The following is a 122,199-nucleotide window of genomic DNA, read 5'->3' as shown; positions in this document are numbered from 1 at the left end:
AACCTAAAGTTAACAAAAAAGACAAGGAGGGACACTTTATACTCATCAAAGGTAAAATCTACCAAGATGAACTCTCAATTCTGAACATCTATGCTCCAAATGCAAGGGCATTCACACTCATAAAAGAAAATTTACTGAAGCTCAAAGCACACATCACACCCCACACAATAATAGCAGGAAACTTCAACACCCCACTGTCATCAATGAACAGATCATGGAAACAAAAACTAAACAGAGACACAGTGAAACTAACAGAAGTTATGAAACAAATGGATTTAACAGATATCTATAGTACATTTTATCCTAAAACAAAAGGATATATCTTTTTCTCAGCACCTCATGGTACCTTCTCAAATATCGACAATATAACTGTCACAAAACAGGCCTCAACAGATACAAGAAGATTGAAATAATCCAATGCATCCTATCAGATCACCATGGACTAAAGCTGGTCTTCAATTACAACATAAACAACAGAAAGCCCACATACACATGGAATGTGAACAACATTCTACTCAATGATAACTTGGTCAAGGAAGAAAGAAAGAAAGAAAGAAAGAAAGAAAGAAAGAAAGAAAGAAAGAAAGAAAGAAAGAAAGAAAGAAAGAAAGAAAGAAAGAGAGAGAGAGAAAGAGAGAGAGAAAGAGAGAGAGAGAGAAAGGAAGGAAGGAAGGAAGGAAGGAAGGAAGGAAGGAAGGAAGGAAGGAAGGAAGGAAGGAAGGAAGGAAAGAATAAAAGACTACTTAGAGTTTAATGAAAATGAAACCACAACATACACAAACTTAGGGAACACAATGAAAGCAGTCCTAAGAGGAAAACTCAGCTCTGAGTGTCACCAAAAAGAAAATGGAGAGAGCATACACTAGCAGCTTGACAGCACACCTAAAAACTAGAACAAAGAGAAGCAAATTCACCCAAGAGAAGTAGAAGGCAGAAAATAGTCAAACTTGGGGCTGAAATCAACCAAGTGGAAACAAAAAGAACTATACAAAGAATCAACCAAACCAGGAGCTGGTTCTTTGAGAAAATCAACAAATTAGATAAACCCTTAGCCAGACTAAACAGAGGGCACAGAGACAGTATCCTAATTAACAGAATCAGAAATGAAAAGGGAGGCATAACAACAGAACCTGAAGAAATCCAAAAAATCATCAGCTCCTACTACAAAAACTTATGTGCAACAAAACTGGAAAACCTGGATGAAATGGACAATTTTCTAGACAGATATCAGGTACTAAAGTTAAATTCGAGTCTCATATTCCCTAATGAATTAGAAACAGTCATTAATAATCTCCCAACCAAAAAAACACCCAAGACCAGATGGATTTAGTGGAGAGTTCTATCAGACCTTCAAAGAAGACCTAATTCCAACACTCCTCAAACTATTCCACAAAATAGAAACAGAAGGTACTCTACCCAATTCATTCTATGAAACCACAATTACTCTGATACCTAAACCACAGAAAGACCCAACAAAGAAAGAGAGCTTCAGACCAATTTACCTTATGAATATCGATGCAAAAATACTCAATAAAATCCTTGCAAACCGAATCCAAGAGCACATCAAAATCATCATCTATCATAATCAAGTAGGGTCAATCCCAAGGATGCAGTGGTGGTTCAATATACAGAAATCCATCAACACAGTCTACTATATAAGCAAACTCAAAGGAAAAAAAATGTATGATCATCTTATTAGATGCTGAGAAAGCATTTGACAAAACTCAACAACCATTCATGATAAAAAAAAGTCTTGAAAAGACCAGGAATTCACGGCCCATACCTGAATATAGTAAAAGCAATATACAGCAAACCAGTAGCCAACATCAAACTAAATGGAGAGAAAGTAATCCCACTAAAATCAGGGACAGACAAGGCTGCCCACTCTCTCCCTACCAATTCAATATAGTACTGGAGACCTAGCCAGAGCAATTAGACAACAAAAGGAGGTCAAAGGAATACAAATTGGAAAGGAAGAAGTCAAAATATCACTATTTGCAGATTATAAGGTAGTATACTTAAGTGACTCCAAAAATTCCACCAGAGAACTCCAAAACCTGATAACTTCAGCAAAGTGGCTGGATTTAAAATTAACTCAAACAAGTCAGTGGCCTTCCTCTACTCAAAGGATAAACAGGCTGAGAAAAAAATTAGGGAAATCACATCCTTCACAATAGTCACAAATAATATAAAATACCTTGGTGTGACTCTAACTAAGCAAGTGAAAGATCTGTATGATAAGAACTTCAAGTCTCTGAAGAAAGAAATTGAAGAAGATCTCAGAAGATGGAAAGATCTCCCATGCTCATGGATTGGCAGGATTAATATAGTAAAAATCGCCATCTTGCCGAAAGCAATCTACAGACTCAATGCAATCCCCATCAAAATTCCAACTCAATTCTTCACCAAGTTAGAAAGGGCAATTTTCAAATTCATCTGGAATAACAAAAAACCTAGGATAGCAAAAACTATTCTCAACAATAAAAGAACCTCTGGTGGAATCACCATGCCTGACCTCAAGCTGTACTACAGAGCAATTGTGATTAAAAACTGCATGGTATTGGGACAGTGACAGGCAGGTAAATCAATGGAATAGAATTGAAGACCCAGAAATGAACCCACACACCTATGGTCACTTGATCTTTAACAAAGGAACTAAAACCATCCGGTGGAAAAAAGAGAGCATTTTCAACAAATGATACTGGCTCAACTGGCAGTTAGCTTGTAGAAGAATGCAAATTGATCCATTCTTATCTCCTTGTACAAAGCTCAAGTCCAAGTGGATTAAGGACCTCCACATAAAATCAGATACACTGAAACTAATAGAAAAGTAAGTGGGGAAGAGCCTTGAGCACATGGCTACAGGGGGAAATTTCCTGAACAGAACACCAATAGTTTATACTCTAAGATCAAGAATTGACAAATGGAACCTCATAAAATTGCAAAGCTTCTGTAAGGCACAGGACACTGTCAATAGGACAAAGTGGCAACCAACAGATTGGGAAAGATATTTACCAATCCTACATCCAATAGAGGGCTAATATCCAATATATACAAAGAACTCAAGAAGTTAGACTCTAGAGAACCAAATAACCCTATTTTTAAAATGGGGTACAGAGATAAACAAAGATTTCTCAACTGAGGAATACTAAATGGCCAAAAAGCACCAAAAGAAATGTTCAGCATCCTTAGTCATCAGGGAAATGCAAATCAAAACAACCCTGAGATTCTACCTCACACCAGTCAGAATGGCTAAGATCAAAAACTTAGGTGACAGCAAATGCTGGCAAGGATGTGGAGAAAGAGAAACACTTCTCCATTGCTGGTGGGATTGCAAGCTGGTACAACCACTCAGGAAATCAGTTTGGTGGTTCCTCCGAAAATTGGACATAGTACTGGCTGAGGATCCAGAAATACCACTCCTGGGCATATACCCAGAAGATGTTCCAACTTATAATAAGGACACATGCTCCACTATGTTCATAGCAGCCTTATTTATCATAGCCAGAAGCTGGAAAGAATCCAGATGTCCCTCAACAGAGGAATGGATACAGAAACTGTGGCACATTTACACAATGGAGTACTATTGAGCTCTTAAAAACAATGAATTTATGAAATTCTTAGGCAAATGGATGGAACTAGAAAGTATCATCCTGAGTGAGGCAACCTAATCACAAAAGAACACACATGATTTGCACTCACTGATAAGTGGATATTAGCCCAGAAGCTTGGAATACCCAACATACAATTCACAGACCACATAAAGCTCAAGAAGAAGGAAGACCAAAGTGTGGATACTTTAGTCCTTCTTAGAAGGGGGAACAAAATACCCATGGGAGGAGATACAGAGACAAAGTGTGGAGCAGAGACTGAGGGTAAGGCCATCTAGAGACTGCCCCACCTGGGGATCCATCCTATATACAGTCACCAAACCCAGACACTATTATGGATGCCAACAAGAGCTTGCTGACAGGAGCCTGATATAGCAGTCTCCTGAGAGGCTCTGCCAGCGCCTGACAAATACAGAAGTGAATGCTCTCAGCCATCCATTTGACTGAGGTCAGGATCCCCGATGGAGGAGTTAGAGAAAGTACCCAAGGAGCTGAAGGGGTTTTCAGCCCCATAGGAAGAACAACAATATGAACTAACCAGTACCCCCAGAGCTCCCAGGGACTAAACTACCAACCAAAGAGTACACATGGAGAGACCCATGGCTCCAGCTCCATAAATAGCAGAGGATGGCCTTGTCAATCATCAATGCAAGGAGAGGCCCTTGGGTCTGTGAAGGCTCGATGCCCCAATGTAGGAGAATGACAGGACCAGGAAGTTTGAGTGGGTAGGTTGGTGAGCAGGGGAAGGGGAGATGGGATAGGGGGTTTTCAGAGGGGAACCAGCAAAGGGGATAACATTTGAAATGTAAATAAAGAAAACATCTGCCACGCTCTCCAGTCCAGTCAGCTTGACAGGCAGAGGCTTAGAAGCTGCTCATGAGGAAAAAAGAGTTTCAAGGAAGCTCTCTTCCTGGAGTCTGGCCTTCTCTCTAACCCATACATTAATTTTCCATTCCCGCGTTAGTCTAGTGTATGGATCCACGTGCTCTCTATTAGTATTACCCTATTATAAGTGCCTTTTAAGATTGAATTCTGACATAGCTAAAGCCTCCCCCAGTGTTCCAAGATCCCAGAAAATCCTGTGAGAAAGCAGCAAGGAAGTATAACCTATTCAGTAACTAATTAAGCATTACAATTGACGAAGCCAGTGGCTCAACTGGTGTGCAGAAAGAGCCTGGGAATCTCACTGAGACAGAAATCTTTAGTACAGGCTACATTCCATACCTAAAGCAAGCTGGTATACTCTCCTGACAAATGGAGATTCTCCAGATAAGATAAGAATTAGCAAGGCCTAGAAATTTAGGGGTCCGTGACATTACATTATTCTTGAGGCCTACCAAGAGTAAAACCCCGTGGTGCTATTAACACTAAAATGTGAAATTCTTGCCTGTCAACAGGCTGATCCTAGGCAGGACTGCTAATCTCTATTGTAAACATTTACTTGGTTCCTGCAATTCCTTTCAAAGTCATTCCTTTGTATCTGGTAAACTTCAATGTACCTTGCCTGATGTGACTTGCAATCCCTGGTATTCTCTGTACTATAAAAAAGTCTGATGCTGGACCTGATAATACATTCAGATTCAACACAACCTCTCCTGTGTGCATCTGTTTGTCAATTCATCCGATGCTTTGCCCACCTGCCCGAGAGACCTGTTCCACACAGACACAGGGACCCAGAGGGTCTGCGGCAAACATCTAATAAAAAAAAAAAAAAAAAAAAGAAAGATTTAAAAAAAAAAAAGGAAAAAAAAAGAAAGAAAGAAAATGGAGATTTTGTGGTCATTTTGAACCTCAAAGCCTTGGGTTAGTTCCTTCATTCGTAATCTGTTAAGGGGATCTAGAGGAGAAGGAAGGTTGTGTCAGGGCATTAGTATGAATGATAGATCTTAAGGCAGGCAGACAGACCAGTATACTCTAGACAGGGGCACTGGCTGTAGGACGTCCCTCTTTATCGTCCCCTTCTGCTACTTACAGAGTAGCTGTGGTTCATGGCTGCTGCCTCCTTCATTCTAAGGTGAGCTAGAGTATCATTGCTCTCCTACCTACCCTGCAGGGACCCCCATTACTGTTACCTCTGTGCCTGGAGCCTTGGGAGCAGAAAACTGGTGAAAGAGCAAGACAGAAAGGACAGAAAGAGAGGAAGAGAGGCTTGTCAAGGACACATAGGAACAGAGAAATAGGCAGAGAAGGAGGAACATCAGAAGCAAGCACTACTCATATAAGCTGCTGCTGTTGCTGTTAATGCAAGTAGCTTTTTTTCCCCCTTTTTTTTAAGGATTAGGGGAAATCCTAGCATTTCCCAACATTGGCTGATATAATCAGGTATTTGAAGAGAAAAAAAAAATGGGGTTATACCTCACTATTCCTATCAAATGCAACATCTCTTTACTTCTATATTTACCAATAGACACTTAGATTTCCTTCTAGAAATATAGACCAGTAATAGTGATTTCTCCTCAGGAGACAGACTAGCTAGGAGTGGTGGCACACACATCTAATCCCAGCACTTAGGAGGCAAAGGCAGACAGATCTCTGATTGAGGTCAGCTTGTATGAGTGAATTTCATGCCATCCAGGGCTGCATAAGGAGATCCTATAAAAACAGAAGAACTGGGTGTGGATACAGAAGAAGGAAGAAGATTAAGAACTTCTTTGGCCAGTGATGGTGGTGGTGCCTGCCTCTAATCCCAGCACTTGGGAGGCAGAGGTAGGGGATATCTGTGAGTTCCAGGCCAGCCTGGTCTACAAAGGGAGTCTGAGGACAGCCAGGGCTATACAGAGAAATCCTTGAGAAACCAACTACTGTCCTGTGTTCAATCCTTATTATTTGCATATATCTTAACATTTGCATATAATATTTAATTTAATAATTTAATTTTATTATTTAAGGCTGGGAATGTAGCTCAGTAGTAGATTGGCTCACCTAGTATGATGAAGGCCCTGTGCTTGATCCCTAGCACTGAAAAAATAATTATTTAATTAAAGGTTAAAAATTGCCAACTAGGAATGTAACTGGTGGTACAGGGTTTACTTGCATATGCCAGGCTCTGAGCGCAATCCTCAGTACCACAAAATAAGTAATTAACTTAAAACAATATCGAAACCAAAACGCTCGTGGGAAACTGTACAGATGAGCGTTGGGAAGATGGCTCTGAAGACAAGTGCTTGGTGCAAGGCCTGACCCACGAGTCCAGACCCTCAGAAGCCACCCAGAAGCAGGATGAGGTGGGATGCAGTGTGTAGTCCCAGCTTTCCTGCATTAAGGTGGGAACCAGAGACAGGAGAAGAGCCTTGAGGTGTGTGGGCCAGCTCGTCCAGAGTAGGTGGCAGGCATGGCAGGAACAGCAAGAGGCCCTGTGCCAAACAAGGTCATTTGATCAGACACAGTGCTCCTCAACCTTCCTAATATTGGGACCCTTTAATACAGTTCCTCATGTTGTGGTGACCCCCTCCCCATAAACCAAAAAATTAATTTGTTGCTGCTTCATAATTGTAATTTTGCTACTGTTACAAATTGTAATATGACTATGTGCTTTCTGTTACTCTTAGGAGATGCCTGTGAAAAGGTCATGGTACTTAACAGGTGGAGACACATAAGCTGAGAACGTCTGATCTAAGTTCAGGCCAGTGTAGGCAGCAAAGCCCACTGCCTCCAGTTTCTTGGAAAGAGAAACCTGGCCTACAGCAGCCTGGAGGGACCCAGGGCCTTTGCAGCTCCTGCCCTCATGGGATAGGAATAGGAATGAGAGATGGAGCTGAGCTTGTAAAGTCATCTGGCCTTTCCTTCCCACCTGTGTTGTGTCTGACAGATCCTGTGCCTCTCGGCAGCAGTCTTGTGTGTCATCGATGCATTGCTGTTTACTGAGAAGAGGAGGAACAAAGCGAAAAGTTCCCTGGCGAAGGAAACTAAGCCCTCTGCCACCCAACTGAGGCAGAAGCAGCACTGAAGTCACCCAGCCCTCCGCAGCATTTGGCGGAGACTCAAGATCATATCTACATGTATAATCACTCCCACCAGGCCATCACGGAGCTCCCATGCCCACGTACGTGAGTGTGACCTTAAAGGCACGGCTTCTATGCTGGCAGCATTTCTGCTTTCTCCCGTGGCCTTCTGCAAAAGCCTCTTGCTCCACAAGGCTGCCTCAGGAGGTCGGGAGGGAAAGGACCCCAGGGAGTGGGAGCAAAGGCCAGCCACAAACCTGGGACTCCGTTTTGAGGACGGCCTGGCTAGGATAGATGGGGCTCAGTGAATGCTGGTGCATGGGGGGTGGGACTGTCTGGTTCCTGTTGCATGGAGGAGATCCTGCTGGTCCACTAGATGAGGTGGGCTCGTGCCAATCAAGAGCAAGCGTTAGAATTCCGCAGTCCCAGTGGTCAGTTGAGAGCCACCCTTGAACAGGTCAGAAGACACCAGGCTCTCTCTCGAGCTGGGCCTGTTCAGGGACTGCAGGCAAGGCTGGGCGGTACGAAGCTGAGAACTGTCTGCTAACAACCATGGCAGCGCCCGCACCAAGAGCCCGGACAGGTGGCAAGAAGAAAGATGAAAGAAGAGGGTTTAAAGGCTACAAGTGGGAATTCAGAGACAGCAATAAAGACTTCTGGGCGCAGGGACATGCAGAGTGCAAGTCTCTGGTTATGGTAAACTAGATTGGAATGACAGAGGTGTTGGCGCGGGTTGGGGTGGGGTTCCTCAAAAGCAGGGTAGAGCCCTTGCAACCCCTCCGGTGTACGTATATTTTTCCATTCAGATCTGCATCATTGCTGCGATGGTCTGTTTCCAAAGAGTGGCCACTCATCCAATTGTGACCCTGCTGCTTACTATGGAACTGTCAATCTGTGCTTTCTTCTTCTTCCTCTACTCCTTAGCCATCAACAGATACATTCCCTTCGTCTTCTGGCCTATGATGGTAAGTAAAAAACTGTAGGAAGGTGATGTGGGTCACATTCTAGCCACTAGAAAAAAAGACAATCTCGCCTCCTCTACCAGTGCTCGGGCTGGGAAGCTGGTTTGGAGAGGGAAAGCCAGGCAGGAGATGCTCCCAAAAATTTAACTGTGCTGGGTCAAAGAGAGAAGAACCAAATGCTTTGCTGTCCTCAGAAATAGGACGGCATAACAACCAGCCATTTCTGATAATGCTGGCATATGTCTCATTGGGATATCATTCTAGCATTCAAAAAAAGAAAATCAGACTCTGCATAAACCAGTACAGTAAAATGAATCAAATATCAATCATGTGGGAGAAAAAAGCGTCAGGTCAAGACCCCAGTTATTCCTTGGGGTTTCTTTCGGTTATTGTTTGAGAATTCCTTTATGAGGTTCAAGTGCAGGGGGATTTCAGGTACAAAGGGAGTAATTTGGTAAAATTGTGGCTCTTCATTTTGACTCGTAGGCTTGGGTTATGTAAGGACTTGCTCACACAGCATGTCCCTTTCCACAATGCATCTAATTTTAATCGTATGCAACCCCAATTAAGCATAGTCATTACATGGAAAATACAGGATGTAGCTTTTTGTAAAAATGTTGCTTTTTGTTTTTTAAATTCTTTGTCTTTATATTCTTCTTCCTTTTATTCTTCCTCTTCCTCTCCTCCCTCTCCCTCTCCCTCCCCCATCCCTCCCCCTCTCTCCCTCCCCCATCCCTCCCCCTCTCCCCTCCCCCTCCCCCTCCCCCTCCCCCTCCCCCTCCTCCTCCTCCTCCTTCTTCTTCTTCTTCTTCTTCTTCTTCTTCTTCTTCTTCTTCTTCTTCTTCTTCTTCTTCTTCTTCTTCGGATTGGATATTTCTTTATTTACATTTCAAATGTTTTCCCCTTTCCAGGTCTCCCCTTTGGAAACCCCCATCCCATCCCACCTCCCCCTGCCTCTATGAGGGTGCTCCCCCATCTACCCACTCACCCACTCCCTGTCTTTATATTCTTACATAGCTACTTTGCTAGTAGATTCTTTGTGTATCTGTCTCCTAATATCTTCTCCAGCTCAGCTCAACTTAGCTTCTCCTATTTCAGCTGTCACCAATTGTCTTCACTGACTCTGTCTCCTGGACCCTTCTTCTGCCACTACTATTTCTCTGTCCCACTCCTCTCTCACTACTCTCTCAGCCTCTGCTGCCTGTCATATCCACTCTCGACTCCAGAAGTCCAAGAGCCAATTATCACTGAAGAGCATAGGGCCATTTAAAGAGCCAGGCACATAAAATGTTTCATGCTACATTCCTCCCCAGATCCCCATTTGTTCTAGCTATTAATTATGCAGTCCTGAAGCTGCTTCTCAATTCCTCCCAATTTCTTTTCCAGGATCCTTGTGTGTCTGATACAATCTTTCTGTTTTCTCAGGAGTATATCCACAACTGAGATAAGAACCTAACCATAATGTGTTTCTTTCCTGTAATTTGAGTACCGCTTCTTGGATACTTTTTTTTTTCTTTTTTTACGCTTGGACTGTCTTATCCTGTAGCATCTTGGGTTTTGGATGTCTTCTTTTCATCTCTGCCCCCATCTCTGTGAACCTTTGGCTTGTGGTCCTGATTTGGGCTTTCAGGATGCTGTCTTCAGCATAGTCTGTCTTAAAGACCTGCTCATTGGCCTGTGGTTGCTCTGCATTGTGAATGGCATTGTATACCAGGAGTCCAAAGTTCGGGTCACAGGCCAGTCAGTGGTTAGGTGTGGAACATTTCTTGCCTAGGCTCTTCTGCCTGGGAGGGGGAAACAGTGGCTGGTCAGGCTCTCATCTTTGCTCCTTTGGGGCATTGGCAAGAGCTCTCTCCTGCTCAACTCTGAACTTTATTAGTTTGATGGTATCCACAGCTTTTCATTTTCTGTGGGAACATAAACAAATCCTGCATCCCAGACTTCCATTCTGATGCTAACACATCCTTATAGTATATAGGCTGACTTAATTCCACAGTTTGGTCTATAACCCTGAGTCTCTCAGCTGCTGTTGTTCCTTTCTCCTTAATGTTCGGAAAATTGAAAGTTAACAAAGCATTATTTAGTCAATTCCTGGGGTGGGGGGGTCTTTGAGTCTTTGTTCTTCCTTTTTGGTTTTTTTTTGGGGGGGGATGCAATTAGATCGCTCTATAATTACTTATCCTGTAGAATTGTGTGGTGGAATGGTTACAGTCAGCTTCTGTAGCCACCAAACCTTCTATTTCAATGTCATCATTTGTGCCTTCAATTTGGGCCTTTGATCATTACCAATCATTTGCCAGAACATACATTTTGCAGTAACTTCCAAACCCTCTGGTCTTTCTACTGAAGCAGCTTTGCCTTGGATATAGGGAAACAGAAACAGCTGAGCAATCCCATCACCGGCGTTAACTTATACCTCTTTTTATATAAGCCATTATTTTAATTTCCCCTTTGAAATCTTTATAATTCTCATATGCACAATGACTCCTGGGGAAGTCAAACTGCTCCTTTCCCAAACCATTCATACTGCCCCTGAGGGCAAAGAACCATAAACTCCAGTAGATATTTTATAACATAGAAATTTGGGGGATAATGTCTGTGGCCAAGTCTAGAAGAGCACTGCCTGCAGTAACATGCATTAGATCTGCAATACTTAGTTGCCTTTGTTTTTGTTTTTGTTTTTTCCTGCCTGCTTGTTAGTTCCTGGCTGACAAGAGGAAAACCACTCATACTTTTTACTGTGGAGCCTCAAGTTAGCCCCAACCCCATGTCATTTACCAATGGCAGGCGATTGCTTTGGATATCTCTCTTGGGCGTAACTCATTGGTTCGATGGCAACCCTTGTCACATCGTCTGTACACTCCTGGAAGCCTGGGCCTTCTTTCTGATTTACATTTTGAAAAACCTTTGCCCTTAGCGTTGCCCTGTGCACAATTTTGTTTCAAATGTCCATATTTCCCACAATTAAAGCACAGGGCCTTTTGATATCAGAGCACTCTAGCTATCGCTTGACCTATTATATTAGCATGGTACATATTACAACCAATATCATTTGAATTCTTTATCCATTCCTCTACAGGCACTGCCCATGCCTTCGGTGGCCTTACGACTTTTTTTATACCCCATATTTGCATTTTTACGTGCTCGGGTCTTCATCAATACCTGCCTTAAGTCAGGGTCTGATATGATTTTACTTATTACTGAGATCCATCTTGGTTAAAAAAAAAAAAATCAGTGACGGCTTCTCCAGAGCCTTGAATAACTTTTTTTTTGAATGATGTAGATTTCTTTCCTGACTCCTCAACTTTATTCCAAGCTCTTAAAGCTGCTACACCACATTATTATGATTGTGTCTTCATATTGAACCTGTTCTTGAACATCAGCCTAGTGACCTGTCCCTGTCAACTAGCCCCTCACCATTTCAACTCATCCCCGTGTCCCAAACCCCTGGCTTCTTCTCTCCACCATGACAACCACTGCTACTGAAGACAGTTGTTATCAATGCCCTCCAGTCTTGGGGAATAATAATTCTATTGTGTTTCACATGGGGTAAATGCATCTCATAAAACATCATTGGCTTCCTAAAATGATGTAGCTCCTTCATTTCTATAAGATGCCTTCCTTATTTCATAAACTTGTGGGTTAACCTCACTGGCAGGCATATGCTAGATAATATTGGAAATGCTTTAATGTTTTTTTTTAACCACATGTCCTTTAATGTTTCTCTTTCAAACAGCTTGTCACACTGGGGACTATGGTAGCTTTTTTTTAAAAAAAAATTGCTGCTTTTTAAATTGTTGCTTCTTAAATTCTTTGTCTTTGTAATTTTTTTTATAAAGATCCATTTATGTATGTGAACACAGTATTGCCGTCTTCAGACACACCAGAAGAGGGCATCAGATCTCATTACAGATGGTTGTGAGTCACCATGTGGTTGCTGGGAGTTGAACTCAGGACCTCTGGAAGAGCAGTCAGTGCTCTTAACCACTGAGCCATCTCTCCAGCCCTCTTATTATTACCAAATAGTTTTCCTGCAACTAATAATAGATAGTTTTGTTGTAAATACAGTGGAGTAAAAGTGTATTGATAGAATTTGAAGACAAAACCCATCTTTGCATCCCTAACCTGGATGATGCTCTTCTGCGCTATGTTGTTCTGATGGGCTGCTTGACTTGGTGAGCTAACATTTTATTGAACATTTTAGTCTCTATTTTAAATATAAGGAAGGCCTCTGTTCATTTGTATTCTAATGTCTGCTTTCAAGGTTTAATCCCTATCATACAGAATATTATAGAACCTTCAAAAGAGAGGAAAAGGAGACCAGGTAAATGGCAATGAACATGAATACATACTTACAGGCAACACACTCATACACATAAAATCAAAACAAAAAAAACCTTTTCTTTTAAAAGACAGTTGGACAGAATATTCAATCAGAGTACATAGAGACATTGGCATGGAGATATTCATCCCACTAAAATTCAAAACAAATTAAAATTTAGATGTTCAAAGAAAAACAGGTAATAGAAAATGGGACAATGGGTACAAATACATAGAAATTTGGGTTTTTTTTTTATTCTCTTTATTATTTTATCACCACCCTCACATTCTGTGTTGGGAGAGGAAAGGTTGTATGCAGTAAAGGAGGGGCAAATCCCCAAGGAACGCAAAGGAAAAGAGTTGATGAAGGAGGAAGCCATCGGAGACGGTGGTCCAGGGCTGAAGACGGGGCTGCAAGGCTCCCAGTGTTAGGTCAGAGAGAAGGAAGCTCCTGCGCAAGACTGCTCATGAAAGCCCCTGAGAGGAGAGAACAGAAATGAGGAGGGGAGGAACCCAACAGAGGTTCCTCCAAGCGGCCTGGCTCTGCATTTACTTATGTGATTATTAAGGGGCACCAGATACCTGATTATGCAGACAAGATGGCGGCTCGTGTCTCCTGTGTGCCGAGCCAGTTTAGCCTTTGTGCTCCACTCACAGAAGCCAGCAGGGAATCACTGGTTGATCTGCCTGGTCAGGAGCATATTTGCCTTTATATATTTTATATTAAATGATCAGAGAGAGGGAGGCATTTGAAAATGGTTCCGTGGAGGAAGACACTGCTGTTTCCAGGTGGATGAGCACAGCTATCTAAGACCAGCTTCTCTCTCCCACTTTTAGGATCTGATGAACGACCTGGCCTGTTCCATATTCCTCATAGGTGGTATATTCTTTGCTCTTGAAGCAAGAAGAGAATTGCCAATGCCCTACTTAACTGGTATGGTAAGGTATTTTCTGCTGAGCTGTGGATTTCCTCAAATCACTGGGTCAGGGGCCAGGAGGGAGCTGATCGTGTAGAGCGCTTTCCTTGCTTGATCTATGGCACTGTAAAAACCTACTGTAGTGTCTCATGCCTATCTATAGTGTTGGCACTCAGGAGGTAGAAGCAGAGAACCAGAAGTTCAAAACCACCCTTGGTTCAAAAGTGAGTTTAAGGCCAGCCTGGGGTATATGTGACCTCAAGGGAACAAATAAAACTTGGGATCAAAGCAAATTTAAGAAATCAATAAATGTTTCTAATGATGAAGACACATTTTTTTAAAAGGTGGTGTGTAGGAACTTAGCCAAGTTACCTATGACCATCAAAAGAAAAGAAAAAAGATGGACCACTGGGCCTGAAACTGGTGGGAGGAGTAAACCTAGGATCCAGGATCAGGAAGTTTGAGGGGTACACTGTGCATCACCTCTGATAAAAGACAAGGGAGGGCGTCTGTGCCTGCCTTCTAGGTACAAACCCTAAATAATGAACTGCCGTTTGTTTTCCTAGATCCTCATGGGTGTTGCGGCATTTATAAGTATCATTGACCTGTGTCTTCAGAGGAGACAATTTAAAAGCAGGAAGCTTCGAAAGTTTATTCTACTTACCCCAGACAGGAGAGGCAAGATGCAGGACCCGAAACTCCTTTTAATGCTGGCTGCCAAAGAGGATGAGGAGGAGAGGCAAAGGGAACTGGCGGAGAAAGCGAGGAGGGAGGCGGAGGCTGGATGGTGACTGCGCAGCCGCACCTGTGGTCAGGGACAGCTGCGAACTCTGCAGCCAGGCCTTTCTACTCTCTCTCTCTCTTTTGCCAGATTTCCAGCAGAGTTCTCCATCAATAAAGACATTCTGGAAAAGACATTTCTCTTTAAATGAATTTTTATATGAACAGTTGGACAGTATTTGTCCAACGCTTTCCCATTCCACAGAAACTCCTGGAAATTAGGGTCAAATCTGCACCTGGACCTGGGAACCCAGAATTCTCCCACACTCACGGACTAGAGGGCACAGTTTGGGGCTAACCAGAAATAATGAATGACACTATCAACTGACAATTGTCAAATTTATGAGCCAAAATGTCCAGAAAAAAAAAAAAAAAAAAAAAAAGAAGGACCACAAGGCCATAGGCTGTATCCCTTTTAAAGCACCTAGCTGGTTGCAATGAGAACTATGCATACCCCCTCACTATTCTTACTCTGGAGTTTAATATGGACCCTAGTTAAATTTAACTGGTCTGGATAGCAAATGGACACTGTCACTGCTTCAAAGCTGAGCCAGGCTGGTGTTGGGGCAAACAAGGTAGGCACAAGAGGAGGCTTAGCCAAGTTCCTCAGAGCTGACCCTTCTGCCTTTCCCAGCAATAAGGATGTCATCTTCACTTGTCAGGTCGCTGTAACAATGTACCTGACCAGAAGCTATTTAAAGGAGAAAGGGCTACAGTTCTGGCTTCCAGTTTGAGGGAAAACAATACATTGTGGCAAGAGAAGCATATCTTCAGAGGATAAACTTTCCTCTACCAGCAGCGTGCTCACAGTCAGAGAGCAGAGAGTGATGGATGCTAATATTCAATTGTTTATGTGGTTCTTTGGTTTTGGTTTTGGTCGGATCAGTTAGGATTGGCCTTCCTACTTCGGTTAACCTAATCTAGAAAGCCTCTCACAGACATGCCCAGAGATTTCTCTCCAAACCACCAGAGAAGACAGACCTGAGCATAAACCTAACCTAGTGTCCACCAGGTCACGACCGAGTTATCTCTCAGTTTAGGTCTCCCATTTCCTTCCGGCAAGCCCTACTTGTCCTAAACCAGTGGTTCTCAACCTTCCTAGCACTGCGACCCTACAGTTCCTCATGTTGTGGTGACCCCCCACCCATAAAATGATTTCGTGACTACCGCATAACTCTAATTTTGCTACTGCTATGAATAATAATGTAAAGATCTGACATATAGCGTATCTGATATTCAACCCCGCAGATGGGATCAAAGCTCACAGGTTGAGAATCACTTGCCCTGGATGGTCTAACCATCCCAAAGGGAAGTCATGTTCCTGAGGGAAAAGGGAAGACTCCAACAGGCATCTAAGGAAGGAGATCTGCAAGGGGGAGCCTGGAGTCCTAAGCCTGAAAAGGAGAAACAGGGACAAACGAGGTTCTGAGAGCAGGGCCAGACTTTCTCATTTCAGGTGGGCATAATACAGGAGTTAGCTCCAGTTCCTTGTCTCAGGTACTCAAAGAAATGAAATCCACGGACAGAGGCTACTTTGGGGAAGGCATTATTATAGAAAGACATCTCAGGAACCGTGTTTAAAGCATCCCACTCTTACAGAGGACCCTAGATAGGGTGGCTAATAATTGCCTCTAACTCCTGCTCCACAATCCAATTGCCTCTTCAGGCTTCCACATGCAGCTACACTCACACACACATATCCCACACAGAAAAACATAGATACATAATAAGCCTTTAACAAAACATAAAAGAAAAGAGCTTAAAAGGGAAAAAAAATAAAGATTTGCAAGAATGTCTAGAGAGATGGTTCAGTGGTTAGGAGCAGTGGTGGCTTTTTCAGATGACCTGGGTTCAGGTCCCAGCACTCACATGGTGGCTCACAAGCATCTGTCACTTCAGTTCCAAAGGATCCAGTGCCACCTCCTGATCTCCATGGGCCTCTCTCTCTCTCTCTCTCTCTCTCTCTCTCTCTCTCTCTCATACACACACACACACACACACACACACACACACCCCACACACCACACACACACACACACACACACACACACACAGTACACATCCATACACGTAGGTGAAATACCCATATATTTTTTAAGATTTATAGCAGAAAGCAGAGCTCCAAAGGGATATCTTTGTCCTCAAGATAAAGAAAAACACTGGGCTATTTGTCTAGCAGTTTTTTTATAGGACTTATGGCAGAAAGCAAAGACAGAAGTAGCTTCTATTGAGATTGGACAGTTCTCAAAGCATCTCACAAGAGGGCACTATACAAGTGCCCATGGATCAACCATACATATGCCCATATACTACATATATATTGCTTGCCAGCTCGGGGAGTGGTCCCACAAGAAGTCTATGTTCTAATATTTGCTCATCCACTGGCCCTAGCTAGCATTGCTAGTTGTCTGCCACAAAGATCTTACTGGCTTCTGCCCTTGGCTGAGTCTGCTAGATGTGAGACTGTATTCTGTGTGTTCCTGTGCTTGTATGACCAGTATCTTTTTACCATGAGTCCTCCCCTTCAGTGTCTATAGAGAATTAACCCTTATGCCACCTACCAAGACATAGCTGCAGGTGCTCTTAGCTACCTCAAGTCTATGGGGTGATCTTGGATAAGTGGCAACCTCTTATAATTCTCTTCTAAGAATGTATGGAAAGGGGCACCAGTACCCTGTATATATTCCCCAAGTCAGGGAATTTTGGGAGGCGTCAACTGGCCTATCTCTATTGACTTTGTTCTCAGAGTCCTTATCTGGTCAGCTTGTCTATCTCATACCCAGCTTTGGGGCCTTTCATTTCTTATCTCTACTGTCCCTGCTTCTCCATTTCAACTCTCAACACTCTTGTTTTAACAACATCTATCGTGTGTGTGTGTGTGTGTGTGTGTGTGTGTGTGTGTGTAGAATATGGAGGTCAGAGGACAACTTGTGGGAGTTGGTTCGCTCCCTCTACCATGGGGATTCCAGATTTCAAACTCAGGCCCTCAGGCCTGGCAATAGACACCTTCACTCCTAAGGCATCTCTGTGGCTCCTTCACATCTCTTTTAGCTCCAAATGCCTGTGGTGTTTGTTTGTTTGTTTAGTATAACAAACCCAGTCAGGAAAACCTGGAGAGCAAGCTGAGCCTTGGGCTCATGATATCTTTAGACTTCATCTTAGATGGCATAAGCATCCCTGAAGCTGACCAAACTGCAGGGTCTGATGGGAGCATGCTGCATACAAGGCTGTGGCATGGGGTGTAAGCTAGAGAGGAGGCTGCTGCCTCTGTTTCAGGCTGGCGGAGATAGTCAGGCAGGTCAATATCTGTAATAGAGCAACTTCCTCTTAGAGTGAGCATTGCCCTCATGAAGTGCCATGAGCAAAAGCAGCTTGGGAAGAAAAGAGTTCATTTTGCTTACTTACTCCTTCCTGTCACTCGTCATCACCAGGGAAGTCAGGGCAGGCACACTCGAGCAGAACAGGAACTTAGGCAGAAGCTGAGACAGAGGCCGTGCAAGAGTGCTGTTTACTGGCTTTTGCCCCCCATTATTTGTTCACCCTGTTTTCTTATAGAACCTGGGCTTACCATGCCAGGTGTCTCTACCCACCATGGGCCAGGCCCTCCTCCATCACGCATTGATTAAGAAAATTCCATCTAGGCTTGCTTGCCTACAGCTGAATCTTCTAGAAGCGTTTTCTCAGTTGAAATTCCTTCCTCTCAGACACTTTGGTCCAGTTGGCATAAAACCAGCCAGGACATCCTTGAGACAAACATCCCCTCCTTCAGGGAGGAGAGATGCTCCAGAGAGCTGGGTGGTAAACAAAATCCAGTCCAGGAAAGCTGAGACTTGACAAAAATTCACCAAGTCCCTATCCCAAGGTCATAGAGGCAACAAATGATCCAGGAAAGCCAAGGAAACTCTCCAGGTAGCCAAGCCTTCAGTAGGTAACTGTCCCATCTCTGGAGTAGCAGGCTTCATGAGACATCATATATGCTGGGCTGGGGTTTTCAGTAATACAGTGGCTTTGAGTCATCCACTTTACTGGTATTCATCCCCTCACCCATCATTCCGTGAATAAGCAAAGTAAATGCACTGGTTCCCCAAGTTGGGTGTCAGGTGGATCATTGTTCTGGTCTGCCATTGGAGAGCTATTGAGGCTGAATACACATTTGTTCATATCTGCCCAGAGATGGAGACAACATCTGGTATTAAGACCTAGATCCTGGGAATACCCATCCCTACTCCTCAGCCTGCTGTTTCTGCAGGCCCAGGAGTAAGAGCAGTTCCACGCAGTTTGCCCATACTGTTTCTTCTTCTGGGTAACCATGAACGCTTCTCCTGGGAAGCTACTTAGCCAAGAGTAATGGTATACTAAAATATTCCTAGCAGACAACAGCCTAGAAAGCGCCCAATGTTCTGAAAGAGATAAATTGTGCTTCACACACACAAACACACACACACACACACTCACGAGTATGTTACTTGGCAGTATAAAGAATTACCAGCTAGGAGAATAACATGAGTAACTCTCAAAGACTGAGCAAAAGAAGGCAGACACAAAAGATGGATGTAACATACCGATACAGGCGTTTCCAGAGGAAAGTCCCCCTCAGAGGAACCGAGGAACACAACAGGTTGTTCACATGTGCTGCTTTCAAAATGGAAGCTGGGGTTCAAAGGAAAAGTAAGGGCAGAGACAACAGAGCCTGGGGCATGTGGGAGGATGACTAAAAGAGCTTAAGACTGGGTGTAAGATAACCAAAAAGTCTAGGTAATCGGGACAGGCTCTGGGTCAGTGACGTCAGAGCAATTGCTTCTCTGCCCCAGAGTCCTGGAAGAACCGGAGGAAGGTCCTATGTATTGTCTTCCCAACTATGCCTATTTACATGCAGCTAACTGTAGCACGCTAAGGAGAGGCTGCTTCTAAGGAAACCTCCACCTGGTTCAGAACAAGCTGCAGACTTTAGTTGGCGATAAGTTAACAGAGCAATTGCAGAAACATTTTAGCGGCCATCAGCAACGAAGAGAACTTAGTATATAGTTAATAGTAAGTCAGACATCAGCAAGATGAAGGCGAGCAGCCGATTCCAGGAATAGCTAGGGCTAGCCATACCTGCACACTCCCGGGTAGTTCAAATGAGAATGGCCCCCACGGGCTCATATGTTTGAATACTGAGTCCCCTGTTAGTGGATCTGTTTGGGAAGGATGAGGGGGCATGCCACAGAGGTGGGCTTTGAGGTTTCAAAAGACTCATTCCATCTCCAGGGGACTCTCAGCTGCAGCTCCTGCTGTCTGTCAACCTGCTCCCTCTCCTCCGCCATCATAAACTCTAACCTTCAATGGTAGCTTGAACGAGAGTGGTTCCCCCATGGGCTCATATGTTTGAACACTTGCTCCCCAGTTAGTAGAATTCTTTTGGGAATTCACACATGCGTGCACACACGCGCGCACACACACCCCTTTTAGACACTTTAGCAGGCTAAAATGTATCAGGGTCCCATTGCATGTCTTTATGCTTAGTCCTTCTTTTGCATTACCACAGCCAAAATACTTGACAAAACCAACCTAAAAGAGGGAAGGAAGGTTTGTTTGCCTCCTGGTCTCAGGGAGATTTCTGCCCATCATAGGCGAGAGGCCATGGCAGTGGGAGCATGCGGCAGCAGAGAGCACAGCAGTTAAAACCAGGGGGGATTTACAATCTTCGAAAATCGGCCCCTAGTGACCCTCTTCTAATCATGGCCCAGTTTTATGAAGGCGTCAGAGTTTTCAAAATAGGGTCACAAGCTGGGGACCTCAAAAGTCTCAGCTTATTTTCTATTTGTGCATATACATATTGTCTTAGTTAGAAACCCATTGCTATGAAGGGACACTATGACCAAGACGACTCTTATAAAGGAAAACATTGAATTGGGGCTGGCTTACAGTTCAGAGGTTCAGTCCATTGTCATCATGACAGGCAGCATGGCAGCAGACAGGCAGACAGGGTGCTGGAGAAGGAGCTGAGAGTTCTACCTACACCTTTGCAGCCAGGAAGAGACTCTCTTCTGCACAGGGCGGAGCCTGAGCATCAGGGGAGACCTCTAGGACCACCCCCACAGTGACACACTTCCTCCACCAAGCCCATACCTATATCGAACACCTCCTAATCATGCCACTTCCCACAGGCCAAGCATATTCAAGTTACCGCACATATTGATGTATGTATGGTTGTGGTACATGTATGTGTGTAAGGTATGTGTGCTTCTGCATGTAGAGGCCAGAAGGGGGCTTCAAGTTTTCTTCTCTATCTCTTCCCATCTATTCTTTGAGGCAGAGTCTCTCCCTGGATGCAGGGATACCAACTTCTTTCCTAGGCTGGAAGCCAACAATCTTCTTGGAGCTGGAGTTAACAATATGAGGAGGAAGGCCTGGTCTTCACATAGGTACTGAATTTGGAATTCTAGTATCTCAATATTACACAGCAATCGCTTCTAACAGCTGAACCAATCCCCACCTCCAGCCCCCATCCCATCCCTTTTTCAATTTGCTAACTTATTTGACATTCCCCTTTGATAAGTTATGTGTTCGAATCTTCTGGTCCATTTGCTTATTATTGAGTTTCAATTTACAGCCACATTTTTTAAAAAAAGATTTATTTTAATTGGATCACATTACCCTCTTTAATCACCATGTGATATGATTGCTGGGGATTGAACTCAGGACCTCTGGAAGAGCAACCAGTGCTCTTAACCTCTGAGCCATCTCTCCAGCCCTACAGCCACTTTTAACAACACAGATTAGAAGTGGGTCCCTAGAACTCCCACATGTTTTCCTTGGGTACCATGAGTGAAGGCTGCATACAGGAGTCTCATCCTCCCAAGTCCTGCCCCAGACAGGACCAAGCAATGTTCTTTCACTTTAATGCCAGTTGGCTGTTCTCTAAACCAACCAGTAAGTCCCAAGACCCTTTTTAATTTTTATTTATTTAATGTTGGGGGTGCTTGGGAACCTAGTTTTAAACTACTGAGCCATCTTTGTAGCCCTGCTTTTATTTATTTTTTTTTAATATGTTTTCTGCAAAGTTATGAGTGTATCGTGTCATGCAGTACCCAAAGACACCAGAAGGGGTGCCATCATTTCCCCTCTCACCCCCACCCCAACCAGCAACCTGGGAAATGTTACAGATGGTGGTGAGCCGCCCTCTGGGTGCTGGGAACCTTTGAAAGAGCAACTTTAGTGGTCTTAACAGCTGAGCCATCTCTCCGGCCATGCCAGACCTCATCTTATTCAGGGCTAACCTGGTGTAGCCTGACCCCTACCCTAAATTGCTGAGGTTTCTTCACATCCTGGGTTTCTTGTACCAGTTCTGTATGTACAAAGGAATATAAGGAATGTCTCCCTGAAGAAAACACACTGCCTTGCTATCAGTAGAGAAAGCCTTCATCAGGCGAAGATGACAGAAGCGGAAGCTGGAAAGACAGCTCTTGCAATCACATGCTTGTTGCCTGAGGACCACAGTCGCATCTGAGTTGGATCCCATATAGTGGCAATGCTAGTTCTGGGAAGGCAGAGACAGAACATCTGGGACTCATTGACCAAGTAAGGTTAGTGGAAATCCCATGTGTTCCAAGTTCAATGATATATATATATTCTCAAGAAATAATATGAACAGTCACCCATAGTGAGAATTCTGGAATTTTGGTTTCCTTAGAAAACACAGAAATAGTCTAAGGATTTGTTTTAATTTTAATCCCAAGTGGTGGGATATGGGAGATGCTTCAGATTATCCTCAGCAGCTGACTGAGATTTGTCTCGTGCTCTGACGGGGTGTGATTTTGCTAGCTGCAGATAATGTGGCATTTGGAATTCTGGGAACTTTTCAGAGGATATATAAATGCTAGGATCCCAAGAAGCAGGGTGGGCTGTTGATTGGTTGGTGTTGGCTGCAGTTTGTTAAATAGGTATGAGCAAAGAAAAAATTAGTTATCTTGACAGCAAAGCTCAAACTTGCCCCAAGGAACTCGATGCCCTTAATCAGCAGGAAGGTCTAATAATAATGCCACCCCTTTCCAACCCCTGACTTTATTCTGGAATCTCTTTCCTTTCCTTTCTCCTTTCCTCTCTATCCATTTTTCTCTCTTATCTAGTGTTAGGGGGTTGAAAGTGTGGAAGGAAAGGTATGGAGAAGGGTGGAAGAAAGAAGAACCCACTAAGTAGCCAAAGACAGCTACAGTCACCTCTGGTTTCTATCAGCACCCAGACACAAGAACATGCACACACACACACACACACACACACACACACACACACACACGTGCTGTTAGAAAGGACAGATGTACAAAGTCCCCGTGGCAAGAGGAAGCATCAATTTTCCTGAGGGTGCAGTGGGAGGGATCATGACTAGTGATCTTAGCGCATCCGGCTGACAAGGAAGAAAGCATTAGTCTCTTAAAGAGCCTCACGATAGTTAATGGGGCAGGAGTGCAGACTTAGTGGTATTAAGAGAGCATCCATTGATGGGCTAGGCGTGGGGGAGAACAATGATAATTCCAGATCTCTGGTTATTCCAGCACAGAAAGAACCCAAGCCTTGGGCAGCTAACGAAAGAGGCCAGGAAGGAGGACGGGCTAGCTGAGGCCTGACAGGAGCGTAGCTTGTAAAATAGAGGAAGATGGGCAAGCCAAGAACTAGCGGGAGGGTGGCCTGGGAAGTAGTAGGAAAACTCTGAGAGGAGCCAAGAAGGGGAGAGCACTCTGAAAGAGCTGATCTTGCCTGGTTAGAGCCAAGTCTGGAGAGGACTTGGCGGGGATGGAGGTGGGTATGGGGGCAGTGTCCCTGTCCTGGAGTTGTCTAGGCAGAAAGTTACTTCGAGCTTAAAGAACAGAAACGCTGAGCAGGGACAGGTGGTCGCTTTAGGGAGTGCTCAGGGCAGATAAGTGGGTCTATGTCAGTCAGGACGGGGGTAAGGAGTCAAACCACAAAAGAAGACTCCAGGCCAGCAGGCCACATAGAGCAAACAGAGCTGGAGTCCGAGGGGACTGGGAGGATCTGGGTACAGAATCTGTCCCACCCCGGGACGCAGCGGAAATAGTGAGTGCGGGAGGTGGGGAGGTAGGTGCTAGAAGGCTGCATGGGAAGGGGTGAGAGAATGAGAATAGGGCAGAAGATAGGTGGGGCAGGTAAAAGGGGGGGGGGGGACAATAGAGGGGGTGAAGAACGAGAAGTGACCGGAGGATAGAGGGCCATGGATAGTCGGAGGGGCAGTGTAGTGCAAAGATTCATGGGTAGGGAAGTGAGCAGAGCAGGGTTGGAGGGACTGTGGGGTGCGCCGGGGTTGGTGGGCGGGACAGGATCGAGGGGGAACTGAGAATGAAAGGACAAGGTGCAGGGAAGGATCCTAAGGCTAGTGAAAAGTCAAAGGAAGTAAGTGGAAATAGAGAAGACGGAGAGAGACAGACTGGACTAGATCTGAGGGGCAATGAGGAGTGGTTGGAAGGATGGAGCAGGATATGGGCAGGACGTAGGCAGAGGGGCAGTGGGGGAGGAGGAGATGGGAGGATCCACAGGACGGATGGGTAAGGCAGCGTCCACGGAACACGGGGGCTGCGTAGAGAATGGTCGGAGGGAGGATGGGCGGGGCAGGGTTCGAGGGGCAGTTGTGGGTGGGGATGGGGGAGGTGGGCGGGGCAGCGGAGGATGAGTCCCCGGCCTAGTCTAACTCCACATTTTCTTCTTCCGCACAGCGGGTTTCCGCTTCCCTCCAGGGCGGTGGGTGAGGCAGTGAGGCCCAGGCTCGACCAGATAGCGCCGCTATGTGGCCCCCGGACGCAGAGCCAGAGCCCGATCCGGAGTCCGCGCACGGCTCCCGAAGTGGCAGGACAGTGCCGGGACTCCGAGCCCTGTTGCCCGCGCGCGCCTTCCTCTGCTCTCTCAAAGGCCGCCTCCTGCTGGCCGAGTCGGTGAGTGCGTGTGCTCCCCGGGTGCGTGAAGCCCGGTACCCGCGCCCCAGCCCCGGGCCCTGCACCTTCAGCCCAGGAGAATTTGGACCACCGCCCCCAAGCTTGCTACGACTTCTCTGTAGCGGAGCTCGAGTCAGAATCAGGCCCGAGCCGTGGTCTTCCCGGATTCTCCAGCCTGCGAGGCCCTCGAAAGGGACCAGAGTTCAAGGGTTTGGGGTCCTAGTCCCCGCTAGAGCCTCAGCTCGGCTGCTGTGTGATCTCAAGCGCCTCTGCCCTCTCTGAGCCCCCGGGACTGCTGTGCTCGCTAGGCTCCTTCTGGCCTCGCCCTCCCTGCACACCCTCCCACCTTCTGGGCTGAGACCTAGCCGCCTGTGTGGTGAAGATCCTACGGAGTGGGATGTGCCCCCGGGGAGTGGGTGAGGCCGGGGCCACGTAGTGAAGACACAGGCGGACCACTGTCTCAGGGTGGCGAGCCAGCGGGGTGACTTCATGCCCTCCTTCCTCCCTCCCGCACTGTACTCCTTCCTCCTCCCTGCTTGTCCCCACCCGGATAGGAAGGTCTCCTTTGTCCTCCCAACACTCCGGCATCATCACGTGTGGGGCGGGAACTGGCATGGAGCCTATGGAGATGGGGAGAGGGGTGGGAGGAGGGACGGTGGAAGGAGGAAACAGACCATAGTGACAGCCACTTGTTGCTCAGATCCCTAGCAACTTAATATCCGACCTGCTCCCACTTCGAGTCGCGGATAGGAGAGACAGTGTATTTAGCTGCTAGGAAACTTGGCAGGTGACTCACAGACCTTGAGGATAGATGGGGGGCAAAAGGGGGGGGGGTTCCGCCCCAGGACCTCTCCGTTGTACCCCAGGACCTACTAAAGAGCATCAACCCTGAGGTCGCCGGTAGAACCTAATACTTTGTTCCTAAATGAGGTACCAAGCGGACCTAGAGCCCACATTCTCTGGCCATTTCAGATCTCTGGAAGCCTCTGGGAGGCGTGGGGCAGGTCTTTGAATCCACTGGCCACTGGCTACAGTCCTACCTGCCCAGTACCCCTTCATGGAAAAGGAGTAAGTGTCAACCAGAAGTCACAAGATGTCCTTGCCCTAGCTGGGTGCCAGAAATCCAGGCCTAAGAAAATATGAAGGGTAGTAAGCTCAGAGGGTATAGGGGAGTCACCCCCAGTCATTCCTCCCCCTTGGTCTCATGCAAGTAGAGAGTCTGACCTGGATAGAAAGCTGGGGGAAGAAGCAGCCACCAAGAACTGGGAAGTGAGAAAACAGGAGTGGGGGAGGGAGGAGGTTGGGGGAGGGGAGTGTCACCAGAACCAGACTTTCTTTTTTTTTCTTCAAATGTATTTATTATACATAAGTACACTGTAGCTGTCTTCAGCCGCGCCAGTAGAGGCATCAGATCTCATTATAGATGTTTGTGAGCCACCATGTGGTTGCTGGGATTTGAACTCAGGACCTGGGGAAGAGCAGTCAGTGCTCTTGCCTGCTGAGCCATCTAGCCAGCCCAGAACCAGACTTTCTTGAGGGGAATGGGTACAGAAAAGAGGAGAGCCATACGAGCAGCCTTTGTCAAGGAAATACAGTAGGAACTGATAGCAACCTCAAAACGCCTTTCTCTAAGCCTTAGTTTCCTGTTTGCCCAAGGGAAGCTCCTCTTTCTCCCATGACTTGTTCAGTAAAAGAGATGGGAGTGGGGTTCCTGTGATCAGTTCATTTGTCTGAAGTAGCCATGGTATTTCCTGCAGGGCACCTGGGTTTCCCTTACAGCCCCTTAAACTACTAAGCTAGGGATAGGCTCAAAGCCGTCCGTAAGTACCTAAGTACAGATTCTGACGCCCTCTTACTAGACATTAAGCCTGCTTCTTCGAAAGAGGGGCTGTGAGGAGCACGCAAGTGTTCAGAAGTGGAGAAGTCCAGAAATCTTAGCAAGGACTGGGCTCGAAAAAGCCACTGACCTATCTTCTTCATCTTGTTTCGCCGCCATGCACAAAGTCTGCAGTATTAACCAGGAGCCTTAGCGTCCGACCTCCATACCTTCAGCTTTGTGGCCCTGGTTTCCGGTCAATATGGTATAGCTAGCCCCACCTTTCAAATGAATTAGTGCTCTCTCTGAGACAGGATTTTGTCGAGATCGGGTCTCACGTATCCCAGGCTGCCTAAAACCTTAGATATAAAGCTGAGAGGATGGCTTTGAACCTCTGATCTGCTAAGATTACAAGCTTTTACCACCATGCCTGGTTTAGATGGTGCTTGGGATCGAACCCAGAGCTTTGTGTGCACTAGGCAAGTACTCTACCAGCTGAGCTGTACCCCTAGCCTCATGCATAGCTGTTGTTGTTTTAATGAAGATTTGCAGATGCAGGAGTGGCAAAAGATCTCTGTCAACACCCCTGCACCCCCCCCCCACCTGAACGGCACAGTGGCTAACAGGGCTCTATCACCTGTTTCAGTCCACCTGCCTTGTGCTTTCAACCATTCAAACTCAACTGCAGACATCAGTACCATTTCAATTTTAACTGATTTGGCATGCACATCATCATTAACAAAGTTCCGTTTTCCTAGTTAGGTGTTGGGTGTGACTTTTTGAAAGCAGTAGATTTTAACTCTGGCTTGCCCCCTTGTGGACACAGCTAAGTTGGCTCTGTTCTGTCCTAGAGCCAAGAGAGGTCAGCAGCCCCACAAGGTGGCCTGCTAGGGAGGCTGGGGCTTCAAGATGAGTTCCTAGCAAGGATTCAGCAAGGGCTAGGACTCAGGGTTATGTCCTGGCCTGGGGGTAGAATAAGGGTTTGAGTCCCCTTGCTCTTCCGCAGGGTCTTTCATTCATTACCTTCATCTGCTATGTGGTGTCCTCGGCATCTGCCTTCCTCACAGTGCCTCTGCTGGAGTTTCTGTTGGCCGTTTACTTCCTCTTTGCTGATGCCATGCAGCTGAATGACAAATGGCAGGGTTTGTGCTGGCCCATGATGGTAAGGATCGGGGGACCCAAGAGGAAAGGGTTGGCTGTCCCCTGAAGAATCTGGGGTTCCACATTTCAGCCCTGGCTGTCTCCAGCCATGGTGAGCAGTCCGAAAGCTTCGGATAACTCAGGACGCTCACACATCTCTACCCCTGCCCGCCCAGCAGCACTGCGACCATGGATGGACCTGATGGGTTACGGTAGGAGCCTCCTGAGCTGGTCTGTGAAGCTAGGCACACGGATGGCTCCTGACCACCAGGTGGAGCTGTTGCTCTGATACTTGGAGGAGGGATGTGCCGCAGCCACAGGCCAGTTCCAGCAGGGTAGGGTAACTAAGGACTTGGGACTTTCTAGAGTCTAGTAATCTGGCACCTGGCTTTGTGTGACCACCCAAAGACCTTGCAGTCTTGAGAGAGTTTCTTTAATGCATCACTGAAAAAAGGCAGCAAAGACTTGGGCTTGACCCCTGCTGTCTCCAGTGTCCATGTAACCACCTGGTGATAGCTACCAGCACTGCAGCCTCCCCTTAGGGAGCAAGCAGAGACTGTGACCATAAACGGATCTCACTGTGGCAAAGCCAAGAGCCTTGGAGAGCCAGATATCCTCCATTTCCCATTTCTGCGGAGCAAGCTGTAGCCGAGCCTATACACATTTGCTATTTGCAGAGAAAATACAGCTGGACCAGGGATGGGGCAGTGTAAGTTGCTGGAGACCTTCAGGACACGGGAAATAGATTCAGGTCTAGGACATGCAAGTGGAGCCAGGACAGGGACTTCATGGGTGCTGGGGATGGGTGTGTTGGGTCCCCAAGCTGTACCCCACTGTGGGAGGTCAAAACAGTGTGGACATACCCCTCTCTCCTCAGGACTTCCTGCGCTGTGTCACTGCTGCCCTCATCTACTTCGTCATCTCCATCACTGCTGTCGCCAAATACTCAGATGGGGCTTACAAAGCAGCTGGAGTGAGTGGCTGCCCTACCCCTCTCTGATGATACCCAACAGCATCCCTCCCAATGCTCCAGACCATCACCCTTGGCACCCACTTCCGCAGTGGAACCTGGGCACATCCTGCCCCTGCCTAGGCCCTGGGTCCCTGTGTGGGTCTCTGCCATTCCAGTCTGCTAATTAGAGATTTGCTCTGCCCTCAGTTGGAAGGCTGGTGTCTACCAGGCCCACAGCCCATTTCCCTTATTTGCTGTAACTCAAGGGCTGTGTCTGCCCATCTGTCCTGGTCAGTATATTTCTCAATGCTGCTTGCTTTTGCCCAGGCTCCTGGTCTCTGAACCTAGAAAGAGGTCCTTGCAATGTTTCTAGCCATCCTGTCTGTGTCCCCTGCCATATGCCATGCGTGTATCCCACAGGTTTTTGGCTTTTTTGCCACAATTGTGTTCGCAATTGACTTCTACCTGATCTTTAATGAAGTGGCCAAATTCCTCAAGCAAGGAGACTCTGGGAATGAGACCACAGCCCATAGGACAGAAGGTGAGTGGCCAATCTGTGTGGTTTCTGATTAAAGAACTGACCATTTTCAGGATAGCTGTAAGGTTCTGCCCTTCTCAGCTTAGCAAGAGGGGGAAATGAGTGCATACCTGTACCTCTGGAGGCTCCCTAATATGCCCCCAAGGCAGCTAGTTAGGACATCAATTCATCTGGGACCAACCTACTAGACCCAGCTTCTTTTCTGCTTGGAAGCTCACGGCACCTAGGCAAACACTGGCACTGTCTGGGCTGGCTGAGTTTGTTTGTGAAAAGGGACTTCAGTCTGTGTAGCTTAAAATGGCCTAGAACTCACTTTGTACCCCAGGCTGGTCTCAAACTCGTGGCAACTCTTACCTGGCTTGGTTGGATCTTTTTTCCAAAGAAAGTGCACCTGAGCAAGTGCTTGCCTGGAGCAGATCAGCAGTGATGTGGCTAGACAAGAGTTCTCAGGGCAGGTCTTGGCCCTAGGATCTTCTCCATTAAGTACTAAATGACTGAAGGAGGACCTAGTTGGTTAGATTTAGGGGCCACCAGCTTCCCACTGGGAGTCCCAGACACTGTCTCAGTGCTAACAAATGAATACCATTCCAGACTCATTTCTGGTCTGTTAGTTAAATGTTCCTGGATGCTGTCTGCCTTCAAGCCTTTGGAACCTGCAGCAAATGTTGGTCAGCCAGCTCAGAGATCAGAGCATAAATGTCCACAAAACATACATTTTGAATATTGTGTGGTTTTAATATAAAATAGTTGTTTTGCAATAGAAGGATCCTTGGCCTATATGCTAAATATGAATATAGCAAGCCTATCCTACTTGTACCTCCCTGGCTAATGGATAAGGGGGGGGGAAAGAACCAGGGCTCGGCAAGGGACAGGACAAGTATCAGAAAACAGCCACTAGCACTGGGGACAGGCATTAGAGTACAGTGCTTTGCCTTGTGAGGCAGACAATGCCAGAATAATCCTTATACACAGCCAAACCCATAAAATAGCTTCACTTGCCCCATGGTTCTGTGTATTTCAGTTCAGGGATAAGAATGACTGTCTTTGCCTTGTCCTGCTGAATAAGAGTGGAGAAAGGGGTATAGGTGTACAACTCTGACATCCTCAGGGGAGAGGGGATGTCTGGGATGCCTGGACCACCTGGGGAGGAAGCATCTGAGCTGGGAGCTAAGTAGAAGTGCCTGCTCTACCCTACGTGTGCCCCAAGGCCCAGCCTGCCACTAGGATGGGAGAGGCCGGGCCCAGGTCTCCTGTTGGCTGGCTGGCTGCTGGTACCACCACCACCACTACTCTACAGCCCAAGGACTGGTAACCGCACCCTCTGCTTTCCTTTCAGAAGAGAACTCCAACTCGGACTCAGACTCTGACTAAAGGCCTGTCTGCGCTTAACAACTAGAGCCACTCGGCCCTCTCACCCACGCTGTCCTGACGGGGCTCCTGGAGCATGGCAGGAATGCCCATGGGAGAACAGACCGAGGAGCCAGTCTCTCGAGATTACACTCCCGAGGCCTCACATTCAAAATTGCTGTGTTGGCTTGGCACTGCTGAGCTAGCGTGGTAGGGCACGTTGACTACCCTTCCTTCTCCCCTTTCTGTCCTTGAACCCCTTTAACCTCACTGCCCCCACTGAAGCACACATCAAACGGAGCCAATCACTACAGTTCGTGTGGCAGCATGGGGGTGGGGTGGGACTTCCTTTTACTAACAGGGACAGATAAAACCACAGCAGGCTGGACCAACAGCCCCAAACCTGCACTGCATTGAGATGACTTTCAGGAACCTTTTATTCAAGAAGTTTCCCTCCTCACTGTGAAATAGGGAGAAACCTAGCTAGCCAAGTCTTCCATTAGAGGTCTGAGGCCTTTTCAGAAAGGAACCCAAAGATTTGTTTACTAGGGCCCACAGACAGGGAGCCAACCAGTATAGTGGCAGTGACTAAGTCACAAGTGGCTGGGCAGGCCCAGCCAGCACTCTCTTCCTGGGGATCCTAAAAGACAAAGTGCTTCCTCTGGACACCTGGGCAGGACCACTGGTGACATGGACCTTCTCTGTAGTCCCTTGGGGGCCGTTACTGTGTATGTGTCTTTGATGGTGTTTTCTAACTTTTTTATATTTTTTAATACAAAAACAATGTAACAAATGGTCTTTTCTGTAACCTAAGAGGCCCCATGAATGAGGGCCCATGTCTTGGCATTTATAACCTTTTTATCTTGCATGTGAATTTCCTCCCTTAAAAAGAACGTCACAATGGATTAAAACAAACTGACTACATGCTTGGAGTACGCCTGACTAAGAACCCACCCACTGCCTGCAGACACACTGTGTGCCCGTTTCCATACAGGCAAGCACAGGAGTGCTGGCAGCTCTGAACTCAGTTGTGGGAAAGCACTTACTGTGCTGGGTATCAGGGTGGCAGTGCCTGCTGGTGCCTTTACTCAACCCCACGGTCGAGGCACTAAAGGGTAAGCATACGTTCTCATTAAGATGGCGTCTGCAACAGCCACAACGTGGGGCTCCATGGTTTAGAAACTAGTTGAACAAGGGACCTCAGAGCAGTGGCTACGAGGACCCTAGCCAGCATTCTGGCCCGAGCACATGAGCCAGCAAAACATTCTGGTCATTGTCACTGAACACGCACTGAAAACAGGCGGGCAGTCGGATGCGCAGAGGCAGAGGGGCTGTGCAGTGCCACACAGCCTGGCAGGCTGGTCCTTCCTTCTCCAGCCACTTACAGCCTGCTGACTGTGCTCCATCTCGCCCCACAGGGCAAGCCTGCTGCAAAAGTGGGACCCAAAGCCTCCGGGAGAGAAAGAAAAGACTAAAGCGTTTTTTGTTTGTTTTTTGTTTTTAATATGTCCATTTATTAAACAAGAACTCCTTCTTGACAATACAGTATTCATTAGTGATTAGTATTGAGAAAATTATTTCCCTCTACATACAAAAATACAGATTTGAACAATATGAAAACAATCAAGACAAGTACCATGAAAAATTGGTCCTTCAAAGGAAAGTGGGGAGGCTGAGGGCAGTGTGAGGCTTTGCCTGCTGTCCGGCAAATCAACGGGGGCAAATGCCATCCATGGCTCCCACATCATTTGCAGTGCACAGGGTCCAGCCTGGGAGTCAGGGGAGGTCCATCCATGGCGACAATGTCAGATGGGCCCAGATGGGAAACTCAGTACTGCAAACAACACAAATGCAAGGTTCTTAACGGCCCTCACCTTGGAATTCCCATGCCAAACAACTTTAGTTGGACATAGTGGTCCACTTGTGTGCTATCCCAGCATTGAGGAGGAAGAAACGGGAATTGCTGTAAGTTAGAGGTCAGACAGGACCCTGCCTCAAAGCAAACCAAACTCAAGAAACAAAACGTGGTAACTATTAACATTGTCTCCCAAGAGTGCCACTATTAAATGGAGTGGCAGTGGCCGGTCCTGGCAGAAAGCTGTCATTTGGCCACATAATAACTTGTGTTGTCACAGAATTACGTTTTGACTCTTCAAAGGACAAAAGTCACAGAGCTACAAGTTCCTATCTCAGAGGAGCCGTACCTTTACTCAGCAATGGCTCAGTGAATTTTTCCTGACCAGACAACTCCATGGTGCAGGGTCAGGAAAACAGAACGGGTGGCTAGGTTATCCTGCACCCTGGCTTTCCCTAGCCCTCCACAGCACAGGTCCTACTGCACTCAGACTACCCAGAAACCCACCAGCGGCAGCCACAGTGTCACCTAAATCCAAGTGGGGCAAATCCCAGAGCAAGTCTGGGGTGCTGCCAGGACACAGCGGCACTTACCCTATCTATCCTAGGAGACAGAGCAGACAACAGTCCAGGACTCACTGGCTAGGGTGGGAGGGCCAGGAGCCAAATGCAAGCTCTCACTAGACCCAGCAAGCAGGAAGGTGGCTGCTTGAAACTTGTGAAAAATGAGACCACTTTCTTCTCACTGTTGGTGAGCAACAGTTCTTCCAGTCTAACAAACAGTCAAACAGTGTCAAACAGAATTATAAGAACGAGACTGTTTTCAGAACCATCCTCTGACTTACTTCTCAGACTAAACCAGCAGAAGTGCAGTGTGGGAAGAACACAGTGCAAGGGACAGGATTTGCCAGAGGGGGTCGTTTTGAAAAATACAGAGGAAGTTTAAGAGGAAATGGCCCAAACATCAGGACCGATACTGTGGAGAGCAATATTGAAAGGACACAATCATGCTACAAAAATAGTGTTATCTGTTTTAACTAAATGTACATCCCCGCCCCAATTCCATGATTGACAAGAGTGCTTATGTGACACATGGAAGGCACCAAAGGTGAAGTGGTTATCTGTCAAAATATACAGAGAAAGAACTGCCTACTTAGAAAGAAAAAAAAGACAGACAGACAAATAAATAGCTTAGTGTTTCTTCCATGGGTTCCTAATCTCCTACGAACATCAACATACACAGACAGCTTCGCTCCCTAGCGTTCTTCCACATGGAACCACATCAAAACCAAGTTATCAAAAAGCAATGATTTTAGGCAAATGGGTCAATTTCATTATTATTTGAATTAGCTTTTAAACAAGTTATATATGAATGAAAACGACTGTTTTTCATATAAACAAGTTATGAAAGAGTTGGAACAGGTAGGCCTGGGTTACACTATGCCTTGCTCTTGCCTGCTCTGCCCCTTGACCTAGCCAATTCTTTAGGCCCTGAATCACTGTACCCTTCAGTGCCATGGAAAGGGGACAGGGTTCTGGAACTTGCTAAGTCAGTTCTGAAAGAACTGAAGCAACGCCCAGTGAGTGGAGGAAGGCAGGCAGGTCTGGCCCTGCCTTGGGCTGGGGTGACCACGAGTCTTCCTTCAAAGACCTTTCTCCAGGCAGATTCCTTGGGTAGCTATTCTGATGAAAAAGGAGGGGCCAGGTACTTCCTGCTGGGGTACCAGACGCAATTATGAAAGAAAACAAACCTTTTACTGCTGAAGTGGCTCCAGACGTGTTCTTACCATAATCACAGCCAAGCAAGTTCTGCTAGATCGCCACAGTCCAAGTGACACTAACCACTAACCAAGGGCTCGCTTGAATTAGAATCAGAATAAAGAGGGAGAGGAGGTAAACTAATCACACAATACACTGTTCAAGAACCTATGATCTAAATTTGATTCTGTGAGATGGCTAGTGCTTTGAACTCAATGGGCTTGGGTCCCTCCATCCCTTTACTCTTAGGAGGAAACTAGAATGGAGTGGGAGGAAGTCCCAAAGCCTAAGAACTTATATCCAATGCTATACTGACTAGCATGAAATCAAATAGAACATTATCTTTTGGAAGAAATTCTAGGTCTAACACTGATGCTATTGTCTTTCAGAGACGATGTCTACATAAAACATTGATGGGTCAGACATTCCAAATTTTCTCAACCAGTCAGAACTGGCTATTTTAAAGATGTCTGCGGAGAAGAGAGAAACAATAGATTTTAAGGAGTCAGAAAAGCTAACGAAGCCCAGAAAAGGGGTCTGTTACGTCTGCATCACCTGAGGCAGCCTGTCACCTGCTCAAGTCCTTTCAGGAGCCTCGCTCTTCTGAAGAGGGGGAGGTTAAGGACACACTTCCAGGACAGCAGGGGTTATGAACATATCAAATGCTATCTATGCTGCCCCACTGCTGCCGCTGAAGCCTACCCCCACCCCCAGGCCTCTGTCATGCAAACTTCATGTGTCCAACTAGACTCTGTGCCTAGCTAGCCCTACTATGGGGCTGGTGCTGACAAAAGCAGACAGCAAGAGGCACCTCAGAGTCTGCAACTTTATGAGGAACTAAAAGGTACCCGGAAACCTCACACACTAGAAGCAGCATTTTTTTTTTCAGTTCAGCTCATGAGAATCAGTCAACAATTCTCTACATAGAAATTGTATGCGCCCCACCACCCCCAACCCCCACTGTTACCTGTTTAATGTCACTATTGCTATGTAGAGGACATCTTCAGAAAAAGACAGTTAGGCAGAAACACACTAACCATGGGACTTTTGTGTGCTCTGAACACAGACGCTGTCATCACTGGAACCACCTCCATCACTACTAGGATGGACACAAGTCTCCATGCTCCTACGACTGACCCACAGAGGCTCTGACATGGGCAGGGACGAATCCTCAGGCCACCTCTTAGATAGGCAAGAGATTTCCTCCAAACAGTACATGCAAATCCACAAGGTGAGTTTGTGTCACAAAGAAGGCTAGCCAAGACTCATTCACAGCAAGAATTCACATACATGCAGGGACAAGAGAGTTAGGCCTTCATTTCTTCTAAGACTGACTGAACCAATAGAAAAACTTCGAAGATAAAAGAAACTTGAAAGAAAAAGAAATGTTTTCAACTGAATCATTTAATTCTCTTCAGAAGCATCCAGCCAGGGTGGAAGACAAGGCGTACCAGGTCTGCCCATAAGTCTTCCTGCCAAGAGTCTCAGTGAGAAGTTCTCAGAGAGTGCTCAGTGGGTAGTTCATCCTTGCTGGTTCTGCTGCCCAGGCTCTGCCCACGCTGGTGTTTTAGCATACTGCTAAGAAGGATGTAGGCAGCTTACTGCATTCTTGCTTTGTCTGTAGACAAAAGCAATCTGCATTGCATGGCGATCTACCTTAAGCAGAACTTCTCTGAAAAGAACTCACTACCTCATTGTGTTTGCCCTCTCTAGGAGCCAATACAGATCTTTAGGTTTTCTTGACTGCAGTCTTACCCTCTGAGCCTTTGGCAGGGAAGGTAGAGAAGACTGGTACCTGGCATTCAGTCGAAATAAACAAGGCCAAAATACACTTTCTCCGAAGACAAGTTAATATCCATCAACACTACCAAATGCCAGAGGGTGTCAACCCTATGTCTCCATGAACACACCACATGTCCCCAACAACTGCATGTCTTGCCATGTTTTCTCCACCCGAGAAATGAAACCATCTCCTCAGGAAATGGAGACTGGGAAGGCCCACGTACAATGCTCCAAACCTAAGCAAGTGGCACTGGTCCACAGGAGGCTTAATAAACACAAAAATATGCCTTTTTCAATTCACAGAGGTTGCTTTACAAACCTCAACTCTATTACCTTCTGTTTGCACAGAGGCACAACAGGAAAGATACAGGTGTCTCTGTGTTCACTTATAGACAGCCATATTGTCTTCATGGCTTGTGCTCACCACACTGGCTGTAAAGGCGAGGGGGCCTGTGCATCACACTATTAGAGCATGTACAAGCCACTTCTGGCTCTACGGGAGCTAGTTAAATAGTACAAGGAAATACAAATACAAAAGCCACGGGAAAGCTTCATAGCACAAAGGATATTAAATAGTAACCAGGATATAAATATTACAATGGTTCTGTCACTAAGATGCAAATTGCTCTCAAGTCTCTTAGGCCCTAAGACACCACCACATTATCATTTATTGGTATTCATGGTCTCAATGGGTCTCAGGATCATTTCCTTCAGCCGACAACACTTCCTCAGAAGGCCTCCTTTCATCACAGGATAAAACGGGTTTATTGAAGGGACTTGGGAAAACGAGCAGAAACCCCATCTGAATGCTTCTTTCTTCCGCCTCACTTCAAAGGTGGCTTTTTCCTGAGGCCCAGTGACATGATAAAGCTCAGGGTGGCCATTCCAAGTGGGGCTCAGATACAGATGGAGTCTTTGCAACCCTATTTAAAGGGAATTCTCTGAGGCAGAAAGCCTGATTTTGATTATATAGGTATACTCAACAAAGGCAAAATGACCATGTAAAACTAACATAAAAATCAAGATGTCACCCACTCCCCCACATCACAACACACAACAGGCTCAGGTTGGTAAAGCACAATGTGCACTGACCGACTGACTCAACACATCCAGCAACAGAAAGCTCTCCCTCCATGAGGAGCTGGACAAGGGACAGACCCAGGCTGCCCTCTGGAGGAGAAGAGAGGCAGGGAGGGAGGTACACTGGACTAGCTGGGTCATCCTCTGAACATGGAAACATGCCAACCTGGAACTGCAGCAGAACTGGATCACACTGGATATTGGTTTTAGGGAGCCAGCCCCTAGTACTCCCCCACTCTGCCCCCAATCAGACACAGGCTGACCCTATTTCCTGTGGACTCCCACGCCCTGCTGTGGGGGTTGACAATAGCCACTCTTGGCCATCCAGCCTTACAACACTGCTCTTCCCTGACCGATGCAGAGCCGTGGTGCACAGGGAGCACCTCCTCAGACTCTCCTCTGCAGCCTTGCCACCCACTTCTGGGTTATGAACTACAAAGGACACTGCTCAGGTTGTGAACGGTCCTTAGGACATAGTGGGGGCTCTGTACCACCACACTATCCTCCTGCCAGCCACATCTTCTCCTTGGTGAGGCGACCCACAAAATCTTAGAGCTACAAGATCTGTAAACATCAACAGTTCAGAGTGAGAACCTGACATGTTAAAACAACTTTCCAAAAACAAAAATATAATTAGTCTCTAACAACAAAATTACAGCATCATAGGGGCCTGTTTAATTCATTCACCACAAAAATAATCTTCAGTTTACCAAGAACCAATCCAAAAGCCGTATGTAACTAGGATTCATAACGTGTTCCGGGACTTTTGATCATTGTGAAGACACTCAGGTGCCCAGAATGGCAGCAGTGCCTCGTGGAACATCCGTGGGAGGACCTGTCCTGGTGCAGATTCAAGTATTCTCAAATCCTAGATAAACTGACTCAGAATCACTTTAGAGCTTGTCTCGGATATTCAGAAAATTAGGCGTGTCCATACAATAGAAGTGTGGGTTTGACCATGCCACTCTGTACCATGAGGCCAGCAAGAGGACAAAGTGCCTGGGCTAAGGGGAGGGAGGGCTGCTTCCTCTGCAGCTTTCACCTGAGAAGGTAAAAGTGCTGGAACTGCAACTCAGCCTCATGGTGTGCATGTTAGATGGGGAGGGCCGCACACGTGATGCTCCCCCATCCCGGAACAAGATATACATGTAAGGTGGGCAGGGCCCTGACACACGTGATGCTCCCCCATTCCGGAACAAGATATACATGTAAGGTGGGCAGGGCCCTGACACACGTGATGCTCCCCCATTCCGGAAGTTGAGTATGGACCACAGGAAGGTGATTCACGTGAGAAAGAATCAAGTGATTTCTCAGCAGGGCAGGAGACAAACGATCACTGTTCTGGGAGTCAGTCCCACAGAGCTGTCCCCATAGGACACTAGCTTTTCCTATCCCTGTACCATACAAGCCTGGCAAGGAAGTTACAGGGACACATCCTTTCGTCAGCCCTCAGAGGCCCACTCAGAGCATGCCGCCTGCCTCGATGCTCTGAATAGAGCACAAGGAGGGTGGGTCTAACGAACTCAGCACGCACCCCAGCTCGCTAGAAGGCTGTCCACGTACCTCACTGGCTGTCCCATCTCTGTGCTCCTGTCTTGTGACATATACTTCCCTTCTTAGTGCCATTTAATAAGATTTTGACTCATCACAAATACACATGACAGGGTGGCTCAGAGTCAGGTGAGACCATGAGTTCTGAGACGGACAGTTAAGACCTAGAGCAGTCAATAAAGTCGGCTGCTCCCACGGGCACCCAAGGCCAGAGGACCTGGGCCTCTTTGGATCTGTGGCCATCACAGATCGGTCAGTCACTGGGCCACTCTAGGCAACTTTCCCAAAGTGAATTTTTACCAAACAGGACAAAATTCAGCTGGTTCACATAAAAATCTGACGTGCTAAGAGAAAGAAAACTTGATTAGAAGGACGGGCACAAGGGCAGCGGGAGAACTCCAGACGTTCTCATGTGTCCAGGCGCTGGATCTCAGGGCGGCTGTCCACATCTCTCGACTCGGTGCGAGCTCGGATGTAGTCATTAGCGCTCTGCTGGCGGACACTGACTCTCCATTTCTGCATGGCCAGGAACGTGCTCACTGCATAGGCTGCTGTTGCCAAGAAGCCAAATGTCTACAATATACAGCCACAGTTTACTTTTGCGCATGTGCCCTGAAGCTGACTGCCCCCCCCACACACACTTTCAGATTTACTTATTTATGTATGAGTGTTCTATCTGTACACCTATGTACATATGTACACCTATGCCACAGAAGGCATCAGATCATATTAGAGATGGTTGTGAGCCACCACATGGCTGCTGGGGACTGAACTCAGGACCTCTGGAAGAACAGACCGTGCTCTTAACCACTGAGTCATGTCTCAAGCTGAGTGTTGTCACAGGGACCCAGCCTATGTGCAGCCCCTTCCAGCAATACCAGATCCCCAGCTCTGCTCAATGTGCAGCCGTTGTCTGGCTGAAGCTCTAGTAAGAGCTAGTCTAGTTTCTGACCCACACAAACTCCAGCCTAGCATGAAAACCACCGCAGAGGGGTTTTCTGAAATCTTTTAAATCTATTTCTTTTCTTCTTTCCTTCCTTCCTTTTGTTGTTGTTACTGCTGTTTTTCAAGATATGGTTTCTCTGTGTATCCCTACTGTTCTGGAACTCACTCTATAGACCAGGCTGGTCTGAAACTCCGAGATCAACCTGCCTTAGCCTGAGTGCTAGGATTAAAGGTGTGTGTCACCACTAGGTCTGGCTTGTTTGTTTAATCTCCCGCTCTCCCTTTCTATGGGGGCAGCAGTGCCATGCACGTGCAGGTGGGAGGTGGGATTAAGGTCACCAGACTTGGCAGCACATACCTTTTACCTGCTCAACCCATGTCAGTGGTTCTTAAAGCCACTTATCCTTCCCCACCCTTCACAAAAGCAAGAAACACAAGAGCACGCAGAGTGAGCCCTCTCTATTATCTGCCCACCACCCCTTATCTCTTGGTCCCTCAAGGCCAGGACAGCAAACACTAAAGGAGGGGGGATGGGACATGTGTCAGGGAACAGAGGAGAGCAAAGCTCAGAAGGTGCGAACAGCCTGATTTAAACCAAGCCCGTCTGCTTACCACGGCAGCAATTTCCGCTCCGGTTTTATGGTTTAGAGCAGCCAACACGATTGAGGCGATAAAGAAAAAGAAAGTGCTGAGTCCAGTGTTGACCAAATCCTAAAGAAAGAGGACAAAGTAGAGTCACTTGCAAAACAATGGAAGAACTTCCAACTAAGGCCCTGGAAGACCATTTTTCTGGTGCCTCAGACGCCAGTCTCTGTGCCACAGAGCTATTCATACAGGGCAGAACAGTTTATAACACACCTTTCTTTACCTGTGACATTGCCAAGCCTTGACTTGAAGAGCAACCAAAACTGGCAACACTGCTTATCATTCAGAGTCTGGGTTATTTGTCTGCAGTGCTGGCCATTGCACCCAGGTCCTTAACATAGGGAAGACAACACACTATCACTAAGCCACCCTCAGCTTTCTGATGGCATCTTTTACTTTATTTTTTGAGACAAGGTCTTGATGTGTATCCTTGACTGGCCTGGAGCTTGCTATGTAGACCAGGCTGGTCTTGAACTCAGAGATCGACCTGCCTCTGCCTTCCAAGAGCTGGGATGAAATGTGTGCACCAGCACACCTGGCTTAGGATCACCTTTAAAACAGCTCTCATATCACTTGGATTAGGCCAAGCTTCCACAGGTACTGAAACCGGGGCAACTGCCCATCATTTCTTCATGGTGTTCAGACACTGAGAACACACTGTCTTAACAGACACTCAAAATGTCACTAGAACTGACCAGTTCTGAGCATCTCAGGCCAACTGATAAGAAGATCCCAATGGGGCTAAGAATAAAAAGCACAGAGAGGTCCCTTCTGTCAAACTGGCAGCCTCAGTGGCTCTGCACTGACAGTGTCCTTGGGCTACTGGTCTTTTCATGTGTATTCTAAACCCTGTCACAATCAATATCTTGTTGTTTGTTGAAACAAGGTCTGTTATGTTACCCAAGTCTAGAATTCCTTCTAAAGACCAAGAAGGCCTTGAACTTGTAGTGATCCCCCTGTCTCTGCCCCCAAAGTGCTGGAATTACAAGTGTGACCCACTACACTTGCCAGAAACAATATTTTTATAAATGGTTCTTTATAATATTTATAAATATCCTAGTCTGAAAATATATATAAATGTATTAATTCTGTTTTTCCCCATATTCTGCAATAACAACATAGCCAGTCCTGCAGATGAGTGTAATAGCAATGGCATCCTTGGAAGGACCAATACAAGCTCATTGTGTTTTGCCATTAAGTTAGGATTCACTTTACTTGTGTAATTTTACTCAACCCAATTAGGAAACTTAAGTTGAGCTCTGAGTTATGAGGGGATATTTAAGCACCAAAATGAACACGATATGAGATCCCACCGTCTCCTGAGAGCCAAGCAGCAGTCAGTCCTCACAAGCGCACCGCTGGCGCGCACTCACTGTTAGATTCCAGTTGATCTGGGGGATCCTCATATGAAGGTTGAGGCTGAAGAGAATCAGCAGGACCCCAGTCACCACAAATGCACTGCAGCTTACGAACTCAAAGAAGTAGAGGCCTTCGCACGGGGAGCACTCCATGATAGTCTCGATGCAGATAAATGCGATCAAGGCCAAAATCTGGGAAGGAAATTGGAAATACACGCATGTATACATTTAGTAAGCATGATGGACAGACATGCCTGCTGTGTTAAATACAACTGAGCAGTACAGAGCGGCCGGGCTCTCCTCTGCAGAGAGCAGGTGACTGACAGAAACATGACCTGCTTCAAGTGGTAAGCAGAACAACGAGAGGAAGCGGAGTGCAAGGTCAGTTTCCTAAGGAGGACAGTGAGGGCCACTCCCCACCACACTGCAACCAGCGAGGCGTGCTATGGCCCTTTCAAAGAAGGAAGGAATTATCTCTGCAATGTGTTAGCTACCTCTTTAGAAGCTGTCTGGCCTCTCTTTAGCTGTCACAGGCTACAGACAAAGAAAGCCCACCTTCATCAGCTTGCACACTTTCGGAAAGTGGGTCACTGGGTTTCATCAATTGCTGGGCTGTTAGTTTACTTGAGAAAATATCAACATTTTAAATCTTCCAATAGAATCAATTTCTTCTGAAAAGCCAAAGTAACATTCTATCACAAAAATTCAGAGATCATTAAACTGAAGAGATCCCAGCAGACATGACCATATGAATATCCAGAGTCCAAGAGAAGAAGGGTGTCCCAGGTTGTGCTAATGGTGCTCTTAATACCTAATGACTAAGCTGCCTTAGGCTCCAAGCCTCTGCTCACAAGTTACCCATGTCAGTCCTTTTTCAGCTCTAGCCTCACTCTACTGAGGCACGGGTCAGTGAAGCAGAGGTAAGCTGCTCCAAGGCCCTCCAGAGTCAGCAGTACAGCATTCATTCATTCCCTTGGTTAAAATGGGATGGTTCACACCGTGAACCTGAGGCTCCACCTCAGGCTCTGGCCTTCTCCCCTGAAGACTCCTTCCTTCACACCCTTCCAACCTTCCTCCCCAAGCTCTCCCTGTGCATTTCCCTACCAGGCCTGATTTTATTCTTCTCCACAGGCGGTTGACCTATACAGTAGGTCAGTCCACCCCCCTACTATGCCACCAAGCACTGTAATATGCACAGAGCAAATGGGATTTGGCGCGCCACAACAGCCTTGCCATCCTGAATTTGTCAGACTCCCCCTATAATAAGAGTTGGCTCTGCCTTTCCTGCCTCAAAGCCACCCTTCCCTAACCTGCACTGTCAGCTTCCTTTTCTATCTCAAGGCAACACACAGGATATAGACTTCTTAGTTAAGGAATACAAAATTTCATTTAAGAATTAGTTCAAGAGATCTACTGTACAGCAGACAGCTGTGGTGGTTATAACAATGTATCCAGTTTGAAAATGGCTAAGAGGTAGAGAAAAACTTGAGCCAGTCCACAACCACACACCTTTCAGAACCCCAGCATCTCACACAACAGATACAAGTTTTCTTAGTCCAATAGACAAATAAGAAGGACCTCTCAGCACACACTCCTTCTAATTCTCCACAGCAGACCTTAATTCTCTGACTAAATTACATGCCTAACGATCATCAACTCAGTTCACATAAGGCAAACTCCAAAATGATTTTGTCTTTTTTCCACCCTTGTGATTGGGTTTTATTAATAATCTTGGGCAAGAAATAACTCAGTGTGCTGATGGCCTACCAATGTTTCTGGAACCCTAACATTGACCACATTTGCATGGAAAGGTAATACCCACATTCTTAAATGCTTTAAGGATGTGCAAATGTGATAGGCCACTCATTACAGCAATGAATACAACAGACAAGAACCCCTGCTTGTGGTCTAATAAATGTTCAGAAGTTTACAAGGGAAGCTAAATTGGTGATAAGAACAGAGGAGAAAGAGTGAAGCCAGCAGGCAGCTTGCAGAAGCTGTAGACTTGTGTGGCCCTGGGAGGCTTGGCTGCCAAAGGCGTGGAGGGAGCAAGACGAGGCCCAGAAGGGGACGCTGTCAGGAGCAAACTCTCTGGGGCTGCGGCATGGAGAGCACCAGGGAGCCGCCCAGGAAAGCAGGCTAGATGCACAGAGCCAAGGTGTGGGAATGCAGTAGGCCCGCCCGTGGCTCTTTCTTTCGGTACCAGGGAAACACTACTTAAGCAAGGCTTGATTTGTCTCCTGCAGGGAGAAGACAGAAGGGGAGGACCAGGGCAGAGACTGGAGAGCAGGTGGAGGGAGAGCCTCTGCGGTAACCTGGTGGCACAGACCGAGGTGGTGAACAGGGGACATACGTTCAGGGAAAACCCCATGGGAGTTGCTGACAGGCTGTGCAAAACAACAAGGCCAATGGCCAATGTAATTCTACGGTTTGCCTGAGTGGCTGAAAGGAAGCCACTGGCAGAAACGGACAGGAAGGGTCAACTCTAGCTTAGGACATGGTAATGCGGAAACAAGCCCAGGCTGGAAGGAAAGCTGAGGTGGAGACTAGCATCCAGGGTGAGTATAGTCAAAGGCCAACGGGAGTGTGGAATCCAGCCTCCGAGCTGGCCACAATCATGCACACTTCCCCCAAACTCTTACTCTTGTTCCTGTGGTACAAAACACAGGGCCCAGCAGTTACTTGGTTTCATAGCCCAAATCAGAAGAGTCACTGTGGAGGCTGCCTTGTCCTTTCTCCCTCTGGGGACAATGAGCTGCAGGAGGAGGGCACTGCCATGGAGAGACCCAAAGCCTAAAGCTTCCTGCTGCCAGCCAGGTGAAAAGCCACCCTGGGAGCCAACATCCTGTCTGGGAACACAGAAGGGAACCACAGCGAACCTAGAATTCTTGATCCTCAGAAGAAGCTGGGGAGAACAGGGCTTATCTGGAGGAGCTGCTTATTCAGAAAGAGACCACACACCGAGGGGAGCCTCACTCATAACACAGCTACCACCAGCACGCAGGGCCTGCTACTCACTACTTACCAAGAATCAAGGACGATGTGGGCATTTTCACTGGTTGCCATTCACCCAAAGACTTCATAGGCATTATTAGCCCATTACAGATAAGGAAACAGAAGTTTTATGAGCTAAAGAGGAACAGGAGGCGGGGCCAGGCTTCAGAGCCAGTTCTTACTACCTTACTCTGTCCTATCGATGCTCATATTGGAAACCATAGCTGACTGCTGTGGATATCTCAATGTGTTCCAAATACAAACAGAAACATACAGAATAGTTTCTATAAATAATAATAAGCTGTATAAAAATAAGGGAATAAAAACATGTTATATGGACTGGATAGATAGCTCAGCAGTTAAGAGTGGTAGCTGTTCTTGCACGACCTAGGGTTGGTTCACAACTGCCTGTAACTCCAGTTTCAGGGGATCTGACAGTCTCTAGCCTCCAAGGCCTCCTGCACACAGGTGCACACATACAGAAGCACATATTCTTTTTATTTTTTATGCACATAGGTATTTTGCCTTTATGTATATCTATCACATGCGTGCCTGGTGCCTGTGGAGGCCAGAAGAGGGCATCAGATCCCCTGGAACCAGAGTTACAAACAGTTGTAAGGTACCACTTGAGTGCTGGGAATTGAACCTGCATCTCCAGGGAGAGCAGCCAGTGCTCTTAACCACTTAGCCGTCTTTCCAGCCCAGCCCAGACAGATTTTAATGTTAATTTTAAACTCACAAAACAGGTATCCACAGGTATTTCTAAATAAGGGAAACACGTGATTTTTAATGATTATCTAGTATTTGCGTATAAAGATAAATCTCTATACAGTATAATCTAAAGGATCCCCAACGATAGCTAGATGTTTTCTAAAACTCTGCCATTATTGGCACTATATTCCTGGGAGTGGAGAGAGGATAGGAAGAGGCAGAGAAAATGCCAAACTGTATCCCAGCACAGTGAAACATAGTAACCATCTGTGGGGTGAAGCCACTACTAGCCAACAAAAAGGAGACACCTCAGCCACTGTGCTGTCAAGGCAACCAAAGCATTAAGCCTCTGAACTGGCAGCCATCTTGCAGATGTAAAACCTTACTCATGTTACAGCCATGACAGGTATGAAATATAAATGAAGAAAGCTACAGCTTTTGCTCATCAGGAGGACCAACCAGCCCACAGAATAATTTCAAAGTTGACTGGTGAGGCAATATTGACAAGGTTGTCAGGCTTCCACTACCTATGGCTGTGACTGTCGATATCGAAACAGAGGAAGGGAAGAGAGAATGGGAAGGCCTGGCTGCTCAAAGTTATTATATTAATACTTTATTAATAATATTCAATAAATACTTAATAATACTGAAATCAATAATACTTTGTTTTTTTAATTTTATTATATTCACAGTGGGGGGAGATAATGAGTGTGTGTATTTGAACGTGCCTTTGCCAGGGAGCAGTATGTGGAAGTCAGAGGACAGCTCATGGAGTTGGTTGGACCTGGAAACTAAAGTCAGGTAATCAGGTCGGCAGAGCCGTGCTGCCAGCTTGAACAGTGCAGTTTAAGTAGGGAGAAGGCAGGTGCCACTTGTGTACAGCTGTGACAGCCTTCCTGGCACAGTATCTTCCCAGGACAAGCAGCTCTCTTCTGTGCAGACCCACGCTGTAGGACGGGTCTGTATAAGCAGGCTTGGTCTAGAAGATGAAGACAATGCTGCAGAGCTCCTCGCTTGTTTCTGCCTCTTGCCAAGTCCTGGAAGGGATCCCAGCAACGCACTCGCATGGCTGTGCTTGCAAAGCCTACGAAAGCTTGCTACATCAACTATAATCCACTCAGACCTCCACCTTCTTCCACTCCAAATTCTGCTCCTTGTGGCGAATAAGAAAACAGCAGAGACATTCAAGGGGTTCAACTAGCTGGAAGTTGAAGGATGTATTAAATTGGGGGTTAATGATTTTTTTTCCCTCAAATGGGTATTCCTTCTACATGCCAACTAGGAGCATGTGAGTACAGGAGGAGAAATATGGTTTGAAGCCTATGGAGCCATCAACTGTCTCAGAAGTTCTTCTGCTCATCCCAAGCTTTAGGTTGCAAGAGGAGACTCCTGATGTGACCGCAACCTGAGAACCCAAGTCTCTTGGAGATGATCTACTGCATAATGTAGCTTATGTTGGAGATATACTGCATACTGCAGCTTATGTAGTCACAAGCCTGCTCCGTAGCTGCTCTCCTTTTGGGTGGAAAGCACTCTGAAGAGAACTTAGTTCAGGATGCGAGGGGCACGACCCTATAGCGGTATCACAAACAGCAAGCACGTGTCTGAGAGAGTGAAGGTCTGTGAAACTGCACCACTTTTAGACTGACAGTCCAACAAACCCCAGGAAAATGATACACAAGGCTACTCCAACTCACAAAGAGTCTGAAGAACAGAGTGCTGGTGACTCCCACATATATTCATCAATAAGTCAATACAGCAACCATCCCTCTCCTCGGTGCACACACAGAAGCCTCAAAGCAGCAAGGAACCTGAGGCAGAGAAGTGGGGTGGCATCACGTGTGCCCGTGCTACCTGCAAAGTAGCAAGGCTGGTGGGGTGGTGCCTGCCTGCGACCCCAGCACCGAGGAAAGTACCAGAAGGATTTGGAGTTCAAGGTCATCCTCGGGTACAGAATTAGTCTGAGACCAGCCTAAGTTACAAACAAACAAAGCTAAGTGTGGTGGCATACCACTAAAATATAAGGAATTGGCAGAGGCAAGACGATCACAAAGTGGAAGCCAGCCTGGGCTACACCTTAAAAAAAAAGTCGCAAGATGTCTCAGCAGATAGAAATGCTTGCCTTGCAATCCTGATGACCTGAATTTCATTCCAGGATCCATGGTGGAAGGAGAGAATTGACTCCCAAAGATGTCCTCTGGCCTCCACATCCAAACTCTGGCACTCAGGTGACCACACACATACACAGCATTACACATATCCATATACATAATACTAAACAAAATTTAACACATAACATTGGACAAATTAGACACATGAAAAATACGAGGGTGCTTGTATTCACAAACATTCTTACATATACTGAAGCGTTTATATTACAGTAAAAAACACTTCTGCAGTATAGGACTGACTGAGGTGAGAGACAGGGTAGCAAAGAGTTTTCTCTTTTTGTATTTTATACATTTATTGGGTATATGAATGTATTGGAAAGAAATACACTTAGAATTCACATTTCTACATTTATAATGTGTTCACGTTAGAGACCTAATTATAGACATATATAACTATACACACATATAAAAAGTAGATCACATGTACCCAAGTTTAAAGAAAATCAGTAAAATAATAAAATATTAGTTCGTAGAGGTCCCTGACATTTAACCCATTTTTAAAACCATGTGCAGCGTGGGATGTAGCTCAATGACCGAGTGCTTGCCCGGCATGTAGGAAGTGCTGAGTTCAGTCTCCCTTACTGCACAGAGCTGAGCATGGCGTCACAAGCCTACAATCCCAGTGCTCAGGAGGTATGGTTAACAAGCCATTCCTCTACGTGGCTGACTGTGGCAGGTCAATGATTGCTAGTGTTTTTGTTGGGCTGTTTGGTTGGTTTGAGAGAGTCTCTTACTGTGCACCCAGGGTGGCCTAGGAACTTAAGATCCTCCAGCCTTGGCTTTTCAAATGTTGGAATTACAGACATGTGATACCTCCTCCTGGTGTTCTGTTGCTTTAGACTTTTATTTTCCAGAGTATTTTTAATTAAAAAAAAAAAAAAAAAAGTTCTGGGCTGGCAAGATGGCTCAGCGGGTAAGAGCACTCACTGACTGCTCTTCTGAAGGTCCTGAGTTTAAATCCCAGCAACCACATGGTGGCTCACAACCACCCATAATGAGATCTGACGCCCTCTTCTGGTGCATCTGAAGACAGCTACAGTGTACTTATGTATAATAATAAATAAATCTTTTTTAAAAAATGTTCTATGTATGAACATTTTTTTCATGGAGACAGGGTCTCACGTAGCCCCAGCTAGTCTTGAACTCACTATACAGCCAAAGATGCCTTGATTTCTGAATCTTCTGCCTCTGCCTCCTGAGTGCTGGGCTTATAAGCATGTGGTACCCATTCTACTGGATATGAAACTAGACAATCACTCTACCAACTGAGCGCTATCTTAGTCCTAATACTTAAAAAAAAAAGGTTTATTTAGGAGTTAAACATTAATGGCCTCTAAGAACCAATCCCTATTTACTTTTAAACCATTCATGAATAATTTTAAATGAAAAAAAAACTTTAATGGGAAACAAAAGCCATTCTGTACATCTCTGTTGATTCCATTTCTTTACTGTTAGAGTTCAGCCTCTCCAGAGCCTGCTTGATGGCCACACCAGTACCCATCTCCCATCTGCCAACACACCTCAAGCTGACCAAGCGAGCCCACAGCAAGAAGCCAGCCATATTCCCTTTCAAGCCCAAAGTCAAAGACCCCCCAGGGAAGACACTGGCCCTGACATCTTCAGAGGAACCTGCAAGAATCAGTCTAAATCTTAATGTCAGGTCAGCTTTTCAAAGGATTTGATGTAACATGATGTGAAAGATGCAAGCCCACATATATCACACCACTTAGAACATCTTTTGAAAGTCGTGCTCTACACAGAAGCTGAGATGCTGACATGACTCCCATTGGAAGCTGGTTTACACAGAGAACCCTGGCTGCTGTGCTCCCTGGGCAGTGCGCTCTGGTCTCCCGCTGTGAAGGATGCCCCAACTCACACTGCGGCCACACAGCTCTGAGGTTCTCAGGCTAAGCCCAAGGCCATGTCCACCCTAACCACACCCCTGGTCTTGGTATGCTCACAGGGCACCAGTGTCTTCCTGGTTCTGAAATGTGCTGTCCTCTGCTTGATACAGGGACTGTGTATCTTGAACACAGCCCCACCCCTGCTTCCCAGCACACGTAATAAAACTACATAAAGGTGCATGAAGGGAAAGCAACAGCCTGTGCTAGTCAGCCCCCAGCCTGGTCAGGCTGCGCACACCTTACAGAGAGAAGCACGGCAACCCACTGACCCAGCAAGGCAGCAATGGCGAAGGCTGCCAGGGCCTGAGTGCACACACGCATGCGCAGCAGTGCCTCCATGGCCTTCGGAAGCAAGTGGAATTAATTATAACCTGCTCAAAGTTAAGATATCACCAGTCCAGACAGTGTGCAGCACCTATGATCTCCATACCAGGGAGGTGGAGGATCAGGAGTTCAAGGCTACTCACTCATGCTGCCTAGGCCTCTCTCACAGAGAGTGAGACACATGACACAGGTGTTTATCAGCTCAGTGTTAGTTTTCCCTTTGCTGTGACAAAATAGCTCACAAAAGAAACAGAAGGCAGGAAGTGTTTGTTCTGGCTCTCAGTTCATCAAGGTAGGGCTGTTCACATGGTATCCACTCAGGAAGCAGAGAGAGATGAGTGCTACAGGCCAGCCCACATGTTTAAGGCAGCCTACTTCCATTAACCTAATCTAGAAACTCCTCACAGACATGCCTACAAGTTTGTCTCTTGACCCTGTCAAGTTAGCAACTGCTATGAGCTATCATATGGGCTTCTGCTAGAGGACCTGGGGTTAGCCTCTGCAGAAGAGAAGTCAGGGAGGACAGTACAGAAGCCAGGCTCTGGTTGCAGGGCACAGGAAGATGGGATCCTGGCACTACAGACAGTAGAGGCACCAGGCCTTCCAACCCTTCTGTGTCAAGAGCAGAGCCACGAAATTGCTCTGTATGTACACGTGCTTTTAAACAGTGGATCTTAAAACTTCAGCCACACCGTGTCTGTAGAGGGGTCCAAGGCACTGTGCCTGGCACCCCCAAGTGACGACAGTTCACACTGACAACACATCTACCCAGCTCTGAGACACACACCTTCCAGCATCCTTACTCCTACATGGATGTCTCAGGCCTGTCCAAGGCCAAGATTAGTTCTCCCTGTGCCACAGATTCCTACATGTGTTGCCCGACAGGGCTTATTTGGAACTTTCTACATTTAGGGCACAGGAAAACCCCATCAGTACAGTTTTCTTCAAGATCACAGCATGAAAACTCCGTGGCCAGTGCCAAGTGAGTGTCTGACAAAGTACATGTGTGATGAACATTTTCCAAGGAGCTTGCTATAGGAACACATTATTTTTTCTAAGAAAGAAAATCCATGGTTGTCTTCTTCTTATGGAGATCATCTCCTAAGGAAGGCGGATCCCGTAACAGTGCCTTCTCCACCACTCAGACAACAGCGTAGCCAACGAGTTGGGTTTTGTTTGTTTTCTTGGTTTTTATCTTTGTTTTTGTTTTTGTTTTTTTGGGGGGTGGGGGGGAGGTTAGTTCCTAAAACACAGGAGCTCACAGCAAGTGAAAATTATATAGCCTGCAAATTGTCATTTCTTCAGGCTAATTTTGGGTTCTCCATTTTTCTCCAAATAAGTAAACAATGCCAAAGTTATGGATTTAAGAGTTGCTAAGGAGGCCTGGTGTGGAGTCTCATGCCTTTAATCCCAGAACTAGGAAGGCAGAGGCAGTCAGATCTTGGAGTTCAAGGCCAGCCTGGTCTACAGAGCAATGACAATCAGGGCTACTCAAAGAAAGTCTGTTCGAAAGACAAACAAGAGTTGCAAACGATGCTGGTTAATGTAGTGCACATCTGTCCTACCAGCACTGGGCAGGCAGAGGTAAAAACAAACAAACAAACTTCAAGTTCAAGGTCAGCCTCGCCTACATAGTGAGTTTCAAGCCAGCTTAAGAAACAATTTAGGGGATGGAGAGATGGCTCAGCGGGTAAGAGCACCGACTGCTCTTCCGAAGGTCCTGAGTTCAATTCCCAGCAACCACACAGTGGCTCACAACCATCTGTAATGAGATCTGACTCCCTCTTCTGGAGTGTCTAAAGACAGCTACAGTGTACTTACATAGAAAAATAAATAAATAAATCTTAAAAAGAAAGAAAGAAAGAAACAATTGAGACCCCTACCTCAAATAGAAACAACCAAGAGAAAGAAAGAAAAGAGAAAGAAGAAAAGAAAAAGTTTTAAAAAAGAAAAGAAGGAAAGGAAAGGAAAGGAAAGGAAAGGAAAGGAAAGGAAAGGAAAGGAAAGGAAAGGAAAGGAAAAAAGAAAAGAAGATAAAATAAGTAGGAAGGCAGCAGGAACAGTTAAGCACCTGCTCTTTAAGAATGGAGATAGCCCCTGGGGCCTCTTCACTCCCCCTACACACACACACACACACACACACACACACACTCAGAAGCAATTAATCAGCAGCAATTAACAGCGCAAAAGAGACAAATGTCAGAAGCAAATGAGTTTCACACTGTTAATACAGGGATGAGGACAAAAGAGGGAAGCTGCCGAGGGCTCAGGGCAGCCAGGGACATAAAGAAGGGTGCAGTGGCTGGCGACCTAGGAAGCGACTGCTTGCCACCAAAGCTCGCTCAACCAGTGTTCTGATAGGCTTTTTCAAGGCAGGTTCCACTGTATAAATAATTTTAGTGTTGGTCTCCTAAAGCCATAGAAGTGGAGATTTTAAAAATGCATTATTTTAAATGTAGCTATTTATATTTGCATCATGAGCAACCTGTGAGCTGCTTGTCAGTAAGGGCTAGTCACAGGGAATCACAGTCCCAGCAAACTACAACAGGCTTATTTTGGGATATCCAATTCCATAGGGAACACAGAGTGTTGTGCAAATATTCTCTTTCTTGTTTTTAAAAGGAAACCTGGAAGATCTTCTGTGGTCTGATGATATAGTTGCACACAATTTCAGAGAGCCACAGAGCGGTCAGCATCTTTCTTGCCAAGAAAATACCCACAGAGTTTTATAGCAAATGCCACTCTGCTCCAAAAGTTCCATCTCCAGATTGTTTAGACTAGTAATGGAGCAAAACAACACACTTGCAGAGCACACAGGAAGCAAAAGGCCTTCAAACCAGAGCCTGCCTAGGATGTTCAGAGATGTTACTAGCATGGGAGTCCTTCCCACCTCCTCCTCCTTGTGGTCCCAGCTTCATGGGTGATGCTCAAAGTCCAGAAGGTAGTATCCATCACCACAAGATTCCAAAGCAAGGCCTCCCCTCTTCCTTTCCTCTTTAATCTCAGGTAACCAACGCCATCCCACTAGCCCTTAATCAAGTGAAAACAGGACATTGACCAAAAGTCCACAGGCTGTGGCAGCGTCCCACTTGAGATGGATGAAGGTAGAGTGAACTGTTCTAAGAGGTGTATGTGTGCTGAGGGAAGCTCAATTTACTATCTCCCCCTGTTCTTGAGGCCTCAGCATCTCCACCTGATCCATGGAAGAAGGGATCCAGCCTAGGAAGCTAACAGCACTCTGACTGAACATGGTGCCTCTATACTCAAAACCTTGTCCCCTTGCCTACCCTGTCACTACTGTATTTATAAATGGTGACACTGCAGCCTTACTTAGTAAAATGCAGCTTCTGCAGGGCCATCCACTGTACTGAGATGGCCTCTCAAACATCCTCCTCTTTAACCTTTATCAACCCTGCACAATTCAGGATCAGCTGACTGGTTTTTAGCTGAGGTCTAATCCACAGTCCATAAAATTCCCAGTTGAGAGTGCAACCATTTGCTTCTTCCAAAGAGAAGTTTGATGTTCTTGGATTTTTTGTTTTGATTTGTTTAGTACTGGGGTCTAAACCCAGGGTCTCCCACATGCTGGGCTTGCACGGTCATTGAGTTATACTCCCAAGATCATGACTTGTGTGTGGTGTGTGTGTTCGCACACATGCACAGAGCCTCGGAGGGTGGCAGGTATAGTCTACTGATTGCCTTATTCCCTTGAGACAGGGAATCTCAGTAACCTGGCACACATGTTTTATTCAGCTGAGCTGGTGACCAGCAAGTCCAAGTGAGGATTATAGAGGCTTTAATTTTTTTAAACATTTTTCATTTGTATGGGGGGTGGCAGTGCAGGGGGCAGGAGTGTCAGTGGGCAAGCCAAAGCAGTCAGGTCATCAGGATGGATGGCAACTGCCCGCTACCCATCTTGCTGGGGATCAGTTTTTAAGTTCCATCTTTAATAAGAAAAATGCGGCAAAGATGCCCTAGATCTTGCTGTCTCGTTACTAGTCGAGCTGAAATCAAACCCAGTCAGGAGAACACTTTACAGTAAGTGTAAGCACCCAGACTGGCATCTTTAAATGTCTTTTCTACTGAAGAGAACAAAGGCTTCTTAGCGAAAATGATCTGAAGCAGAAAGAAGGAAGGGGAGGGGAGACGGGAAGAAGGGAGGGAGGGAGGGAGGGGAGACGGGAAGGAGGGAGGGAGGGAGGGAGGGAAGAAAGGAGGGTGAGAGTGAGAGCTAGGCATCGTGTGTGAGGCATATCCAAACCTTCATTTCTAAGTACCATCTCTTCTATTGAAAGGAACCGAGCTTCTGGAGCAGTGCAGGACCGCGGCACGAGAGTCCAGACGCCCTGCGCCTTGCGCAGAGAAGGAAGGGAATGCCCTCTGTGCACACGGAGCTCACCGTGGCCAAATCTGAGGCAATCTGAGTTTCAACACACATAATGGGGGCTGAGAGTCCAGCTCAGGGGTGTAGACCCCGGAGTATCCAGGTTTATGAATGAAGCTCATGAGTTCATATGGACACAAGAAAAGACACGGCAGCACATGCCTGCAAGCCCAGCAAGTCAGAGACTAGCGCCGAGGAGCCAAGTCCCAGGTCCTTCCTTATAGTCAAAATTCAACTCACATGGAAGAAGGGCAGATTAAAATCATCTTTTGGCAGCCATCATAAAAAATACTTGATTTGAGTAAGAATGATTTAGTGCCTTTCAAAGTAAGGCATGAGAGCTTAACAAGATCTCCATGGTCTAACAGTGCCCTCCCTAAGAACATTAAGGACACAGTGTAGCTTGGCAACAGAAACGCCTGGCACCCATCACTCTCAGTAGGCTGGGATCACTAAAAGGAATGCGTCATCATTTCTGTGGGCTTCCTGACAGTACCACAAAGTGACCAGAATCCAAACAGCAGAAAACGTCAACAAACCCAAATTGAGGGCCATTCTACAAAATAACTGGCCTGTATCCTTCCAAAATGTCAACGGCATGAAACACAAGAGCTGACAAACTATTCCAGAAGTGAGGAGATTAAAGAGACAGATGCTTAAATTCAAGTCAAGACTCCCTTCTAAGAGGCAGCTTTGAGACACTCGGGGGAACAGGGATGAGGTCCACAGAGTCTCTAACTTCTATTTGGGAAGTGATACCATGATTGTGTTAGAAAATATTCTTGTCTTTAGGACACTAAAGTATGGTGTGGTTTTGTTTGTTTGTTTGTTTGAAGACAGGATCTCACCATATAGCCCTGGCTGGTGGCCAACTCAGCAATCTGCCTGCCTCTGCTTCCTGGTCCCATAGCCCTTGCTCGATGGCTCAGAGTTCTAGTACTTGGTCACTGGGAATCCTTCCAAATTCCTGAGAGAGCATGAACTACACTCTAGAACAAGATTTCTGAAACAGCCCTACTGACATTTTGGATTGGGCATTCTTAGTTTTGAGTGGCATCCTGACTGTGATGTATTGTGTGTATTGGTCTCCCTGGCCCCTCTGCAGCAGGTGTCAGTGGGCATCTAGTTCCTGGTATAACAACCAAACATATCAATAGACAATACCAAAACCTCCTCTTGCTAGGCATGGTGGTGAAGCCTTTAATCCTAGCACCTGGGAGGTAGAGACAGGCAATCTCTTTTCATCCATGGCTTGCCTGATCTACATAGCAAGTTCCATAGCAAATTCCAGGACAACCACGGCTACATAGTTTTAAAAAAAAAAAAAAGCCGGGTGGTGGTGGTGCACGCCTGTAGTCCCAGCACTTGGGAGGCAGAAGCAGTCAGATCTCTGTGAGTTCAAGGCCAGCCTGGTTTACAGAGTGAGTTCCAGAAATGCCAGAGTTACACTAAGAAACTCTGACTCAAATCAAAGTGAAACAAACCAAAACTCTCAAGCCCACGTGAAACCACTGATGGGCCATGGTCATCAATGGCTGTTAGAGGCCCCATGTAAATGCTTAGGGGGACTTAAAATATGTATGTATCAGTCATCTAACAGTGTTGTTCTCGCTAAGCAGAGACAGCCATCACTGCCTGTTCCCATGGCCGCAGGGGGGCACGGTGTGTGGACACAGCTTTCTGAGCCCTAGCATTTACCAGGTCAGAGAAGATGAAGAATGAATAGGGTAAATCATGCAGAGGGGACTCCAACCGATGACGACATGTGGGACAGACAGATGAACGGCCTCATTTCTTCAGTGGCGGGGGTGGGGGTATGGCTCAGTGGGTGCGGTGATCACTGTGCCAGTGTAAGGCCTGAGTTTGAAGCCACAGAATCCATATGCAGTAGGAGATCTGTAATTAAAGTGTTCCTAAGACAAGATGGGAGGTGGAGAATCCCCAGAAACTCAGCAACAACACAGAAGCAAGAATCAACCCAAGGTTGTCTTCTAACTCCACACATGCTGCCCCTCCCCCACACAGTGCCAAAGAAGATGGGAGCTGCTACAGACCGAGACTCACAAAATGGGGGCTGTAGAGATGGCTGAGTGGTTAAAAGCACTGACTGCTCTTACGCAGCACTCAAGTTCAAGCCCCAGTACCCATAGCAGGTGGCTCAAAACCACCCCTAGAACTCCAGATCCAAGAGACTCGGGGCCTCTGACTCATGGACAGGCACCTGCATTCACATATACATATATACACAAAGTACACATACTTTTTAAAAGTTTTTGTTTGTTGGGTGTTTTGCTTTTTGAGGCAGGGTCTCACTCTATATAGCCTTGGCTGGAACTCACTATGTAGATCAGGTTGGCCTTGAACTCAGGTCTGTCTGCCTACCTCTGCCTCACAAATGCTAGCATTAAAAGCCTGTGCTGGGGGCTGGAGAGATGGCTCAGCGGTTAAGAGCAATGACTGCTCTTCTGGAGGTCCTGAGTTCAAATGCCAGCAATGACATGGTGGCTCACAACCATCCGTAATGAAATCTGATGCCCTCCTCTGGTGTGCCTAAAGACAGCTACAGTGTACTTACATATAATAATCAATAAAATCTTTTTTTTAAAGGCATGTGTTACCACACCCAGTCAAAATATTTCTTTTAAAGAACAGACATATTAAGCAAATACGATGAGTGGGTCTTGTTTAGATCCTAATTCAAACAAAGCAAAAGGTATTTTTGAGGCTACTGGTACAAAGTGGGTTTATGTTAGATAGCAGAGGACATCAAGGAATTAGTACTTAAATGTGCTACAGATATTGCGGCTGTTGAAAGGTCTCAACTGGTAAGAGATGTTCACTTAGTATTTATTTATAGTGTTATGGTATCTGAGATTTGTCTTAAAATTATCACAAAATAGCTAGCTCAGTGTTTAAGAGCTTTTGCAGAGGACCCCGTTCAGTTCCCAGCACCCACATGTGGCTTTGAACTGTCTGTAACTCCACTTCCAGCCTCTTCTGGCTGCTGCGGGGATCAGGCACACATATAGTGCACATACATGTTAGGCAGACAAAACTCTTATAAAATATACTTTTAAAAGCTGAAATATACAGTCTGGACCTAGGGCCTCACACAAATATAGCAGATGTGCAGTTTGGTCTTCATGCAGGTCCCCCAACAACTGGATTGGGGGCTGTCCCTGAATCAGCTGTCTGCCTGTGGATCCCATTCCCCTAACTGAGCCACCTTACTGGTCTTGGTGGGAGAGGAGTTCTCAGTGCACCTAATTCTGCAGTGATTTGATATGTGTGTGGTGGGGGACCAGAGGGACTCCCCCTTCTCCGAGAAGGGGAGAGAGAAATGTGTGGAGGATCTGAATAAGGAGGTACTGGGAAGAAATGGGGGGGGGGGTGATATTGGGATGTAAAGTGAATAATTTTTTTTTTCCGAGACAGGGTTTCTCTGTGTAGCCCTGGCTGTCCTGAAACTCACTTTGTAGACCAGGCTGGCCTCAAACTCAGAAATCCACCTGCCTCTGCCTCCCAAGTGCTGGGATTAAAGGCGTGCGCCACCACGCCCGGCTGTGAATAATTTTTTTTAAAGCTAAAATATAGTTTTAAATAAATTATTAACAAAAAAAGGGAGGCAAGAAAGGCTGGGACAGAGTGCAGGACTGCCAGAGCAAGGTGAGGGGACAGAGTGGGGTGTGGGACTGTCAGAGCAAGGTGAGGGCATCTGGACATGGGTTTCACTCTCCCATTAGTGTGTGTTAGTTGGTTCTGTTTCAAAAAGCTCAATTTAGAGAAGAATGTTGAGAATTGGGAAGATGATTCAATGGGTGCCACCAAGCCTGATGACTTACATCCGATTCCTGCCCCCTCGTGGTAGAAGGAGAGACTCTCACAAGCTGGCTCATATTCAGGGGCACATGTCCCCACTCCAAATACAAAACCCAACACTTGAGGAGAAACACCGGTGACAAACAAGCACAGCACTGCCACCACTGGCCACGAGGGAAAGGCAAGTTCAAGCCACTGACACTTCGAACCGATTAACTCCATGGCTCCAATCTAAAACTGCCAAGTGACGGCCAGGACTCCAGATGCTGTGAGTCAACTGGAAAGCGGGCGATGGGGCAGCGCTGAAACGGCCTGGCAGTTTCTTATAAAGTTAAACACACGCATAGCATATGGCCTGGCAGTCTCACGCCTCACTAATACCACAGAGAATACAGTATTCATGCTGACTCAATTCATGACCTCCCAAATCTAATAACAACGCAAATGTTCTTCAGTAAATAGGTAAGCGAGCAACCCTAAAGCCATCAAACAGACCTCTGCTCGGCAGGGAAGAGCAATGGGTCACCAACACCTGTAACAAGGATTAATGTTAAGGATCCATAGTAAGTGGATAAGGCCAGAATCAAAAGGCTCCATGTGATATGATGATATTTACGGTGATGTTCTGGGGAAAGCAAAGCCATGTGGAAGCAGAGTTAATGATTGACAGGGGTCAGCGGAAACTGAGGGAAATGGCAGTGCATGCACCGAGGCGCAGGGCTCCATCCCCAGTGCATCCACACACACAGACAGAAGGACAGAAGGATCGCACACCGCAGGCTGCTCATTCAGATTAGAAATCTTCTTAAAAACGAAAGAAAGGAAGAGAGAGAGAGAGAGAGAGAGAGAGAGAGAGAAGTGTTCTTCTGCCTTACTGGGTTTTTCTTTTTCTTTCTTTTTTTTCTTTTTTTCTTTTTTTTTTTTAATTGAATTGGTATTACTTGTAAGACTTCCTTAACAAATAAGTTTATAACAAGGAGCTACAAAGTTGAGCGATCCTCTGGGAACCATCCCCTAATCCCCTCTGTTGCTCCAGGCCTCTCCTCAAAGCACTCAGCACACACCCCTGGGACTTGGCTCCTCTCCAGTCACCTGCTACCTTCCAACAGGAGCCGTCACCTGTGCCCTATTCCTGGACTTATGTAAAGCTGGTTCCCTGCTCTACCCCTGAATGTGTAGTAAGACAGCTGAGCAATGACTAACCCAGCAACCAGAAAAGCATCCATGACCCAACCACGAAACCATGTCCACAGGTAACAGGACATCTCTAACAAGCTATAATTAATGTCCCGTGTCAGCCCAAAGCACAGGCTCAGGGGAAGCTACATACATTTCTAAAAACCATTCGAGAAAACCTGCAGAACTGGCCCGTCGCCTGTGCTATTTATAGATTGTAGATTTGAAACAGCACCCAACATGAGAATTTATAATTGCCCTGGCCCCGCGGCAGCCTCCCAGGAGCCAGTGAACTCTAGCCTGCATAGGCCAAAGGTTCAAAGATTCAGCAGCAGGAGTATGTGACAGGGAGGGCAGAGCAGCCAAGTGAAAACTGGCCTGGTGATCCAGGGACACGTGTCACAGAGGGGAAGAAAACAGAAACAAAAGATTGGTTTTGGACTGAATGAGTGGTCACCACTCTCTTCTAGAAAACTTGTTCTCACATCCTCCGTGGAAGCCCATTCATTAACGTGCAGATATTAACAATAAGCTCCAGCCTTATTAGAATGGATTCCTTTCCGTGATTCCTAGCACAAGCCACACCCATCCAAGAGTGATATGTAAAAATTTGCTTACTATAAAAATAGAACATAAAAATCACAACGCCACAGAGCAAAGCAAGCCAACAGACTGTCAGTTACACACACAACAAATGAAACAGCATCCAAGTGTCACAACTTTTGACATTCCAGTTGAGTAAATGAAGCAGGCCTATCTCCAGTCTGCCTCCCAGCGACTGCCGCCTGGGACAGGTTTTCAGAGCAGGCCTCTGGAAGCTTTAGGAGGAGGATGGGGAAGCCCACCCGAGAGGCAGGAACCTGTTATCCCTCCAGTATTCCCAGGTTAGACCTAAAGTTGCCGCAGACCCAGAGCAGAGGAGCAGGTGCACAATCCAGGCAGGGGCAGGGGTCTTCACACTCGTGGACAAGGACAATGACAAGGACGCGGCTGTCCCTCATTTCTTCCTCCCCAAACCTGAGCAGAGGCACTGAGCAGATGGATGCCCACAACTCTCAGACAAAGGATGCTTCTCTCCCTGTCACAGCTAGTCCTCAGACATGGTTTCCTTTTTAACTTATTCTGTGTGTGGGCACTCTGACACCTGTGTACAGGCATGTACAACTCTCAAAGCACAGCCTAGGCTACTTGTGGCCATGTCTCAAAAAGAGAACAGGAGCCAAGCTTGGTAGCACAGCACTCAGGGAGGCAGAGACAGACAGAAAGCCATATGCCTGAGGCCAGCCTGGTCTACACACGGAGTTCCAGGCCAGTCAGTTAGTAAACCTGTCTCAAAAAACAAAAACAAGGGGCTACTGAGATGGCTCAGCGGTTGGTCAAGAGCAGTGCCTGCTCTTCCGAAGGTCCTGAGTTCAATTCCCAGCAACCACATGGTGGCTCACAGCCATCTGTAATGAGATCTGACTCCCTCTTCTGGAGTGTCTGAAGACAGCTACAGTGTACTTACATATAATAAATAAATAAATCTTAAAAAAAAAACCACCCACAATAAATACAAATAAAAACACCCAGTAATTCATAACCTTCTTCTTTAAAATATGCCTGATAGGTAAGTGCAGAATTTTAGCTCCCTGTGACACGGTTTCTGTGGAAAGTAAAAGGGAACTACGAAACTGTGGTGTTTACAACAATAAACAGACCAGATGTTAGCATTTATACAGACGAGAGTCCTCGGAAAGCTGCAGTGACTCTTAACGTCAGACAGAGAAAGCCTCACCCTGCAAGCCGCCATGAAGAAAAGGGAATTACATCACACAAAAGGCCCAACTTCCTAAGACAGAGCATCCCAAACGTGCATCCACTACTAACAGAGCCTCTGAACACACGAAGCAAAAACTTAGCACAAGCACAGAGGCAACAGTCAACACTCTTTCCCTCAGAATTGGTTTCAACCAGTAAACACAATAGGCAAGACTGCAGAAGTGCTGAGGGGCAGGCCTCAGGAGGAGGGGCGGCAGAAGCTTCCAACACTGGACTTGCTAATGATTCCTAGATATGCCACCAGAGTTCAGCAAACACACGTTAACATAGAGAATTAGTACTATAGTAAAGCAAAGCTTCTACACAAAGGAATCCACAGGGCAAACGATAAAACTACAGACTTTTTTTTTTGGCTTTTTGACTTTTTGGCTTTTTTTTTTCCTCTGTGTAGCCTTAGCTGTCTCAGAATTGCTCTGTAGACCAGGCTGGCCTTGAAATCACAGGTGGCTTGGCTCCAGAGTGGGAGAAATTTTATAAATCATATATATATTTTATAAATCATATATATATGTCAATATCCAGAACATATAAAGAACATAGTTACACGTCTATAATCCCAGCACTTAGGAGCTAAGGCAGGAGATCACAAATTCAAGGAAGCTTGGCCTACACAGTGAGACCTACCTCTAAAGAGACAGAAGAGAGAGGGAAGACTATGAAACGCTGGCGAAGCAGTACACCTCCAACAACTGTCATAGACTAGCTAGTAAGAATACAAATGATAGCTGGGGATAGTGGCGCACGCCTTTAATCCTAGCACTCAGGAGGCAGAGGCTGGTAGATCTCCGAGTTCCAGGCCAGCATGGTCTACAGAGTGAATTCCAGAGCAGTCAGAGATAGACAGATAGACAGACAGACAGACACACACACACACATACATACCTCAAAACAAGCAAACAAAAAAACCAACCAAACAAAACAAACAAATATAGTCACTCTAGAAAACTGTTTACACAGTCCTTAAATAATTAAAACAAGGAGCTAAAAGTTACCTTTGGTTAAGAGCATGGGCTTCTCTTCCAGAGGACCCAGGTTCAATTCCCAGCATCAACATGGCAGTCATTACTAACATCCCATGGACCTGAAGCTTTCTTCTGGCCTCCTTGGGCACCAAGCATGGACATGACGCACAGACATACATGCAGGCAATACACCCATACACATAAATAAAAACTTTAAAGGCTATAATAATTAAAACATGCCGGGTGGTGGTGGCGCACACCTTTAATCCCAGCACTTGGGAGGCAGAGGCAGGTGGATTTCTGAGTTCGAGGCCAGCCTGGTCTACAGATTGAGTTCCAGGACAGCCAGGGCTACACAGAGAAACCCTGTCTCGAAAAACCAAAAAGAAAAAAATAAAATAATAATAATTAAAACATACATTTATCCTCTGACCCAGCAATCATCTTTCTAGGAAACATGCACGTGCACACACACACACACACACACACACACCCACACATGGGCGGGCGGGCGGGCGCTCATGCATGTGCGTGACGTGAACCAGGTCCTAAGCACTCTACTATTCAGCCATGCCCTTAAGTCCTGTGTGTGTCTGGGTATATCCACATGGGCATCAGGGCTTTCTGTACATGGCAGGCAAGTACTCTAGAAAGAGCTGCAGCTCTAGCTCCACCTCATTCCCAGGTAGTAACCCAGGAAAACACAAAGAAAGTGTATGTCCAACCACAGCACTCTATCCATCACAGCCCAGTGGCTCCCAAGAGGTGAATGAGTAATGAAACTAGCAGAGCTGGGTGCCTGTGTCCTATGGTGTACATAAGGCTGAGGCAGTGAGACTAGATCTTAATGAGAGGAATGGAATTGAGGGAGAGAAGTAGGGAGAGGAAAGGGGGAAGAAAATTATTATATATCATAATCAAAAACTACACAATAATAAGAAATTAACTAGCCGGGCGTGGTGGCGCACGCCTTTAATCCCAGCACTCGGGAGGCAGAGGCAGGCGGATTTCTGAGTTCGAGGCCAGCCTGGTCTACAAAGTGAGCTCCAGGACAGCCAGGGCTATACAGAGAAACCCTGTCTCGAAAAACCAAAAAAAAAAAAAAAAAAAGAAATTAACTACTGACAAAAAATACAAAATGAATGAGTTTCAAATACACTATGCCAGTGAAAGATAGTCTCAAAAATATACTGTCTACAATTCCACTTTCAGGACACTCTGGAAAAGACAAAGTGTAGGCACGCGGAATCAGTGAGTGCCAGGCAAAGGCTGGCTGAGGCTGCACGAGGAGGTGCTGAGGGGTGTGGACTGCTCTGCAGTCCAGCTGTGGAGAAGCTACGTGAGAATGCGCTTGTACGCACACTCAGAACGACACACGAGTCCATGTGCCAACTCAGTACAGTGCAGACCACCAGCACATATGCAGCCCCCACGGGGTCAATGTTGCCAGAGTTATGTTTTCAGAAAGAAAATGGTGGGTGTCTCCTAATTTAATTTTTAATACAAAATCATGATGTTAAAATTAGCGCTAGTTACTGTGTCTGGGTTTAGCAGAGAAAAAAGTATGACATTCTTGTCACTCAATCATGAAACAAAAGTTTCATTTCCAAAATGAGACAGAGCCCATTAGAGTGGTCTACCAGAAGCTACATACACACAGCTGGGGGCTCATGCCTATACACTCTGAATTTCAATAGAAAGGTTTGTGTGCGCGCGTGCATGAACAGACACAGAGGTCAGTGAGTCACATCTGGTGTCTCTCCTCAATCATCCTTCACCTTTCTTTTTTTAAGAAAGTCTCTCTTACTGCCATACCCAGGGATCCATCCCATAATCAGCTTCCAAACGCTGACACCATTGCATACACTAGCAAGATTTTGCTGAAAGGACCTTGATATAGCTGTCTCTTGTGAGACTATGCCGGGGCCTAGCAAACACAGAAGTGGATGCTCACAGTCAGCTAGTGGATGGATCACAGGGCTCCCAATGGAGGAGCTGGAGAAAGTACCCAAGGAGCTAAAGGGACCTGCAACCCTATAGATGGTACAACATTATGAACTAACCAATACCCCGGAGCTCTTGTCTCTAGCTGCATATGTATCAAAAGATGGCCTAGTCAGCCATTACTGGAAAGAGAGGCCCATTGGACACACAAACTTTATATGCCCCAGTACAGGGGAACGCCAGGGCCAAAAAAAAAAAATGGGAATGGGTGGGTAGGGAAATGGGGGAGAGGGGGGAGGGTATGGAGGACTTTTGGGATAGCATTAGAAATGTAATTGAGGAAAATACGTAATAAAATATATTAAAAAAAAAACCAGCATGAGCTATAAAATAAAAGTTGATTAAAAAAAAAAAAAAAAAAAGAAAGGCTCTCTTGTCAATTGAGCTAGACTAGCCGGCCAGGGAGCTACAGAGTCACCCCTCCTCTGTCGGCTCCATCCCCTAGATCCAGTCGGAGGCAGGCGGAGGAGGCAGAAGCGCTGCTGCACCCTGGCTGCTCAGGCAAACTCGAGAGAGCTGAATTGGGGCTTCACACTTTCACAGCCACATACTACCACAGAGCGAGCTCCATGGAAAGTCCTTAAGAGAAATAATGTAAATCCATTTTTAAGCTGTCATAGCCAAGGATAAGTTACGAAACAGCATCCACAGATCCCATCAAAGTAACCTGCACATAGGAATAAGGCTAACACAACATACACCCAATTCTTTGAGGAGGCTATCCTTGATAGCTGAGAAATCTGGTAATTTTTACTTTTTTAAAAAGATGTATTTGTTTATTTTATGTATTTGAGTACACTGTAGCTATCTTCAGACACACCAGAAGAGGGCATCAGATCCCATTACAGATGGTTGTGGGCCACCATGTGGTTGCTGGGAATTGAACTCAGGACCTCAAGAAGAACAGTCAGTGCTCTTAACTGCTGAGCCATCTCTCTAACCCCCCAGCAAGTTTTATTTTAAAAACACCTTTTCCTACAAAAGCCTGATTCTTTTTTAAAGGCACACATGATTTAAGAGGTTGTTTTCCTACTCTGTGGGGTTACAGTCGAGTACAGTGTGCTACTCCTAATACAAGCGTACTCAACTCTGAGGTCCCCAGCATAAAGAAACCTTGTAAGTCCTGTGCAGCCCCAGATTCCCCAAAGACCCTTCAAGAGATGTGAGGCTGGAGTAGGAGAGGAACTGGAGTGGCTTTAAGCAGGAACTTGGGGGGTCTGGAGCAGGAGTTGGGAAGCAGGAAACCTGAAGCGATGTGTGTGCCGAGAGCAGCAGCAAGGCCAGTGATGGAGGCAGAGCACAGCTCCTGGAGACCCACCACACTTCTGGAGCTGGTCACTTATTCCATCATATCAAAAGTGACTCCAGACTGCTCGTCACATGATGTGCCATGCTCAAGACCCAGACTCTGAGGGGTTACACGCAATGGGGTACGTCCACACCCAGGCTGGCCAGGCACCTCTAACTTGACCCAGATAGATATAAACAGAGACGGTTTCGTGCTCACTAGGATCAAACCACTCAGGTTAGCATGGGATCTGGCAGACAGTCAGATACCAACATTTAAAATGCATCACCTATCACAATGCATTACAGGTATAGTTCAAAAAAATGGGATGCTTGAACGCTGCTTAGCCACTCCTTTCCGATGCTCTGACCCACCAGAGCTGTGTGAGTTGTGCTACTGTAAAATGGGAAACACAGGAGAGCAGGCCCTGCACTGACCAAAATGTGCTGCAAATGTGCTTTGCTCCACGGGCCTCTTAATACAGCATTTGGAGCACGGCTGTGCTCCTACAAACAAGAGGAGGCAAGGCAGCAAGGTCTCCCAGACTACTCCCTGCAGTCTATTCCACTCACTTTAAAACACAGCATTCTCCCCTGCTGGGTTTGTTGGCTTGACAGCAACTACACAGGGGCTGGCACCTTCCTTAGAACAGTAGCTTCCTCTGCCCTCAATCCTCAACACTCACAAGATGCTTTCAGGCTGATGGTAGCTAGTCCTCACCTCTCTAAGACAGGCAGTGTCACAGTGGCACAGCCCCTTAGCTACACACCAGTCTTGCCCCTAGGTTCTCAGTCCAAGGCAGTCAATGCTCAGAAGTCTCTACCAGACAAGGCTGACAGATGGATGCCCTTCCTAAACTGGCCAGGTTGGCAGAGAATGAAGTATCCCACTGGCTTCAGGCAGAAGTGGAGCCAGAACAAAGTTGGGTAGAGCTGAGATCTCTTTCAAATACATCATCCGATATACCACTGAGGCCCAGGGGTCACAGGTCACCCTTGACCAGGCAGTCAGAGAGAAAATGAACAGTGGCTCAAGCCCTGCAAGATTCAAGAGACCCTGTGGGTGTTTGCTCCAACACAGCCTGCAACCAACAAGTGTGTGTGTGCCAGGCAGCACGGTTAGCCCAGCGCTGAGTGTAACCGCAAAGCCGCCTGGTGACCCGCAAAGGTATGGGCACAGTGGTGAACCCCTGGAGCCCTAGCTACTTGGGAAGCTGAAAGAGGACTGCTTGAGTTCAGGAGTTCAAGGCCAGCCTAGGAAACAACAAAAGAGAAGATGGGTTTGGGGCAGAAAGGAGAAAGGAAGAAGTCCCTTATGCCGAAGGTGGGAATTCTCCTACCTGTCTACACCGCCTCTACTACCTACCACACATCATTGATGTTCTGGTAACTTCTCGATTTTCCTGAGAGGATAGCAAGGATTGAAGCCAGCGCTTTGTGCATTCTAGGCAAGAACAAGAGTTCTCCCACTGAGCTATACCCCGCCCCATAACTTGGGTTTTAAGAGGAACTGAGAGAACACCTTTAACCCCAGCATTGGGAGGAAAGGTCGGAGCGAGGCAGATGCTGGAGGATCCCTGTTAGTTTGAGACCAGCATGACTGATCTACAAGCCCCAGGGTTACAGAGAAAGATCCTGGGGGCCGGGGGGGCGGGGGGAGGTAGGGGTAGGTGGGGGGACTACTGTTTGTTCAACAAACAGGAACGCTTGTTGAAGTCAGCAAATCACTTACTTGTTTGCCTGAAGGCATTTAGTCAACTATGTGGTGTTTGAATACACTATTATCTGCATTCAGCAAAGAAAATGCTGCAAGATGCCACATGTTTATTAATTCAAAATAAATCTGGTTTTTTTTTTTTTTTTTTGGTTTTTCGAGACAGGGTTTCTCTGTGTAGCCCTGGCTGTCCTGGAACTCACTTTGTAGACCAGGCTGGCCTCGAACTCAGAAATCCGACTGCCTCTGCCTCCCAAGTGCTGGGATTAAAGGCGTGCGCCACCTTTAAGTAGTGTATCTGGAAGATGCCTAGAGTTTACGTCTTTGCGTAGTTGAGAACTTACTCTCCTATCTGGCTTAACACCATGCCCAAGCTATGTCTAAAATAAATTTCCCTACTGGATAAGACAGAAGCTGCTGAAAGAACAACAAACAAAAGAAACAAGCTGTAGATAGAATGTTTGACCAGCCAATCCCCCACCCTACAGAAACAAAAAGAAAGCAGACGGCACTGCTCCCTCCAGAACCTCTAAGATGGGAAGGCAGGTGTCGAAAGGCACATCTATAATCCCAATACTCAGGACACTGAGGCAGGAGGAGTATTGATAACTGGGAGCCAGACTAAGCTATATACTGAGCCTCTGACTCAGAAGAAACAAGCAAAAAAAAACCACATTCATTCTAGACAACAACCAGCCTTCCCTGCCGGCAGACGCTGCCTAGTGCCAGGCCTGTGGCTGGGCAATCAGAGCATGCAAACTGCACTTCAGCCTTCCTTCATCCTCCAGCAAACGAGCCATGCAGTGCACAGCCTGCCCAACTTAAGCCATAGCTACTTGTAGCAGGATGTTGAGAGCGAGAGACGGCTGAGCCAGCCTGGCTAAATTCTGTACTTGTCAGGTATGGATCGGATGCTCTACTAAGACATTTATTTTAACCAGCTAGATTCTTCTTCTTTAACTCTTCAACTATGTTGATTTGGTCATTTAAAAACAAAACAACAAACAAACAAACCTCCAAGAACCAGGAATGGAACACAGATGTTTTGACAAACCCCTGATCCTGCAGACTCCCCCGGGACTTCCTGGCAATCAGTCCTTCTCTGTGGGCTCCTAGCTTGGCAACCCTTGGGCCTCAAAGTCCAGACCAGCAGCTGCGGCTTTCCCAGATATGTAGTGAATGGGACGTGTGTAGGACCAGCCTGGCTGGCTATCACCGAAACCTCCTCACCAGCCCACCTACCCATACTTGAGTCCTCACACACAGCCATGGGCAACAATGTACTCTCTTCCCTAGCTTCAATCCCACAGCTATACTCTACGAGGATCATGGATGCTTTCTGCCTCACTAGTATGCTTTTGCTTTACTGACCCAGAAGTCAAAAACCCAAAAGGCAAAATTCTATCTACCAATCCCAAGGAGTTACTTCCGTGCAAACCCTGGGGCCTCCTGGCTGTTCTGTTCCGAGACACTCACTCAGGCAGTCTTCCTGGGCTGGGTCAATGCCAGCCATTTAAACACATATAGAACTCGGCTTCTTATACATGGTGCTTCCTAAGCTACAGGGCTAGAAATACCTGAGACTCTGAAATTCATCAGTCTTCCCCACAGGAAAACACACACACGTGAAGGGGCACACCCAGGCTCCTCCTATGACTGAGATTCTAACTGTAGAGTCACCCTGAACACAGGTTATCACTGCTGTGTTGGTCAGCATGAATCAGGTAGGTCTTTTCTTCTTGGACTCAGGACTTTTCCAAACTTTAACAATCCAGAAGACCAAAGCTTGGATGAGCTGATAATGCTTGCTGAGCAGTCAGGAGTTCCCCAGTATGGGCAATGACCAGAAAACAATGGGACCAGACCAGCAAACACAATCAAGCTGGTGTCACAGGACAGAGGTGCTCAGTCAAGCAAAGGAAAACCAGTACAGGAGGGCTGGGCCAGGACAGCTGGCAGAAATGAGGATAGGGTTCCTGTCTCCGCCTCACAGGCTGAGAATAGAGGGTAGGCGGCAGCAATGTGTGACCAAAGCTACTGAAGAGGAATGAGAACCTTTCAACCACCATGGACCACATAGAGAGAACTGGAAGGGAAAAGAAGCTGAGTCAGATGAGACAGAACCCAGAGTGCTCACAATAATGGCTAATATTTACCAAGCACCGCCCACAGCTAAGTGCCAGGCTCGACACCTCCCACCCAGCCTTTGGTGACTGGCAACCTCTCACCTAGACTCCTGACTGGCCAGGTCTCATGAGTCACTTGGGCCCAGCAAGGCCAGGCTAAGGCTCTGAGGACATGGTCTTACACACAGCAGTAAGCATCTAACTTGAGACTTAAAGTGATCAGGGATAAACAGGAAATCTAGAGTGGGAAGCTCAAGACCGTGAAGGAAGCCTGTCCTATGGAGGGACAATGCTTCAGGCTGGAGGAAAGGGACAAGGGACAGATGGAATCTGGAGGGCCTAATAAGCATGGGTAAAAATCTAGCCCTCACCGGGCGGTGATAACACACTTCTTTAAACCCAGAACTTGGGAGGCAGAGGCAGGAGGATCTTTGTGAGTTGGAAGTCAGCCTGATCTATAGAGAGTTCTAGGACAGTCAGAGCTGTTAGAGACATTGTCTTAAAACAAGCAAAACGAAACAAAAAGCTAGCCTTCATAGTTCCTTCCCTTCAGAATAGTCATCTCAGGATAAACTAAACAGTTTTCAAGTGGAGTAAAAAGGTTCCTAAATACTTCCAATGAAAATCTGATCTTGTCAGATTTGTGTTTCAAAATTAACTGGTTCTGTGGAATTTGCACACTTCATCTCTGAGCTACTTTATAACTGGTTAAACTGTATGGAACTAATTTGTTTGACTGAAAATGATTTCTGTCTGGGCACAAAAAACCCAGAGTGATATCTATATCTATCTTATGGAAGAAGTGGGATGTAATGATTTTTTAATTTCCTTGAACAGTTTGTAACATCTTACCGGTTTCCTCCCTACTAGAACTGCTTATATTGTGTAGTAGCCATCTTTAAAAAAAAAAAAATCCTTTAAAACTAAGGATCTTAATTCTGGAGGAGCATGGACAGTTTATAATGGCAGGGTTTAGACCACGAGGAGAATCCAGAGGTCCCTTGGCCCCAAGGACAGGGAGGGTAAAGGAGTCTGTTCTCCCTTGCTCTGCGCACCAGCCATCTCAGTGCAGCTTTAAGGAAGTGCAGGCTCGCAGGCAGTGGTGGTGCACACCTTTAGTCCCAGCACTTGGGAGGCAGAGGCAGGCGGATTTCTGAGTTTGAGGCCTGCCTGGTCTACAATAGTGAGTTCCAGGACAGCCAGGGCTACACAGAGAAACCCTGTCTGGAATAAAAACGAACGAACGAACGAACGAACGAACGAACGAACGAAAGAAAGAAAGAAAGAAAGAAAGAAAGGAAGGAAGAAAGAAAGAAAGAGTGCAGGCTCTGGACTGGAGATGAACCTCAAGCATAAAGCACTGACCTGGCGTGCAGGAGGCCCCGGGGTGGCCCCTAGTGCCCACAAGGCAGGTGTGTGATAATCCATTTACCTTGTTTATTATTACTCTGCATGCACGTGTGTGTGCTATGTAAGAGTTGCTTGTATGTGCCACGGCCCTCATCCTGGAGCTCACAGGACAGCTGTCAGAATTTGAGTCTCCTTCACATTGGGACCCTGGGATTGAACTTAGGCCATCAAGCTTGTGTGACAAGCACTTAGTGGCTGAACTGCCTCTGCCGCCATGCACAGGTCTGAATCTCAAGCTTTACACACTCACAAACCCCCGGGCGCACACAGCTGAAGGGATTTCCAGAAGAAGAGCCCTGAGCCTGCATCTGGCCTGCCTGCCTGCCTGCCTGCCTTTTCTTTTTCTTTTTCCCACTGGCACTGAAATCTTTAAGCCTTTCACTGTTTTTCATAGCTACGCTGGAATCAACGGGAAACCACAAAAATGAAGGCTTCCATTGCACCCCATCATCACACCCCAGAACTAGCCATAGCTTGGTGAAACCCTGACAACCGTAGGTGTCTGTGAACTCAATTCCCAAACCCAGCCGGTCCTTTCAAGTGCATGAGGGGCACGCATGGGTATCTGTGCACGGGTATGTGTTGCTGAGGAAGGAAGCTAGGGCCCTGAGCCACACCTCCAGCCTCCAGAGGCAGATCCTGGACCTCATCCCCGCCTATGGCTTTCCCAGGCCCCTGGAGCTGTGGTTCTTAGCTTTTAATCAGAAGGTTTTCTGAGAGCCACCATGCCCCTCAGCCTAACTCTTGGCTGCAAGCATCTACTCGGCTCTGAGCGTGGCAGACAGGAGCGGCTCCCTCTCTCAACAGTTATCAGAAAGCAAACAACTGCAATAATAATTGCAGGATCCCTGGATTTCATTTCACACGTCTGTCTCTAAGCAAGCAGCTTGGCAAAGCTTCCTATGGTTCCCCCACTGGTACAAAAATCCGTCTTCTAAGCAAAGGCTTCCGTTCCCAGGAGCAGCAGACTCCTCACAAGAGAAGTTCAAAACAAAGAAAAAGTCACTACAATGCCACTTTATTTCCATGCTTTCTCCCTAACATTTTCTGCTTAAAACTGAATCCGGCAGTTTATGAACATACATGAATTTCCCCTTATAAATTCCTTGGATTTAAAAACCTTAACCTTATAAACTATGCTGAGTAATTATCCCATGTTTTTTCTCATTCATCACAAAGTACGTATATTCATCTGCTTAGTCAGTGCCTCGTGATGTGCTAGGGGACACAGCAAAAACTTAGAACCGTACTCCCATGGGGCTGACAAAGACTTGGGGGGGGGGGAGACCACACACAGAGACCAGGAGGTAACCTGAGGAACAGAGCTAAGAGGGCAATCTTCACAGAGGGAAGAACAGCTGAGAGATAAGCCCAAGTACAGCACTGAGTGAAGTAGAAGGATGTTAACTGACATGCTAGGGAAGGGCAGGAGTGTACCTTAGTGGTTCAGTGGCCCTGAGCCACCCCACCCCCACCCCCACCCCCACCCCCACCCCGCAGTACCTCCAAGTCAGAAACAACAAAAAGGTAACCAAGGCTCCTAACACAAAATCAGGGTTAGGAAAAACTCCAGTCAAGGGAAAGAAATGTACCTCATGATGCTTTGGTTTATAGTATACTAGACTTGAATATAATTAATGCTTAGCCCCCGCCATTCTGACTTCAACCCCTCGTGCTACCATCCTGGTGGGAAGAAGAGGTATCAGCAGGCTTGTGTAGGGCAGGGCATGCTGGAGGGGGCAGGAGGCAGCCTCTTTTGGTAACAAGTCCTTCTCACAGAAACGAATCCAGTCTCCTGAGCAGAGCACTCCCTGGAAAACAGCAGTCATCCATTCATGGTGTTCTGCACCCAGGACCCACACACTTCTCACCAGATTCCACCGCCCCACTCTCTGGCACTGAGAAACAAAACCCATAACACAACTTTGGGGACATATTTCAATCACAGAGCAGCCATCTCTTGAGCAGGAGAAGCACCTGGGTCTCAGAGGTGCACATTACCCCACCCTTGCTTCTCCTCCTGGGACTCTGAGAACTGTTGACAGGAACACAGTTCCTCTAGGGCTGTCAGGAAAGAACTGACAGGGCCTGGTGACCCAGGGGAAGCCATAAGGACTGACAGAGCTCACCACTGCATGTCTCTAAGTGTATGGTTAAGCACAGTGCAGACCGGGGACACAGAGACCTCACATATGTTCTGAGACGTGTTAAACAAGTCTGGGTTTGTAATGTTTAGAAACGTGAGAGGATTGCCCTTTGAAGTAGTAACTGCACCCCTGAAAACTCAACAACAAACTCGGTAACGATTCAAAAGAAGCATCCAGGCTACTTCATTTGGACATTTACAGATGTGGTCATAACAACAAGCAGACAGCAACAACGAAGACCTGAGAATGCAGCACATGGACTTCCTTCAGAGACACTTAGGTTCTTACTTATGTGACCTTTCAGATGCAGACATTCCAGGCCAGGAAGCTAGTGCAGTGGGTAAAAGCCTGGGCACACAAGCATGAGGACTAGAGTTTGGCTCCTTAACTTGGCTAAGTGCCAGCTAGAGCACTGGTTCGGGGCACAGTGCTTGCCTGCCATGTAAATGCCAGGTAGGCGGGGCCATCCACCTGCAGTCCCTCCCTGCACTAGGAAGGGAAAGAGGGAATCCCCAGAGCAAACTCCAGATACATGGGTGAGCTCTAGGTTCAGAGAGGAGACCTTGCCTCCATATACAGGAGGGTCAGTGATCAAAGAGCAAGCTAGCATCAACCCCTGGCCTCTCATGAAGTACCCAAGATTCTGCCCGTCTGAGTCTCTCATACGAAGATGATTTTTTTTCCCAATTTCCTTTTAAAGTTAGTTTGCTGGGTGTGGTGGTAAATGCCTTAATCCCAGCACCACAAAACAAATCATTTAATAAAATAGTTAATATTTAAATAAAATAGTTACAAAGTTGCCAGGCGGTGGTGACGCACTCCTTTAATCCCAGCACTCGGGAGGCAGAGGCAGGCAGATTTCTGAGTTTGAGGCCAGCCTGGTCTACAAAGTGAGTTCCAGGACAGCCAGGGCTATACAGAGAAACCCTGTCTCGAAAATCCAAAAAAAAAACAAAAAACAAAAAAAAAAAAACAAAAAAGTTACAAAGTTTTTATTATTATTAAGATTTTTTTAAACGAATTATGTATCTGAGTACACTGTAGCTGTATTCAGTCACACCAGAATAGGGCATCAGATCCCATTACAGATGGTTGTGAGCCATGATGCTGAGAATTGAACTCAGGACCTCTGGCTTTACTTTTTTTTTTTTTTTCTCTTGGAGACAGGGTTTCTCTGTGTAGCCCTGTCTGTCCTGGAACTCACTCTATAGCCCAGGCTGGCCTCGAACTCAGAAATCCGCCTGCCTCTGCCTCTCAAGTGCTGGGATTAAAGGCATACGCCACCACTGTCTGGCAAGGTTTACTATTTAAAGACAGGATTTCTTTCAAATAGAAGCTTTCCATTAGCTTGAGTAGCATTGGCTACAATATAGAATGCTTGGTTTTTTTTTATAGGAAAATGTATTTTGTTCTTATATCCCTGGTCAGGAACTTGATAGGGAGACCAGGCTGGTCTCAAACTCAGAGATCTGCCAGACTCTGCCTCCTGAGTGCTAGGCTTAAAGAGGTGAGCCACAACACCTTGCAAGAAAATGAACTAAAAAACAAAAATCAAACAAAACAAAACAAAACACTTTTTTTTCTTTTTCTTTTTTTCTTTTTCAAGACAGGGTTTCTCTGTGTAGCCCTGGCTGTCCTGGAATTCACTCTGTAGATTAGGTTGGCCTCGAACTCAGAAATCTGCCTGTCTCTGCCTCCCAAATGCTGGGATTAAAGGTATATGCCACCACCGCCCTCGTAACCAAACACTTTTAAGCTTCTTGTTTGTTCCAGTGTTCAGTGTTACCTAAGCCATTCTCCCTGAGGGCCTCCAAATTATGGAGGAGGTAAAGGGAGAACTGCAGATTATGGCTGATAAATTAGCTTTAAAATTAATCTGCACTGAGGCAGAGCTGGTGCCAGTTATTTTTCAAATATCTGTGTGGAGGTATATGCCGGCAGTTACAGGTATATGTACAGATGTATGTGCTCATCTGCATTTGTGTGTGTAGGCCAGAGGTCAACTTGGGATGTCATTCCTCATATGCTGCCCACAATATTTTCTGAGTCATGTTCTCTCACCGGTCTGAAACTTGCAGACTAGGCTGGCTAGTCAGGGAGCCAAGGATGAGCCACCTCCTGAGTGCAGGGATTACCAGTGTCCACTCCTGAGTGCAGGGATTACCAGTGTCCACCTCCTGAGTGCAGATGTCATCAGTGTCCACTCCTGAGTGCAGGGATTACCAGTGTCCACCTCCTGAGTGCAGATGTTACCAGTGTCCACCTCCTGAGTGCAGATGTCATCAGTGTCCACTCCTGAGTGCAGGGATTACCAGTGTCCACCTCCTGAGTGCAGATGTTACCAGTGTCCACCTCCTGAGTGCAGATGTTATCAGTGTCCACCTCCTGAGTGCAGATGTTACCAGTGTCCACTCCTGAGTGCAGGGATTACCAGTGTCCACCTCCTGAGTGCAGGGATTACCAGTGTCCACCTCCTGAGTGCAGATGTCATCAGTGTCCACTCCTGAGTGCAGGGATTACCAGTGTCCACCTCCTGAGTGCAGATGTTACCAGTGTCCACCTCCTGAGTGCAGATGTCATCAGTGTCCACTCCTGAGTGCAGGGATTACCAGTGTCCACCTCCTGAGTGCAGATGTTACCAGTGTCCACCTCCTGAGTGCAGATGTTATCAGTGTCCACCTCCTGAGGGCAGATGTTATCAGTGTCCACTCCTGAGTGCAGGGATTACCAGTGTCCACTCCTGAGTGCAGGGATTACCAGTGTCCACCTCCTGAGTGAAGATGTTACCAGTGTCCACCTCCTGAGTGCAGATGTTATCAGTGTCCACCTCCTGAGTGCAGATGTTATCAGTGTCCACCTCCTGAGTGCAGGGATTACCAGTGTCCACCACCACACCTGGAGTTTTATCTTTTCAAATGGCTTCTGGGGAACTACTTAAAAACTTCCTCTCCCATGCTTGCTGACTGAACTACCTCCATATGTATATTACATAGTATATATTAATATAAATTATATAGTATATGTTACATATTAATATATAATGCAATTATATCAAATACTAACATAATATGTACATATTCTATATGTATTATATAACTATATTATATATTATTTCTATTGTATATCATATATCATGTTATATGATATATTACAATATATATGATAATTTATATATAATTTTATACACATACATCCCTGTTGAAGTTAGGTATGGTTCGTTCTTCCTACCAGCCCTCTGCTCTCAGAAATAAGATTCAGATTCAAAATATATTTACAAATACCTTGGCCATATAGCTTTTACATATCCCAGTAGTTATTAAGAGAAAATACTTGCATGTAGAACAAAATTCAATATGGAAAGGGAGACAGATAGCGAAAAATGTCTCCCTGCCACTCAAGGCTTCGGCCACCCATTTCTCTAACCCAGAGAAAGAATGGCCAGGGGTACAGCTGTCTAATCACACTACTATAACAAGACACCCTACACTGGCTAAGATAAACAATAAAAATGTACTGCTGCTCTGGAAGTAGCAAAGTCCAAGCTAAGGAATTAGCAGATTTTGTACGTGGTAAAAGCCTACTTCTTACAGTTGACACCTTCTGTACCCACACATAATGGAATGCACCTTCACCATTTCTTACGATGGTACTGACACCATTCCTAAGGACTAAGCTCAAGACTTCCCAAACGTTAACCATTTTTTTTAGCCCAGGCTATCCTCAAGCTCCTTATCCTCTTGCCCCAGCCTGCCCAGAGCTGATAGAGCACCTCACCCTGCTAAGGCTCGGCTCTGCCTCTTAGCCATCTCATTAGTGCCGGACTCCAGGATATGAATTGGAGATTCGGGAGCAGCACTCAGACCACAGCAAGTGTCGGCAGGCTTCGTGAACAGGAGCCCAGAGTTTTGCAGCTCTGCAGTGGCCAGGCACGAAAAGCAACTTCTAAGACTCTCACCTGATAAGAAACACAATGTCCATTCCCAAGGGAACTTCCTGGCACCCCACCCAACACAAACACCTCTCTCTCATCACCACCTCTGGAGCCACTTGGACTGTCCACAAAGACTCAGCTTTTCTCTATACAAAAATCTTGCCAAGAAGGGCACAGTAGTGGCCCACACTTTTACACAAGCACTCCAGAGGCAGAGGCAGAGGAAGAGGCAAGTGGATCTCTAAGGCCAAACTGGTCTACAGAGCGAGCTCTAGGCCAGCCAGGGCCACACAGAAAAACCTTGTCTCTGAAATACACACACACAAGCGTTGTTGAGTTTTTGGAATGCATTATGGCTACAGCTCTCCAGTCCATATACAGTATGTCTGTCCATTTACTTAGGTCACATGGGATTTCTTTCTCCAGTGATTTCTAGTTTTCAGAGTAGAGATCTACATATTATGGTAGATTTCTAAGTATTTCATCCTTTCCAAAGCTAGCAACTGTTTTTGTTATTCTTTTCTTTTTTGGTGAGATGGGTTTTCTCTTCAGCACAGGCTAGCTAGCATCAAACTCTGAGCAACCTTCCCAGCTCAGCCCCCAATACTGAGATTACATACAGGTATGAGCCACTAAAGCAGGCTTTTTTAAAATTTGAATTTCTAATAATTTGTTGCTAGGATACAGAAATATGGTTGATTTTTACATGTTGATCTTATGTATGAAAACCCTGCTAACTCACTATTAATTCTAGCATATTGCCAGATAATTTTCTACAGAGTTGTTCATACCACCTGCACATTCCAGTCTATATCCATTCACCCCTACCCATCCATCCTTACCTACTCACCTCCCCACCCACTCACCTTCCCACCCATCCATCCATCCATCCACCCACTCACCCACCCATCCATCCATTCACTCATCCATCCATCCATCTACCCACTCACTCATCTATCCATCCATCCACCCACCCACCCATCATCCATCCACTCATTCATTCATCCATCCATCCATCCACCCATCCATCCATTCACTCATCCATCCATTCATCTATCCATCCATCCACCCACTCACCCACCCATCCATTCACTCAGCTATCCATCCATTTACCCATTCACTCATCTACCCATCCACTCACCCACCCAGCCTTCATCCATCCATCCATCTATCCATTCACTCATCCATCTATCCATCCATCCATCCATCCATCCATCCACTCATCCATGTTTGCACCAGATTGAGCTTTCGGTATGCTGCTGGCTATGAAGAGCAGGCATCACTGCCTGGCCCCCATCTGAAAGCAAAGCATTTGTTTGTTTCCACAAGTAGGAAGCTAGCTACAGAGCTTTCAGTTAGCCTTTCCAGAACTAAGTTCCCTTTACTTCCACGTTTGCTGACAGCAGTTATTAGAGGTGAATCTGGCGGCTGGTGAGATGATCAGTGAGGAAAGGTGCCTGCCTGCCACTTGAGGATACAAGCCTGATGATTACACTACATCCCTGTAGATCACAGAAAGGTAGAGGAGAGAACCGGCTAACAGAGTCATCCTATGACCGCCACGTGAATGTTCACTGAAAACTGGGGCTTGCCAATTAAGATGGACCAGCAAGCTCCAGGGATTTGCCTGTCTCTGTCTACCCAGGGCTGGCTTTACAAGCACAGGTCCGCAGGCTTTGGAGGCAATCATTTACTGACAGTTATCTCCCAGGCCCTGGTGCCTGGTCTTTAGACCAGCTCTTCAAAGGAGAGGACACCAAAGTCTGTCACAATTAAACCTACTGGCCCAGACCCAGTAACTCTGGGATCTGGGGCCAATAGGCTCTGCATAGTGGCTGCAGCCAGTGTTTACCAGAGTCGAAGGCATGGAACTGTGGCTGTTTTATGCTACGTATAGTTTCTTGATATTCCTGTAGGGCTTTAGTGGAAATGCAGGTTTGGTTTTTGTCTGTTTTACCATCACATCCCACACATCTCAAGAATACAATAAAACACTCTCCAACTGTGCTCCAGGTTACAAACTGACAAGGCTGCCCACCAAGCAAAAGATGTGCGAATCCCAACTCTGAGATGCAAATGCTCAGATTTGCCTCTGAGTCACCTAAGAGAGCACCTACGGTTACCTTAACTCCTTAATTCTGCAATTCCTAAAATGCTCACATGGTCATTTTCCCTCATTCTATGACTGTGGAAAGGGGTGGGACAGAGTTTAGAGATTTAAAGATCGGAGATCTGGGGCAAAGTTTACCCCCTCACTCTTTTAAGGGACGAACACTGCTGACTGCTAGGACAGAGACAAGAGCTAGCATCCGTCAACAGGTTTTCTGGATTTTTTTTTTTTTTAAGATTTTAAAATGTATGTTTAATGTGTAAATATGTGGTCTAGTGAGTATGTGCCACCTAGGTGTCACAGAAGACAGGACATGGTATCAGATCCCCTATAGAGCTAGAGTTACAAGTGGCTGTGAGCCCCAGACCTGGGTGCTAGGAACTAAATCCAGGTCCTCTGGAAGAATGGCAATGGATCTTAACTAGCAAGTCCTCTTCTCCAGCGTCCAGTGCACATGGGAATCACCTAGGAACTGCTGTTAAAACCTAAGTAGGTTGAACAATCATGTTTTCTGCTCCTATCTGATGTTAAAAAAAAAAAAAATCTAAATAGGTTTCAGAGACCCTGAATCACTGAATCTACAGAGGCCTAGGGTGGTGGCAATACTGGACCAAGTGTGGGAAAAAGCAAGGATCTGCAGTTTCCTTAGGCCTCACATCACAATGTCTATAAATACTAAGCCTTTTAAAAGCCAGACTTTACTGAAGTGAAAGAATTAGTGCCTTCCCTTCTCTCTGGGCGGAGTCTGCGCTGTGTGACATCGCAGAAGGACCCTCATAAGGACGTCTTGTTTATTTTCCAGTTTAAATTTCAAGTGTTATCTCTTGGAACTTGTCTGTTTTCTTGAGGGAAGGTGGATCACCCTGAAGGTCCTAACACTCAGCAAGGCTGAGAACCCAGAGGGCAGCACACCAGAGACTGCCACATCACTCAAGTGACCATCTCTTCACTTGCCAGTACACAATCCATAGTAGACACTCGGCAACTAGGAAAGCTTTTAAAGGCTGGCCCCTAAAGTCCTTCCACATGGAAAGTAAGGATGACCACACAACCACACCTCCCCAAAGGAGGAAGCATGGCTGGCTCCTGCTCCTGCTCCAGCTCCAGCTCCTGCTCCTGCAGACAGCCAGGTCCCAGCCGTGAGGGGCTAATGTTCTGTACAAACCACTCCGTCTCCATTCTGAGAGGCAAGATAAGAGTTGTCCTTACTTTCAAAAGCCTGCTAAGTAAACTAAGAAGGTCCCCGACCAGGCCCTGGAGTCCACCTTCTGGCTCCAAGTTCAGCCCTGCCCTTTTCTTACTTCTGATTATCTACACCGCACTCAAACATTAGCTAGCTAGCTCTTTTAAAAAAAGGATTACGTATCTCTCCCACACCAACATTCTCTCTGCTAACAGCAATGGCTAACAGAAGCTTGGTATCCCTGAGAACATTCCAGATCACTGGAGTAAGAGTGTTTTAAAATTTAAAGATAGGTAACTCGCTCCACTTATTTCTCACTAAAGCCCTTTAAAACGAGGCATCAGAAGACCAAGCCTTCCGCAGAGAAGAGAGGAAACTCCCCATGAGTCTGCAACCTACAAACACAGGGACCTTTATTTAAAGGGTGTCCACATATGGTATTTCTCCCAAGAAAGATTAACGTATGCACTCAGTTAATACGCCCGAACAGGCCTGCTGCTCCCAGAAAGAAAATGCAAATATGTTGCAGTTCTGTGCAAAAGGCTTCTCTGTCAGGGTGACAAGTCTAAAAAGTTTTGAGGCCTCGGTGAAAGGCTACCTGTGACAGAGAATAGGAGGAATACAAAGGTTTTTCAAAACTGGACCGTGCCCAGTCCACCACAAAGATAAACTACACTGCCCAAAGGGACCTGCTACAAAACCACAAAACCGAAACAGAATCCACAAGCCCCTGAACCAAACACTCTGCGGGGTCGCGGGGGGGGGGGGGGGTTGGGGGGGACCACCAAGAAATGTGCTCTCGAATGCCTAAGTCCAACAGAAAGTTCCCTGTATCTGTCACCTCCCAAACTGGCCGCCCTCCCAGAGTGACTTAACTCTGGGTACCAATTTGGGCAGTCCCAAGAAGCCACCACCAGTGCTGAGACTACAGGATGCTATGAAGGAAGCCAACGTCCGCAGTAAAGACTGGAGGCTTTGTGGGTAGATCTGGACTCCCCCACTGCATCTGGGCTACACGCCTCCATTCAACAAATATTTATTGAACATCCACCATCTGCTGGGCACCCTGCTAGGCGCCAGGGAGGAAACCGTGCCACTGCCCCCGGCCTCTGTTAGCAGAGAACCGTCTGGGGGTTACGCGAGCCGGAAAACCTGCTACAAGTTGCTAAGCACAGTAGTAGCCAGTCGATGGCACGGCCCTCGCAACCGGCTCTGCGCACCAACCTCTTGTCGATAAAGCAGGGAGGGCACAGGTAGGCCCCGGAGCAGGTGTGCAGGCACCCCTGAGGCTTCGGAGCTGCAGAGGGCAGACTCCGGCCGAGGGCGCGGTCCCCAGAGGAGCAGGGACTGCAACCCAATGACCTCGGAGTACGGGGTGCGCGGAGCGGGGACCGCGCAGCCCGAACCCGACTCTGGTCGGCCGGGCCTTCCCCCGCGGCCGGGTGCGGGTAAAGAAGGCGCGGGCTAGGCCGCCGACCCGCCCGCTCGTACCTGGAGCCCCGCCCGGCACCTACCACTTGGGCGACCTTGAGGCGGCCGAGCGCGCCGCGCAGGTAGTCCGGGTCGCAGCGCAGGCCGGCCAGCCCGCGGCGCTGGCTCACCGGCTCGGTGGTGGGTTGGTACGGGCTGCTGGCGCCCGAGATCATGGAGGTGCTCGAGGCCTCGCCCTCGAAGCCGTCCAGCTCCTCGCCGCCCCGCATGCTGCCGCCCCGCGCGGCCGGTTCCCCCGGCGCCTGGAGCGGGCAGGCTCAGAGCGGCCGCCGCATCGCCGTCGCCAGACCACCCCGCCGCCGCCGCCTCTGCGCCCGCCGCCCGCTGCGGCCGCGGCTCGGTCCGCTGGGGCTCGGCTCCCGCCGCCTCGGCAGCGGAAAGGGAGGGAGGCGGGAGCGGGCGCCGAGGGAAGGAGGCGGGAGCCGCGCGCCGGCCCGGAGGGGGCGGAGACTGCGGCCGGCGCGGGGAGGGGCGGGGCGCTGAGGGCTGGGGGCGGGGGGTCGTTGGGGAGAGGAGGGGCGTTGCAGGTTGGGGCGGGGCCGGTGAGGAGCCTTCGTCACGCCCCCACCACGCCCTCACCTGCTGGGCGTCTGGCCCAGACTCCCGGGGTGGTCGCCGGCTGCCCTAGCAAGGAAAGGCCCAGACCAAAAGAAGGAAAAAGGGTGGAGAGAATGGAGACTGACCAAAGAGTCACAAAGCTGCTTTCTCTGCCCGCAGCCTTAGAGCCTGCTTTAGAGAAAGTGGGATCGTCTGCAGGGACTTCCGATGAAAACTATGCTCGGGGCTGGAGGGATGGTATGGAGGTTAAGAGCGTACCTGTGGCTCACAGACTGTCTGACACCCTCTTCTAGACTTGGCAGGCACCTGCATTTTACATGCACATTCATATTCAATCTCTCTCTCTCTCTCTCTCTCTCTCTCTCTCTCTCTCTCTTTCTCACACACACACACACACACACAAATAAATCTTAAAAAGATAGGCTAGTGAGATGGCACAATGTGTAGTAAAGACACATGTCACCAGACTTAATGACCTGCGTTTGATCCCGGGGACCCACATGGTGCAGAAAAATAAGCTAGTCCCTCAATATATAATTAAATGTAAATATAATAAAGATCAGCTGTGTCTCTGCCCAGAACCAGACACAGTGCCTGTTCCAAGCTGGACCTGACTGCAGCTGTGTGACACAGCAGAGTTTAAGTGTGTGTGTTCCCATGCTGGGCACACTGAGACAACCCTATTCTGTGTCAGAGGTACAGCCTGTGAGGGGGTGGGGGAGGTCAGGGTTAATGGAGCCCGCAGAATCCACACAACCCCAGTGTCAATTTGGGATCCAGCATGCTGGCATAGGAAAATATATGAGCACACAGTAGGTGCTTGGCAACTAATATCAGTTCCCTATCCTGGCTGAGAAAAGTTTTGCTACCTCTAAGCATCAAGCTAGGCGACACTCAAATTTTGCCCTGGAGGCATTAATTATAGACCAATTTGTCATTCAAGTGTGAAGACTAATTTTAAGCTTAAGTAAAACACTGACTTTCTAAGAATTGTCACTTTGACACTGAACCTTTCAGCACCCTGAATACAGAGCTTTCTCTGTTCCGGACCTTGAGGAAGGCACCAAATGAAGTGTTATAATCATTACTATTTTACACAAGTGGAGACAAAGCTTTCAGAGTAGAAGTGGCTTGTCCAAGGGCACCAAATATTCAATGAGTAGAACACAAGGTCTATTTCCAAAGCTGAAAGGATACCAGCTTCGATATTTATATTATTTGACTTACTAAATATTTGGAAGGGGGCACTTACTATAAGCTAAGCAATATGCTAAGAATTGGACAGGGATGTTGAGAAGTCTCAGTGGGTAACAGTGTTTGCCACCAAAACTGACCACCTTTGTTTAGTTCCTGTGACCCATGGGTGAAAGAAGAGAGCCAGTCCTTACAAGCTGTTCTCTGGCCTTCAAAAGCACACACCAGAGTCCTGCCACCCCAAGGATAAATGTTAATAGCTTTTTTAAAAACTTGAAGATAGCCGGGCAGTGGTGGCACATGCCTTTAATCCCAGCACTTGGGAGGCAGAGGCAGGCGGATTTCTGAGTTCGAGGCCAGCCTGGTCTACAGAGTGAGTTCCAGGACAGCCAGGGCTACACAGAGAAACTCTGTCTCAAAAAAACAAAACAATAAATCCTTGAAGACAAACTCTACTCTCTCTTAAAACCCTCTTGAAATGGCAGCTACAAAGGTCTATTGATACCACAGGGACAATGAGTAGGAACGGAGACAAAGACGATAGAACACTAGATGCTGGAGAGAAATGTGCACACAGCAACTGATACGGCACATCTAAGAGAATGGACATCCAAGCTTGCCGTGGGAAAGGTTGAAATACAACCCAGATTACACATCACAACAAAAGGCTCAAGGGCGCCAGCAAAGTCTAGAAGTGTTTGTGTGGGAGGTGGGGGAGAGGAGACAGCAGGCAGGAAAATGCAAGATGATCCATTAAGAGCTTTGAAGAGCCAGGCAGTGGTGGCACACGCCTTTGATCCCAGCATTTGGGAGGTAGAGGCAGGCACATTTCTAAATTCGAGGCCAGCCTGGTCTACAGAGTGAGTTCCAGGACAGCCAGTTCTATACAGAGAAACCCTGTCTTGAAAAACCAAAAGGAAAAAAAAAAAAAAAAGCTTTGAAGAAGTATAAAAGGGTCCCTTGATCCCCTCCTATACCCCAGACCTCAAGACAAGTTGCAGTCTGTGTGTATGTAGACATATAATTTTCTCAACCTAATTTAATAAGGGTTCAACCTTCCCTCTAGCCCACCACCCACCAGACATAGTGGGGGGAAAAAGACTATTAAGATATGGGGAAAGTAGACCTGTTTAGAAATAGTTCTTTGGGGACAATTCCAATCTTCGTTTTTCTCAGTCCAGTCCACTAGCAAACACCAAACACGAATCAGCAGCTGCCACTCAGCAGACACCACACACAATCCGGCAAGGGGAGTTTAATCCAGAAGAAATCCTGAGGCTTGCCAATCGGACCTACTCCACAGAAGCATCAAGAAGCCACAGGAACCTAGATGAGTTTCTTTGATGAGTTTCTCCCTGTAACATCACCACAAGCGAATCCCAACAACGTAATGTAAGGCGAACCAACACATGGCATGTGTTGTCAGCAAAGAGTAGCAAAGCAGAGCTAAGTGAACCAAGGATCTAGCTCCCACTGACTGTGGAGTCATATTTATAGTCTTTCTAAATAACTCTTTTCACGTGTCTGCTATAGCAAGACTTGCTTTCACATGTGTGCCCCAGCAAACCATCATTTGACATAATTGACTTTGCAAAGAACCAGAGGTTTCCACTTCAGTGTGTGTATGCACACATGTGTATTATGCCCAGGTTTATTGAAAATATTACAGCACAATTGGGCTGCAGGGGGAGACCCACACCTTTAATCCCAGCACTTGGGAGGTAGAAGCATCTCTCTATAAGTTCGAGGCCAACCTGGTCTATAAGGCTATACAGAAAAACCCTGTCTCAAAAAAAAAAGAAGAAGATGATGAAGAAGAAGAAGAAGAAGAAGAAGAAGAAGAAGAAGAAGAAGAAGAAGAAAGAAAGAAAGAAAGAAAGAAAGAAAGAAAGAAAGAAAGAAAGAGAAAAGAAAAAAGAAAAAGAGAAGGAAAGAAAAAGAAAAGAAAAAAGAAAAAGAGAAGGAAAGAAAAAAGAAAAAAGAAAAAAAGGAAAAGAAAAAGAAGAAAGAAAGAAGAAAATGCTACAACACAACAAAAAAGATTCAAATACCCCCCTGTATTTTCAGATCCATCCCCACTGCGAGCTGAAGGCCTGCAGGCTGGAGGGACTGCCAACATCCAGAAGTTACAGCATTTCCCTAGAATCAGGGTCTCCCTCCAGGATGCTGGACTGAGGCCTCCATTCTCTCCCACTCCTGTAGCATGATGGAGGAACCTCTCACAGAACGTCTCTGAATCTGCTTGAGTGGGACACAGCTGCTAGACTCTTGTGCAGATCCTCTCAGGGAATAGTGGTGACCTGTGCACAGACACTCGGTGTGTGAGTCACCTTGGGCAGGTGGGGCTTTTCTCAATAAGCTCCACAGCTTTCTTTTCTTTTCTTTTCTTTTCTTTTCTTTTCTTTTCTTTTCTTTTCTTTTCTTTTCTTTTCTTTTCCTTTCCTTTCCTTTCCTTTCCTTTCCTTTCCTTTCCTTTCCTTTCTTTTCTTTTCCTTTCTTTTCTTTTCCTTTTTCTTTTTCTTTTTTGCTTAGATTTAATTTATTTGTTTTTATATTTTTTATTTATTTTTATTAGATATTTTCTTTATATACATTTCAAATGCTATCCCGAAAGTTCCCTATACCCTCCCTCCACCCTGCTCCCCTACCGACCCATTCCTGCTTCTTGGCCCTGGCGTTTCCCTATACTGGGACATAAAAAGTTTGCAATACCAAGGGGCCTCTCTTCCCAGTGATGGCCGACTAGGCCATCTTCTGCTACATATGCAGCTAGAGATACGAGCTCTGGGGGTACTGGTTAGTTCATATTGTTGTTCCACCTAGAGGGTTGCAGACCCCTTCAGCTCCTTGGGTACTTTCTCTAGCTTCTCCATTGGGGGCCCTGTGTTCCATCTTATAGATGACTGTGAGCATCCACTTCTGTATTTGCCAGGCACTGGCATAGCCTCACATGAGACAGCTATAACAGGGTCCCTCCAGCAAAATCTTTCTGGCATTGTGCAATAGTGTCTGGGTTTGGTGGCTGATTATGGGATGGATCCCTGGGTGGAGTAGTCTCTGGATAGTCCATCCTTTCATCTTAGCTCCAAACTTTGTCTCTGTAAAACCTTACATGGGTATTTTGTTCCTTATTCTAAGGAGGAATGATGTATCCACCCATTGGTCTTCCCTCTTCTTGATTTTCTTGTGTTTTGCAAATTGTATCTTGGGTGTTCTATGTTTCTGGGCTAATATCCACTTATCAGAGAGTGCATATCTAATGACTTCTTTTGTGATTGGGTTACCTCACTAAGGATGGTATCCTCTAGTTACCTCCATTTGTCCAAGAATTTCATAAATCCATTGTTTTTAATTGCTGAGTAGTACTCCATTGTGTAAGTGTACCACATTTTCTGTATCCATTCTTCTGTTGAGGGACATTTGGGTTCTTTCCAGCTTCTGGCTATTATAAATAAGGCTGCTATGAACATAGTGGAACAGGTGTTCTTATTTCCAGTTGGAACTTCTTCTAGGTATATGCCCAGAAAAGGTATTGCTGGATCTTCTGGTAGTACTATGTCCAATTTTCTGAGGAACCTCCAGACTGACTTCCAGAGTGGTTGTACAAGCTTGCAATCCCACCAGTAGGCTCCACCACTTACTTCACAACTTTTATGTAAATGTAGCCTCTGATGGTGGGGTTCATGTAAAAGAAATTTAAAAGGAGGTTTGAGAGGGTTTGTCTCTCAAGGTCTGGAGAGATGGCTCAGCGGTTAAGAGCACTAACTACTCTTCCAGAGGTCCTGAGTTCAATTCCCTGCAACCACATGGTGGCTCACAACCATCTGTAAAGGGGTCTGACGCCCTTTTCCAGTATGTCTGAAGAGTGTGAACTGTACTCTTATGCAATAAATAAATAAATAAATAGTCTCTTTAAAAAATTCATCCATTTGTTTGGGAGACATGTGAGAGCTGTGATCCTTACTTTCTACCTTGCATGAGGCAGATTTCTTTTGTTGTTTGCTGAACACCAGCCTGGCTCAATAGCTTCTATCAAGTCTCCTGTCAGCACCTCACATTTCCAGTAGAAGGCATTAGGGGCATACTAGGATTACAGCCACTTGTATGTTTGGCTTTTATGTGGAGTCTGGGGATCCAAACTCAAACTCAGACTAGCATGGCAAGCTATGAACTATTTCTGGCATTGTGTCTAGGCATCTCTCAAACAGAGATAGCTAAGCACAGTAAAGGCCATGGCAGGGTACCTTCCGAAAAACTGGGATGAAATAAGTGGAAGTTTGTTTATTTAATGTAGAGAGTCCCGGGCATCTTTTCCAAGATCCGAGATCATAAAAGCCAGCAAACACCTCAGCTCTGCTGTAGGCAGCTTAGGTAGCCAGGACAAAAGACCTAAAGAGACCAGCAATGAAGGTTCCTCTAGGGGTGGCTAGCCAGTTCTCCCTAGCACTGAATCAACAGCTGAGAAATATTACCTAAGCCACAGACCTTCAAATAAGATCTAGAGGGCCAGTCAGCTTTGAAATATGATGGCTAAAGGCCATTGAACATTTAAGGAACACAAATCATGAAACAGAAGTCAGCACAAGGAAAATCACCTGGGAAGAAATAAGCAAGAAGACATGTGACGTATGTCATGACGTGCTTACATGTGTGTTCGGACTAAGCCATGGACTGATGTCTGCCAAAAACAAGATATTAAAATGTACAGGTGCCATTTTATAACGGTGTTGTATCTGTGTATATGAAATGTATATGTATCATAAACAGTCAGTCGCACAGGAAATTGGTAAGCATAAAAGATTTAGACGCAGGTGTGGTGCTGTATCTTGATCATTTATTTCTCAGTCAGAATACACAGGCAGGAGGATTGCCTCAACTTAAGCTTTAAACCAGTTGTTCCCAACCTTCCTAACGCTGGGACCCTCATGCTGCCATGACCCCCCAACCATAAAATTATTTTGTTGCTACTTTATAGCTGCAATTTTGCTACTGTTATAAATTGTAGTGTAAATAACTGATATGTGGAGCTGGAGAGATGGCTCAGTGGTAAAGAGCACTGACTGATCTCCCAGAGGTCCTGAGTTCAAATCCCAGCAACCACAGGGTGGCTCACAACTACCTGTAAAGAGATCTCTCTTCTAGTGCATCTGAAGACAGCGACAGTGTTCTTATTTATAATAATAAATCTTTGGGTCAGAGTGAGCAGGTTGACTCAAGCGAGCAGGGGTCTTAAATTCATTTCCCAACAACCAGATGAAGGCTCACAACTATCTGAACAGCTACAGTGTGTACTCATATACATAAAATAAATAAATAAATAAATCTTTAAAAAAAAAAAAAAACCTGATATGCTGAGTATCTGATATGCAACCTTCCACCAGGGATTGCAACCCACAGGTTGAGAACCATTACTTTAAGGTCAGCCTGGTCTTCACACTTAGCTCTAGATCCCTCAGAGTCTACTGACTAGGGTTTAATCACAAAAACAAACAAGAACTTGAGTGTGATAGTAGCTTTATACCTGTTAATCCAGTACTCAGGAGGCCACGACTTTGTAGCCAATCTAGGATACTTAGAAAACTCTGGGGCAGTCAGAACTACAACTTGAGACCTCATCTCAAAAAGAAAGAAAGCAAGAAAGAAAGGGAGGGGGAGGGAGGGAGATAACTGTACAAACAAGGCATGACAAAAGTTTATCATCTGCAGCACAAGCACTAGGGAGGCTGAGGCAGGGGAGTCTCCAAGTGGAAGGAAAGAAGGAAGGAAGGATGGAAAGAAGGAAGGAAAGAAGGGAGGGAGGGAGGAAGGAAGGAAGGAAGGAAGGAAGGAAGGAAGGAAGGAAGGAAGGGAGAAAGGAAGGAAGGAAGGAAGGGAGAAAGGAAGGAAGGAAGGAAGGAAGGAAGGGAGAAAGGAAGGAAGGAAGAAAAGAGGAAAGAGCAAAATAAAGACTATAAAAGAGAATTATAGGGTCTGGAGAGATGGCTCAGTGGTTAAGAGCACTGACTGCTCTTCCAGAGGTCCTGAGTTCAATTCCCAGTAACCACATGATGGCTCACAACCATCTGTAATGGGATCCAATGCCCCCTTCTGGTGTGTCTGAAGACAGTGACAGTGTGCTCTTATACATTAAATGAATGAATAAATAAATAAATAAATAAATAAATCTAAGAGAGAGAGAGAATGAATGATAAGAATTAAAAAAAAAAAACAAAAAAAAAAAAACAAGCTGGGCGTGGTGGCGCACACCTTTGATCCCAGCACTCAGGAGGCAGAGGCAGGCGGATTTCTGAGTTCAAGGCCAGCCTGGTCTACAATGTGAGTTCCAGGACAGCCAGGACTATACAGAGAAAACCTGTCTTGAAAAAACAAAACAAAAACAAACAAACAAAAAACCCTGGGCTGAGCACTGACTGCTCTTCCAAAGGTCCTGAGTTCAAATCCCAGCAACCACATGGTGACTCCCACCACCCTGTAATGAGATCTGACACCCTCTTCTGGTGTGTCTGAAGACAGCTACAGTGTACTTACATATAAAAATAAATAAATCGGGCTGGTGAGATGGCTCAGTGGGTAAGAGCACCCGACTGCTCTTCCGAAGGTCCAGAGTTCAAATCCCAGCAACCACATGGTGGCTCACAACCATCCGCAACGAGATCTGGCGCCCTCTTCTGGAATGTCTGAAGACAGCTACAGTGTACTTACATATAATAAATAAATAAATCTTTAAAAAAAAAAAATAAATAAATAAATCTTTGGACCAGAGTAAGCAGGGCCTGGAGCAGGCAGAAGTCCTGAGTTCAATTTCAAGCAACCACATGATGGCTCACAACCATCTGTACAGCTACAGTGTACTCATATACATAAATTAGATAAATAAATCTTTACAAAACAAAATAAAACAAAACAAAACAAAAAAAGAATTACAAAAAAAACCCCTCTTGGACAAACTCGTGGAAAAAATGCTCAAAATCATTACTTACGAAGAAAATGCCAATCCAGACCATTTCACACCTGCAAGGACAGGAAAACTGAGAGAAGCCAAGCTGGGCAAAGCTCACACCTCTGTCTGATCCAAGCATTCAGAGGTTGAGACGAGTATAGTCATGAGGGCCGAGGCTACCCTCAGCAGCAGAGTAAGACCCTGTCCAAAAAAAGAAAGGAAGGAAGGGAGGAAGGAGGGGGGAAGGAAGAAAGAAAGAAAAAGAAACTACCAGTGTTGGTGAGATCATGAAAAATTGAGACCCCACATACAGCTGGCAGGAATATAAAATGGAACAGCCACTGTAGTGAACAGATTAGCAATTCTCCAAACGGTCACACAGAATTTCCATAGAGGAGATGAATATGAGCATAGGCCCAGCTGTTTGGGAAGCTGAGACATAAAGATCTCTTGAAACCATGAATTCAAGACAAGCCTGGGAAAACAGTGAGACCTTGTTTCAAAAACAAACAGAGCAGGAAAGATGTCGCAGCAGCTGAGTAGGTTCCAGGGCATCTGGTGCCCTCTCCTGGACTCCGTGGGACACTGCTCTCATGTGCACAAACCCACATATATTCATAACCCAACCCTGCCCCCATACCCCAATAAAACAGGGACTGGAGAGATGGCACCATAGTTAAGAGCACATACTGTTCTTTTAGGGGACCTAAGCACCCACAGGGTGGGTCCCAAACATCTGTGACTCCAGTTCCAGAGAATTGGATGTCCCCTCTGATCTCTGCGGTCCTCAGGGGATGCACATGGTGTACAGATATACATGTGGGCAAACACTCATACACATGAACAATTCAAATAAATAAATCTAAAAACTAAAGCAATAACAACAACAACAAAAAACTATTGTTTTGTCACACGCCTTTAATCCCAGCACTTAGGAAACAGACATGTGGGTCTCTGAGCTTGAGGCTAGCCTGGTCTACATAGCCAGTCCCAGAACAGCCAGGACTATGCAGAGAGACACTGTCTTAAAACAAAAACAAATAAACAGACAAACAAATAAACTGCCCCTGAAATGAAAATAGGAGGGGTCGGGGGGGTCCTCCCATAAAAGCCCCTGCCACCTAGCCTAATAAACTGAGTTTGAGTTTGATCTCAGAGCCCCACATGATAAAAGGAAAGAAAAACTCCCGAAGGTTGTCCACTGACCTCCATACATGTGCCGTTGTGTGTGCATATGTACACAGCACCATCGTCACCAACAATAACAACTCCCACACACATACACATGCACATTGTGGAGCAATTTCACTCTTGTGTATAATATACTAGAGACAACCAACATCAGGTGCTTCGTGAAGCAAAACTTAATGTGCCCATGGCAACACTATCTGTAGGAGCCAGTAGGTGGACATAACCCAAATGCCCATTAGCAGACCGACTGATGAACACAGTATGGCATAGCTCCATGATGAAGAACTGGACATAAAAAAAGCCGGGTATGGTGGGGCACATCTTTAATCCCAGCACTTGGGGGGAAGAGGAAGGAGGATCGCTGAGTTTGAGGCCAGCCTGGTTTACATAGTGAGTTCCAGGACAGCTAGGAACATTTAGGGAGACTCCGTTTCCAACTAATACAAAACCAGAAAGGGGCACTGGCATGTGGGCACATGCTAACATGTGGACTGGACTCTGAAAACATGCTAAGTGGAGGTAGCCGGACCCAGAAAACCACAGACTGCATTATCTTATTTGCATGAAATATTCAAAAGAGCCAAATTCATAGGAAGAAGAACCAGATCAACACTTGCAAGGGACTAAGTGATGGACAGCGGGGGGATTATAATTTATTTACTGTGGAGTTTCCAGTTGAGTGGTGAGAAAGTTCTAGAAGGAGATAATGGTCAGGTGGTCGTGTACATTGTTGTAGTACTTAAATGTCATTGAATGACACACTTCAAAGGAGTAAGAAGATACAAATAAACAAAACAAAAACAGGAAAAAGCAAGCAAACAAACAAAACCAGAAGGGAGGACAAGGTGATGCACATCTTTAATCTCAGCACTTGGCAGGCGGTGGGGACAGGGGAAAGGAGTGAGGAGCGAGTACAGACCTGAAGGGACAGACAGACAGATAAGGCTAGAAGCTGAACATCAGCACAGACCTTGTGAAGCACTTCAGAGGGTGGGTTCCACACGGAAGAGCATTTGGCACTAGAGCAGCCTAGTGGCCAGTCTCTTGGGACTCTCTCTGGCTTCCATGCGTGAGATGGATGGAGCAGAGGCAAGATTGGAGGCCTCTCTCCAGTACTTATTAACTGTTCTCCGTTCCTGGACACTTGCCTACGTCTATTTTTAGTTCCAGAGACAGACTCAGATTTTTCCTCTTCTGATTTTTAACAGAAGTTCATAGACTTCCGAGGGGTGTTGTTGGGAATCCCATGAGGAGCCTTAAATAGTAGACAAAACCTGGTATTATGATCCTTTCTTCAGTGGTGGATTGTAGTACATCAGGAGCCCCTAGCAGGAGCTGTGCCTCTGGTGAGTGTCGGCTAGTGCTAGAGGGAAGATGAAGTTAGGAACAGATGGGGAGGCAGGCAGTACTTGGAGAGGTCCCTGCTGCAGGGACTGACCCACAAGTCCAGGACTGATTCAGTGTAAGCAGATTCGGACAAGGCTGATGAAGAAGCCAGATGCTACCTTATTCCAAGCTGCCGGAGGAAGGGGAGATCCGGCCAAAAGTGGGCTCCTACCTTATTCTCAGTGGATCCAGGATGAACTGCTCAGAATAGCCAGGATGGGAGGAACACCCAGAGATTAAGAGCTCACACCTGAACTAACCAGTACCCCCCGGAGCTCGTGTCTCTAGCTGCATATGTATCAGAAGATGGCCTAGTCGGTCATCAGTGGAAAGAGAGGCCCATTGGTCTTGCAAACTTTATATGTCTCAATACAGGGGAACGCCAGGGCCAAGAAGTGGGCGGGGGGAGGGTATGGGGGACTTCTGGGATAGCATTGGAAATGTAAATGAAGAAAATACCTAATTAAAAAAAAAGAGCTCACACCTTCAGACATGCTTGGGCCTCTAAAGTACCAGGGGCCAAGTCCTCTTCACCCAGGCACCGAGAGGAGTCAGACAAGTTCTTGGCCAGTCCCCTTTTCCTCTCCACTCAGCTGACGGCAGGCCTTGCTCACCCTGAAGCATCCTTACTAAACAGCACATCCAGGAGATCTGAATCAAGTCTGGCATTTCTTAAGTCCCTCAGCTTCTTGTGTAGCTCTGGACTTGGCTCCTTTCAAAGACAGCTACCTCTAAATCTGGGAATTTGGAATTCCTCACTTATACCCTTACACACACACACACACACACACACACACACACACACACACACACACACACACACCTCTTCCCTGAACACCAGAATCCATAGCTTTCTCTGCTTCAAAGCACCAAGCCTACAAGTTTCCTACGAGTTTAGATTCCAAATTCCACAAAGCAAACTCCTTACCCAGATTCTGAGCCCCATGTATCCTGTCCTTGGGGAAGTGGCTGACCATGGTGAGGTGAGAGGCTTTCACATCATTCCTTATCCAGGCTTCACATTCTTGTGAGTCTTGGAAGTAGGAGATGTGTTTCTATGGCTTCCGTGAGCTAGCTGGTCTCACCTACCATGTGTAACCTATATTCTCCATAACTAGCAGGAGCTCCCAGAGACTTCAGTTTCTGAAATAAAACACAGACCCTGGGCAAGTAGGTTTCAAGCATAAAGTATAAGATGAGAAGACTAAGATTGTCATTAAAGGGCTTAGAGAGACAGCTCAGCGGTTAAGAGCACTGGCTGCTACTGTAGAGGACTCAGGTTCAGTTCCCAGCATCCACACAGCAGCTAACAACTGTCTGTAACTCCAGTTCCAGGAGATCTAATACCCTCTTCTAACTTCTGAGGGCACCAGGCACAGAGATGGTACACATGCAGGCGGGCAAACATGAAGTAAAAATAAGTCTTTATTTATTTTTTTTTAAAGATTATCATTAAAGCTATTGTGGCAAAGCACAGCTATAATCCTAGTACTTAGGAGGCTAAGGCAGGGGGATTACTGTGCGTTTGAGACCAGCCTAGAACAAATAACAAGATTCTGTCTCAGAAAAAGAAAAAGGTTTGGGCTGGAAAGATTGCTCATTGGTTACTGTGGTTTTCCCTCTGGCTCCTATAATCTTTCCTCCCCTTCTTCCGCAGGATTCCCTGAGCTCCACCTACTGTTTGGCTGTGGGTCCCTGCATCAGTTTCCATCAGTTGCTAGATGAAGCTTCTGATGAGGGGTTGGATTGTGCCTAGTCTTATTGCAGCTTGGTATACCATGTTCGGTTGATATCCCTGCTCTTTTCCTTCAGGGAAATGGAAGAAGAGTAGATCTGGTGGGGGCGGGGGTGGGGGTAGGGGAGGAAGAGCGGGAGGGTCTAGGGGAAGAGGAGGGAGGGGAAACTGCAGTCAGGAGGTAATGTGAGAGAAGGAATAAGAAGATAAAGGGTACACACTGCTCTTGCAGAAGACTCAAGGTCAATTCTTGTTGCCTTTGTCAGGTGACTCATGATCATCTATAACTCCAGCTCCAAGGGGATCCAAGGATACCTTTTCTCCAGTGCATATAACTCCCACACAGACACATGCATAGAGTTTAAAAAATAAATCTTGAAACAAACAAACAAACCCAACCATTTATGGGAAGCTGAGACAGTGAGACGATACATTTGAGGCATGCCTAGGCTGGAAAGTGAGTTCGAAGCCAGCCAGGGTAACTGAGTCCTTGTCTCAAAATGAAAAGTAGAGGGAGCTGAAGATGTAGCTCAGTGGTAGAATGGTTTGTGGGGAATGCACAAAGCTCCAGGTTAGATTCCCAACATTGGAAGAAAGTGTGAATCCCAAAACACAGTGACCAGCATGGAGCATGAACCAGGCGGGTGAGAAAGTTTAGATTTGATGTCTGAAGACTGACTACTTCCTTGGAAGTGATTCTCCTTTTCAGAGGAGGAGGCTACCAGTATAACATCCTTGTGTCGGAAAGATTCAAGTCTCCTCTGTGGCAGCATCACATGCCTCCAACAACATTCCCATGTGACTTGAGGAGGGGCCAGGATCTGGAGAATTCCAGGCAGGAGTGGTTGGTTTAAGGGTTAGAGCTAACTGCTGTTTCTGTTAAAAAAAAAAAAAAATGTCCCTTTGGCCAGAAAAATGCTTTCCGAGGCTTCTCTAAAAATAGTGCTTGCCGGGATTTTCCAGTTTGACATTCCTTCTGTGACCAAGGACAACTCAACCCAACCCATCCTGTATCCCTTATCGGTTTCCAGTGACATCCCACCACTGGGAGACGCCACTTTTTGTGTCCCCAGGTGCTTTCATAGCCTGCTGGCATTTGGTGCTGTCAGGGGAATTCTGGTTGCCTTTCTCCTTCTCCTTCTGGGCAAAGGCTAGAAATGTGGCCACAAGGAAAAGTGCAAAACTGACTTTGTTTATCCCCAAGACTGGTGTCCTGCTGGGCCAAATGGTGACTCATCTAGCCATGGGAACCTCAGGAAGCCATTGAGGTAACCAGCAAGAGACACCCACAGCCCGGCATGCGCTGGTGGCTCGCTCACCCCAAGCACCAGGCTATGTACTGGGACCAATAGGCTCTTGCATGAGAACCAGGTTTGGGGAATAACAGTGTAATCTTAGTGATCTTGCTCAGCATCCAATCATGTTGCTAATGACAGGGCTCCCCCCCCCAACCCATGTTCTGGAACAAGGAGGCCCACCCAGGAAGAATGAAATAGAAAGACCCTTCCTTCCACAGTATGGGCTGAGTACATGATATGATCTGAACTGATGAGAAGCCAACCCTGGCTGGCGGTTTTCTCTAGAATGTACGGGTTCTCAAACTGCCATGTTCGCTGGACTGATTCTAGGGGAAGATTCTCAGCAACCCCACATCCCTGGATCATAGGATGCTGGGGACTAAGGTGGCAAAAGGAAGCAGCTGCCTGAAAAATCTGTGGCCAAGGCTACTACAACTGTGCACTTAAGAGTGAGAAAACTTGGAATTTTCTTCCTCTCATTTCTTCTTTTCCCCTCCCCATCCTCAATATCCCTTCTTCCTCCTTCCTCTGGCCCTTTCCTCCTGTGTTGGGAACTGAACCCAAGACCTTGTGTATGGTAAGGCAGCTGCCTTGCTTGGTACATATGGCCTCTGCTGCCCCTTCGTGGCCCTTTCAGTGTAGGATGCTAAGGTAGCTCCACACATTTATGCCTAATTGCCTTCCTGCCTGAGTTCACACTGGCTGGCTTCATTCCGGTCCACCACCACAGGGTTCACTGCAGTTTGCCCTCTTTTGATTACCCATCCCACCCTTCTCCCTCCTCTGGCCCTGAGAGAGATGCCTGATCATCCTGTGTGAGTTTGCTGGCCCACTGTCTATAGAGCACACTTTCCCATCCTCACTGCCACACCCTCATCATTATATGGACATCTGTCACATGGCTGGCTCACCCCTCTCTGGATGACACACCCATATCTGGCTGTACTACATACATGTGCACACCCTGACAAAAGCAACCTAAATTTATTTCAACTTACAGTGTAAGGGTAGATAGTCCATCATGGCAAGTTATCCCTAGCAATGAACTGGAGGCCACTGATCAAGGTAGCAGAGAAAAATGGCTGCAAGCGGTCAGCTTTCTTCTCCTTCTCTTTCCTTCTCCTCTTTCTCTTTCCTTCTTCTTCTCCTCCTCTTCCTCTTCCTCTTCCTCTTCCTCCTCCTCCTCCACCTTCTTCTTCTACTTCTTCTTCTTTTTTGTTTTGGTTTTTCGAGACAGGGTTTCTCCGTGTAGCCCTGGCTGTCCTGGAACTCACTCTATAGACCAGGCTGGCCTCGAACTCAGAAATCCGCCTGCCTCTGCCTCCCAACTGCTGAGATTAAAGGCATGTGCCACCACTGCCCCAGCCTTCCTTTTTTTTTTAATAAAAAAAATTCTTCTACTATTTTATCGTGTGTGCGGGTGTTTTGGCCTCATGTATGTAAGCATAGCACATGCATGCATTGTGCCCACAGAAGCCAGAAAAGGGTGTTGGATCGCCCTGGAACTAGCGTTACAGATGGTTGTGAGCTGTCACATGGGTTCTGCCAACTGAACTTGGTCCTCTGGAGATGCAGCCATGCAACCAGTACCCTGCTGAGCCATCTCTCCACCCACACTCCCATCCCCACCTCCCTTTTCTCCTTTATGACTAGATCTCTCACTATGCAGTCCTGGTTAGCCTGGTTAGTCATACTGCAGAGCAGGCAGACCTCAAATTCCCGTGATTTCCTTGCCTCTGCCTCCTGAGGGTTAAAAGCATGTGCCAGCAGACCCTGTAGCTTTCTTTTTTATGCAAGCCAGTTCTCCAGCCCGGGGAACAGTACTGCACACATTCAGGATGGGTCATCCCATCTCAATTAACCTAATAAAGATAATCCCTTACAGGCACGTCAGAGGCTTGTCTCCTTAGCGATACTAGATCCCGATACTAGATCCCGTCAAATTGACAGCATTCATTATCACATCCTGAATCAGGTCAACTCCGTGGCTTTGTCCTTCTCAGCTTGTTTCAGCTCTGAAGTCTTGCAGGAGGGTGCTTCTTTTTCCAATGGCAGTGGCTAACACTCTATGCCAGGCCTTCCACTCCCCAACACAGGAAATGGCTTTTCACCTACTGAAGTCTCAAACACCTGCTCCAGGGCTCCACAGCTTCCCATCATACCCACAGGTAGCCATCTCCCATGCACCACCCGATGAAAGGCCTTAGGACCAAATTGTTGTGGAGGGGGAGGGGGGAGGAGAAGGGACCTGTAAAGATTCTAGCTTTCCAGTGTGGGAGTTAAGAGAAATTATGGGGTTTACTTGTAGCCTCAGAGACCTTGGTCCCAGTCTGGACTGAGTGGGCTCCATGTTCACCTTTCTATTACTAGCATCTTAAGTATCCGCAGCCCGGGTCCATGAGTCCTTGGAAGGTGACCATAGCTCCCCAGAGAGGCAGGAAGGAGGCACAGGGTTACATATATATCCACATATCCAGATGCCCACGCATGCAGATGGCAGAGAGCTGCCTTGCCCATGAAAGCAGGCAGTTGCCCAGGTGATGGATCTTGTGATTCGCTGAGAGCCTGCCTGCCCTAAAATAGCTATCTTTGCTCAGTCTGAACTAGCAATCTATTTCTTCAGTTTTAAGGCCTGGTATTTGACATTGTTCAGCCTGGGGTAGAAAGCACGCAGCCTAGGGAGAAGGCCATATCAAAGAGGCATTGAGATTCATGTCCCCAGCTCTGCTCCTGTGTGATCTTGGCCAGTGACTTCCTCCCTGGCCCTTTGTCACCATCTCTAAGCCCTTTCAAAAGTTCTGACCTGTGTCCTTTACACACATTTCATTTAGCCCATTTAGCCCATTCTGCAGAACCTGGGGGATGAGAGGGAAACACTACACTTAGGCTGTTCTGAACAGTTCATGCTACCCAGTCACTCACAAGGCAAATCTAAACAAAAGCCTATCGAAGGCAGTGAACTCCAGTGTCCTCCAACCCTGCATGATGCTCTCCAGAACACACTTGGAGAAGGGTAGGCTCGAGTCTTGCAAGCAGGAATAGTAGGCAGTTAGGATTGGAGGATTTTATTCCTGGGCTGTCTTGAGTTGTTGCACAGCAAACCAAATATCAGGGTTGTTCATTCCCCCACCCTTGGCACTGTTGGGAGAGAGATGTTCTCTCAGGACACAAAACCACTTTTTAAAATACCTTCACAACATGCACAGATTTCTGTTTGTGTTCAGGATTTAAAACGCTGAAGTTATTTATTTGTAGCTATTTCTCATTTCCTATAAACACCCAAGAATTAGAATTTCAGGCTAGTGTTTGTCAGATGAGTCTGAATAGGTCAGGAATGGGTTCACGGTAGGATGGTGCCAAGTATTTAAAATATCAAGGACATGGACATAGTAACATGACACAGGCTGCTGACAGATGCTCAGAGGCACCCCCACTCTCTAACATAAATTACTGTCTTAAAAAGGAACGGAATTTTAAGTTGTTGAATCCTTCCCAAAACAAAAGTCTAAACGTGTTTGCCTTTCTAAAACCCTAGACTTTTAGGAATGGGAATTCCGTTCTATCCATGAAATGGGTTCTATTAGATGTCATAGGAAGAAAAGCTAGGCAAGCTTCCACCAGTTATATTCCTAATGATTCACATATTCTTTCCATCATTTATTCACTATGCATCCTGATTGTAGCTTCCCTTCCTGTACCCTTCCCCCCCCCCACACACACAGCCCCTCTCTCCATCCCTCATCCCCTTCTCTGAGGAGGAGGTGCCCCCGGGTACCAACCCACCCTGGCACCGCAAGCCACGGCAGGACTAGGCGCATCCTCTCCCACTGAGGCCGGACAAGACAGCCCAGTTAGGGGAAGAGGATCTGCATGTAGGCAGCCAACAGTCAGGGTAAGCCCCTGCTCCAGTTGTTGGGAGACCCACATGAAGACCAAGCTGCAAATCGGCTACATGTGAGCGGATTGATTTTGTGTGTCTGTTTTGCTTGCTTGTATGTAGTATGCACAGTGTGTGTGTGCCTGGTGCCACCTTAATTGTGTATAGTTCTTCGTATGGGGTTGAGGCTTCGTGGTGTCATGTCCTCTTTGTGGTAGTCAGTCCCACCCTACTCCCACCCTATGCACTTTGGCTTATCATTGATGTCCTTGTTCAGTTGGTGATTGGACAGTCCTGTTGGTGAGACTTTGTGGGTGGAGCTTCTGACATTACCAAGGGACACAATTTCACAGCAAACTCTGATCCTCTGGCTCTTACAATTGTTCTGCCACCTCTTCTGAAATGTCCCCTGAGCCTTAGGTGTGGAAGTTGTGTCCATTGGGAGTGGGCCCCATAACTGCATTCTGATTGGCTTTGGTTGTCTGTTGAGATCTATATCCACTACAAAGACAAATTTCCCTGGTGAGGAGAGCCATTTAGGTTTATAATACAGGGTCTCGATAGCGTGGGCTGGGCCTGGAGTGACACCTCCCCAGTTAAGAGCACTTACTGCTCTTCTGAAGGAGCCTGGTTTCATCCTCAGCAATAGTAGAGTCTGAACCAAGGTAGGCAAACCCTCCAGGAGTAAAGGACTGAGAGGAGAGCTGGTGTGTGTGTGTGTGTAAGTGTGTATGGGACAGTGAAGAATGGATAAAAACATAGCAGAGCACCATGACTTGGGGTGCAGGGGCAGGAAGTCTCAAGGGTACCGTAGGCTACAAAACGAGAGAACATGTCTTGGAAGGAGAGCAGAAAGTTGAGTCTCTATAAAAGGGTGGGTGCAGTTTAATACATTTCTTTTCAACTTATGTTTCTAATTTTTCAAACAAAAACTTGAGCAAAGTTGGTAAGACTTCAATAATCAGAAATGTAATTCATGAGTAGGGTTCGCTGGATTACAGCAGTGGGGAGCTGGAGGCAGAAGGGCGAAGAGTTTAGGCTAGCAGGGTTTATGACAAGGCTCAAAACGAAGGGTGGCAGGGGTATGTCTCCCTTACGACCCCTCACTAGGTTCTTTTCTTGTTTCTCCTTAATAAATCTGTTCAGTGTGCTCAAAAAAAATTTCACAATTCATCTATTACAATAAGAGAACCCAATTTTTTATTTATTCATTCATTTACTTATTTGAGGCAGGGTTTCTGTGTAGCACTGGCTGTCCTGGAACCGACTCTGCAGACCAGGCTGGCTTTGAACTCAGAAGTCAGCCTGCCTCCACCTCCTGAGTGCCAGGATTAAAGGAGTGCACCACCACTCATTTTTTAATTATCTGTTGCATGATGAGATGTCAATGTGAATGCAGGCATCCCTGGAGGCTAGAGGTGGAAGTGTCCGACTTCCCTGGAGCTGAAGTCGTGAAGGTGTGAGCCCGATGTGGATGTTGGTCGAATTCCTATTCTCTCCAGTCAGTGTACGTTCTTAATGGATGAGCTACTGTTCCAGCCCAAACCCGATGTCCTTAGATTCTACTGTGTCCTGCTTATTGGAGCAGGAGTGGAGGTGCTCATCTCACAAAGCAACAACAAAAAGTAACTGCAGGCCGGAGAGAGCTCAGCAGTCCTTGCAGAGAACCAGGGCTTGGTTCACACCCATATGGTGGCTCATAACTGCCTGTAACTCTAATTTTAGGGGGTCTAATACTTTTTCTGGCTTCTGAGGATACCAGGACACAGGTGGTACACATATATACATACAAGCAGCATGCATACACATACACACACACCCCAAAAACAAAAAAAGAAAAATCTTAAAAAAAAAAAAAGTAGCTCATCCAGGCATGGTGGGATACATCTTTAAGCCCAGTGCTCAGGACGCGAGGCAAGCAGTTTTTCTGAGCTCCAGGCCAGCCAGGGATACAGACTGAGACCACCTTACAGAAGAGCAAGTAATGGGGACTCACGTAATGGCTCAGCAGCTAAGGTCACTTGCTATTCTTCCAGAGGACCCAAGCAAGATTCCCAACACTAACATGGCAGCACACGATGGTCTGTAACTCCAGTCCTGAGATCCAACACCCTCTTCTGGCGTTTTCAGGCACGTGTGGGGCACAGACATACACACAGGCAAAATACTCACAAAAATAGATCTTCTAAAAAACCTCAATGGGGCTGGAAAGATGGCTCAGTGGTTAAGAGCACATACTGCTCTTCCTGAGGGTCTGAGTTCAAATCCCAGAGCCCACATCAGGTGGCTCACAACCGCCTGTAACCCCGGGGCATCTGACAGCTTTGACCTCTTTGGGCACTTGGCATTTAAGTGCACAGACTCCCCATACACATAATTAAAATAATAAAAAATATCTTAAAAGGCCCACAACACTGGGGGGGGGGTGTATTGGGGACTTTTTGGATAGCATTGGAAATGTAATTGAGGAAAATACCTAATAAAAAAAAAAAAAAGAAAGAAAGAAAAAAAAAAAAAGGCCCACAACATTGCTTTACTGCTTCTCTATGAATCTGCAACACTCCTCAATCAGCCACATGAAACAAATTACTCAGCACACTTCAGAACATGAAAGCAACACACGGCTCCCCACAGAGCCTCTGCAGACTGCCACAACCACTGAAGCATAGCTTTAAGATGATTTATCAGAATTTATGAATATTGCCTAGGAATGCTATAAACACAAGCAGAGGCAGGAGTGACGTCAATTTGATGTTAGCTCGGTACTAAATGGCAGATTCCTTATCAAAAGACCAAAGAATAAATAAACACTTTCTGATTTTGTCTTACCATTATTTAGTTTTTCTTTAAAAAAATTTATTTTACTTATATGAGTACACCGTAGCTGTCTTCAGACACACCAGAAGAAGGCATCAGATCTCATTACAGATGGTTGTGAGCCACCATGTGGTTTCTGGAATTTGAACTCAGGACCTCTGGAAGAACAGTCAGTGCTCTTAACCTCTAAGCCATCTCTCCAGCCCACTATTTTAGTTTTTCAAGACAAGAGTCTCTCTGTTTGGCCCCAAACTGTCTTGGGGCGTGCTCTGTAGACCAGGTTGGCCATGAACTCACAGAGATATGCCTGCCTCTGCCTTCCAAGTGCTGGGATTAAAGGAGTGTGCCACCACTGCCCGGCTGAATTTTATTTTTAAAGATTTATTATTTTATTTATTATATTATTCATTTATTATATTTATTTTATTTTAAAAGATTTATTTATTATTATACATAAGTATACTGTAGCTGACTTCAGACAAGTCAGAAGAGGGTGTCAGATCTCATTATGGGTGGTTGTGAGCCACCATGTGGTTGCTGGGATTTGAACTCAGGTCCTTCGGAAGAGCAGTCAGTTCTCTTACCCCCCGAGACATATCGCCAGCCCCCTGATTGTATTTTTTAAAGTCTTTTTTACATGTGTATGTGTGTGAGGTACCTGTCAAGTCTCCTGGAGCTGGAGTTACACGCAGTTATGAGAAGTCTGAAGTAAATTCTAAAATGGACCCAAACTCAGATCACCTGGAGGCTAGAGGAGTGGTGAGTCCTAACCACTGAGCCATTTCTTCTGATTATTTCAAATAAGAGAAGTGCATACTTAAAACGCTTGGTCTGCCTTACTGTGTGTGTTCTTGTGATGGTCAGAGGACAAGTTGAAGGAGTGGGTCCTCCTACCTACCAAGCAGGTCCTGAGGACTGAACTCAGGTTGTCAAGCTTCGTGGCAGCTTGGTGACACGGAGCCAACTCACCAGCTCAAGGTATACACATTCTTTGCTACACTGCCACACACCCACATATGATCCGCAGGTAGTGGCCATCTAGTGGGATGCTTTATCCAAAACAAAGTCACCAAAACCTCTTAGCAGTCTGGATTCTTGTTTATTGAAGCCAGTAATTAGACATCTCTTCCCCCAGCACTAGAAAGCAAGGTTCCACATGACTGCATACTGCACCCAGACAGAGCCACACCCTGGACTAAGGCTGGCGGGAGATCGTCCGCAGTCCTAATTCGAAGTTAAAAACACCAATGGACTCAGCAGAGAGACAACAGTGAACTTCCACTTACAGCATCAACATTGTTAAGGTCTCGATGTACAGAGCAGTCGCTTTCACCCTCATCAAGAGAACAGTCTCTTCAGTTTAAACACTGGTTTTAAAATGCCAATAATAAAAAAAAGTAAAATAGAAAAAAAAGGTGCAATCGGGCACAGTAGCACACACCAATCCCAGCACTCGGGAGGCAGAGGCAGGCAGATCTCTGGAGGCCAGCCTGGTCTACAGAGTGAGTTCCAGGACAGCCAGGGCAATACAAAGAAACCCTCCCTGTTATTTAAAAATAATAAAAAAATGTAAATAAAATAAAATAATCTAGCAGCATATATGTTGGATTTTTAGGGAAGACCAATTCACAGCCCTCATCTGGGCTATAATTTTTAGGCTGGGCTTACTTAAAATTATCCATTTAAAGACAAACAGAGGTAATCATTATAATGTGTATAAATAGTCATAAAATTGTCTTTTATAGTCTACCATACAAGTGTAATCTTGCAAATAGAATTAATTTTACTCTAAAAAGTAAAGGCTGTTTATTATTTGGCCTTTGGTTCCAATGCTTGAAACTCCGAAAATAATAAAAATTACCTCATCTCCTCAAACCCCAAAGAACCCTGAAGCTCCACAAAGCTGGTGGACTTTGGCAACTACTGAGCACATGACAACACGCATCGGTTTCTTCTCAAACTAGGAGCATCCAAGCATCAAAGGAGTAACACAGTGGTCTCCAAGCCTCCCTCCCACTCCGACCTCAGCATTTCCTCAGTTGCTTAGAGCACACTTGACATCAACACAGAAAGTGCCTACCCGTTCCAGTGATACACTTTTTTAACTTTTGTATCAAGGTTTCAAAATCACACTATTAGGCAGTGTCTTTGCAAGAATTCCTAGTTTCTGAGGTCATTCACTTTGTCCTGGCTGCTACGGAGATCAGTTGACCCTCCACCATGGTTTCCACTCCAGCCAGCTTGCTGTCATCGCCTGGACAACCTGGTCATTTGAAGCCACAATGCATGTTTAAAAAACAAAACAAAACAAAACCAAAATAACAACAACAACAAAAAAAACTGAATTAAAAAAGGAAAAAATATATTTCAATAGTACAACCGGCACAAGACACATCTTTTTGTTGTTAGAGAGGCAAGCACACACTCAGCTTTCCCCTTAACAGTGTTCAGACCTTTACAAAGCGACTCGACAGTTGAGCAGCCTTGTCATGTAACTAGATGTTAACTCACGCAACTACATTAGTGGTTAGTCAAATCTGGCATGTATGTAACAGCATTAGCAACATTATGCCGAGACGCAGTGACAAACATTCATATAAAAGAGAGTAAACTCCACGGCGGTGAACTGTGGTTTTCCCCTTGGTTTGGATAACAAAGATTTTTATACATTAAAGTCATGGTAGTGCTTGCATTTACATGTGCTGTGTCACAGAGAAACTCAAAGTGCCATTTCAAATCCACAGAAGTGATCTTCAGCATGGTGGTGTGACCTGACAGTGTTCGTGACCACGCCCTGATGGAAGACACAGAAGACCTGCACCTCCGGAAGAGAACAAGTGCTACGTTTCATGGAAAGCACAAGCCTACCACTTCCACTCTCCATGGAAAGCACCCACCTGTCGGCCTGACAGCAATGATCCGACCAGGGAGCTACAGAAAGAACCTTTCTGTATCAGGGAGGGTTACCACAGGCTCTAAGGCAGGACCTGGCACAAGCCAAATAGCCAGAGTGTAACGACATTAAATACTTCCCCCGAACTTTCTCTAGAGCATTGCCAACATGGTACAATGAGAAATCAGTCACCCCTTTTCTATTAGTTGGCCAGCCTGTGGTAGTTAAAAAAATAATTAAACAACACAAAACAGGAACTATTTAAAATATCTAGTTTTGTATCTGCTGACTTTGAACATAACGCACAGCGACTGCCTGCCCCAGGTTACATCTGCATAGAGCCCAGCATCTCTCCAAGGACAAGGGACATGGCCTGGGTCAAGCCTGTGAGTCCCGGGGGGCAGCTGCGGTCTTCACCAGCCCTGAGTCAGCCCACCTTACTCAGCACCCTACATAAAACACATTTCCCATAACTTAAAGATGCATCTAGAACAAGCCCAGCTCCCATTCTGTTTAGCGCTTAGTTTGGAAATGTTTCTAATTGTTAGGTCTTAACTGATGCTATCTGGTTTCTACAGAGCACGTACTTACTAACAGCGCCCGCCTGCCCGCTCACTCGCTTCCTTCCTCTACCTCCCTCAACCTTCGGCTTCCCCACCTGCACTTCTCTCGTCCCTCCGGAACCTTTCTCTTTCCTGGACTGTCAGCTACTTAACCTGTTTCCCAAGAACAAGTGAATTGGCTAACACTCAACTGGTTAAACTAACCATCCATCTGAACAATGCCTTCCTAGTCTCCTTTGCTCCACCCTGATAGAAAGTGGGCCTCCTTTCTCCACTCTACAAGGCCAGCTGCGCTTACTTCCCACAAGAGAATCGCAGCCCAAGAGTCCAAGGGACATCCCTAAGAAGGGGCCTGATATGGAACCTCCTAAATGTGCATTTCACACTCGGACAAGCCAAAGAAGTATATGTATTTTTTTAAAGTTCATCTCCCCTACCCCCAAAAACTGACAGCATGTGCCGAATCAGAAAAATCCTGGTCTTATCAGATGAATATACATAGTTATTTGGTCATTTGACAGATGCACTTTCAAAGGAGGGTCAGGCTTCATTTTCTGTTGAAGAGTTTGTTACCATGGAGTCTGGCTTTCGAGTCATTCTATCCAGTTCTTCCTGAACATTTGACAACACAGTCTTTTGTCCTTAAAGAAAAGAAATGGAACAAGAGAGAGAAAGAGAGAGAGGACAAAAACAAACACAAAATAGCAATGTGAGAAAATATTTTTGTTTTCTATGCAGGATTTCTCTGTATAGCCCTGGCTGTCCAGGAACTTACTCTGTAGATCAGGCTGGCCTCAAAACCCATCATTCCTAGTGACAGTATCCTCAAAATGAGAAAAGCCTTTTCCACAAGGATAACAAAAAACCCAGACCCTAATCTTGTTACTACCAGTGTCACAGGTCTGTGCTTCTCCAACTAGGCAGCCACCTCCCCGGCAGGGCCTGGGGATGCCTCTGTATCAAATTCAAGGGGTCTTTCTGAAAACCCTCATCTCCCATCCCTAAGCCCTGTGTACCTTTTCCACGGTCTCCCCGGAGGTCCCCATCTGAATTTCAGGCATGTAGTAAACTATGTTGTTTCCCAGACAGGCACTCATGCTTCATTTCTAACTACAACACGTCGGACTGATTAATGGCTTGATGCTATAGTTCTGGAAAAGTATTTCCATTAATGTGTAGGGTTCGATCCCCAGAAAACAAAAACACCCTACCCATATAGTCACTGAGTTTAAACTGACTCACATGAGATACCATGTCTTATGTTGAAAGTGAGCCAGGCCAAGCAGTCCATCCTGCACAATGCTGGTGCTCCTATTTCCTGTTGTCAAACACTACCTGAGCCTGGACAATGACCCTTATCTGGTAAGGGACAAACACAAGGTCAAAGCTGAGGCCCAGATCAGATTCTTAGGTCTCTAAGAACTCCAAAGTTGCTGGAGGCTCAGATTGCCCTAGGACACCATGATCTTCTAACATCCTCGTCTACTTTGGAAAATCAATTGGAGAAAACACGCAACAGCATATGCCTAATATGCCCTTTATATGTGGGGTGTTGTGGTGCATACTTTCAATCCAAGCAAGAGGATCAAGAGTTAAGGCCAGACAGTGGATGAGGCCAACAGAGGTTTGCCTCTAAACCACAAAGGTGAGCCAGCGGCACACTCTACTGTTCGCCTAGCATCCATCAACTCCTAGGTTAATCTCTGGCCCCACAATAATGAAAGGATGTGATTCCTAAGAACTTAACCACTTTATTTTAGGAACCTTCAAGACTAGCTTGTCCTACCAGCCTGAATAGAAGGGCAGATACCACAGAGGGATCTTGCGGTAGACCATGCAGGTTCACAGGCTCCAGCAAATAAAACGGGGCTGTGAAGCAAATAAAACTCTTCCCCTCCCCCCGCCCCCAGATTTTTTTACATTTAATTTTATGTACACGAACATTATGCCTGCCTGCTGGTATGTCTATGTGCCTTGGGCACGCCTGGTGCCCAAGGGGGTGAGAAGAGGGTGTCGGATCCCCTAGAACTGGAGTTAAGGGTGTTAGGGAACTACTGTGTGTGTGCTGAAACCCTAGGCCTTCCACAAGAACAGCTCGAGATCTTAACTGCCAGGACAAGGCTTGCTTCTGCTCATAGCTAGCTTGAACACTGGAAGTGTGCACATGGTGAAAGCGACCACTGCCGTGTGCAACCCCATTTGACAGCACTGCTCCGTTAAGGATCTGAAGCTCTGAGGCCCTTCTGTACCTGACTTCTTGGCTGTGCTCTGCACTCCACCAGCACTGGGACTTCCGGGAGAGCCTGTTTTTTTACTCAACAGACTATTGAAGAAGCTGGCCAATACCCCTTCACTTGCCGCATTATCTAAGGAAGCACAAAGAAAAACAAGGAAGCGTCACGCAAACGGAGACAGAAAAGTGGTTCTCAAGCTTGAAAGTGAGCATCGGTGGCTGCCGCTTCCCAGTGCACTGACCACACTCAGTGGTCGCCGTTAGACGAGGCTAACCGGGCGGCGATAGGTTACCAGTGGAAACAAGTTTGCACTTCCCACCTTTGAGGGTCACAGAAAAGTCTTTGTTTTTGTCATTTCTGCATCCTTAGTGCAGTGCATTTCAGGTTTCTAAGTCTGCAAGGCTCACAGCCTAGTATGAAAAGCTCATTCATGTCCAAAGTGGAAGATGCTAGGTGAACATGCAAGAATTTACAGACTTTTGTTCTGATGGGTTTACTGCAACCAGTATCTTTGTGTATGAATCAGCAGTGGCTTGGTAAGAACACAAGAAAAATAAATAGCCAACTCACAAATAGTATTACTACAAAGCTAAGGAAAGAAACAACAGATTCAGGATACACACTGTACAGTGACTTCCTAAACTGTATTCTTTCCTAAGGGCACCTGTGGGGTCTAAGGTCTTACACAATGCCAGGTGCATACGGTTACTTGCTGGAATTTAACTTTTCCTGGAAAGCCATCAGTCTAGCTTTCCTGGATTCCCACCAGAGATCACAGCCACCGTTATAACGCGCCCCGTGAGCCTAGGACTAAAGCCTTTCCCCAGTGATGGCATACATACTTTTGATGTTTGGATCTGGCTTCTTTACTGAAGTTCCGGGAGAGGCACTTGGTACACTAGCTGGTCCACCCCGACCCTGCGTCCTTGGAGAGCCAGAGGGTCCTCTGGCAGGGGATTCCTAAGTCCAAAACCAGCCCACGTCACACATAGATATAAAAATAACAAAAAATACAAAAAAATCAAAGTCAACACATTTTCCCGTCTGAAGTCCAGTGTCTGCGGCACAGTGGAGGGTTGCCCCAGCTCAGGCTCCTGAGAAAGGAACGAAAGCTTACAGAGTATCACTTGTTGTCTTTCGTCAAACACTTCTGAGGTGCTACTGCATTTCTGGCTGTGGGCCTTCGGGGAGAGCAACTCAGTTAAAAAATATAATAAAAGCCCACATACATATAAACTGTTGCAATCCCGGTGTAAAGTTAGACGGCACCCATGACACCGGGCCATGACCCTCTGTCTGGTGAAAGGTACTCACGGAGGTTCTTGTGGGCGTGGCAGGCTGCTTGGCAAGGAGTGACTGCAAAGAGAGGGACAAACTGGCCATTAACCAAGGCCTGCAGCATGAACTGAGGGCTGGAGCTTTAAGGGCTTCACTCCTATGACTACTACAGGGCGCCAATACATACCCATGTTTAACACTACAAATGCAAAAATAACTGAAATTCCATATTTGGTATAGGAAGACACCCCCAAAACCAGTTTTGAAGCTAAGAAAATAAGCAGGCCATAGAAAAGGGAAAAGAGTTGGGAAAAAATTGCTAAAAACTGACAGGACTTGGCCCTGCCCTTAGGAGATGGTCACATATCTAACAATTTGGATCAAAGAGAAGTGTTAAGAACGGGTTTGTGAGCCGGCTGTGGTGGCGCACGCCTTTACTCCCAGCACTCGGGAGGCAGAGGCAGGTGGATTTCTGAGTTCGAGGCCAGCCTGGTCTACAAAGTGAGTTCCAGGACAGCGAGGGCTATACAGAGAAACCCTGTCTCGAAAAACCAAAAAAAAAAAAAAAAAAAAAAGAAGAAGAATGGGTTTGTGTTCAAAATTCTTATCATAGAGGGAATCAGGGTGGATCTGGAAGAAGTTGAGAGTGAATGTCATCAACACACACTGTAGAGCCAGGCAATGGTGGCGCACTCCTTTAATCCCAGCACTCGGGAGGCAGAGGCAGGTGGATTTCTGAGTTCGAGGCCAGCCTGGTCTATAGAGTGAGTTCCAGGACAGCCAGGACTACACAGAGAAACCCTGTCTTGAAAAAACCTAAAAAACCAAAACCAAACAAACAAACCCCCCACACTGTATATATACATGATGCTCTTTTAAAAAATGAACAATAAACTATGGTAGTAGAGCAGTCAGTCTGGGCTGAGCACGTAACTCAGCTAGTAAAGTACTTGCTTAGCATGTGTAACGCTGAGCTAGATCCCCAGTCCTGCATAAACCATCACAGGCAGGTGACACCTGCCGACAATCCCAGCACTTCAGAGTCAGAGGCAGGAGGATTAAAAAAAATGTCGTTTTTGGCTACATTACTCTCCTCAGGTACAAAATGTGCATTACTTAATGCATGCATGCATGTACGTATTATGCATGTATGTCTTTTGAGAAGGGGTTTCTGTTTAAAAGCCCTGGTTGTTCTGGAACTAACTCACTCTCTCTCTCTCTGACTCTGTCTCTTTCTTTCTCTCTCGGTCTCTCTGTATGTATGTACGTACGTGTGTGACTGTGTATATATCTTTTCCAACACAGGGTTTCTCTGTGTAGCCCTGGCTGTCCTGGAACTCCCTCTGTAGACCAGGCTGGCCTCACTCACAGAAATCTATTTGCCTCTGCTTCCCAAGCGCTGAGATTAGGGACGCAGACGGCACCATTGCTTTTATACACTGTGGGGAAAAAATGCAAGTGAACCAGGCCACTTGGTATATGATCAATTCAAGAAGTATGCAGCACACCTTCCAGGGCGCATGGAAACATACTAAGTCCATCCCCGTAGGGTAATGTGCAATGCAGGCAGGCATCGTGAAGCACGCGCTCCAATCCCTACCTGCTGAGAAAGTAGGGAGAGAGGAAACCTCATCTTAACCTCCATGCCTCTGCATGCTCTCAAACACAGAGTCCCAAAACCCGCTCCGGAAATGGCATTCCTCACAGGAGAAGGCCTCTTACCTGCTGTTTCATTAGGAACACCTGCTCATCCTCAGCTGCCAACTCTTTGTCATGGACCAGCTGTGAAATGAGACACGTTTGTGACCACAGGCAATGAAAATTCTCAAACGTCTGTCGGCGTGCGTGCTACAAGAATCTTGGTGTGGGCCTCCACACGGGCTTGGGGGACTCTTCTTGAGACTGCAGGTACACTGTTCTAACTAGGTACAGATGCTCTCCCAGCACCAGCCATGGTATGGAACCCATTCATGTTGTTAAGTGTGGCAAGTCCTAAACAGTAAGAACCTCCCAGATCAGTCTTCAAGCAGGAGACCCCAGAGGGGATCCGGCCAAAGCAATTCCCAAGTGGTAGGAGCGCTGTTGGGACCTAACAGGAAAGTCGCCTACAACTGACATGACGTGGCCTTCCCGTCTCCCACACTTCTCACAGTGAGCCCCTCCTGGAACAGCTGGTCTCATTTTCATGACTTCAAACCACCCACATAAGGCCTGCAAGGGACTGAATGAGGTACCTTTCTCACAGGCGGCTTTACAATAAAATCTTCATACGCGTCTTCTGGCTTCACGGTTGTAAAATTTTCATGTAAAATAGCTATTTTCTTTTCATTGTCCCAGCCTGCAGGTCTAAAGGCGAGGAGACACAGATTAGCGTGCTTTGCCCGAGACTGTCTTCCCACGCACATCTCAAACGCACATCAAATTGTGAGGTCATTTCCCACAGTTTTAAGTCTGGAGGTGCTGCCCACCGGTGTCTCATAGCTCTGGGTACATAAGCCGAAAGCCACAGCACACCCATCCCATCAGGTCAAAGTGACACACCCTGCTCCAGAGACTCAGGGAGGCTAGGCCTAAGGAACCAGTGGAAGAGCAAGGGCCGAGCGGGACCTCGCTTAGAGAGCAATGCACAAAGGAGGGAGACCCGAGAGGACCGTTACCCCTGGGCTTTGGCTCTCCCCTTGCATCCTGACCCTCTCGAGGACACTTCTTTATACCAATTATCTTATGAACAGTTCAGTAATTTTGTTGGCATTGAAGTAGTAGTGCCTTGAAGCCAAGGGGGACGCTACGGCCTATATCTATCGCAGGTCCTTGACAAGAGACACAAGGAAGCCGTAGGTTCCTATGTGAGTGTCACGCAGCTCAACATCACAAGGCAAGAAAAAAATGAGGAGATCAGACTTCCCACTTCCTACTCTGAGGGGCAGCAACCACACCCTGTCCACACTTCTCAGCTCAAGAAGCTCTAGTTACAAACAAAAACAACCGACTATTCTCACCACTCTCTTATTCCCTCAACTCCTAGACACAGTTACATTACCAAGAGGGTGCCCTCCAGGATGCTTCTCCCAAACGCCCGTGCTGACCTTACAAAGTCCTACACAGGTAACCAGCAAGAGACACAAGAGTAAAAACGGGACTGGACACAGCTGAGGTTGGTTCTATCTATCTATCTATCTATCTATCTATCTATCTATCTATCTATCCATCTATCTATCATGACCTGCGATGCTATAAGCCTCAAGAAGGCACAAGATGCGCCTCCATTGCACACTAGCCCTAAGCCCACCCAGAGCTCCTGCTTCAGGAGGGCGTAACTTAGGCCTGAGTTGAGTAGAGAAGCAGACCATGCAGTGGGTTTCTGCTTTCGTGCCTGCCTGCTGTTCTGGGTGATTCCTGAGAGTAGGGTATGAACAGTCTGAGTGAGCCGCTCTCCAAATATGCAGAAGGTAGCCTGGCTAGTTTTCCTGAAGCATCTGGCTCTCAGCCTTTCACAGATGCCCTTGGCCCCGCCCTGCAGATTTGCCCGAGACAGAGCATGCATCTTCCAGGAGCACATCCTCTGGCCCCGCCCTGTTCCACTGACCACTGCTACCCTGCCCCGGCCTCCTTGGAACACGTCTGTTTCTGTGCTGTAACAGGGGTGTAGCCCATTCATTTTTGTGTCCTCGGCAGGGAACCTGGGCACCTAGAGGGTGCTGTGAAAAGCTTGTTGAATGAACAACTGTAACTGTTAAGCCCAGAGCCTCTCAGATCTGAACATCAGTCTGCTACTGTAAGACCACAGCACCGTCATAGCCAGACAGGGCAACTCGATTCTCTCCTGAGAGAAAAGACAGCGGCTCAGGAAAACAGGGTACCTCAGGGTCTGACAGGAGGACCAATCCCAGAGGCTGTAAAATGCAGATGCCAGCAAGTAGCAAGCAGAGCTGAGGCCCACACTGACGGGAACAGAGAAGATGCTTGCAGTCACCCCTGTCAAGGGCAGTCACCAGATGTTCCCACATAAGCCACTGTGGGTCACCACACTGAAATCTCTAACTTCGATTCTCCTCACAGCCAGTGCTTCACTAGAGCTGACAGTAAGCACACAAAATGGTTTACTTACAGTCAGGCAACTCTCTTTCAATGAAGGAATGTGGCACTTCTGACCACGCCACCCACTTCCCTTAAGTGGAACGAGTCAATGCAGAAGGAGCAGAGAGGGGAAGCTGCACCTGTCTAGCACCCGAGGGCCAGCCCAAGCGCTCTTTCAGACAGAAGAAGCCCTGCACTGAAAAGGCGCACGCGCAGCAAATGGACTATAAAGAGAAGAGTGAAATGCCACCACCTTCCAAGAACTCACATAAAAACCGCGTCCTTTTCCACAACTAAGGCGGGTATGGTAAAGTGGAAGCCATAGGTTTTATGAACAATGTACTTATACAGCAAGTCAAGGTTTTTCTCTTCCTTCACTGAGGTGTAAATCAAGGCTGCTCCATCTAATCAATGTGCTTAAGGAAAACCAATTCATTGTGAGACAAAACCCGATCGCACATAAGCACAATCTCTAAAGCGCGAGGTGACCTGTGGTTTTATCTGCAAGCGAGTAAACCAAGCGTGCAAACTTTCCCAGCTACAGAGAGGCAGCACAATAAATAAATACTCCAGCTGAGGCTGTCGTAGGAGGCAGCCGCTCTTCTTTTCTAATACTCAGAGTGCTGCCCACTCCTGAGGCTACTTTCTAAGACGCAAACTCAGTGGAACGCTATGCTTGGTGTACAGAGGTACACAGGTTACTTCCCAGGCAGGGCTCACAAGGGAACGAGAATATCATCAGGGACACCTTCAGAGATAGGTGCCTACCAAGGGCTCAAAGGAAGTGCCTGCCTGTCACTAGTGTAGAACTAAGGAACCAACAACTACTGTTGGATTTATAAAGAAGACTCAAAAAGCTGCTGGCATGGCATCTTTTTCCTGGGCAGCACAACACATGAGAAACACTCACATCATCTAAACCAGTAACCATATCGCTAATTCTACCTCTCTGAATAAGAGCAAAGTTTAATGAGATTTTTAAGTACAAACAATGTAATTGGGTAATAAAATGGTCACGTATCAGTTTCTTAATAGGAAAGCCTATCGGAAATATAGCCTTAAAAACAAAACGACTAAGCTGGGTGTGCAGCACATGCTTGTTATCCAAGCACTCAAAAAGCGGGGGCTGAGAACCACAAGCTCCAGGATGGCCTGGACGGCACAGCGAGACTCTGCCCGAAACAAAACGAAACAAGAAAAAACAAACCCATAATAATACTTCCACAGTGAGCAAAGATATGCCTAAGTTGTTACGTACAAAATTCAGAAATTCCAACACAGCAAAATTATAAAACTAATAGAAAGATTACAATTCCCCCTCCACCCACCCCTGCCCAGGCAGGCAAGATGGGCTAGTGCTTGAATAAAGGCGCTGGCTGCCAAGCCTGACCACCTAGATTTGACTCGGAACCCACATGGTGGAAGAAGACTGACTCCCCAGTTTTCCTCTAACCTCCACACTCAGGTGTCCCACTCCCAAATAATTAAGTGACATGAAAAAAAAAGGAAAGAAAAGGAAAGAAAGAGAAAAGACTACTGTGTTCAGGAGGGCTGTGCAGACCCCCTTGGGAGGAGAGCCTGTGCTCCGGCCCGACACAGCATCCCAAGGATACACTGGAGGCAGAATCTCCGCAGGTGCGCCTGGATGAAGTCCAGGTGCTCGTCCCTGTAATCGTGCTCCTTCTCCAAGACGCTCACGGCATCACACTGTGGGCGAGACACAACCAAGAGGGATGTTAGCTCCGCTGCTCTGCTCGCTGAGGAGCAGAACGAGGAACTTCTTTAGAAACAAAAGTATTTCTAGCCGGGCAGTGGTGGCACACGCCTTTAATCCCAGCACTTGGGAGGCAGAGGCAGGCAGATTTCTGAGTTCAAGGCCAGCCTGGTCTACAAAGTGAGTTCCAGGACAGCCAGGACTACACAGAGAAACCCTGTCTTGAAAACAAAAACAAAAACAAACAAACAAACAAACAAACAAACAAAAAACCCTAAAGAAACGCCTCACTCAAGGCAGGGGTCCAGGCGTTCAAGAAGAGTAAAACAACGAGAGAGTTCTCTTTCATCCAGGCCTAGTACAGATATGACAGGCCTGATCAGCCCATAAATGCTTCCAATATCAAATGAGGTCACAGTGCTGGGCACCTCATCTATCTCAGGAACAGCGGGAAGCGGGGAGATGCCGCAGCTGGGCAACAAGGCTGCCCAGTTAAAGACTAGGAATAACGCGACTTTGAAATCCAGGATGTTTTTAGAGCTACCTTCCCCCTCTTATAAGAGATATACTTTCTCTAAAATGAAGCTTCATTTCTATTTCTACTTCATTATTCTATATCACCACCCGTCTGGACCAGATAAACTAGAGCCTTAAGCAAACTGCTCTCACTTGAGTTTGCCCATGAAGTCAACTGGGCTTTCTGAACTAGGTACTGTCAATTCAGCAGCAGCATGAAATGACAGTATGTTCTACCCTGACACATTCACTATACCTTGATGAATCCCGAATAAGCCCAATTTTCCCTTGAGAAGAAACTCCATCAAAGCTTCTAAAACTCTTTTCTTGTTTACTGGGCAAACCCAACCAAGCTCACAATTCCCTGGACGTACCTTTGTGCACACCACCAACACTGGGATCCCTAGGTTATGAGTCAGCACGTTGTCACCCAGAGGGAGGGCAACACTGTCTTCGTCTGAGCCTGAGGTCAGAGGCCCTCTTCTCTGCGGGGAACCCTGACAACCTTCTTCAGGCTCGATATAATCTTGAAACTCTTTCATAACTACAGAGGGAAAAGAAAACAATTATACAGACGCAAATAGAAACACATCTTAGGCTTAGCAAATTAAGGGGATAAAAAGGTAATAATAAATATAAACAAAAGTATCTATGCATGGCAGAGGTTGCAGCTTTAGGGTTTAGGGACCATGATGCAAACACCAGCTCTTCTGTCTACTGAGCTGTGAGCTGCATGGGCACATGACACCTTCAGCTTCATCCAACCTAAACAGGCTTTCAGTGTTCTGGTTTTAAGAATAGTACCGTGGCTCAAACCTGACATTTTTCATGTGCTCTTAACATTCTTAAGCTCATATTAGTTTCCATTATAAAAACCACCAAAAAGAAACAAAACAAACAACACTGCCACTGATAACACCCCCGCACACACACTTTTCTTATGCATCCCACATTGGTCACAGTGCCAGACAGCCATACCATTCTTTCCTAGATGACCAATGGAAACCACAGTAACACTCCTTGTCAGGGTCTTCATTAGGAAAGCTACTAAACGCCTACACTCTGAATTCCAGAGGAGCATGCCACTTCCATACAGGAGAAGCAGGCAAAGACCACGTGACTGCCAGGTACCAGTCAGTTCTCTATTCCTAGGGACTTTGTTTACAGGGCACTTCAATTACACGTACACTGTGCATGTCCTCTCTGTGCCTAACACAGCAGGAGTGATGTACCTGTTATCTTAGGGGGCTGGAGCAATGGCTCAGAGGGCCAGACACTTGCCAGGAGACTCAGCTTCAGTTCCTAGCACCCATGTGGAAACTCACTACCATCTGGAACCCCAGTCTTAGGGGCTCCAATGGCTCTTCTGGCCTCCATGAGCACTAGGTCTACATGCAGTACACGTATATATGAGCAAGTACAACACTCATAAAACAAATCTTTACATACAGAGAAGGGGCTTTTAGGTAGAGTAGCCACTGGCTGTAGTTAAGCCAGGAGAACACAAGGCCTGCAGACCAGAACCTGTATGTGAGGACTTTAGGGTTAATGATGGGTTTTGTCATTTGTATTATAAAGGGCCTTACTAGATACCAGGAACTCACCATGTAGACTGGCCTTCAACTTGCAGCAGTTACCATCCCCCTCCCCTCCCTCTGCCTCCCAAGTGTTAGGATGACAGCTGTGCCTGCCATACCCAGATCTTCACATGACAGGAAAAGCCCCTCCAGGCTTAGGAGCCAACAGGCTCTATTTTTCTAATGAACCTAACAGGAATGAAAAAAGGTCTAAGGCCTTTTATTATGCTTTCACGAAAACCATGCAACACAAACATAAGTAAAAGTACTGGGAGGGCTGGAAACATGAGTTAGTGGTTAAGAGCACTGACTGTTTTCCCAGAGGACTCAGGTTTGAGTCCCAGCACCCACACAATGAATAACCCCAGTGCCAAAGGATCTGATACCCTCTTCTGGTATCCATGGGCACTATACACATACAGTGCACATACACGCAAGCAGAACAGCCCCACAACCCCTGCTCCCCTCTCCCCACAAACAGGTAGATAGACAGACAGACACAGACAGATAGATCACCATGGAAAGCCAAGAAAAAGATGTACACTCTCCTCTACACCCACAGAAGGGGTTTCAAACAGTTTTTTAAAACCTGAGAGATTTTTAGTTCATCATTGTCTGTGCTTCTGAAATGGCTGAGAAGCTCATGGGCTTTCGAGTAACACCAGTCAAAGTAAAAAGTAACAAGTGTTGTGGTTTGGACATGAAGAGTCCCCAAAAGATTCATGTGTTGAAGGTTCCCAGCTGGTGGTACTTTTGAGAGGTGACTGAATTAAGAAGGCATTAATTCTATCGCTGGATTAATTCAGACATGAATTTCCAGGTGAATGAGCTACTGGGGTGGTGGTGGTGTGGAACCTTATATTAAAGAAGTAGGCTATTAATTAAGGCTGTGCCTGTAAAGGCTCTACTATGGCTTGCTCTCATTTTCCTCTCCCCCTTCCTCCCTCTCCCCCTCCCCCCCCCCCCCCAGAGACAGGGTTTCTCTGTGTAGCCCTGGAACTCCCTCTGTAGACCAGGCTGGCCTGGAACTCAGAAATCTACCTGCCTCTGCCTCCCAAGTGCTGGGATTAAAGGCATGTGCCACCACTGCCCGGCTCCCTTCCTCCCTCTTGACCCACGTAGGTATGTGGAGTGCATGCATGTGTGCGTGTGTGTGTGCGTGTGTGCACGCATATTCTTATGCTGATCTCAAACTCACTATATAAGGAAGATGACCATGAACTTCTGGTCTTCCTGCCTCTACCTCCCTAGTGCTGGGATTACAAGCAGAGCTACTGTGCCTGGCTAGTACTGAACCCAGGGCTTCATGCATGCCCTCTATTAACTGAGCTACTCCCTCAGGCCCTCTTCTCTTTCTGTTCCCCTTCTACTAACAGGTGAGCAACTTTTTTTCCACCAAAGTAAGAGAGCAAGCCACCAGTGCATGCAAACTCTGAAATCATAGCTAGACAAAGCTTAGTCTGTGTGGGTGTGTGTGTGTGATCGAGTACGCATGTACACAATAAGTTCTTGAGTGTGACATCTTACTTAATTGCTCTTCACCTTCTTTTTTGACACAGGGTCTCTCACTGAACCTGGAATTCACCAATTTAGCATTACTGGCCTCGGGAACCTTCCCATCTCCTCCCCAGTGCTAGGATTATCGCTGCCCCCACACCTAGCTGTTACACGGTAAGGACTAAACTCTGGTCCTCATGCTCCACAGGCAATAGTTTATAGACTGAGCCATCTCAACATCCTTTCCTTTGTTTCCTTTGTGTTTCTCACAAAGGCAGAGACTAATGGGTCAAACTTCATTGTCAACAAGAAGAAATCAACCAAGGTCATCTCCATACTATGTTGAACACAGCCAGAAAATCTGATGTTGTTGTAGGAGCTTAAAGGAATTACTCTTTTAACAGTCAAGTCAGTAAAAAAATGCAGTGGTTAACTGTCAGGGTGACATCTGATTGCCCAAGAACAGAGAAGGCATTTGTCAAGGGCTTCCCCAATAGGGAGCAGGGCAGAGCCAGGGACAAGATAGAGGTGAGCTAAGCTACAGTGGGAAGGGAGGGGATGGAGCAGCCGGATCACCTATTCCAGGAGCCCGCCAGGCCTGTCTTCTGTACAGGTCACATGGTGAGAGTAGCCTCCAAGTCCTGAGGGAAACTAGTTACTCTTAATCAGTGGTTCTCAACCTTCCTAATGCTACAACACTTCAAAGAACAGTTCTTCACATTGTGGTGACGCCCAACTATACAACTATTTTCTTTGCTACTTCATAACTGTAATTTTGCTGTTATGAATCACAATGTAAATATTTGATATGCAACCCTGTGAAAGGGAGGTTCAACCCCTAAAGGGGTCAAGGGCCACAGGCTGATCTAAGGCCAGCCTACTCTACATAGTGAATCCCAGGTGAGCCAGAGCCATACAGACACTACATTAAAAAAATAAGCAAATAAATCACTTAGGAGACACACCTCTAGTTGTGCCCGTAGGGGTGTTTCCAGAATGGTTTATGATTTATTTACACCATCCCAGAGTGTCTGCATCTAGACTAATTTTTAAAAAAGGAGAAAACTAGCTTAGCACTGGAATTCACTTCTGCTTACTGACTGCAGATGTACTGTGACCAGCAACAGTCTAAGGTTCCTGACACTGTGCTTTCCAAGCTAGGACGGGCTATATTCCTCAAACAAAACAGCCCAAACCCAACCCCAGCCCAGCCCAGCCCAGCCCAGCCCAGCCCAGCCCAGCCCAGCCCAGCCCAGCCCAGCCCAACCCAACCCAACCCAACCCTTCTTTATACTATCTTCATCCAGTTGTTGCAGCAGCAAGCACCACCTTCTGGCAGCTCAAGGTTGCTGTCCCTCTGCCAGCTCTGGGTCACAGTGGCTGGTCACAAAGCTGCCCCATAGCAGGCAGCCTGAGAGGAACCCACCTGTAAAGCGGGGCTCTCTTATTGAGAATGATACTAAAGGCAGCTGGAGAGGTGCTCGGGAGCTACGAGGATGCCCTGCTCCTGCAAGTAACTGAGTTCGCTTCCAGCACTGCCCAACACCCGCCTGTGCCTCCAGCTCCAGGAGGACCCAGGCGTCTGTCAGCACCTCCATTCACATGCACACACAACAGTAATAATCTAAACTAAAATAAATCTTAATAAGAAAACACCAGAGAGTCTAATTAATCTGAAAGGCAGCCGTCCTCTGAGGAAGAACATGAAGAACTACTTCCCTAAAGTAAGCTAAAACCAGCGTGAACACAAGCACGCCTTCACCAAGCACAAAGGCACGGCTACCATTCCAAATATCACAGACCAGGGACTGTGAAAGCCGAGATGCTCAGTCACAGACATGGCTCAGCAGTTGCTAGATGCCCTGCCCTCTAGTGTTCTCTCTCCTCTCCCCCCTAACCCAACACAGCATGAAGACACTTTCTAGACTAGCAAGGGGGAAAGGTGGGTTGGTCAGTGAGTCAAAGTGGTCACGTGAAACCCCGAGTTTGACCCGTGGTACCTGCAGTGGGAGGAGAGAACCTTTTCAAAGTCATGCTGCACACGTATGTGCAAGCGCACACATGCTACGAAAAGCCAAAAAGATTCCACTCTCAACCTCTTTAAAAAGAAAGCAGACAGGCACACCTCAGCACTGCCTCCCGTTCTCCATGTTGCTGCTTGGAACGCAGACATATTGTTTAAATTCTAATTGTCAAAGGGAAAAGAACCACACCCTCCAAGTGACAGAAGCGGTGAGGCCAGAGGAGGCAGGGCTCTTGAGCTGTCTTCCCAGGCTTGCGCCCCACTTGCAAACTGCCTGCCTCTAGGTCTCCTCTCCTTGACAAATAAACCCCAGAACTTTTTAAGCCATTTTCCCCTCCAGTTTTCCGTCTTATGTCGCTAAATCTAACCCTCAGTGACATAGACGCCAATGACTAAGACCCTTAAATTAATTCAGTGTCTCCTCCACAAGCTCCCCAAGGACAGGTATCCTTCCTGCCTGCTGTATCCTCAGAGCACCTACAACAAACACCCCGCACCTAACACTTTCCTTATTTGAGAAAGAGTGGTACCCTTGGCCCATGTGGCTTTTTCTATTTTAATAAACCTTTGTAAGGTTGTCAAACGCAAACTGACGTCTGCGGTACATCAGCTCACCAGTCTGGGTAAGAAGCTGTGTGCAGTGCTCGAGAATAGCTCCTCAGCCTCAGCACTATTTTGCTGAGCTGTCTTTAGCATCGCTGTTTTGCAAGAAAAAGAGGCATTATCTAGAAAAGTCAGTGGCTGAAGAGAGGTGAGATGAATGGCCTGGCAATCATGATCCCCACGGGCAGATGAGGCGGGAGGCGCACACGCAGCCAAGGGAGGAGGAAGGTGTGAGGCTCCGGCTAGGCTGATGACTGGCAGGGGCAAGATGAAGTGTGCGACAGGAGACACGCAGTAGGAAAGTCAGTTTGAGAAGCGCCATCAAACTTCCTGACAGTGCGTGTGCAGATACTGTGTGCCATGCTCCAGAGCCCTCATCAATTCACCAAAGGGGGTGATGTCATCCCGTGGCACCGAGCCAGGGCAGCCAAGCTCACACTGGCCAAGGCGCTGCGGCTGCCGGTTCCGCTCCCTGTGCCCCTCCCATCTCCCTGGCACAGGGACAGAAGCTGATGTAACTGCACAGAAGCCAAGGAAGGAAAAACAAGCTTCTGAACCGCACTTGAAAACGCACCACACCTCCCTTACTTTGTGCCTTCTTTGTTCTCAGAAGGCTTTCAAACCTAAAATAACTTTTATTTTAAAATATCTTTCAACGGCCCCTCTCACCGAAAACAGTCTTGCTATTCCTGAATGCAGTATTTGCTAGATTCCAAAAGAAACCAGTCAGAAATAAAAGATTCTCTTCCTTGGGTTTTTTTTTTTTTTAATTAAACCCATCAACAAGAGGAGGCATGGGATCTCCATGGGATTCCAGAAACATGGGCTTGGGGTTTGAGGAAAAAGGTCCTCAAAGATCCTGTCCCTAGCTGGTGGCATTACTGAAGGGAAATCCACTAAGCTCTCAGTAGATTGCTACTCATGAGCTCCCGGCTCAGTGGTTATTAGAAGGTGGACTCACCCAAGGGCAAGAAGCCTGCAGGAGGGCCTTTGAAGGCTTTCCTTTCCCCTGCTCTCTGCCCCTCTTTGCCTCCCTTCTGCAATGACGGATGGCCTTATCACAGGTCTAGAAATTGCCAAGTGACCATGGCCTGAGACCTCTGAAACCGTAAGCCAAAACAAAGCAAACCTTCCTACTGATACACAAACTTCACTTGCCTCTGCCTCCGGTGGACTGGGATTAAAGGCACGCACCAGTACATCAGGCCAAAGTGTTCTTTTTTATTTACTTATTTACTTACTTATTTGTATGTGTGTGTGTGTGTGTGTGTGTGTGTGTGTGTGTGTGTATGTGCGTGCGTGCACTTGAGTGTCTGACTGTTTGTGCATTGTATGCATG

At 46.5% G+C, this 122,199-nt stretch overlaps 4 protein-coding genes across 7 annotated transcripts in view; 2 read left to right on the top strand and 2 right to left on the bottom strand.

Annotated features, from left to right (window-relative positions):
• The first annotated feature begins 7,975 nt into the window (after nucleotides 1-7,975).
• On the top strand, nucleotides 7,976-14,666 carry LOC110300534 (CKLF-like MARVEL transmembrane domain-containing protein 2B). The gene is made up of 4 exons (XM_021170741.2): nucleotides 7,976-8,248; nucleotides 8,359-8,517; nucleotides 13,672-13,773; nucleotides 14,318-14,666. Exons 1-4 carry the CDS (start codon nucleotides 8,105-8,107, stop codon nucleotides 14,540-14,542), a joined length of 630 nt encoding a protein of 209 aa, XP_021026400.1. The 5' UTR covers nucleotides 7,976-8,104; the 3' UTR covers nucleotides 14,543-14,666.
• Nucleotides 14,667-23,858: 9,192 nt separating this feature from the next.
• Cmtm3 (CKLF like MARVEL transmembrane domain containing 3) lies at nucleotides 23,859-31,171 on the top strand. 3 transcript variants are annotated; one of them, XM_029480462.1, is made up of 7 exons: nucleotides 23,859-23,918; nucleotides 24,239-24,454; nucleotides 25,427-25,522; nucleotides 27,277-27,432; nucleotides 28,288-28,383; nucleotides 28,783-28,903; nucleotides 30,237-31,171. In XM_029480462.1, exons 2-7 carry the CDS (start codon nucleotides 24,308-24,310, stop codon nucleotides 30,269-30,271), a joined length of 651 nt encoding a protein of 216 aa, XP_029336322.1. In that variant the 5' UTR covers nucleotides 23,859-23,918; nucleotides 24,239-24,307; the 3' UTR covers nucleotides 30,272-31,171. The 3 variants fall into 3 exon arrangements, with proteins under 3 accessions (XP_029336322.1, XP_021026175.1, XP_085699796.1); XM_085843670.1 differs by lacking the exon at nucleotides 23,859-23,918 and adding an exon at nucleotides 23,947-24,070; XM_021170516.1 differs by lacking the exon at nucleotides 25,427-25,522.
• Nucleotides 31,172-34,634: 3,463 nt separating this feature from the next.
• Nucleotides 34,635-81,291, bottom strand: Cmtm4 (CKLF like MARVEL transmembrane domain containing 4). Its single transcript, XM_021170451.3, has 4 exons — nucleotides 80,913-81,291; nucleotides 41,236-41,412; nucleotides 39,830-39,928; nucleotides 34,635-38,845 (listed from the first exon to the last, which is right to left on the bottom strand). The coding sequence occupies exons 1-4, from the start codon at nucleotides 81,096-81,098 to the stop codon at nucleotides 38,681-38,683; spliced, it is 627 nt and encodes a 208-aa protein (XP_021026110.1). The 5' UTR covers nucleotides 81,099-81,291; the 3' UTR covers nucleotides 34,635-38,680.
• Nucleotides 81,292-102,964: 21,673 nt separating this feature from the next.
• The window catches only part of Dync1li2 (dynein cytoplasmic 1 light intermediate chain 2), a 25,101-nt gene continuing 5,866 nt past the window's right edge, over nucleotides 102,965-122,199 (bottom strand). Inside the window, exons 5-13 of one of the 2 annotated variants that reach the window (XM_021169573.2) lie at nucleotides 115,535-115,704; nucleotides 114,544-114,637; nucleotides 113,199-113,334; nucleotides 111,088-111,199; nucleotides 110,576-110,635; nucleotides 108,890-108,931; nucleotides 108,418-108,535; nucleotides 107,591-107,707; nucleotides 102,965-105,982 (exon numbers count right to left, since the gene is read on the bottom strand). In XM_021169573.2, coding sequence (XP_021025232.1) covers nucleotides 105,882-105,982; nucleotides 107,591-107,707; nucleotides 108,418-108,535; nucleotides 108,890-108,931; nucleotides 110,576-110,635; nucleotides 111,088-111,199; nucleotides 113,199-113,334; nucleotides 114,544-114,637; nucleotides 115,535-115,704 — 950 coding nt within the window. In that variant the 3' untranslated portion in view covers nucleotides 102,965-105,881. The remainder of the gene's footprint in view (nucleotides 105,983-107,590; nucleotides 107,708-108,417; nucleotides 108,536-108,889; nucleotides 108,932-110,575; nucleotides 110,636-111,087; nucleotides 111,200-113,198; nucleotides 113,335-114,543; nucleotides 114,638-115,534; nucleotides 115,705-122,199) is intronic. The other variant, XM_029480555.2, reaches the window with a different exon arrangement.

Source organism: Mus caroli, unplaced genomic scaffold (genome assembly GCF_978045245.1).
Source record: "Mus caroli unplaced genomic scaffold, Mus_caroli_1 scaffold_10, whole genome shotgun sequence".
NCBI lineage: Eukaryota > Metazoa > Chordata > Mammalia > Rodentia > Muridae > Mus > Mus caroli.
The sequence above is the reverse complement of the archived record's forward strand: the minus strand, read 5'-3'. Positions and strand labels throughout refer to the sequence as shown.

Bases quoted from the DNA above. Each gene is read 5' to 3' on its own strand.
- LOC110300534 (XM_021170741.2), top strand. From the start codon at position 8,105: ATGGCAGCGCCCGCACCAAGAGCCCGGACAGGTGGCAAGAAGAAAGAT. The intron at 8,249-8,358 runs GTAAACTAGATT...TTTTCCATTCAG, and splicing joins AGTGCAAGTCTCTGGTTATG to ATCTGCATCATTGCTGCGAT. The intron at 13,774-14,317 runs GTAAGGTATTTT...TTGTTTTCCTAG, and splicing joins TGCCCTACTTAACTGGTATG to ATCCTCATGGGTGTTGCGGC.
- Cmtm3 (XM_029480462.1), top strand. From the start codon at position 24,308: ATGTGGCCCCCGGACGCAGAGCCAGAGCCCGATCCGGAGTCCGCGCAC. The intron at 27,433-28,287 runs GTAAGGATCGGG...CTCTCTCCTCAG, and splicing joins GTTTGTGCTGGCCCATGATG to GACTTCCTGCGCTGTGTCAC. The intron at 28,904-30,236 runs GTGAGTGGCCAA...CTTTCCTTTCAG, and splicing joins CACAGCCCATAGGACAGAAG to AAGAGAACTCCAACTCGGAC.
- Cmtm4 (XM_021170451.3), bottom strand. From the start codon at position 81,098: ATGCGGGGCGGCGAGGAGCTGGACGGCTTCGAGGGCGAGGCCTCGAGC. The intron at 41,413-80,912 runs GTAGGTGCCGGG...TTTCCTTCCCAG, and splicing joins GCCTCAAGGTCGCCCAAGTG to ATTTTGGCCTTGATCGCATT. The intron at 39,929-41,235 runs GTGAGTGCGCGC...CTCTTTCTTTAG, and splicing joins AGATCAACTGGAATCTAACA to GATTTGGTCAACACTGGACT.